Source organism: Dermacentor albipictus, chromosome 5, assembly GCF_038994185.2.
Source record: "Dermacentor albipictus isolate Rhodes 1998 colony chromosome 5, USDA_Dalb.pri_finalv2, whole genome shotgun sequence".
NCBI lineage: Eukaryota > Metazoa > Arthropoda > Arachnida > Ixodida > Ixodidae > Dermacentor > Dermacentor albipictus.
Genome location: NC_091825.1, coordinates 88,389,683 through 88,506,689, shown reverse-complemented (window position 1 = coordinate 88,506,689; position 117,007 = coordinate 88,389,683). Strand labels below are relative to the sequence as shown.

General features: G+C 47.7%; 1 protein-coding gene and 1 pseudogene across 3 annotated transcripts; one reads left to right on the top strand and one right to left on the bottom strand.

The window, feature by feature from the left end:
• Positions 1-848: 848 nt before the first annotated feature.
• On the bottom strand, positions 849-115,804 carry LOC135906852 (sodium-coupled monocarboxylate transporter 1-like). Of its 3 annotated transcripts, none has more exons than XM_065438460.2 (18): positions 115,687-115,804; positions 64,504-64,755; positions 60,505-60,624; positions 51,505-51,573; positions 47,412-47,463; positions 46,508-46,575; positions 44,956-45,036; positions 43,198-43,271; positions 38,492-38,632; positions 35,808-35,937; positions 33,076-33,164; positions 30,258-30,367; positions 22,814-22,881; positions 22,092-22,178; positions 19,066-19,232; positions 10,238-10,335; positions 10,041-10,156; positions 849-1,084 (listed from the first exon to the last, which is right to left on the bottom strand). In XM_065438460.2, exons 2-18 carry the CDS (start codon positions 64,720-64,722, stop codon positions 1,001-1,003), a joined length of 1,773 nt encoding a protein of 590 aa, XP_065294532.2. In that variant the 5' UTR covers positions 64,723-64,755; positions 115,687-115,804; the 3' UTR covers positions 849-1,000. The 3 variants fall into 3 exon arrangements, with proteins under 3 accessions (XP_065294532.2, XP_070394625.1, XP_070394626.1); XM_070538524.1 differs by having other exon boundaries at positions 64,504-64,751; positions 115,687-115,793; XM_070538525.1 differs by lacking the exon at positions 64,504-64,755 and having other exon boundaries at positions 115,687-115,762.
• LOC139060323 (uncharacterized) lies at positions 111,827-112,917 on the top strand (annotated as a pseudogene).
• Positions 115,805-117,007: the final 1,203 nt, after the last annotated feature.

The following is a 117,007-nucleotide window of genomic DNA, read 5'->3' as shown; positions in this document are numbered from 1 at the left end:
TGAAACGAAGACGAATACGTAGATTGGTTGCACTGATGTCATCCTAGGCGCCATGTTGGTCAACCAGGATGCTGAGCAGCTGCGTCCATTGGCGTCTTGCACGGCTTTGTGGCTCCAACACAGCCGGTAGGGCAGGAACTTCTAAGCTTTTCTGTGGGAGCAGGTTACCCGCGTCAGTGAATATAATACACTGATGCCACTCTAGGTGCCGTATTGAAAACCATCACGGTGAGAAGCTGTGTCTGTGACGTCAAGTTACAGAAAACGACCGAAGTTGGGCAAGCATATCTGGGGAAACTCGCACACGCATAGCTATTGGCACCCTGCACACAGCTTAGTGATACCAAGAATATATGCCAAGGTTACGCGACCAAACTCATACACGTATGTATAAGCATGAGGTGATATTACAAACCTGCGCCAAGCTCACATTCAGAGTGTTGACAATGCAGGTGACGGTGCTAACTAGCTTTACTTGTAAAATAGCGCTTTATACCAAAGCAGTGCTTAACAAATTGCCTTGTCGATAAGCTCCATGGTCGGAACGTAACATAAGGGCTTAAGGCTATTGCACTCCAAGAAAGAAGTGTTGGGGGAACATAAAATCAAGAAAGTTGAACCAAGAATGAACAACACTTGATGGAATGTATAACAACCAGATGACCAAATTATCTGCAAAAGCGTGAAATCTGCCTTTGGCGCTGGCGGTGCAGATTTGCTCTGTCTCGCGATATACGTCAGCAACTACTCTACAAAAATTCTGAGTACACGCGCTGGCACACATTGCGCATCGTGTGGCGTCAACTGAACGTCGCCTTACAAGCACTTGCCATTCCACGGTGCAACGCTTCCAGTATCTAAGCATATTTAATTTATGCATTTTCTACTATATACAGGTTTATATGTACAACAGGTGACCCCATTCGCAGCCTCGGCTGCATCAAAACACGAGTGAAGTGGTGCAGACGTCCGTTGTCACAGTGTTAGGCGGCATTGATGCTCAGCTGGTAACCGTCGCTTGCACACCTTGCTTGTCCTGCCCAAATTCAACGAGTTTTTCGAGCTCCATGGGCGACGCCTTATCCTGCAGAAAGAACAATGCAGAAAAGTGAGACGCTAGACTACTCTTACCAGAGGTTGCGAGCTGGAGTGTTGGGTAGGTTTGCGAACATGTATATGTATGTATGTATGTATGTATGTATGTATGTATGTATGTATGTATGTATGTATGTATATGTATTGTGGGGTTCTCACCCGTGCCTTGGGACAAAGGAACAACACAGTAGTGCAAACAATCACAAGGGCATTTATTGCACCTTTCATAGACCAATGCCTGCTAGCCGAGTTGGTATCCACACAACATGCCGATGGGCGCGCGAATAATGGAGGAAATCTGACTCGCCGCGACCGGATAGCGAGCGAATATGTTCGCCCCATGCTGGACACCAACGTCTGGTCGTTCGCGCGTACAGCCACGCGAACGGTGGCGCGTTCGAACGATCGTATTCGTCCATTCCGGTATAGGCCTCGCGAGACGGTCTCGCCGAAGCATGAATCGGCGCGCCGTTGTCAGATGGGAAGAGGACTTGGCACCCGGAGGGTCGGCGCACGCGCGCCCCTTGCGGATCCGGAGCCAAAGAGGAAGATCCTTCTCTTTTTTTGCACCGAAGTAACACCGCCGTTAGATGGCGTTAACAGAGCAACACTCGCGCCATCTCTCGTACTACCTTGCAAGCATAGCGACTGCTGCCGTAAAGCCACGTGGCGAAGCCGGATTACAGGAGACGGGAGCTATGCGGGAAAACAACATATCAAGGAACGCGTGAGAGTCGCGCATCCTCACACTATGTATGTATGTATGTATGTATGTATGTATGTATGTATGTATGTATGTATGTATGTGTGTGTGTGTGTGTGTGTGTGTGTGTGTGTGTGAGCGCGCGCGGCAGTGCGAAACTGAATCCACATATATCATATACAAAATAAACCGGCTTCGTTAGCGAGTCAGCTAGTATCACTTTCATTATACAGCTGCACTATCTGTACAGGCCAATTCATTAAAGGGACACTAAAGCAAAATAATAAATCAGTTTACACTGATAAAACAGTGTTAGAGAACGCTGCAAGTGGTCATTTCAGAATAATAGTTTGATCATTAGATGAAAAAACCAAAGTCAAAGTATCAGTTTTTGAATTTCGCACTGAAACCCCGACGCCGGTACGCCAGTGTGACGTCAGGGAAACTAAAGTATGTTTTGGTATTTGGGCTGCATTGGCTCAAAAGGTACCCGAAACTTGCCATGTTCAATATTTGGTTCCATTAGAACACAATGTAGTCAATCTGCGCCGCTAAATAATTAAGTAGGCCCTAAAAGATGCCATCCATGGAGGAAGGAAACTATGGAGAGGCCCTACCCCCTCCGCGCGCTAGGAGAAAAGTGTGGAGGAAATGACGTAGTAGGTTCTCTTTTTTGCTGTTGTTTTTTTTATTTCTTTGCTGTAGCGGCCACGCCTTTCGGGCCACAATGGCGGCTTTGTTATGGTTCTGTGCGCTCACACGTGTTGCTCCGTAGGTTTCGTACCGTGGAAAAAGCGGCGTGCGGGCAGGTCTGCGCTGGTCCGTGTTTTGTTGCGCTGCATTATCTGGACCGTGCTCTACCGGATGTTATTGTGGCCATGGTGTTAGAATAGGTTAGAACCTAACCTATTCTAACACCATGATTGTGGCCAGGTGGGACAGGAGGAATTAAAGTTCGTGAAATTAACGCGCATGCAACGCTGTACGCAATGTACCGCGCCACGGCAATGGCTACAGACGAATGAATATCCGCGGGAAATGTTGCCCTCTTTCGCGGAATCATGCTAACGTGTTAACGACTGCTTAGTATTGCTGTGGAGTGCGCGGGTTTGAACAGCATGGTTGCGCGCAGCGTGGCGTGGTTTCACGAGAAATGTAAACAAGAAAGGAGAGCTGGCCCGATAGGCGGAGCAACGCCATGAGCAACGCCAACTTCCGGCTTCACTTTCTTCACAAAAAGTGACGTCAGGGCCTCTCCTTAGTTTCCTTCCTCCGTGATGCCATCAAACCTATGACGTCACAGTGACCTGGTGCGGGAACTTGAAGGAAGCGTCGCCGCCTGTAATTCGCTTTTGCGCTTTTTCTGGCTTACTAAGTGTCATTGTTAGATATGGCGCCGTTTCCTGAGGCTACTTCGAGTTCCCCAGACCACATCGGATGGCAGCACAGCTAATTGAGGAATGCAGAAGCAGGAAGCGCATTCCAGAGAAGCGGCCGAGCAAACAAGTTTAAGGCAACAAGTTTACGTGCCAACAAGTTCGTGCGCCGCCGGGATTAGCAGGTGGGCATCCGACAATGAAGCAGGTGCAGCCCTCCCCTTCTCCTCGTTCGAAGTGCATTGCCAGTCTGCGAGGCAAGACCGCAGCAAGCCGCCAGGTGTGACACCACGACACGGGCGCCTACCATTGGCTGAAAGTGGCGTCATCGGAGTGGACTCTCCCATTGGTCAAACATGACGTGACTTACAGTGCTCGAAGGGTTTATAAGAAGCCTTCCAGAGAGACCTGAGCATTCTGGGACATTCCCTGTTTCCCTGATTCACCTCTCTCGAACTTCTTGCCGCGGGCCGCAGCGTCCGAGTTGCTGCCGGCCCGTAATGTCTGCACGACTGTTACTCGTCGCTCACCTCTCCTGTACATAATGTAGAATAAATACTCCCAAGTTTTTGGTTTCCATCCCGAAGCCCGTTCCTCCAACCCCTACATCTGGTTGGCAGCGGTAGGATCGCCTCCGAATGCATCAGCTGGTGGCAGCGCTACGGATAAACCTTCGTCGAGAGAGATCCTAAGGAACCGGGAAGAGCGAAGAAGAGAGAGCCTTCGTCGAAAGAGGTCCGAAGAAACTGGGTGTAGCGAAGAAGGAGCGAGCCTTCGACCCAGGGAGTCCGGAGGAACCGGCAACAGCGGACGAGCGAACCGGATGGCAGGGTGCTGCAACCGTAAGTGAGCGCGTGGTTTTTTTCCTTATGATTCGCCAGACTCAAAGGTTGTGTGTTCAATTTTGATAGTTCTGGGAATCGGGAGTTTGATGCATTGTGTGTTTGCACAAATTAATTAAGGAAAACAGTTTTAACCACCTGTCGGGGCAGCTGCTATGGATCTTAGAAGGTTGACGAGGTTAGACTTGTTGTTGGTGTGCGACGATTTGGGAGTTGAGGCGGACGAACGGATGAAAACGCCAGCTATCATAAAGGCGATTAATGATAGTGGCAATGATGAGAAAAGCATTGAGTTTGCTTGGGAAGTGATACAGGAGCCACGGGAGCGAGAGCGTCGTGTACGTTTGCGACAGCGTCGTGAACTTAGGAGTGAGCATAAGCGTAAAGAACGCGAGAATGAACGGAAGCAGGAGCTTCAAGAACTTGCTCTTAGGTGTCAGCGTCACGGACGTGAGAATGAACGCGAACGTGAGCGAGAGGAAAAGTATGAGAGAGAGAAGGCAGCACTGATCAAAGCGATACAGGATTGTGATCAGTTATTGGCACAGAGACAACGGCTGTCTGAGAATTCTGTAGGTAGCACAGAGCGAAAGAATGAGGAAGTGTCTAGTGGACTTTCGCCAGAAGCCGACGAGAAGAGCAGTGCCTGTGAGATTGGCTGCCGATTCATAAGCGAAGGGAAAAGGCTAGCTGCTAACGATGCCTTAGTGGCAATAGAGGCCGTTAAAGGCCAGAGTGAGAGCGACGAGGTGCTGTGCCAACAGATGACTGTGGAGACAGCTAGGCCAGCTGCGAACAAATTGGCACAGTTACCGCGTGTGTGCGTCGCTAGTAAGGTTAGCGAGGTTGCTAGCGAGGAAAAGGGTACTGTTGACGCGACAGACGCGAGCACCCATGTCAGGCCAGAGGTGCGTGCAGAAGTGAAGTGCGAACTGAGCGATGCAGTTGAGAGTAGTTCTCGGGATGGCGAGCTCCGTAGTCCACGAGAGAACAACTGCATTGTTCAGGGATCGGTGCGGCTCTCCGCCAGTCTAGATAGCCTAGAGAGGGATGGTTCAGTTAATAATCATTCGGACTGTGCGCGTGAGACAGCGATCGATACCGACGGGCTGTGTGCCGATGCACAGCGTGCGCTGGGCAATGTAGCAGAGGGCAGTTCGCAAGAGGGCGAGTCGTCTAACTCGAGTAAAGCCTGCTGCATTGTGCCAGAGTCGGTTGAGCTGTCCGTCAGTCGAGGCAAAGAGAGTGTTGATTTAAAGTTAAATCACTCAGACTGTGCGGGTAAGAGGCCGATCCGGGCCAACGAAATGTGTACCGGCCAGCACGAAGCACGAGAAGGCGACATGAAAGTGAGTGCGAAGAGAAAGCGCCGTAAAAAGAAGCGCAGTGAAGACCGAAAGACGGTAATTAATGTAGCGCCGCCAAAGATGGCGAGAACCCCAAAAGGGCAGGGCGCGAGGAAGAAGGTGCGGTCGTCTAGGACGATGTTGACGCATCCAGAACGTTCGAGCCACAGGTCAAAAGGGGACCGCGAAGAATGTTCTGCACGGACGCGGACAAAGGGCACGAGGCAGTTAAGCTCCTCGTCGTTCCGTAGTTCTTTTCACAGCTCAGCGTGCAGTTCGAAGAAACGCAAGGTGGCAGGACGAGACCAGGTGGGGAGAAGCGACGCGGTCAATCGGGTTTGTGTTGAAAGCGGGGCACGAGGACGCAAATTGGCAGGAGACCGTAACATCTTGGGGGAGCTGATAGTGAATCAGCCCTTTTGTTGTCTCTCGGCAGCCAGAGTAGCTTTGAAACTGCGCCCACCGCGGGTCAGGCTGAAAGTATGAGTCAGTCGTAAGCAATCGGGAACGGGAAGCCAAGAGAGCTTCCGTAGAAGTAAAACGTGTTATTTGGTTTTATTTTTGAGCATCGGAAAATTTCGCGATTTGAGACTAGAGTTTCTTTCAATGTGTAAGGTATGAGCTCTGTTTGTGTTTTGGTTTGAGAAAGCTCCGAGATTTGAAAGACGCGTTTGTGTAAACATGTAGTCTCGCGAGATGTTCATTAATAACTAGATAGGCTTTTTTGTGTGTGTGTGAGTAACCTGAAGTTCAAGGTTATCGTCGAAAGGCCTATGGTAAAGCGCGTGTGTTATTTAACCTTCTTTCTTTTTAAGTGTTTTTGAATTTTGTAAGGTTAAGCGCGTAGATTTTCAGTGAGTGCATGATTTGCACGGAGAAGCGTTTTTAGTTCCATTAGCGCGTGTCCTGTGTGGACAGAAGGAAGCAGATTTATGACTGGGTTGCTAGTGTGTGTTGAGGGCAGCCGTATTCTGACTTCTTTAGTGAACGTGCGTGGAAAGAGTTAGTAGAAGACGCATCATTTTAAGAGTTCTGCGGAGTGTGTAAGTCCCGCGAGTTTATTTGTTCGTTTAAGTCACGTGTCCTGTAGGACTTTCAGGGAAGAAACGTGAGTAAGCGTAAATGAAAAGTTTGCCTACAACGCAAGTACGCGTTTTGTTTAGTGACCACAAGGCTAGTGCGCTTGTGATTACGTACTTGTGAGGTTGACCAGACTGTTCAGTGGCACCAATACGTGCGATAAGTACGCCACTGCGATAGATTGGAAACATGCTGTTCGTGTGGTCAGGCCACTTAAGTTATGTTCGGCTGTTTTCATTTGTTGTTTGCATCGTCAACGACCCTTTTGTTTTGCAACAACAATAGTACTCTGGTCTTGTCGGCAATCGAGGAGAAATGGATAGCTGTTTGGAAGGGTGGTTACAACTGTTTTGTCGAAATTGGGGAACTAAAAGATCAGGGTTCATTTTGACTCGGTAATAGCCTGGCGAGTCAGGGGTGAAGAGCCTGCGCTTACACGTGGGGCAGCGCTGTGTTATTTGGTTTGTTTGACGTATGTTCTCCAGGGCCCAGGATCCCGAGGGTTGTCAAACGTGGCTCGACCCCAGTACCCTGCAGCTTCTTTCAGCGTTCCTCATGGCCAGCGAATTGAGTTCACCGGCCATTCAGAACTACCGGGGCGAGGACGAGCTGTTAGATATGGCGCCGTTTCCTGAGGCTACTTCGAGTTCCCCAGACCACATCGGATGGCAGCACAGCTAATTGAGGAATGCAGAAGCAGGAAGCGCATTCCAGAGAAGCGGCCGAGCAAACAAGTTTAAGGCAACAAGTTTACGTGCGAACAAGTTCGTGCGCCGCCGGGATTAGCAGGTGGGCATCCGACAATGAAGCAGGTGCAGCCCTCCCCTTCTCCTCGTTCGAAGTGCATTGCCAGTCTGCGAGGCAAGACCGCAGCAAGCCGCCAGGTGTGACACCACGACACGGGCGCCTACCATTGGCTGAAAGTGGCGTCATCGGAGTGGACTCTCCCATTGGTCAAACATGACGTGACTTACAGTGCTCGAAGGGTTTATAAGAAGCCTTCCAGAGAGACCCGAGCATTCTGGGACATTCCCTGTTTCCCTGATTCACCTCTCTCGAACTTCTTGCCGCGGGCCGCAGCGTCCGAGTTGCTGCCGGCCCGTAATGTCTCTACGACTGTTAATTGACGCTCACCTCCCTGTAAATAGAATGTAGAATAAAACCTCCCAAGTTGTGGTTTCCATCCCGAAGTCCCGTCCTCCAAACCCTACATCATATAGTGGTAAATTAAGATTGGTGGTTTTGGTGTTGTAGAAGGGCAATTTACTGATGCAGAAATCATTTTTTTCCTCTTTAGTGTCCCTTCAAGTAAAACATTTAGATTCACTGGGCGTGGACAAGCTTGGACCAGTGGCGCCTTCGCGTGGTGCCGCCGCGAATGTAATGGCACGTGACAGCCGGGCCGGGCCCAGCAGACGCACCACCGCCACCTACGTTGCTTGATTGTTTCATCGTTTGTTCGGTTTTGCATTGCCGTAAGTCACGTGGAAGCAAATCTGAAGAAACATGTAGCGTTTTTGGCTGTACGAACAGTTGTTCAAACATTACTGAAGCTCGTGAGGGCACTCAGTTTCATTGGTTTTCATCGCAGCCTCAACAGATGGAACGGCGGAATGTGTGCTCCACAGCAACATTTCCGACGCTGTTTTTCTGTTAAATAGTTCTGACGTAAATGAAGGAGAGCTGCTTATTCGCAAGAGCTTTGTGTTTCGAATAAATAGTGTGTCTTCGCTTCCTTAGGCGTGACTGCTCCGGATCTTGGGCCCCGAAGGCGAACCCGCTGACTTGTAGTCATTTTGCAATCTTTTAGAGGCAGGGGGAGGGAGGGGAGGAGGGAGTGGCGTGAGGGAATGTTTTATTTCCTCACGCTCCGCAGCTCAGGCGCGTATGGTACACGCCTCCGCGTGCTCTGCATTGAAGGCGAATGCCAATGCAGCGAAGTATTGGCACTCGCCGTCAATGCCAGCTTCACGTGCATCAACCGCCGCCAACTGTTGTTGCCGTCTCACACTGTGTCAAATAGACCAAGACTAAAGATTGGGTTAGTTGGGTTGTTTGTTGACCAAGTTTCTTAGCCAGCGTTGGCAGGCAACCACTGTCGGAGGAAGCTATCCTCGGCCCATGGCCTGACACTGCATGCAGTTTCAATACGTGCAACAAAAGCATTGTTGAAGTTTCTGCAGGACACCAAGCTCGACGAGCGGCTCTAGCAAGACAACTGTCTTATGTACATAAGCACTCACCACTTCTCTTATCACCATAATCCATCCCAGCACTTACACTCCCCTTCCCTCTTCCCCTGTCCAGAGTAGCAGACTAGAGCACACTAGCTCAGGTCGACCTCTCTGTCTTTCCTATCAATAAATCCAATTCAATTCAATTGATTTCCTAGGCATTAGGAGCGACAATGCGTCACAAAAAAAAATGGCTGTGGCTTAGCTAAGGTTAAGCCCAGGATGCGAAGCATACTAGCCTTTATTTTAACGCGACAGCGTTAACGAGCTCATTCGCAGAAAAGCCGGTGTCGTCGGCGTCGGCTCAGGCGTGCGGCGCTTGCTCAGGCGCACATTTCGTTGTCGCGCCGAACGCTACGTTGCTCGACGCTCACCGCGTCCGATGCGGGGCGCGTAGTCGCTGCGCCGTAGCAAAGCCACCTAGAAACAGTCTCTGTAGCACGCCGCAACCTTCGCTTCTCATTCCAACAAGCAGCTCTATTTCCAGGAGGCATGTCACCTCGTGAGTGTCTAGCAGAGGCAAGCGCAGCTGCTTATATACCGCCGCGACGGCGCGAGTTGGAGCCCCGTTTCTCCTCTGTCGTGAAGTCACGGTGTCACGTGGTATTGATGGCGACACCGCCGCGTCTGAGGAGCTGGGTTGAGTTCTAGTAATATGCTTCGCATAAAAATAAATAAATAAACAGAGAACGGGGACGTGCCGACACTCATATGTTCGATCAACGAAGCAGCACAAAAAAAAAGAGACAGAAATGGAGGCGTACATCTCCATTTGTCTGTGATTTTTGTGCTGCTTCGCCACTCTACATGATTAAATACACAGCACTGTTAACGTGCGCAGCAAAAAAGCAGAAGTTGCTGGAGTTCCAGGATTTAGCTTAATTGCTGCGGAGTTTTGTTTGCTAGGTGCGTTTGCTTCACAATTTGCACCCCTTTTCTGCTTTATATGACACCCGACGCCATGAATGCGACCTGTTTCGTTCAACGAGCGACCTTTCTCAAGTGCAGGCACACGGAAGTGCGTTTTCCAAGTCATCAGACCTTAAAATCTGCAAGCAAAGTCACTAGAGGCGCCATGCGCTTCGCACTGTCGTGTGCATCACATGCCAGTGCTCTTACTGCTGCCGTTGGCGGCGCTGTTGGCCAGCGCGCTGCTGGCGCCATACGACGGCCGCCCGGTGTCTATATACAAGTCTGCCCATTTTTGTTTTTGTTGTGTTCGTTGTTTAGAAAGGGTCACCGTTTTCAGGGAGCAGACAGGACAGGCAACCAAACGTTGCGCGTTCTTGGGAGTTTGCGTTCGGTCAACTTCAATATACCGGCATTCATGGACTAGTTAAAAGCAGTAACGGGGTTTCACTTACCTTCTCGGGCACCCAAAAAACCTGAGTATTTGCCATCTTTTTGCTATGATGGCCGCTGAATCGTTGCGCCAATGGAGAAAGGTATTTGGCATCGACCTCTTTAGTGCTTCCTCTTTCTGTAAGGGGAAGAATGGAATGAGTTGAAATGAATGAGTGAATGAATAAACGAATGATTGACGACGACTATGTTGACTGACCGAATATTAGGCTGACGACTAGCGATGTTACCAGCGAAGTGGCGAAGCCAACGAAGTGAGTCCACATGAAGGATATGTGGTAGAAGTGGTTCAGGCCGCTGGACAGAAAAGTGAAATATGAGCTTATTACTTGGAATGCGTTAAACTAGCCATGTAGGATTGGTAACATTACTGGCTTCTTTATTTTTATTGCTCTGCGATTACATTGCGCGGAGTAGCAGTAGCCCACAAGCTTGACCTACAAACTATTTCAAACGTTGATGTATACTTTGAAGACAATCTCTCATCAATGTTTGTGGTGCAGGCACTTGACCATAAAGGCACAGAAGTCCCACGAAGGCGTCTTTTCAAGGAAATAATGTTTCTCTTCATAGCATTTTAACAAGATGATCTGTCTTTCCAAAACAATGAACTCAAACCACCAACGAAAAGCAAATAAAAACAGATTCTACAACTCGTGACTAACCACCATGTACCATTTTCTCCCAATTCAGTGACTACCGTAAGCACCTATTGCGATCAAATATTGTGGGCAGTGTTAATTGAGCAGTCGCTCAGTCATGCTACCAGCGAGAACCGGCTACTCATCTAACATGTAAATAGAAGCATTGGAAATGCTACAAGAAATAAAGATATGTACAGGCGCCGACAAAAGTGGTATACTCCACGCAGTCCACGCAGCGGGAGCCGGAGCAGCGGCACACTAGAATTACTGTATGTGCTACCGCAGGTAGCAGAGTTGCGCGTCTGTTTTATCACGCCGCTAGCGCCTCTATTGGCAGAACGTCATCACGTGGTAGCCAAGCAACCGTGCATTGCGGAGAAGCAGATGTTCGGGCCAATTTCTGTATTTCCTGACGCCGCCGCTGCAGTGAACTGGATTGACACAAGTTATCGCCAGTCAAATTCAAATCCAATCCGGCCGATTTTGCCGTTCGCTGTCCACGTGCGTGCTAGCTGCGTAGCAACAACGCAACTTGCGCAGCGCATCTCACGTTTGTTTCGTCGGCCTGCCTCGTGACACCTTACTGCAGTAATTGCTTTTCTTCCTTTGTAAAACTAGTGAAGGGTGTTCAGGTAAAGACACCTGAACAAACAAATTTTCAGTCAACTGCCTATTGCGTCAAGTGTGCATGTACGAGATGAAATTGCTTGACTAACAGCTACGTGCTTTTTGGGCTGTGCTAAAAAAATTCACAGCTGGAATATTAAAAGCTACTGCAAGTCTGGATTGTTCTTTAAATAATGGAAGCACGTAGAGTTATATAGAATATTTAGCTGGAATTACCAGTTGTCTGCATGTGATGCACCACACTGCTTTCACAGAAGTGTCGCAAAAAAGCCAGCTCACATTTTCATGATTATGCACTGCTTGGGTTGTTTCTCAATATGAAAGAGGTTACTACTAAGTAAAGACATTTAATCTACTACAGCTTATGTGAAGCAGGATGCAAGAGGAATGAATGTCGTCATTTAACATACGGTAAGGGCCTAACTGTGTTTTGAATTATTCCCTATAATGTAGCTATGTCAATCCTGTGAGAAAACCTTTCGCTACACTCCCACAGAAGGCTACTTTTGGAATCCCTGCAGTGAAAAGGCACATAATGAAATCACACTTGCAGGTGAAGCTGATATCCATTGCTTGCTGGTAGATCGATATGTTCCTACACAAGCTCTAATGGGGTACCAGAGTCGAAATATCAATGGTTGGTCATTGATTTACCAGTAATATTTTAGACTGGCTACATGTTGAGAGCTATGGCACATAAGCAAGTATGGGCCTCATTATATTTAGTACAGTTCCCTTTGTAAAAGAGCACAACTTGATAAAGCTCACTATGTCAAAATATTTCTACGCGCATACACTAGTGTTCTTTTTTTTTTTTCTCTGAAATTCGCATTGCGACTTTATTGCCAAAAAAGAGGTAGTTGCGGCTCAGTGCTTTTTGTTACTGTTTACATGCTAAAAGAGCACCGCACTGCTCTTAGTAGCGTATTTATCTCTGTTGAAACAAAATCTGAGTGCCAAGCAATATTCAAGCGAAGGAAAGTTATTAAAGTATCTGATTGTTTACCTCAATTACTAAAGTTTGTCCAGTTTTAATACGCTATGTTATTTCGAACCTTATACTACATTGTGAAGTAGCTTTTTCGAGCGAAACTTATTGTAGAATTTCCGGAATCTATAATATAACATCACCATATTCCCTAAGTTTATTCAGTGCGATCTAAACGTTACCGTCGCGCTTCACGAATGCTGCATCTGATCGGCGTATATAGAATACACAATACATCCTAGATACGCGAGTGCCCATACGTTATTAGGGCGGAGAAAGTGGACAGGTGAATGCAAGCCCCCCCCCCCCCCCAAAAAAAAAAAAAACTAATATCTACGCTGCATCTTATACCGCGCGCTAAAAAAGGGCAGCGCCTTTTTCTTCACAATCTAATCCAGTAAGCTGTTTCGGTGCGCTTTGTTTGCGATTAGGCGGAAAAGCGGTGCACAAGCGATGCAAAAGCGCCCACGGTCGATCGACGATACGCTAGGCATGTCGCCTGCAAAAACAGAGTGCGGCTTCGCCGCATAGACATGGTTGCTTCTCAGGCAAGATGGCGGACCTACGCGCAACTCTGCTACCTACGGTAGCATATACAGTAATTCTACGGCACACTGCATCGCGACGCCATCTACAGGCGGCATCTGGGATCGAGACAGCCAATGGGTGCCCTTTATTATCGGCAGACACGATCCCAGATGCTGCCTGTAGATGGCGTTGCGATGGAGTTTGCCACCTTAGTTTGCCGGGTGTGTTTCGTGCAGATTTGGTTTTGCAGGATTGTTAGAGCGTCCTTTCGCGCCACGTGCTTCAACACGTGCAGCTGGTTGGGACGTTGAGTGTTTGTAGTCTTTAAATGGTAGCTTGTAGGTGGCAATATTATTAGCTATTAGGTGGTTTTACTGTGCGTGTTTTTGGTAGGAAAGTGAGAGCGTGTCCGCGTGGTTGAGCGCGTGCGAGAGCGTGTCATACCTTCGGTCTCCGCGGCATTGGTTGCTTTTGAAACAGTGCTGAGGGTCGCTTTGCAACATTTTGAGGATTTGGATCCTGTGCGTATTGGTTCTTGCTAAAAGGCACATGCTCTGCGTTGATATAGTGGTATAGTATTGTAGTATTTGCATCAGTAGTAGCATTATTATAGTATTATAGTATTTACAAAAAGCCGTGCAATACATGGCGAGAAAGCCGGTAAAGCAGGCAGTGCGCGAGGGGTCCCTCAAGGCAGATGAGGATACGGATGAGAATGGAGAGGGCATCGAACCAACCGGCACACAATGTGATGTCGATACTAGACTGTAGAAAATGGAGGCTTTCCAGGAAGAACTTGTCAAACAGGTGCAAGAGCTCAAGAATGAGCTGGACAGGGAGCGTGATGCATGGAAGGTAGTTGAAAAGAGACTTGAAGCAGCCGAGGAAAAGCTGAACAGGCCGGCCATTGTGAACGAGAATGTGCGTGACAATGGGACGCAAACCTCCGACGCGACAGGCGAGGGAGTGTCACCAGGGTACGCAGAATTCGGGCAGCGTGATGAAGGGTTAGCTGGAAAGAGCGGCAGCTACCTCGAGGCCGCCGCGCGGAAAAAACAGGAGCCCAGAGCACAATGCCCCTCGTCGAGATCGAATCACGCGGAAAAGGACAAAGGGAAGCAGGGAGAGGTAGCAGTGAGTTAAAGGGTGATTGTCGCCGGCGACTCAAACATGGCTAGTTACTCAAAAGCACTTGTGGAGAGGATGAAAGGCGATAAAAGAGTGGCGGTAAGGATATTTCCAGGGCGGACACTGGGTACTGTCATGGAGCGAGCAAAAGAAAAGCTCGCGGAAAATGCCCACGTGCGCAACCTCATCATAGTAGCAGGTGGGCGAAATGACGTCCTAAACAGGAAAGGGCCAGGACTAGCCCAGCGCTTGGCGAAGGGGGTGGACGACTTGCGTGAGTTACCCTTCAGGTGCAGATCGTGGTGTGCACGGTGCCGGAGGTGCCTGTATGTGACAGTCACGTACAAAGGGCCATAATGGCTGCTAATGAGGCAATATGGAAAATGAGCCGAGAGAAAGGCTTCGAGGTGGTCGAAGTAAACAGGGAATGAGAAGTTGGGCTGGTTTTAAACGAGACGGGATCCACTTCAATTACAGGCTGGCACAAGAAGTGGGCTGGCGAATTGGTGGTCGCGCTGTTGCTTTTTTAGGGGGCCCGCGGTCGCTCAGGAGGCCAGAGTAGATAGTAATAAAGAAGGTCCCCTAGGGGAACCTCACAAGAGCATCGCCGTCGATAGCAAGAAAAGGAGGAAAGCAAGAAGGAGAGCTCGCCATGCAATAGGTTACATAAACATGCAGGGCGGCAGAAGAAAGGAAACGTGGGCAGAGATTGAGGAGCAGTTAAATAGAGAACAAATAGGGGAGTGTGCGGTTACAGAAACGCACCTTAGAGACCCAGAAGAGCCGCCAGTTATTGAGAATTATGTTCGGGAAGAGTGCAACAGAACTAAGTCGGAAAGAAAGGGAGGGGGAGTTGGAATGCTCATCCATCAGGGAGCCAAATGGAAAAGAGCAAATTCAAAATGTCAAGAGCATCTTTGGTTATCAGGTACAATGAGTGGGAAAAAAAATTGGCTGGGCGTTACGTATTTGGGGACCGGAAATAATTGCACAGAGAAGAATAAAGAGTTCGTGGAATGCATAAGCGCTGATATTAAGGGTTTCAGGAATGGTGCTGAAATTGTCCTATTAGGTGATATGAATGTCCACATGCAGGATTTAGATGGCTATACAGACAACAACGGGAAGTCAATGCTAGACCTTTGTGAGCAACATAACCTCGTTGTCGTGAATACAGGGCGTAAGTGTGATGGGCAGGTCACGTGGGAAGTGGGAAACCGGCAATCGACCATTGATTAATGTCTGATGACAGAAGGAATTCATGATAAGTTGAGAGAAATGGTCATTGATGAGGAAGGGTATAGCAGCATAGGGAGTGACCATAAACGCATCATTTTAAAAATGGGACATGTAGTTGGGAAAGAGAGCAAGGAGCGCAAAATGGCCAGTCCAAATCTGAAGGCTGAACAAATAGCAAATATGGTCACTAGAGTCGAGGAAGAAATTGGCAAATGGCCAAGAGTGGGATTATGGTGAGCTTCTAAGTGTAATAACGACAGAAATACGAAAAGAGAAACAACATGTTCGTTGGAAAGGAACAAAGAAACCGAAAAGCTGGTGGAACAAGGAGATACGAGAAGCGATCGCCGAACGACAGAAAGCATCTCGAGAGCACAGGCAGGCAAAGAAGGCGCAGTTGACACAGGATGAAGTAACTAGTAAATGGGAAATATACCGGGAGAAAAAGTCTATAGTTCAAATACTGGTGCAAGCAAAATTAAAAGGTGAAAGTGAACGTTGGTTGTCAGAAATACGTGAGAAACAGAAGGCCGCACCTAGAATATTTTGGAACCACAAAAGATTATTAGGCAGGAAGTCAACAACAATAAAACATATCCTAGACGAAGATGAAAACAGACTGAAAGGAGAAGCGGCAATAAATTAAGTCCGAAAAATGACAGCCGAATCTTTCCAAGGCAATGACGAGGTTCTATTTGAAGAAAAAAAAGAGCATGAAAGAGACCCAAGTGGAAAAGGAGCTCGTGCTGACAAATTTCAACTGGAAGAAAGCGGAAGAGAAAATTCCTAAGCGCAGAGCCACAGCGCTAGACGAGGTTCCCGTTAGGCTGATTAATGAACTAAGATCAAAAAGTAAAGAAGCTCTGGTGAAAGCAGTGGAACAAACTTTAAAAGGTAGACGAATACCAGACAGTTGGAGACAAAGTAGAATGAATTTAATTTATAAAGGCAAGGGGGAGAAACATAGAATTCACTCGTATAGACCGTTGACCATTACATCGGTAATATGCAGGCTAGCAATGCAGGCAATCAAATTAAAGCTTCAAACTTGGGCAGAGAATAATGGCATTTTGGGAGAACTTCAGAATGGCTTCATAATAGGTAGGTGTTTATATGATAACTTATTTGTTCTTACTCAGTGTATTGAAATATCATAAGTAGAAAGCAGACCGTTATATGTGGCCTTTTTAGACATTACAGGAGCCTATGACAACGTAGACTGCAAAATTTGTGGGATATTCTGAAAGGGGAAGGTTTAGGTGTCGATTGTCTACAGCTTTTGAGAGAGATTTACCTAGAAAATACCGTTTTCGTTGAATGGGAAGGGATGAGAAGCGAGGAGAAAGTTCATGTCAACAAGGGACTGAGACAGGGGTGCCCTTTATCCCCGCTGCTATTTATGATGTACATGGTGAGGATGGAGAGGGCGCAAGAAGGGAGTAATATCGGGTTTAATCTCTCATACAAGCAGGCGGGTACAGTAGTTGAGCAGCAGCTCCCAGGTTTATTTTATGCGGATGACATCGTGTTGCTAGCTAACAAGGAAAGTGATTTGCAACGTCTGGCTAATATCTGTGGACAGGAAGGCAGCAATTTAGGTTTTAAATTTAGTGTCAGAAAATCAGGTGTTATAGTATTCAATGAAAACAGTGAACAGACAGTGAAGATACAGGTCAGGAAATACTTCGGGTAACAGAATATAAATTCCTTGGTATATGGATAAACGAAGGCAATAAATATATGGAAACACAGGAAAAAACAATAACAGTGAAGGGGAAGAGAAATGCAGCCATAATGAAGCATAGAGCGCTATGGGGATACAATAGGCACGAGGTCCTCCGAGGTACGTGGAAAGGTGTAATGGTTCCAGGACTTGCTTTTGAAAATGCGGTTGTTTGCTTTAAATCAAGGGTACAATCAGGACTCGATGGGAACCAAACGTCAGTGGGTCGCCTCACAATGGGCGCTCACGGGAAGATTACAAATGAAGCTGTGCAGGGTGATATGGGCTGGACTAGTTTTGAAGTGAGGGAAGCTCGCAGTAAACTTGTGTATAAAGAACGCCTGAGGAATATGGAAGAAAGTAAATGGGCTGAGAGAGTGTTCAGGTATCTGTACAGCAAAAACATTGATTCACAGTGGAGCAAAAGAACTAGGAAGCTTACCAGCAAGTATGTGGCCTGTAGGGTGGGCAACACAGCAACAAAGACGGTCAAGGGCAAAGTCAGAGAGACTGAAATAATCTCATGGGTGGCGGCAATTTAAAGGAAACCTGCCATGAGTAACTACTTAAGAGGAAAACACGAAATCAGGAAAGAAACAATTTATGATAACTCAAAGGGAAGCTCATTAGTTTTCGAAGCGAGATCGGGATTCCTTAGAACACGCTCCTATAAAGCGAGATATAAGAAGGAACAAGAAGCATGTGCTTGCTGCGGTAAAGCTAGGGAAACTATGGAGCATGTTTTATTAGAATGTGAAGACGTCTACTTTGCGGGCGATTTAGGCACCACTGGCCTCCTTGAAGCCCTTGGCTTCAGCGGGAGCAGTGGAAAAGTAAACATGTCCTCAATAGGCATTAGTAAGGGGCGATTGAAGGATTGGTAGACGAAAAGTAGGGAAACGACAAAAACCCGGAGACGTACAAAAGCACAGTTAGCAATAGGGGATCAGAAAATTTGGGTATGGGAGTTTATAGTGTTTATTTTTTTATTTTTTAAAGTTTAACTTAGCTAGGACATTAGGCAGTATAATAGCAAGCGCTTGGTGGCGCAATCCAACGCCCCGTTCCAAAGGGGACGCTCATAACATCCATCCATCCATCCGTTGTTCCGGTTCCCGCTGCGTGGACTGCGTGGAGTATACCACTTTTGTCGGCGCCTGTACACAGACATCATCTTCAAAGTTCACAGACGTCGCTGGTAATGTGAAAATGAGGTCCCTTATGAGAATCACCCCGTGAATGTCAATAAAAGCTACACCGCTTCGTACATGTAAAAAACAAGTCACGCATTATATACTGCGGGTGTCCCAAGTAACTTGAGCCAAACTTTAAGAATATGCAAGTGCCACATAGCTGGACAGAACCAAGGTAATATTGTTTGCCGTCGCTTGGAGATGCTAAGATTATTTTTTGCATTCCACCTAATTACATAATTAATTTTTATTAATGAACGGCTCAAATATTAAATTTAGGTTACCAGTGTAAATGAGAAAATTGTGGATCAACATGAAAAACTCCCGATACAGATTTCTGTTGCTCAACACATGCTACGTAGAAGTGTTTTTCAAAGCATCAAGGAAGCCCGCGAATACATACAAAATTGCCGCGCGACTGACCCCTCGAGGCACTTTGCGTGTATTCGCCGGTTTCTTCCATGATTAAAAAAATATTTGTATGTAGCCCGTGTTGAACAGCAGAAAGCTGTATCGGGAGTTTTTCATGTTGCTCTACATTTTTCCCATTGACACTCTTCACCTAATTATAATATTTGAGAAGTTGTTTGAGAAGTTAATATTGAGAAATTGGGACTATGTAATTCGACAGGATACAAAAAATAATCTGGGTGTCTACAAGCGACGGCAAACAACATTACCTTGGTTCTGTCCAGCTACACGGCATTTGCATATTTTAATGCTTGGCTCAAGTCACGTGGGCACCCTATTTATTGTCCCGGCTGGGGTGCATTGCATCACTGTTCTCCACCCTATACACACCCGAAGAAGTACGTGATCTCATTGCACGAGATATTGGAGCCGGCTTTCTAGTTTGCAGTTGGTGTGCTGAGTATTGAGCATTAATTTCTTTTTCGTTTGTCCCTTGAAATGTTGAGCTGCAGGAGGCCAGTAGACATGAAACGGAGACGCATATACCTGGGCGTTGGCGGAGGCTCGAACGAGCCCAACGTCAGCGTCTGGTTGAAGCTGGAACAGCCGGCCGTGGATGTAGGCAGCTGGTCTACGGGGCGCGGGTGAAGGATCGAACCGACAAGGAGCCACGAGGCGACGAACAGCCCGGCAAGCATGCCCGCTAACGCTCCCTGCGAGAAAGCGCCACACACGGGATCATTGCTACATTCCGTTGCGGTAGTTCTTGCAAGGCGAGTTGGTACGTACTCGTGAACAGCAAGCCATATAGACAAGTGCACAAGGGATGAAGTGAACTGGGTGAGCGCTGGACGGCAAACAACATTATCTTGGTTCTGTCCAGCTACGTGGCATTTGCATATATTTAAATCTTGGTGCATGATGGTTGGGAACATAGGCACCGACTAGGGTGTGGTAATGCATACATAAGGTATTCAGTTGGCAAAACTTCTCAGGCGCGAGTGCGAGGCCAGGAGACAGTGAGGGAAGCTTCAGGGAAGTGAGGCAAGCTTCAAGCAAACCACGCAGCTGGCTTAGGAAACAACGCAAAAAGTTATACGAAGGAACGAAAATGGGCGCGGCCTTTTGGGTACGCGCGGCCTTTCGGGTACAGGGTGAGGCCTTTTGGGTACGCAAAGACGCTTGGTTGCGCTATTCTATAACACTCCCTAGTCAGTGCTGTCCTTATTAATTTTTATTCGCCATATGCTTTATCAGCTGCTCAATAACGTATAACCCACGGTGTTCCTACTTGCTCTGGCGTCCTTTCGCGCTCTTAGTATATCACTGTGACGTATCATTTATTGGTTTATTTGTTAATATGGTTGCTTATTTGTGTGCATGTTAATTTATTACCTTGTAATCCTCTTTTCTACCGCTGAAAAATAAAATGAATCAATGACATAAGGCATGCTTTAACAAGTAATTCAACTATTGCGTTACGGAGTCACATTGCTTTATGGTAATAATTTTAGTCATATGTTGTGTTGAGAAATGATTATGTATTGTGTAATATTTTTGTATGTTCCGTCCTCTCAAATAATCTTTCCTCAGAGAACGGTTTCTTGATTGTGCCTTCGTGTATTAAAACTTTCAGAAGGCGTTACATGGTTTTTTTCAACGATGTGTATTTGTGCGAATTAATATGCGCAAAACATATATGTCTTCCTAAAGTGATTAACTGAATCCGCTTGTCGTATGGCGCATCCAAGAGACGCCATTCTCTTGGTGGTGCGAGTGGATTCAAGCTGTGAAATTTAACTGCCTCCTACCATGAGGTCTTGTACCAACTCATATAAGGCCGTCAGTTCAGTGCACAATTATTCGAGGTCACTCACACGAAGTTTCTTCAAGTGCAACTGTTATTAAAGGTCATATATATATATATATATATATATATATATATATATATATATATATATATATATATAAAAGCCCTCCCCTCCACCCTCCACCCCCCGGAAAAATTTAAACTTTCCGCCTATGGTTGGGACACCCTGTATATGGACCGGCTTCCCACACTTCACGCACATACACTTTTTTCCACTTTGACTCTCCTAATTAGGGGTGTGCGAATATTAGAAATTTTTGACTAACGACTCGAATACTATCCTATTCGATTTGGTCTTCGAACGAATAATCACTATTTGTAAATGCGAAGGTTCTTCGAATACTTTTCGAATATTTCAGAACGTCAATTCTGCGCCCATATAAACACAAAATTGGTGCAAGAGTACGGTAAATTATTACCCCGCGGGCATAGTATAGGCATAAAACACTCGAACTTGCGTAGTGGAGCAGGCAACGTCACTTAGGTAGCCACACTTTACAGGCTGCACAGCGATCACTCGCACTCTCTGAAGAGCCCTTTGTATGCGCAAAGAACCACTTGTTTGCTACTAATGCGCCATTTGTGCGTTTAATTAACAACGCTTCATAACGTACTACACGATGACAGAAACTTGCTAACTTTAAAAATACTGGGATGCGAACATCGTTTTATGTAATTGCGGTAACGGCTGTTGAATATTCAAAGCTATTCCGAAAGTATTCGATTCGTATTCGATTCCGTCGCAAACTACCACTATTCGCACACCTATACACTCCTAATGCTGACGCACTTATGTCACCGGAAAAGGCATCGCTACAATATCGCGGCCCTAGTCGGTCACACGGGAACTTCGCCGGTGGAAGCGCAATCACATACGGCGCAATGACGACAGCGCGTCGTCCTGCCATCACCGCGGCGCGCCGTGATCTCCGTTTGGGTTGCGTAAATGACGCGACACGTTTCTTGCCTGCGAGCCTCACGGTGCGGAATAAGCCACCTCATCGTACTCGGCCGGATCGTAGTGCAAGAAGTCGCTGATGCCGTCGCTGGATGCCAGGAGGCACGAGGGGGACACCGACGTTCGCGCGCCAGCGTTTTTCTTTAGCAACCGTAGCGCCATTGAAGCTCGAGATTTTTTAGACTCGCGCTTGTAGCCATTCGACAAAGCGCGATTTGGCTGCAACCACTCCGTCGCCGAATGCAGGCAGTCGGCGCTCCCGTCAGTGCTCTGTCGCTATAGCTGCGTGCGCCCTGTGCTACGCGCCTGCTTTGTGGTTGACTACAGCGAGACAGACACGAGTTTCAGTCAGTTGGCTTCGCTGGTGTGTCTCGGTGAAGTGAATTCAGCTGGATCCCGTGCAGACGAGAAGGTATAGTTACGACACCTCGGTGCACTCATTGAATAACCAAGAGCCGCGCTTGGGAGGATTGAATCAGGCTATAATCTCGCAAAACATTGATACTTCAAAGTCAGTTCAGAGAAAATTGCGACGTTTCGCTTCAGTGCGCATGAGATTGCATCTTTCACGAGCGAAACAGCGCTAGAGGCGGACGGACGCATTGTAGTTTTTCCGTATATGTATCGTGGCTCGCCGCGCTATCTATAGCTTTACCTCCGCGCTTTCGTCCTTCCTATATTACGCTCGGTTGTGGGCCACCTTACTCAATCTCAACAGGAAATGACGTCGAATGGTGAGCTTACCGTTTTCTTGCAGCAGGGAGCTAGGACGCCCAGTAGGAAGATGGCCAGCAGAGGACCCGAAGTTACTCCCAAGAGACTAGTGGAAGCCTGCGAAATTCGAACTGTATAAGGAACCCCCCCCTCTCTCCACCAGCTCTGATGCACACACATGCAATATACTCCGGACAGAATGTGGACCGCACGTGGTGAGTGTCTCTTTGACAATCGCTTTCTTACATTCAGTTTCAGTTTGTTATTCGTTTAAGATACAATTCGTTAGAAAAACACAATGTACGGGCCAAGGAGTCTGCTGGCTTTTTTACTTGACATAGCAAGTTCTACTCAATGAGGCCTCTTTTCTGAAGTTTCTTTAGTCATGTGAGCCTCATGGACGTGTAATGGCGCAAAATTCTACTTGCGTGCCTCATGGAAGGAGGTAATCACGCATCTTCGCGGGAGTTTTCCGATAAGATCGGCCATGTTGTCGAGATCACCCTATATATATATATGTATAGCTGGGGAGTTCGCAAAGCGAATCCACTTGTAACGGATTCTCAGGATGGCGCCAGTTTCGAGATATCAGTTCCCGAACTTTGCGGAGAAATGCATTGGCTTTCCAGTTACCTTACCGACAAAACGTCGTATTATGCATTCAAGCACAAAAGTTACTTTGTGACTGCAAAACGCGCTTGCACGCGCTCCAAACAAAAGTCCCAGAAGTTATCAAACGTGCGTAAGCTTACCTGCATGATGGACTTCAGTGAGCCGACAAGGAATGCCACGGCTATAGACAGCAAGCCGTAGGCTGTACCTGTCAGGCAGAAAAATTGATGGAAGATTTTAATGGTGGCACCCGTTTGAAATATGCATGCGATAGAAATGAACATTACATGAATGTGTATGCGTGCACTGCTTTCTGACGTAATCCCTGCTGTTAGCCTATTTTCGCAAGCCAATTTTTGCAAGCCAACGATAGACAGAGGACTTTGTTTCAGTTCCTTTCTCCTTTCCTCTTGTGTAAGAACAATAAAAAACACCGAGCGCAGCTGATTTTAAACGATTCATCTTAATGACGCTAGAATATGTCAACGGCTGCACGCATTCAGGATTTCAAGAATTACTCTTGACTTCCGCCTTAATATATACCCTGCGGATAGACATGGAAGCTTTATTCGGATTACCTTCAGTTGTAAAAAAAAAGTGCTTGAAGATTAACTAACACCGAATGCACTGAAGGAGATATCACCTTACGATGGTCTCTTCGCGTGCTCGCTATCAATCGGTGGATGAACTATTGAGCCAATACGCACCGCCAGGCATTCCTTTTAAATGGACCTTCAAAGGAGCTTACCGTAAATCTGCTCTCGTCGCATACTTCAATGATCCTAGAACGCACCTAACCAGTGCGTACTGAATGACTCATACCGCACTGTCTTCCGTACGTGTAATAAATGTCTGACAGTGCCTCGTGGTAAAGAGTTGCAATACTTATACTACATGCAGCTGTCACGGCTGAATGTGAATATTGACACGCGTACTTGTTTGTATTTATCGGGCGACACGTTTCACCGCCTACAAATGCTATCGCACAGCGCAGGACGCGCCTGCATGTATCGGAAGTTTTTGGAATGGTATCGATGGTTCCATCCGCTCTCTGTGAGCGAACCTTGTCTAATCTGATTGCATGTGTGCGCGAAGCGAGTAATGTGGAACTTCGTGGAAGGCACGCGGCTCCCAGCGATTACTCTGGAACATTCGACGACTCATGTATAAAAGCCGATGCGCTTGACCCGCTGATCAAATTTCGACGACCGCCGATCGTGTTTGCCGCCATTGCTCTCCAATGAGTGTAACTTGCGTTTGTGGGCACAAGTTCGCCCAAAAAAACGCTATTTTCGCCATTCACCGTTTTGCTTTCCTCGCCGTCATTACCACATGACAATATACTGACATGTGTATTTATTCTTTTCTCGGGTACTGCATTCCATCCGTTAACAACCTAAAGTTATCGCTCAGCGCAAGACGGGCCTGCTTGATTTGGAACATTACTCGAATGTTATCGTTGATTCTATCTGTTGTGTATGTACTTGCCGAACCTTTTGTAATCAGATTTTATGCGCGACACGAACTGTGTTGTAGTTTCTGGACTGCACGTGGACACCAGCGAATACCCTGGAACTTTCCACGAGTCATGTATAAAAACCGACACGCTTGACCCGCAGATCAGATTTTCGAGGACCGCCTACTTTGATCGCCGCTATCGTGCTCGAGTGTTACTTGTTTTGCTGCAGGCCCAAGTTCGCCCAATAACTAGTAAAATTTGTGAACAGTTTGGACGCTGCGCCGTTCTTCACCGTCACTACAATGGGACAATATTGAGATAGTCGTTCAACCGGGACTTTTATTCTAAATGCATCCTTATCATCCTTTCTCGTTCTTTTTGCTGCTACGTCGCTTAAGTATCTACAGAGGGAAAAGATGGATGGATGGATGGATAAATAAATAAATAAATAAATAAATAAATAAATAAATAAATAAATAAATAAATAAATAAATAAATATGTAAAAGAGATACCTCGGCGTTCCAGTTCGTCCCGAACTTACTAAAGGCACGCTTTTGAAAAACTGTTACCCGGAACGCCAGTGCATTTCGAAGTACACTTAAAGATCGTATATATCGAAAGTGGTGCTAGTTTTAGGATTTCCGCTAAGCAGAAATGACTTCACTACAACTCTGCTTCAATTTCGCATTTACAACCTGTGCCAGAAAGTGAAAAAATGTGTTAATTAGCATATTTTTGGTAATTAGCGCCATTATCGCCGTAATTCTTGCTGCTAATGTCCGCCTTTAGCCACGAATCCTGTCGGCAGAAAAAGGCAGGGACCGAGCTTTGACAGATTACTTTAAAAGGAAATGTTCCGGGAGTATGCAGGGTGTCCTACGAAACTTGAGCCAAATAAAAAAAAATACAAATGCCACTAGCTGCAACAGTACATTACAGCTGAGGCCAAAAGACCGCAAGTAATTTTGCTACAGGAGACACTGTGTGTTACACCCAGCCTCGCAGGCTACAAATCGGTGGCGGCAAGGGGGGAGTCCAAGAGAGGTGTAGCTACGCTAGTGAGCAAAAAGCTCGCATACGTTGAACATGATATTCAGCCAGGTCGCGGCAGAATGGAGGCGCTTCTGGTTGAGGTTATCCCCAACAGCTGGCTTAAACAAAGCGTGTTCATCCTCAATGTTTACAGCCCACCATCTGATCAGAGACAGTCTTTCCACTCCCTGTTTATGAAGGCGGCTTCGCTCGCTAGAGAGGCACCGTTAGTAATCGCGGGAGACTTCAACGCCCCACACAACGCATGGGGGTACATCAGGCAGACAGCTAAGGGCACAAATCTAGCGCGGGCCATCGATGACCTAGCGCTAACAGTCATCACCGATCCCCGTTTCCCCACGAGACTGGGCACGTCGGTGGCTAGGGACACAACCCCCGATCTTGCCCTTATCAGAAATGTAGAGCAAACAACATGGGATAACAAGCAAGAAAACCTGGGCAGCGATCACTTCATCATTAGTGTTACCCTTCAGGTCAGAGCCCCACAGGCCAGGGAATTTAAAGTTACGGACTGGGATGCTTTCCGTCAGCTCAGAAAGGAGGACACTGGCGAATACGCCAGCTTCAGCGAACTCGTCGAGAGACTCAGAGCAGACGTTGAAAAGGCTACAAAAACTATTCAAACCGAGCTCGAGGTTTCCAGGATGGACCCGCACCTCGCACATCTCTTGGAAGCTAAAGCCTCTATTTTGAGGCGATGGAAAACACAAAGGCTTAACCGGAGGTTGCGAAAGAGGGTTGCCGCACTTAACAGGGAGATTGAACAGTACTGCACCGAGTTAGCTAGGCTACAATGGGATGAAATCTGTTCAGCAGTCGATGGGCGCATGCGCACAGGCGGAAAATGGAATCTCCTCAAGCACATGCTAGATGACACGCAAACCAAAAGCAATCAAAGACAGACATTGTGCCGCCTCATTCACAGGTACAAACAAGAAGGAGGAACCGAACAAACGCTCTTAGACGAGGTAGCCAATAGATATCTCCCGCTAGGCGCAGCACACTCAGAGGAATATCCCAACATCGAATGTGACACGGTAAAGGAGCTCGATGACCCTTTCACGGAGTCCGAAATCAGAGCAGTACTTCACAACTTAAATAGCAGGTCGGCCTCAGGTCCGGACGGCATCTCAAACAGACTGCTAAGGAACTTGGATGATAGATCAATTGAGCTGCTAACGAAAGAGGTCAACAAAACTTGGGAGAATGGGTGCGTCCCGGACGAGTGGAAAGCGGCCTCGGTTGTGCTTATCCCGAAACCGGGTAAGCCCCTAAACCTTGACAACCTAAGGCCGATATCGCTAACCTCTTGCGTAGGCAAGGTAGCGGAGCATGCGATCCTGCACAGGATATCGGATTACATAGAACGCAACGAACTGTTCCCGCACAACATGGTCGGCTTCAGGCCCGGCCTTTCCACACAGGATGTAATGCTACTCCTTAAGAAGCAAATTTTCGATAACAGCACTAGGGATGTTAGGGGCATCTTAGCCCTTGACCTGACCAAGGCCTTTGACACTGTATCTCATCGATTTGTCCTGCAGGCCACGGCCAGCCTAGGTCTGGGAGCAAGGTTTCAGGCTTTTGTTAGATCATTCCTCATGAACAGAACAGCCACCATCAGGATTGCACAACTCAAGTCAGATGAGTTCGCGCTAGGGGCTAGAGGCACTCCCCAAGGAGCAGTCATCTCCCCCTTACTGTTCAACATAGTCATGAAGGGCTTGTCAGAAAGGCTCAAATCCCTTCCTAATATAAGCCACTCGCTATACGCAGACGACATCACGATTTGGTGCCCCAGAGGATCACTTGCAGAGGTAGAGCACTCGCTACAATCAGCCCTAGACGCAATGGAGTCCTACCTGGAAGACACAGGCCTCCAATTATCACCAAACAAATCTGAACTGTTACTTTACAGGCCAGCCAGGCAAGGTGTTCGGGGGCTCACCCCCCTAAACCAACTTCCCATATCCCTCTTTGCGAGAAACGGGCAGCCCATTCCTCAAGTCGAATATATCCGAATCCTAGGATTACTGATTGACGCGCGTGGATGTAACGCCAGAACGCTCACGCGCATCACGGCGAAAACCGAGAGCATGCTGAGACTAGTTGCTAGAGTATCCGGACGAAAGAAGGGACTAAGTGAAGACAACCTCCTCAGGATCCATCACGCTTTCCTAATGAGCCACATCACCTATGTAGCCTCAGCCCTTAACTGGACCAAAACCGAAAAGAATAAGCTGAACATTCTCATGCGCAAGAGCATAAAAAAGGTACTGGGGTTACCTGTAAGCACTTCCTCGGACAGGTTAAACAAACTCGGTATGCACAACGACATTGATGAAGTGATCGAAGCGCAGGTCACCGCTCAGGTAGTCAGGCTCTCGTCAACCAGGGCAGGGAGACGCATCCTAGACGAGGCCGGCATGGCTCCAAGAATACTCAATGAACGGAAAATCACCTTATCCAGGGAGGCACGGTCAACCTTTGTGGTCAGCCCATTCCCTCGGAATATGCACCCGCAATACAATGTAGGGAGACGAAAAGCCCGAGCACGGGCGATTTTACAGAAGGCCAGTGAGAATCAGGATTCGACTGTCTTTGTCGACGCGGCTCAGTACGGCAACTCTAGCACGTTCGCTTTGGCAATCATTGACGGCAAAGGGGAATTACGCTCCTCGGCGTCGGTTAGGTTTGCTTCAAGTGGAGTCGCGGAACAGGTCGCCATAGCCCTGGCCATGACCGACCCCTCGCGCACCAACGTTTTCACCGACTCACGAGCGGCCATCAAAGCTTTCGAATCGGGTAACCTAGCCCACGAGGCTGCCTCCATTCTGGAAAAGAGAACAAACCCTGGCACTCACTTCATCTCTTGGTTTCCCGCCCATATGGGTGCGGACGTTCATCAGAACATACCTAACCTCAACGAGCTTGCCCGTGATCGTGCGCGAGATCTAACACGCCGCGGCGGCATGGAGGCCTTATGGGGACAGGATGAAATCCAGCAGAACGATCCGCTCCTTACTTTTCACGAGATAACATCTCACTATCGGCTTAGCAGAAGGGCCTATCCTCTTCCTCACCCGAAGTTGGACAGGTCTCAGACAGTTTTACTTAGAATGCTCCAGACGGGCTCATTCCCTTCGCTGGGCTTTCTCAGCCGTATCTACAGAGACGTCGATTCAAGCTGTCCGGACTGCAATGAGATCTATTGTTCCTTAGCGCACATGCTCTGGCAATGCCCCGCGTTACCTAACGGCCCTCTCTCCAGCGAAGCCGACTGGGAAGAGGCACTCCGGAGCCCATCGCTCCAGACACAACTAGAGGCAATCCAGAGGGCCCGAGAAAGGGCGGAACATCACGGCGTTCCTGCCCCGACTTGGACGCGGCCAGCGGCTTCCGCGGGTCCCCGATAGGGGCCTCCGCTGAAGCTCCTCAGGATCAAATAAAGTTCGTTGTCTGTCTGTCTGTCTGTCTGCCACTAGCTGGACCGAACCAAGCTAATGTTAAGACACTCTATTGTCACATTTAACTGAGGCATTTCTTAGCACGAGGATCTTATTTAAAGCGAATATTGCTTGCCGAGCTCAAGGCGCATTTTTTGTACGTGTCTGGCCTCTAAGGCCGATGATGGCGCCATCTGGGAACGGTGCAGCGAAGAAGTAGTTTACCGTTTCAAGCATAGCGTGTCTCTACGGGAGCTGCAAATAGAGCGATTCCAGCCAGCATAGTAACGCTAGCTAATACTTCGACTTGTCTAAACGTCGTCCTCTTAAAGCGCAAACTTTACTGGCCGCGAACTTGCGATTTCGCCGTGGCGATGCTCCGAGGAGGCACATGACGTCACAACGCACGCCTCGCCACGGATATTTCTCTCTCTCGTGCCCTAGTCACTACTGAGCATGCGCCACTAGTAGCACCGAGCCACAGGAGTTCCGCAGCTGCCAGCACCGCGCCTTTCCGCATCCGCCGTTTGATATGATGTCACAATGCGTTCCTCGTCGTTGCGCTCGCCTCCGCTCGCTTCGCCAGCAGCGTCCGATGTCTCATAACATGTTGGAGGAATGAAAAGGCGAGCTCGCGTGCGCCGCAACCACATTTCAGGCGGCAGTGTGGACGGCGACAATTCTGATAAGCAGGAGGAGGCCTGGAATCGACATCGGAATGAGATGAAGAGGAAACGAATCGCCCAGGAAACAGACGAACAGCGCACCGAACGACTGGCTAAACGCCGCAACATAGCTAGACAACCAGACTTACCTGGACTTGCAATTAAGATTAACGAAGGCTAACCATGCTATGCCTTAGCTTTCGCTACGTATATCCTGGCATAGCCGAGCTAAGCCACTGCCAATATTTAGTTTCATACGGCTTTGTGGCATTACAAACTAATGATTTTCAGCAATATACGGTGTCATAATCAGACTATAATAAAATTATGCGACGACAGAATTAGAACACAGGACCTATATCACACAAGCCTGATATTGAAACCATTACGCCACGGACGCATGCATCGACAAGTGGCATAGAACACCCTTTCTCGCGGATAAGCCGGCGCGTTCAGACCCTTGGCGCGTTTCAATCCGCCAGTCGCACTAGAATAAAAGGACGTATCAGAAACGCCGCGAATGGAACACGAAACTATGGATCACCAGTGAAAATTTAAACAAATATAGACATAGAGTGCACTGCATGTAGATATATGTACATAATATCCAGCCTGTCTATCATTCAGTGCAAATCAAAGCATTTGTTCGTATAACATGCTGCTCTAGTGTACTAATATTTATACCTCGAAAAGCACGCTTCATACCCACGCACACGATTAATGAGCCACTCACGCCATGGATAATTCACATTACATAGACGTCAATTGGAATTGAGTCTGCCTGCTTGTTTTCTTTTCTGATTCTGAACCATGATTTTCAATGGGCTGCCTATCATCTCACGTGACGTCACGGTGCCTCAGAACGTGCAAACTTTCTTTCACTTAGGGAAGGCTATAGGACCGTAAGCATGATATCGCTCACTCAGGCTCTACGCGTCTTGCTGTCTGGAGTGAACGCACCAACGCACTTGAGCAGCACGATGGACTGGGTCTCCGTCAGCTTGACCCGCGGCCGGATGAGGTCTTCCCAGGTCGCCGCCGCCATGGAGTTGTAGCCCGACGACAGGGTGCTGCATCGGCGTGGGTGGTGATCAAGAAGGGTACTTGCATTGGAACAAGTTGGTGCAACATTCCCAAATTTAATCATTGCGAAAAAACGAATGACTTGTAATGACATATATACGCTGGCTCAGCTCTTGTCTGGTGTACGTGTGTCCCCACCGTCTTCGTCATCTTGTTCTGTGTTAAAGCGATAGCGTTCTCCAGGTAATTCACCCACTTTGTATTGTTGGTCTGTCTCGAACTATAGGCCGGAGTGGGCAACTGCATGTAAGGAGGAGGGGAGTGGAGAAGGGAGTGCAGGTAGGGTGGTGGACAGAGAGGAGCGTGCCATTGGATGGAGCGCGAGATGACGTCAAGCCCGTAAGGGAAGAGGGAGGACAGAAGGGCACGCGCCTGATCAAAGCTGTGCTCCGTGACGCCATCGCCAAAAGCCGACCCGACTCAGTTGAGGTCATAGATCACTATCATCATTGGGTGTCGACGCGGAGCGAGGCTTCCTCCATGCCGCGGGCTATATGTGACAAATTTTGGTGCCGTCGCTTTTGACGGCGTTGGCTAGCATAGCGTCACTCAGCGTTGACGTGGAGGGAGGTGACAAGACGGAACGCCAAGCAGAAACGCCGGGACCTACACTCTAAGAAAAGGTTACACCCTTTAGAGTGTATATTTGCCACACAACAGCAATCGTCATCTGTCTTGCCCGCATTTCATTTCTTGAAAACGCTGCGCTCGCTACTTTCCTGTCGGGAATGCCATGTCATGCTGATAACGCGCATGCCGTTCGTTACTGGAAAGTACCGGGCTCGCCCCGTTAAAGAAAGGAAATGCGGACAAGACAGATGACGATTATCGTTGTGTGGCAAATATACACCCCAAAGGGTGCCACTGTTTTTAGAGTGTACACATGCCTGTTTGACTGCGATAACAATTATACGGACACTCCAGCTGCACTCGCGGCGTCGATGTCGTGTCACAACAATCTGCAGCCCGCTTTGGGCGTCGCAAAAAACGCAGAACTGGTGGTTCGCCGTACACGCGCGCACAGTGTTCCTCTGTCGAACACGACGCAGCGTACTGAAGCACCACCGTAAACCGTAAACGCGGGACCGTAAACGCGGGACCTAAAGATAAAAAAAATCTCCCTCAGTACCAGTTCAATCCAATACTAAAAAAATACCGGTAATGTTATGTGAAAGAGCCGACAAGATAAAAAATATTTATGAAGTGCCTGCCGGGATTTATCGCTCACGGCCAACGCCGCGAACGCCGACACCGACGCCGACGACACCGGCTTTTCTGCGACACAAGCTCCTTAACGCTGTCGCGTTAAAATATCCGCATACTCCGACGTCCTGCGCGATGATCAGACCGAGGAAGCAGCAGCAGCGGCCACCGAAGCCGGCAGGCTCGCGCAGCACCTAAACCCAGTGGGGGTGAGAGAGAGAGATACAGATGGCGCGCCGGCTTCCGAGAGCGAGGATGACGTGGCGTCGCCTCGGTGCCCTTTCTCCTCACGCAACACCTGGCGCGCTATCGTAAGCAAATGTTCCCTTTCGCCCGATCGAGGCGCGTGCTCGCGACGTGACGTCGCAGCCAATGGGAATTCAGGTACTTTTCGTTGCTAAGGTGTACAGGCGCCGGCGTTCTCGCTCAATGAGCCGTTTGATTCTTTCTCAAAAAAAAAGAAATACCTACAATGGTGTACGAGACTACAAGGGGAAACGACGATGCCGATTTTCGTTAATCACAATCACATGAATCCAACAAATAATGAACTCGGCTCCTATTGGCGGATAGCTGTTTTTCATTTCCCTTTGGCTTACCATTTATACACTTCAATAAAAAAATTGGCACTGACTGCACTAACAAATAACGTGTTGCGCTTGAACCTCTCGGACGGTGTTCAAACTATACGCGGTTTCGACTAACGCCGACGTGACATACGCGGAAGGAAAGAAACTTTATTTTTCAAAAAGAAAATTAGGCGAGCGTGGTTGGGCCCTTAGTCCAGGGCTCCACTGGCGCGAGCGGCTCGCTGGGCTTGGTCTAGGATAGCCAGTTGGCTCTCCTTTCCCTCGTCCGCAAGCCATGCCTCCCACTGCCTATTTAACATGAGTGCGTGGGCATTTATGCATGGGTAGTAATATGTGAAGGCCTTTCCAGGCACTCCCATGTGATATGTTGTAGTGTGGGTCTGTTAGAACATCATGTACAGACGTCCAAAAATCTAGCTGGGTTTACGCAGGGGTGCCAAAATTTCGGGCACCTTTAAAAGCTTTAATACGTCGTATAGAGCCTGTAATGACATCACACAGGTGCCACTTCGCTGACCGTAAAGAATTGCCCTAGTAAAATTACATCACTTTCAGGTTTGAGAAGACATATTATTTTGCGCTTTTAATATTTAATAGCCTGAGAATATTTAGGATAAGCGGCATGCGCTGTGAATGTTATGTCTCATGTCATTTGTTTGTCTGCTACCATTATCAACATTCTGAGGAATAATTTAGTCATGAACGCAATACTTGGTATGACCAACTTAATACTACGGACATATACGTCATGGGTTAACTTATAGCATACATGTACTGGAATGTATGCGGATGGCTTTATTACCTGTTGGAGATACAATGGTGTAGGATAACAAGTGCCCCACTAGTGACCAGAAAGTGATTATTACGAACAGCAGCTAACCACTGCACCTTTCGCAACTTACCTCAGAGAGCCACTGAAGACGGAAGCTACCAGGAGTCCCGACAGGCCTGGGTATTTTCCCATCAGGTCTTGAACAATGTACGGCATCAACTGCACAGACAAAAACAACAATAAAAAAAGTTTTGGTGAAGTGTAAGTGACCTCACCGTTGGCGCGAACACCAAAATAGCCAGATCGTTTCTAGGCGATCTGGCTATTTTTTAACTTGAACCGGAATACAGGTACAACGTAGCATTGAAGCATTGGAAAATTGTGCCATATAGCAATGGAGAAATTATCTCCTTGCATCGAACCATCGCGCCTTCCAGCAGGTAGCTAGCAAAAAATCTAGCGAGGAAGATCTTAGGTCCTTGGCCAACATACTCATTGCAAAGACGAACGTTACTGGCCCTTCAAATATTTCTAGAAGCGAGCAGTACTCTCGGAAAGTATTGAGAGTTTAAATGTGATAAGCACATTCTATGTTTTTCTTTTACCAGACTTTGCCCAATCCAATGCCTGGTTTTACATACCTTCATATGAATTTAATCCGTGATTTCTTGTGTGCCCTAATTTTAGCCAAGCTAAGTGACCGGACTTTGTGTTTACTTTAGTGCACTTAAGTGACTGGGCTTTGTGTTGCTGTGTACCTTAGCTGACTTTCAGTTATAGTTTGGCATTAGTGTACTTATGTGACTGGAATTTGTGTTGGTATGATTTCATTATTTTTATTGTGATTTATTCTTTCTTAAAAATCTCTATGTGAGAAGGAGTAGCCGGCTCCACTTAAAGGCGACAACATCTCATAAATACCATATAATAACAAAAAAGTATCAAAGCTTTTAGACTGGGAAGGATTAGGAGTGAGGATCAAGGCGAAGGGCTCAGCAATCTTCGGTTTCCAGATACCATTGTTCTATTCAGCAACACCGCAGGTGAATTGCAACATGAATGAATAGAATTTATTGATAGGAAACAAATGATTGAAAAGCTTAACCGAAAAAGTGTAGAAGTAGGGTTGAATATTACTATGCAAAAGACAAAGGTAACGTTCAATAGCCTGGCAAGGGAGTAAGAATTGATGATCGCCAGTCATCCTCTAGCCCTTTATTGACGAGTGTTACTTACAGGCAACACACCAGAATTTTTCTTTTCTCTTCCTGAGTTTCAGTATTGAGTACGAAATGTCTGGCTAAATGTCCTTGGCCAACACTGAATGACAGGCAGGAAGCGTAATTTGTTGCTTTAGAGCAGGAACAGTGGCCGAGAAACAAGCATGCAGTTTGGCACTCGACTCACTGTCTTTTCTTTTGAAAGCAAGGTCAGGGGAGACTGGCTAATGCAAGATATCCAGCTCCACTGGTGTCGCCCGTGTGAGTTAAAGCAAATGAAATCTACGCCTGTGGTTCAGATGTGTTGAGATCTGTCTATACAACTTGAAAACGAAGCCTTAGGTGGTTTGGGGTGAAACCCACTGCAGTTTTCTGCCTGGGGTTTTCCCCCTAATGCTCGAAAAATTTCTGCGAAATATATTTTCTTTTTGTTGATTATGCTTATTCTTGTTGTGTTTTGCACGTTTAGATAGAAAATAAGCACTTTTCTGGGTATTTATGTGTACCGTCCTTAAAGGGCTAGAGTCTGTACAGGAATACGTTTATCTAGGTCAATTGCTCACAGGGGACCCTGATCATGAGAAGGCAACTTACAGAAGAATAAAAATGGGTTCAAGTGCATATGGCAGGTATTACCAAATCCTGACTGGGAGATTACCACTGTCGCTGAAAAGAAAGGTGTACAATTATTGCATTCTACTGGTGCTAACATATGGTATAGAAAAAGGTTAACAAAGAAGCTCGAGAACAAGTTAAGGACCGCGTAAAGAGCATTGAAATGAAGAATGTTAGGCGTGACGTTAAGAGAGAGGAAAAGAGCGGTGTGGATCAGAGAGAATGGGCCTTATAGGCCTTCGTCCTGCATTGGACATTAAAAAAAAAAAAAGCTGCTGCTGCTGCTGATATGTAGCTGTCCTCCAAAGATACGTACCAGTCTTCGCAGTCCACGTGATCACGGTGTGATGTTACTACAAATATTAAACTCCGTGGTAATCTTTTTTCTTTGAAACATATTAAACATTATTTTGCTGTGTGTGCGCCATTAAACAAGCTTTATGTCCCAACATCCTTGCTCAAATGCCTGTGAAATGCAGAAATGATCTATGTAGGCAACTGATAAAGCAAGTGGAATAAAAGTTATTGCATTTGGGAAAAAAACTTTAAGGTCTAGATAATTCCTACAACCCATTTCAGATCTGTGTTCTAACTTGTTTGTTTGTTCTGCCCACATATTAAAGTCTACCCGCTCAAAAAACTAGATGTTCAAGCATCATGCCTTATGTAGCGGAAACAGATATAGCACTTCTGTAAAGATTCAACGGATGTGGAGTAAGGAAGGGGGGGAGGGTTTGATGCGGACAAACTCAACGTATTAATTATGCAACATACCCCTGCATTTAATAATAATAATAATAATAATAATAATAATAATAATAATAATAATAATAATAATAATAATAATAATAATAATCGTTGACAAAATTTCGATACTTGCTTTTGAGAAGTGACGGCTTAGTTGTCTTTTTTTTGCGTGTGTGTGGGATTTTCTAATGTTTGTTAATTTTAACGAGAATCTGAAAGCCCGAATGAGATATTCTGCTCCCTAAGTTCACATTACTTAAGCTGGCGTGGCGTTCTGTACCTCGTCCGGCTTTTTGATGTCTCCGGTGAGCCTCGGGTCGCAGTCCTTGTACACGGCGACCAGCGCCAGACCGGCCAACACCGGCAGAAACGTAGTGATCGCTGCCGCCGGCAGGTTGAACAGCACGGCGCTGTTGTCCGTTCCACCAGTCGATTGGCGTCGATACAGTGCGATCAAAAACGAAAACAAGGACTCACGTAAGTGCAAAGTCATTTCACAGTACTTTGTTGCGAAGTCCGAAGCGGACAAATCCTTCAAATAATTTGAAGCCGGTGACTTGTTCGAATTAATTGCCGCAAAGGGCGCACGTGAATTTTATACGATTCGAATGATTCATTCACTTGTGCTGAAATTGTCTACATGGCTGAACTTCCGCTGAGCTTATTTCCGCAGAACTGCAACATTTTTTATGCGAGGGCACCGAAATGGGTTTGTTTGAGGCGTTCCTTTAGAGCGAAAAGGAGGGCAATTTGGTTTTGTGTCCACTTGCAGCATGCGCTTAATTGTCACGGGGGCAACTGGGCACACGTTATAGGTGGACACGAGACCTCATTTTTCTGCGTCTCTAGCAGCCCAAGTCTCGCCACAAGCTGACCTTAAGATCAATCAATCAATCAATCAATCAATCAATCAATCAATCAATCAATCAATCAATCAATCAATCAATCAATCAATCAATCAATCAATCAATCAATCAATCAATCAATCAATCAATTATTGATGCCACGCCTCCGCCTAATACGTTGCACAACCACTTTCCCATGTCCACCTCCCACGCGCTACGTAGCAGGGCAGCAATCACAAGCCTTAGATTAGTGATTCGTATCTTGTCCACGCACCACTGACCCCGAATTCTCACTCGACACACACCTCGGGCAAGCGTGACGACGTCGCAACGGGTTATGTAACACGTTTCGATTAACAAGCCTTAAAACTAATTTCAGAAGACTTTGCTATTGGGCCGGTTGGTAGATTGTTTAGAAATTTAGAAACAGTGTCATGGAAGGGGAACATGAAACTGCGACACACAAGCATGCTGGCTTACTAATGAAGGTTTATTTTGCGCGACCTCCAGCTGTAAAGTCAGTGTTTGTGTGTGACTCACTTTCTCGTCCCAATTCATGACACTGTCTAAGTTTCGAAAGGCTTTAAAAAGCTTCGCTTGATTTCTCAATCTTTCTTTTTTCTGCGAGTTCTGCGAGTTGCGTGCGACGCTTTTGGTGCACTCTCGTTCGTTCACTCCTAGGAGCAGGGCACGCGTCCACTTCACCAGCATCGATGAAACGATGCGAAGAACGCACATTGGTTTTATCGGGCCCCATCAACATCCGCCCCTGCAGAGGCGCTGTCGCTTTGTTACTAAGACGAAAACGTGCGAGCAGGGCCGCTATCTTGTACACGTTCGAAAAGCCGACGTTCGATTTCACCTCACGCGATTGGACTAGATTGGCCGAGGCAGCGATATCGGCGCAGGCAGGAAAATCGCGCGAGGCGAAATCGAACGCCGGCTTTTCGAACGTGTACAAGATAGCGGCCCTGGATGAATGGTGCGTTAGCTTAATGACAGCCCGTTGGCCGTTTTTTTCTTTTTTAATGCATGCGAACGCCTCTGCGTGCTCTGCCCACTAACGTAGCTTCTTCGCTGCTGTTTCGTGTGTGACACCAATACCGCCCCATGCGGACACCTCTATGTGTAACGGGCTCGCAGTATTGCGTAAACTATACTGACTTTCGTTTTTGTTCGTCATAAATGCTTGGTGCACTAAAAAAAAAAAAAGAACACGTAGTTACGCCGATAATACCAAACAGTAACGCGGTAGCTGTCGCGACATTATGCGCAGAAGGCATGACAGTTTTGTGTGGGGTCGACGGAAATCGAAACGTTTGCACGCACGCGCTGTTAATCTCATTTCGAGGAGAACGACATTTAAATCGACACGACCTCCGCAACTCGCATGACGAAGCACTAGAATACGCAGGGTGTGTCGACGTCAGCGCCAACTAGGGTAGAGAAGTCGAGAGGGCGTCAGTCAATTTTAGCAGCTGGCATCGGGGGCGGGTTCTCCAAGCGCGGCATTGTTCTCTGCTAATGAATATAAGCAATAAGTGAGAATACTCTAATGAATATGAACCAACTAGCCCAACAAAATGTATTGATAATATGTTCTCTGCTCTGGCATCGGAGTTGGAAAGTGCTACAAATTGCCTGACTTAACCAGTCTTCGTCTAGGAATCTGTATAGTTGTCGAGTCGAAATTCTGAGCCACTGCGGATTTTTCATTTCTTTATAAGCTTCTCGCAAGGACCACTGTGATTCTTGCAACGCACGTTGGCGTACGTGCGTAGAAACGACCAGGGGAGTGAGCCCTCAGTAGCCGTCGCTGCTCATCCACCGCGGAAGCTTAGTGGCCTTGGCTGCGCTGCTGAGCTCTAGGTCGCTGGTTCGATACCGTCCGCTGCGACCGCATTTCAATGGGGGGCAAAATGCAAAAGAACGTCGGTGTACTTACATTTAGGGGCATATTAAAGAACCCCAGGTGGCCAAGATTAATCGGGAGTCCCCCACACAACGGCGTGTCTGATACTCACGTCATGGTTTTTACACGTAAACCACCAGAATTTAATTTAGTGTAGCTATCGCTATGAAAAAAATCCCTATAAAATGTTCCGGTACGGACTCTTACCGGCGTGCTAGCTTGGCCGATGGCAGGCTGGAAAGTCGCTGCAACTGCGTCTGGCTGGCGCAGTACGCCGAGCACCAACGCACCGACCAGGACAGAAGCAGCGCCCACGATGTGAACGTCTCATACGGGCTCAGGCTCCAGCTGCGAGCCACGGGCGTCTGTTAGTAGGCATTCCCGTAAGGCAGGCTTTTCCACTCATGCATGCCATTCGTAGCTCTGCCGAAGCTAAGGGACTCGTTCGAAGGCTCGAACGGAGCGAGGACGGGAGGGGAGCATGGGAAAGCGGCACGATATACTCTGCGCTCCGTTCTTAAAAGGTTTGTTTGATGTCCGCCGTTCTGGTCAGGCGATACGTTGCGCGTATGGGGAAGCGCACCTACGGAATTTCGCTGCCAACACGGAGGAAGGACACTAAGGAGAGGCCCTACCCCCTCCGCGCGCTAGGAGAAAAGTGTGGCGGAAATGACGTAGTAGGTTCTCATTTTTTGCTGCTTTTTTATTTTTTTTGCTGTATGGCCACACCTTTTGGGCCACAATGGCGGCGTTGTTCTGATTTTGAGCGCTCACACGTGTTGCTCTGGTAGGTTTCGTGCTGTGGCAAAGGCGCTGTGTGGGCGGATTTGCATTAGTCACCGTGTCTTGTTGCGCTGTGTTACCTGCACCGTGCTCTGCCGGATGTTGCGCGAAGGCCCGCGCTCCGCGCGCGAAACCACGCGCAGCGCGGCGTGGTTTCGCGAAAGATGTAAACAAGAGAGGAGGGTGGCACAAAGGCGGAGCATCGCCATGAGCAACGCCAACTTCCGGCTTCACTTTTGCTTCACAGAGTGACGTCAGGGCCTCTCCTTAGTTTCCTTCCTCCGTGGCTGCCAACGTGCCAGCCACTTGTCCAGCCTCTTCGGTGCGCTTGCACAAGGGGCCGGGGAACTGAAAGCGGTTACTAAGAGCGTCACCGAAGCCGACGATTGGATTAGGGTAGTTAGGCACATCGGTATTTCCTAAAGACCTTGTGAAACTTAGTTCGGTCTAGAGAGGCTGCTTAGTGGGTGAGCGACAAGGCCGCTTTTGCTAATGACTAAGTTCATTTACCGCATTCACCCTCCTGCTCAACCATTGTTGGCTGTACTGATCGTTGAAATCAAAACGAAACCACGCATGCTAACGCTTCCTGTTTGCACGTCATCATGAGCGCCGCATGAACACGAAGGCGAGAGCAGCAGCTGTAAACTCGATTCTTTCAAGCGAACAGTGAAAACTTTTCCTGTGCCGTAGGCAGCATGGATGATGGCGCCTTGCTGCCGCGTTGATAGAGAGCCCCTGTTACAAGGTCCTAGCGCGCTATGAGTCTAGCTTTAGATAAATCCCTCTTTAGTGGAGTGAGAGCCGTAATTGGCAGTGCTATATTTTTGATAGTCTAGGCACTGCGATGAACTGACTATTCATACTGCTCTTGCGACACATGCTAATATATATATATATATATATATATATATATATATATATATATATATATTTATATATATATATATATATATATATATATATATATGCCTATATACATATATATATGTGTGTGTGTGTGTGTGCGTGTGCGTGTTTACACAACGTACAAGCGAATTGCCGCCAATGTGAATAAGTGTATCGAACCAAAGTTTCCTTTATTTGCAGCGTCACTATACCGGCGTATAATTGTAGGCTTTAAAAATTCCCGTTTACAATACTTCTTTCTAGCTGCAATAGCGATATTGGATTTATTTTTCTATGGGGGTTTGCAAGAATATTTAACGCATTCTACCCGATTTTGAATGCTGTTCTATACAGCATGCACGCAGGTGCTTCAGAAATTTCGACTCCACCTACCCTCAAGTTCGCGCATACCTGCAAAACACTAGGAACGCCTTCGCAGACTGCGTGATAGTACCCACACAAAAAGTTCTGTGTTGTATGTATGTGGAGATTCTTTCGTGTTTTTAATTCTTTTTCTCTCTCTCTCACCTATCGCATCCCTTTGCCCATCACGGTACAGGGTACCTAACCGCAAATAATCTCTGGTTGAGCTCCTTGTCTTTCCTTCTCTTTCTAAACTGATGATGTTACCCTAGCCGTATTTCCATATACAGGTCTTTTTCGCGGTGTACCGTCATATCGCTCTTTATGCGAATCCTTTATGTGCTTGGGAAGGACATAGTGCGCGCTAAGGCTCTGCACTTTTATGCCTCTTTATGCGAAATGCCGGCGTTTTAGTCGGAGGCGTGACCGAATGATGGCACCAAATATGGCCGACGCCAAAGAGTAAAAACACGTAAAGAACACTCAAATTGACGTCCAACTTTTCAGGAAGGTTCGTGTAAACAAAGTTAATTAATGCCCTTGAAAAGAACATTAGGTAAATTTCGTTCAGGATGGGAGTCGAACCCGGACCTCCGGAGTGCGATACAAGCACGATTCCCCGACGCCAAGGTGGCTCCGTGGTGCTGACTAAATGTGCGCTTAACGCGTGCGTCATTGCGCACGTCACGTCGCAGCCATCTGGCTGACTAAATGTGAGGCCCAGTGCGTGCGTCGTTGGGCACGTGACGGCGCAGCCAATGGGCAGGAGGTGGCGCCACGTCATGATTGTGTAACATAGGTGCATAAAATAAAACGCCACTAATGTCCAATTGAATTCCGCTGAGCGGTCCATCGCGTTACGGACTTCTGGCCGGCAAGCGAAGCGCGTTGAGACGCTTGGCGCGTCTTGAATTTGGCCTTGTTGGGGGCGAGGAGTTTCGGAGTCGCCATCTGTCGGAAGCGCCTCCCTTGCGTAGTATGAGGGAGCACGTGGCGCGCTCCTCATAGGTTTCGCTTACGGCATTAAAAAAAGAACCACGCGGCAGCCCTCCTGGACATCTATGTAATTACTCTCAAAACGAGGGAAGTTTTTGAATGTCGATATAATATTATTGGGCAAACTGAAAGAACAGAATCGTTTACAGACGCTATCTCTTTACCGAATACGTACAGTGAACGCCACTGCGCGCGGTCGCCGTGATGGAGTCTCCCGAACCGGCTTCTAGCGTGAAAGGTAGGCAGACGCTGAGAGCAGAATATGTGAAATATATTCTTATAGTGGGCTGTCTGTATAACCAAATGGGGCATAACAGAATGACGCCTCAATGCAGCGATCGCACGGTTTCGCAGCGACAGACTGCGCGTCTGCATGCATGTCCGCACACAATGTTTTGCTTTCGCTGCGAGCGCGTTTTCGCACCGTGCCGTCAGCTTTAGGCTGCAGCATATGAACATTTGACAGTACACTAGCAACCATTGTTGCGTCGACGCTATCAGAGCTGTTCAAAAATAATTTCGTTATAGAGACTTCGACGCCTACGGTGACTGTGATGTGCCGTCGCGACGATTCAATCTTTTTTTGTCTTATAAATTCTTGGACATTTCAGTATTATTTCTAGAGCTACGTCGCACTGTACGTTTATTGGTCTTCTCAGCGTGCGATTTCCCTCCGCTGCTTTTTCGTAATCCAGTGCATTAATTCATAGAAAAACATGACCATATGCCATACCTTTTTTAAATGTGTGTCTTACCGCTCCCTTTCCGTTCCAGTGAACTTGCCAGTATCTAGACTCAACAACTTCATTGACCGAACCGTCATGACATTAGCCGCGCAGCAGGCGCGGGCGAGCGTCTCAGTACGCGTTTTCTGCTACCGACCGAACATCGCAGTCACGACGCCGTAGCAGAAATCTTCCTCGCGTCTGTCTTTGCTGCATGCCTTAGTTGTAGCCGATGGCTGTTTGCCGGTTCTAAGTTTCGCCAGTCAAGCTTCACGCAGCTCCTTGCCCTGCGGCTACATGTGAATAAGGCTGACACCGGGCTCCGTTGCGTACGTCCGGCACTGCGGCACCGAGCAGTAGCCTACCATGCTGCACGCCTCCGAAGGCAGCCGACACCTATTATAGTACTTTCAAATGTTGTCAAGCAGACACCCAAGGCGGTAAAGCCTCACCACGTAATCAGGACCGCAGCGCAGGTGGGATTTTAAACTTTCGTTTTCAGCTCGCTTCGGCGCTTCCGAAGCAGCCGACATGGGCGCCGTGTCCACGTGATCCCTCATTCCACGTCACGCCGACGGTGGCGCCAGCTTTGCCAGTGGTGGAGCTCACCCGCATTACCGAGGCGCACTTCAAATGCAGGCGAGCGCTGGCGTGGACAGTGAACACGCAAAAAAAAAAGACAAAACACTTCTTCAAAGCAACTACGTTTCGCATTCCCACACGTAAGCAGTCTTTGGTGGCTATGCCCAAGTTTTTTATTATTAGATGTGAGCAAAAAGTGATTCAAAGTAGCGCATCATCTTACATGTGTGCGGCACTTAGCTGCTAATCACAAATTAATAAAATATTCTGTAGAAGAAATTCTATGTACAACCTATAGGAGGTCATTTCTGTGGCAAGAAACAAAAGGCAGGAGAGCATGAGTAGAAAGAGGAAGGAGTTGTAAAAAGCAGGACGTGATAGCAAGCTTTAGTTGTGATTAACTACCCTGCACGGAGGGAAAAGATAACGGGGTTTAAGCATGAGGTAAGCAGCCCAAAATTGTGGAGGTCCGCAGACCTCAAGGGTACGGAGTGCGCATAACACGTCACGGTGACGTCACAGGCCCCTGGAATTGGGGAGCCGGCACTGCTCCGTTTTTTCTTGTTGCGTGCTTACTTGAATATTGTGATCCGCCCTCCCTCGTCGGCCAGTCTTATCATGTTGCCGAATCCTCCGACATGCAGTGCGCCCTTTGCAGGAGAGGGAGAGAAAAAAAAATGGCTGTGGCTTAGGTAAGGTTAAGCCCAGGATGCGAAGCATACTAGCCTTTATTTTAGTTGTTGAACCACTGTTTAGCCTGGTGAACTGCTGTTGCTTGGCTATATTTGGTTCGGCTAGACGAAGAAACAACTCATGCATTACTGCTTCGCCTTCAAGAGTGGAACGCGACAGCGTTCCCGTCGACCCGCCAAGGGGTGTAAGACAATGGGCTACAGGGCAGCGACTACGCGCCCCGCATTGGACGCGGTGAGCGCCGAGCAAAGCAGCGTTCGGCGCGGCAACGAAATGTGCGCCTGAGCAAGAGACGCACGCCTTAGAAACAGCTCGTTTCTAAGCCAACACCGCATTCACTAGAGGCGCTTTTGTACCGCTTTGAAGCATTGTACTCGTGGCTCAGTGGTAGCGTCTCCGTCCCACACTCCGAAGACCCTGGTTCGATTCCCACCCAGCCCGTCTTGCAAGAGTTGAGCCAAAGCCACTTCTCCTCTGTCGTGACGTCACGGTGTCACGTGGTTTCAAGGCGACACCGCCGCGCCTGAGGAGCTGGGTTGAGCTCTCGTAATATGCTTCGCATAAAAAGAGAGAAAACAGGATGGCGAGGCAAGTGGTGTTTGTTGTTCTTTGCACCGAGTGGTACGTGACAATTGCAACTGCGAGAGGTCGATGTCATGGAAACTGCAGTCTGAAATTGCGACCGCGGGTCGCCGACAATAGGCGGCCTCGAGATTATAACGAGAAAGTCTGTACTGAAATGGTGTAGTAAGAAATGTGCGTCGCTGCCTATTATCGATGCCTATTTGTTTGCCGTTTACTTTTCGGAGGGAGCTTAATTGTGAAGTGGAAAATAGGAAAAAAGTATATACAGAGTGTTTCAGCGAACACTTTCAAAATTTTTAAAGGTTGCCTGTGGCAGATAGCTCAATTCTAGTGCATGAGCCGGTCTATACTCGAAGCGGCGGACACTACTTGCACAAAAAGCTGGAATGCAAAATTGACTAATTAACAATAACTCACTAATTAACTTTCTACTTAATTATCTTATGATCCATACGGCAATTTACAGATTCTAGCAGTGGACTTCGCAAGGCGGGTTCATTCATCGACGAAACAGACCCTCCTTTTCCGACCAGTTTCCGTTTCAAGGAGCCTGCCAAGGTGAACTAATTGTTCGCGTAGCTCCCACATGAAGTTCCCTATTCAAAATTTAATGGTTGGGATAGGTAGTGTCGAGGACGGGCCCCAAAGTACTCATTTACTGTAGCCACCAATTGTTGATAATAAGAAAGCTAATTACCGAAACTAGATAATTACGCACATAAGTGCGGCAATTGCTTTGTATCTAGAGGTCGCCAATCTGTACACTCGAATGGTAAACATAATATTACCGTGCTTTTATTTTTCTTATTTTAAAAATTTGGTGCAGCTAAAAAAAAGACCCTGCACATACACCGATGCCTCCTTTACTAGCATTGTATACACACACGCAGTTCTTGTGCTCGGCAGCTGAAAGGTGGTCGAACACAATAACGCGTGGCGTGCTTTCGGTCTATGCGCGTGCAAATCAATTACACCGTTACTTTGCACCAGCGTGCACTAGTGGGCAGATGAATGGACATATGTACGTACGCGTAGAGATTAAACGTATACACACACCGCTGTAATGACCAGAATGTAGCTGGCGTAGATCAGTATCATCTGAACTGCGTCCGTCCACACCACCGCCTTTAGGCCTCCCTGGAGAGAAAAAAAGAAAGCACATTCATCCGATGTTCACATATATAACCGGCTTGCTCTTGTAGATGAGATGCAGTTTTATTGCTTTCATGCCCATTGGGAAAACGCACGTGAACGCATGCGAGGGGAGCTGACTCCGGACGCTTTTAGCGGGCCTCGATCCTGTGAAATCGTTAGCACTGCAGTCTTAAAGAGTCGCGAGAACTCTCATCAGCAATAGGTATAGAGCTTGGCATAGAGTATACAGAGGAAATGCCGCGCAAGGCTCACTATAATATGCCCCAGCAGCGTCCGAGCTCACATGCGTATAGTGATTGATTGATGGGTTATACTCGATCTGCTCTGACACTCTAAAGCTATTCAGCTGTGAGGCAGCTGCGGACGTCATCTCTGACGCAGGGAAGTGGGGGGATGGCGGGGGGGGGGGGACAGGAAAGAAACTGAAAACCGAACGTATGAAAGAAATATGTAACGCAATTAAGGCCAGCTGTTGCTACACGTTTACAGCAGTTAAGCTCAGTTCCCCCTCGTTGGGCTGTCAAGCGATATCACCCGCAGAATGTTGTGGGCGATTTACATTTTGCGGATCTTTCGTCCACCCTCGTCGGCGAATTTAATGTACGCGTATCAGACGTGCGTAGCTCTGTGTGGCATACTGACCTAGCTTGAAGTGTCGTATTCCAACACAGCTCTCACGCGCGTTCTGATTGGCCAGCGACGAACGATGACGCTTTTGCGAGTGATCGAAATTTGGACTCGGAGTGATCACCCCGGTGGCCGGGGAGTTATTCATTGAATTAAGCGACAGTCGGAGGGTGGGATTGCTCTCGTTCTCTCAATCGAAACGCCCCAGAGAAGAATAAGCCTTTAAAGGACCACAGAAAAATAGTTTGAGCTGTATCAGTAAGGCTAGTATTAGTATTTTAGCTGTATTAGCAAAGTATAATAGCAGGATCCTTCTATTGAAGGATTGAACAACAACAAGAACGACAACTGTGAGTTAGCGCCCGTCCTGTTTTCTTCCTCGTCTTGTTTTGCGCTATACCGTACCGGTTGCCCGATTGCCCGTTATATCCTTGTCTCCGTGTTTTCTTGCGTTCTCGTATTTCTTAGGCGCTCGCGAGCATATTCGTGAGTGTTTTATCTTTCCTTGCACTACTTATCAGTACTTATCAAACAGCACAGTTGCTCTTGCGTCAGGAAACCCTTTGTGACTCACTGACTATAACTTACTAACCCACTGACCCGACCCTATACAGACCGACCGACAGACCGAGCGACGAACCCGACTAAACAACCAACTAAATAACTAACTAATCAGCGTGAATAGGACAAGAACATTGCGTTCCGCAGCTCTCGAGATGCAGCGCACGAAACAAAACAATGTCTGCAACTTCAGTCGTCGAAGATGAAAAAGCTCGCTCCCGTGGAAAGTAACTCCCGATTGTGAAATGACTCCTTCGATACTTACGATGTTCGTGTAGAAGGTGCAGGCCAAGCCGTTCACGACGATGGAGGACCACACGGACAAGCCGGTCACTTGAAACGGCAGGAATCAAAGAAAAATGAAAGAAATAATGAACTCCATAAATGTCTGTATGAGTTCGACACTGCGGTACATCAGTTCTTTTTCTCCTCCCTGGTGCGTGCACCCAATGTCCGTATAGCCTTTCTGGACGTTTGAGTAGCAGAGCTGCTGCTTCAACAATGTGCGATTAAAGGTGGCAGAAAAGCTGCGAAGCGACTACGCACAAGCGTAATCGATTTGCGCACCCCCCCCCCCACACACGCGCACACGCACGCACACACACACACACACACACACACACACACACACACACACACACACACACACACACACACACACACACACGCACGCACGCACGCACACGCACGCACGCACGCACACGCACGCACACGTCTGAAACGTTAATGAGTAAATCTGCTGAATTATTTCGTGGACATAGAGATTCGTCGCTCAAGTATATAACGCGTGCCTCTTCGTTTAACTCGCATCAAGAGTTCCACGTGCTCTATGTGCTTCAGGCGATTAAAAAAAATGTTTGACCTAAAAATAAAAAAATAAAAGCATGGTACACTAGGACTGCCCGAACATGTCACCGCGTCTTCTTAGTCTGCAGTGCCGAAGCATTTGAGCAGGGCAGTTGGGGCACGGTATGAAGGAAAAATGCAGGAATATTGCGTCAAAAGTTGTGACGCAAGCACATGGATGAACCGAAACAAACACAAACATAGACAAGATAACTATGACCATTGGGCAACGTGCTTGCATTGCTAGAATAAAAGCAACATAACGACGTGCCAAACACAAGGATCAGATTACAAGAGTGCAAGGACAGGCAAAGAGGCCTTACCCGACGAGACTGCCAAGGACGGCCCGTACAACGCCACTCCTGTGTAGAGTACCTGCGACACGGGCATCCAGTTAATTAGGCCGTATAGTCGGAGAAGTATGGGAGAGGCATTTGCCTTGCAGTGGGCGTAACCAGACTGATGTTGTTGTTGTTGTTGATGATGATTATGATGATGATGCGCGTTCGCAAGGTCTTTCGAGCTATGCAATCTGTGCGTATGTCAAAGCTGCGCGCACAGCCTTGTCCTCCCAGCAAAAGAAGCCGTGACTCTGCAGCTCAGCTGGCTCGAGGATGCGCCATCGTCAGCCTCATGTGTGTCCTGCTCGAAAGCTCTGGAAGGGAGCCGAGCTAACTTTGGTTTCGGGTCTAACTCGTGGTTACCGCCACAATGCGTGCTTTCCGCTTTCTCTGCATCCAAAGTCGTCTCGCACACTTTGTCGCGATACTCGAGATATTACAGTTCGATTATTACCTGTCGCCGTCTGCTCTTGGTCCGCCTCTTGGTCCTTTTGCAAGTTATGACCTATTGCTGCTGCTATGTTGTGGCACCACAAGTATCGCTGCATAACGTACCACGCAGCTGCCCCTATGGAACTCACTGCACCCTGACGATGCGATACGATTATGTCTGTAACCGTGCCGACATACCTATGCCAACTGGTGGTGTCGGTGGTGATACCCATACAAATGGAGTCGCTTTGTTATAGTGGCACCCCCACACCTACTTGAAACATGCAGTGTCGAGAAAAGAAAGACAGCACGCATGTGCGACCTTGAAGAATCGCGAACGAATTTGCAGATAAGCTGTTCCTTTTGAGCTGTTGCAATAAGGCCTTCAGTTGCATGTAAGTAAACCAGATACATTAAAACGTTAGCCGCGTATGAGTTGCCCGCCTCAAACCATGCCTGTATACAATACCTTCGAACGGGAGGGTTAAGCAATTTTAAACACAGGTAGTAATTCATCCACACACATTTTACTTCGCGAGAACATTTGCCATGATGTTTCTCCTATTTTCACAAATTTTCACCTACGTGCAGCTAAATTTTTAAAATATAATTTCATAGTTTTTTTTTCTTGGTGGGGGCCCCCAAATGGAGAAATTGGGAGGGGGAGGAAGGGGGGGTCGGTAATAAAGGTACGTAAGCAAGCCTTCTGTGTCAGTATCTGAAAAAGAGATAAGAATCTTTGGTTTACGCTGTAACTATTGTAGTGCATGTTGTGATCATGCCTAGATACGTGTACGGTTCTTCGACATGCAGCGCTGAATGTTCTTTTTTTCTTTTTTTTGTTTCCGCTCGTTCGTTACATATTTATCGGTTCGTGCGAAAATAAAAATCTAATGCTTAAAGTAGCGCTGACTATTTGTGTCTGTTTCTTTCTACGTCCTCGTTCAGTCGCGTTTACACACTCCGTCGTGGATTTTAGCCAACTAGCCCGCCAATATCTTTTAACGTAGGAAGTAGGGGGCTTGGAAGGTTGCGCTCTAAAAGAGAAATGTCGCGGGAGGGGTAGGGGACACGTGCCCGGTGTGCCACCCCATATAGTTACGTCACTGTGCCAGTGGGTTAAATTCTGCGCCGTTCGTAAAACACACTTAAGACGCCCCCGAGTGCTTGCAAAAGTAATTTACTTCTAATGCGGCAGGTAAAGCGGTGGCGTAGTGGTAGAGCACCCGCCTCGCGTGCAAGAGGTCCGTGGTTCGAATCCCGGTGCCGGCAATTTTCCACCGGATTAAAAAAAATATCCGCGTGTTGATAAAATTGCATAAACGGGCCTGGAGCGTGGCCTGATCCCGGTGACCAGAACCGGTAACGCACTCCCTCACCAGAGCAGGATTGGCCACCCTGGTGCAGTACTTGGCCACAGCCTCCTATATGAACACAACAATCAAACCCCGGCCCTCAGTCCCCAGCAGCGGCGAAGCAACTGACCACGGCGGCGGTCAGATCTGTGACGCTGCAGAGGGTGCTAAGAATACCTGGCTCCGGACAGGCCGCCATTGGAATCTGAACCTGGCAACGTTTAACGTTAGAACGTAATCTAGTGAGGCGAGTCTAGCAGTGTTATTGGAGGAATTAGAGGGTAGTAAATGGGATATAATAGGGCTCAGTGAGGTTAGGCGCACGAAAGAAGCATATACAGTGCTGAAAAGCGGGCACGTCCTGTGCTACCGGGGCTTAGCGGAGAGACGAGAACTAGGAGTCGGAATCCTGATTAATAAGAATATAGCTGGCAACATACAGGAATTCTATAGCATTAATGAGAGGGTGGCGTGTCTTGGTGTGAAACTTAATAAGAGGTACAAAATTAAGGTTGTACAGGTATACGCCCCTACATCCAGTCATGACCAGGAAGTCGAAAGCTTCTATGAAGACGTGGAATCGGCGATGGGTAGAGTGAAAACAAAATACACTATACTAATGGGCGACTTTAATGCCAGGGTAGGCAAAAAGCAGGTTGGAGACAAGGCAGTGGGGGAACATGGCATAGGCACTAGGAATAGCAGGGGAGAGTTATTAGTAGAGCTTGCGGAACAGAATAATATGCGGATAATGAATACCTTCTTCCGCAAGCGGCATAGCCGAAAGTGGACGTGGACGAGCCCCAACGGCGAGACTAGAAATGAAATAGACCTCATACTCTGCGCTAACCCTCGCATCATGCAAGATGTGGACGTGCTCAGCAAGGCGCGGCAGTGACCATAGGATGGTAAGAACTCGAATTAACCTAGACCTGAGGAGGGAACGGAAGAAACTGGCACATATGAAGCCGATCAAAAGAGGGAAAATAGAGGAGTTCCAGATCAAGCTACAGAACAGGTATTCGGCTTGAACTCAGGAAGAGGACCTTAGTGTTAAAGCAATGAACGACAATCTTGTGGTAACTCAGGGGACCACTTGCAATGTATGTTCACTGACCTGGAGAGGCAAAGCAGAAGAGTGGGTCTAAATATTAATCTGCAGAAAACTAAAGTAATGCTTAACAGTCTCGCAAGAGAAGAGCAATTTACAATAGGTAGCGAGGCACTGGAAGTGGTAAGGGAATACATCTATACTTATGGCAGGTAGTGACGGCGGATCCGGATCATGAGACGGAAATAATAAGAATAAGAATGGGCTGAGGTGCGTTTGGCCGGCATTCTCAGATTATGAACAGCAGGTTGCCATTATCCCTCAAGAGAAAAGTGTATAATAGCTGTGTCTTACCAGTACTTACCTATGGGGCAGAAACCTGGAGGCTTACGAAAAGGGTTCTACTTAAATTGAGGGCGACGCAACGAGCTGTGGAAAGAAGAATGATGGGTGTAACGTTAAGGGATAAGAAAAGAGCAGATTGGGTGAGCGAACAAACGCGAGTTAATGACATCTTAGTTGAAATCAAGAAAAAGAAATGGGCATGGGCAGGACATGTAATGAGGATAGAAGATAACCGATGGTCATTAAGGGTTACGGACTGGATTCCAAGGGAAGGGAAGCCTAGCAGGGGGCGGCAGAAAGTTAGATGGGCGGATGAGATTAAGAAGTTTGCAGAGACGACATGGCCACAATTAGTACATGACCGGGGTTGTTGGAGAAGTATGGGAAAGGCATTTGCCCTGCAGTGGGCGTAACCATGATGATGATGATGATGATTATGATGATGATAGTTTGACAGGAGTGGCGCGAAAATTTTGAAACCGTGTTAGAATGGCGGAGCACGAGCAGTGACTGTGCGGCTGTGGTAGAGCGACTGTCGACTGTATTTGCGAGTCCCGAGTGATGCTGAGCCGAGTGCTTTCCCCATACGCCGCCCGAAGCCGAGGGCTTTAAATGTCCTCGCAATTCAAGGCACAGCTTAGCAACCCAGTCAGTCATTGATGGTTGTGTCACTTCCAGTTCACTAAAGACGTCACACATCATACGTGCCGGTTCGAACAACTGTTGTTCCCTTGAGCCACGTACTCGCTGTACAGCATTTGCAGTGAATTCGATTTTGTTGAAAACGTTTCTTGCCCGTTCCACTTCATTTACGACGTTCTTGTGTTACGTTTAGCGGGTCGTTAGAAATGCTGCATTTATATTAAAAGGAACAAATGAGTCTTGCACGCACCGTTTGGAGTATGAAGACGCCGGAGGCCACTTTCCTGATCAGAGTGGAGGTGTAGCGTTTTTCGAGGTACTGAAAGAAATAAAGAAAGAAAGAAACGCTTCAAGTTCATTTTTTAACAGATTTTACTGAGGAAAGGAGAGAAACTATTAAAGATCATTCGTCGACTCGTCGTACCGCGTGGTTGGCTTCAAATGACTCATGAGTGTGCTGTTTACCTTTCTTATTTTCTTACGTTTCTTTATACCTAAGTACAGCCTTCAATAGTTTAGTCTTTGCGCTAGTCCTGGAGTAACAAAGTTCAAGCACCGGTACTCTATTAACTTTCGGTCGCCTATGAACTTACGAAGTTCCAGGCGCTGTCGCAGAGTTAAGAGCGAAATTCATCCGGATTCCTCATCTGCTGCGTCCCTCATAGCCAAACACGCCGCGTTGGGATATGTAAAACCACATTAATTAAATCCAAATTGTTTGATTCACGTCGGAGCGACGTTGATTATGAAAGTAAGACTGCGAAGTACACCCGATGGCTGAGGTCTGCTGGATGACAGCAGAAACGAATATGGCGAGCAGATGACCGTTCTCCTTACATCGAACGTTCGCTGCGACAGGAATGAGTGCAACTTGCAGTAGCTCAATGCTCAACATCTCTCGTTGAGTTGCTCTGTAGCATTGCCTCACGCTAGGGTTTATGGCGCATGGTTGACGGTCATGCATTATTTGGCGCGCGTGTCTCTATAATGCGGTGAAGGCATGCTGTAGTCGTCCTCACGGATCATCCTAATTAAGTTGACTGCGGTACAGTCTCCTGTCCCAGTGATTTGGTATTCCCATCGTTCTGCTCTACTTGATCCAGTTTGTGCGTGGACATGTCCTATTGCCGTCACCTTGAGGTATTTTGCCACAGTTCGGTTGCGCTGCTTCTGCATTGGCACCTATGCTGCTTTCATAGAGCAACAGTGTCTGTCTTACGCATTATGTGACCTTACCGGCTTAGTTTCTTACTTTCATGGCACCACGCGTGAACAGTTACCCTTGCGGTGGCCAACAGCATATTCGTGGTGATATGCACTGGCAGCTTCGCTTGACGACGCGTGAGTAATGCTTAAGGGATTTGGTCACGAAGAGAGATGATGATGATATGTAGTGTTTATTGGCGCAAGGGCCAAGTGTGGCCAAAGAGCGCCAAGGCAGTGGTGACGAGTACTGAATGAACTAATGGCTGATGTGATGTGGCTGTAGAGAGGCCTAAAACTAAGAGCTATAAGTTGCATAAAATACACAAGGAATAAAAGTATGAGAATGGCTGAAGTAGGGTATGCTATAAGTATAGGATGTACAAGAATGGTGTAATAGTGTTACATGAATAAAAAATATGGAAAGGTGATTGTTGTTGACGAATAGCACAACAGCCTCCGCTGATCCCTTGAGTACAAGGGCCTGGAGGCATGTGCTAGAGCAAAGGTTCACATCGCAACAGTGGCTTCTCGCAAGAGGCCGTGTTACGAATTTCTTGCACAGAAAACGTGCAGCGTGTCAACATCGTTTAAATAGGCTATGGTAGATTGCATGTGAAATAGTGGTTCTCTGCCTAGAAACAGTGCCAGGTGAAGTGGTATACACTGACTGTATGCTAAAGGGAAGTGTTTTTTCCTCCCGACTAGTGTTTCGCGACATTCTAGGAAGACATGCTGAACACTGAGTGTCTCCCCGCATCTACTACATATTGGACGTTCACCGCCACTCAACAGAAAGTTATGTGTACCGTAAGTGTGCCCTATTCTAAGACGACAGAATAGGACATCACTTCGTCTGGACTTGGTCAGTGATGGCCAGTATCCTAAATGTGGCTTAACTGTGTGGAGTTTATTATGGGTTTCAGAGTCCCATTTATGCTGCCAGTAGGTTCTGAGTTTTTTCCGTAAGTATGGCTTTAGGTCTGAGACCGGAACGGCTGCGGACATGTTGGAATCTTTTGTATCTAAGGAGGTAGCAATTCGGTCTGCCAGGACATTACCTTCAATACCTCTGTGTCCAGGCACCCAGCATATCGTTACATGTTGGCCAGAGGCATAAATGGTACAGAGGAGAGAGAAAAGATCTGCAATTACTGGATTTGTGTGGTTGAAGCATGACATCAATGTTTTCACAACGCTTAATGAGTCTGTGTATATGACTGCCTTATGTAATTTTAACTGTTTAATGTGTTTCGCAGCCGACCACAGTGCATACGCCTCTGCTGTAAAGATGCTTGTTTGAGGGTGCAGAACATCAGACTCGGAAAAGGATGGGCCGACGGCTGCGTATGACACGCCAGCATGTGATTTAGACGCATCTGTGTAATACTCTGGACAAGGGTATTTAAATTGTAATTCCAGAAAATGCATATGAATGTGCGCCTCTGGAGCGTGCTTCGTTACCTCCACAAATGACGTGTCACAGTCAATGATTCGCCACAACCACGGTGGAAACGGCTTGGCAGAAGCCATTAGACTATTTTCGCGGATACGAACATCCATCTCCTCGCTCAGCTTTGTCACACGGATCGAGAATGGCTCTCTGGCTGTAGGTTTGTTATGAAAGAGTGTTGCAGAGGTCATATCGTTTATGGTGGGATAACAAGGATGGTTTTTGTTAGAATGTACTTTCAGGAAATAATCAAATGTTGAATATGACCGCTGCAGATCGAGCGACCATTCATTCGATTCGACGTAGAGGCTTTGAATTGGACTCGTCCTAAAGGCGCCGGTGGCGAGGCGGATACCAAGATGATGTACAGGGTCCAGCATCTTAAGAGCACTGGGTGTAGCTGAGTGATACACAACGGCACCGTAGTCTAACCGTGATCGTACAAGGCTCCTGTAGAGGTTCATGAGGCATTTCCTGTCGCTTCCCCATGTTGTATGTGAAAGTATTTTCAGGATGTTTATTGTTTTAAGGCATTTAGCTTTCAAATACTTGATATGAGGAATGAAGGTTAGTTTTGAGTCGAGTATTATGCCTAAAAATTTATGTTCAGTGTTGAGTGGTATGTGTTGTCCATGTAGCATAATATCAGGATCTTGTATCAAACCTCTCTTTCTAGAAAAAAGTACACAGGAGCTTTTGAGGGGGTTTAGCTTGAAGCCATTTTCGTTTGCCCATTGTGAGACCTTGTTCAGTCCGAGTTGTACTTGGCGCTCGCAGACAGCAAGATTACAAGACTTAAATCCTAATTGTACATCGTCTACATATATTGAATAAAACATTGAGGATGGAATGACTTTGTGGAGGGAATTCATTTTCACAATGAAGAGGGTGCAGCTAAGCACGCCTCCTTGTGGCACACCAGTCTCTTGAGTGAACAGCCTGGACAGGGCATTGCCCACTCTAACACGGAACGTGCGGTTAGTCAAGTAGTTTTCTATCGTATTTAGCATGTTGCCGCGTACGCCCATCGCAGATAGGTCTCGAAGGATTCCGAATCGCCATGTTGTGTCATAAGCTTTCTCCAAGTCCAGAAATACAGAGAGAAAAAATTGTTTGTGTATATAAGCCTCTCTAATATTTGCCTCAATGCGAACAAGATGGTCTATTGTTGACCTACCCTCCCTGAAACCACATTGAAGGGGATCAAGTAGACGGTTGCTTTCGAGGAAATAGATTAGACGCCGATTTACCATTTTTTCATATAATTTACACATGCAGCTTGTTAGTGCTATTGGCCTATAACTACTAGCTAATGCGGGGTCTTTGCCTTGCTTATGAATTGGGATGACAATCGCTTCTTTCCATGAGGATGGAATATGCCCAGATACCCACATGGAGTTGTAAAGGGACAGAAGTGTGTTCAATGTTTCTCGATGCATATTCCTGATCATTGCATACATTATGCGGTCACCACCTGGTGCTGAGTTGCCGCAGGAATTTAGAGCAGCCTTCAGTTCAGCGAGACTAAACGGACGGTTGTAAGGTTCATCTGCTGCGCATTTTCGTTCAAGGCGCTCTCGCTCTATGCGTTCCTTGAATTTTAGGAAAGTTGGCGCATAGTGTGATGCACTAGAAATATTTTGAAAATGCTTGCCCAGGAAATCTGCCTGATCTTTCATGGTGTCGCCTTGAGCGTTTACTAAAGGAAGCGGTTGTGTTTCCCTGCCCTTAAATCTGTTTACCCTGTTCCATACCTTACCCTCATCCTTGTACGAATTGATACTACATATGTACCTTTCCCAGCTTTCTCGCTTAGCACGTCGTCGTGTTCTCCTGCCCTGTGATTTTGCCTTCTTGAAATTAATGAGGTTCTCCGCAGTTGGAGAGTCACGAAGCAGGCTCCAAGCTTTATTTTGTTTTTTCCGTGCCTCTTTGCATGCCTCATTCCACCAAGGCAAACGACGCTTATTAGCAAGTCCGTTAGTTTGTTTTACGCATTTTTCAGCGGTGTCAATAATAAAAACTGTTAAATATGCCACAGCATCGTCTATGTTTAAAGAACTCAAATCAGAACTCAAATCACCGTACTGTAAATATGGGATCTCCTGAAACAGTTCCCAATCCGACGAGTCGATTTTCCATCGGGGAATCTGTGGAGGGCATTCAGCGCGTTTTGTTAAATTTAAGAGAATAGGAAAGTGGTCACTTCCGTAAGGGTTTTTCAGGACCTTCCAATCAAGGTACGGCATTAGAGATGGAGAGGCTATGGTTAGGTCTATTGAAGAATATGATTTGTGTGTAGTGCTATAAAAGGTGGGTTCTTTTTTGTTCAGAAGAACTGCACCGGTACATAAAAGAAAGTCTTCTATAGTACGCCCTCTTGCATCACAGCGCAAGTCGCCCCATAGCGTATTATGGGCGTTCACATCACCTGTTAAAATGAATGGTTCCGGAAGCTGATTGACTAGAGTTTCAAGATCTCTTAGTTGCAAGCGATGTTCAGGTGGTATGTAGAGGGAACAGACCGTAACCAACCTGTCGAATAGAATCGCCCTAACTGCTACTGCCTCAAAATTAGTTTTAAGGTGGAGGTGTTGGCAAGCAACTGACTTCTGGGCTATAATAGCCACGCCACCAGACGCGGCATGGCCATCATCGCGATCTTTCCGGAATAATGTCTGTTGTGTTAAGAAATTTGTATTTGATGTTTTCAAGTGTGTTTCCTGAACGCAGAACAGCCTAGGATTAAACTCTTGTATTATTTCTTTTATGTCATCTAAGTTGTTTAGAATGCCACGGGCATTCCAATCAATAATTTGCACAGCCATTTTATTAGGATGAGAAATGTTCCGTGTTCAGGTGTGTAGTAGTGTACTTTAGGTGACAGGACCGTCGTCTGGCCCTGTTATGGGTTTTTTGTTTGTTTTGGCAAGCTCGAGAGAGCCATGCCGGTGTTTCGGCACCAAACGTTCCGGTGTCGTGTCCATTGCTTCCTGGGAAGCGCTGGACGCCCGCGCGTGCGGGCTTCTAGTTTGTTTGTCAGACCTCGTCTGGCGAGGCGTGGTCTTGAGGCCCGACGTACTCGGGGTAGCCGGCCTCTGTGTCTTGGTAGGTGGCGCAGGTTTAACTGCTTCCACCTCGGGGGCGGGCGATGCCACAGCCAACAGCTCGCTGTGTGCGGGCCGAGCAGGTGGCGCAGGCCGGTGCGGCGCTGCCCCCTGACGCGTCGCATCGGCGTATGTTGTGGTGTGGAATGGCGAGCACCTTTTTCGTGCTTCCTTGAAAGAGATGTTTTCTTTTACTTTTAGCGTGATTATTTCCTTTTCTTTTTTCCAGTTGGGACAAGATCGGGAGTATGCTGGATGTTCACCCTCACAGTTTACACAGTGAGGCGTTGCTTCACATTTATCTGAGGCGTGGCCTTGGACTCCACATTTCGCACACGTGAGTTTACCACGGCAGCTCTGCGATCCGTGGCCAAATCTTTGACATTGGAAGCATCTTCTTGGATTAGGGATGTATGGTCTGACAGCTATCTTTGTGTATCCAGTTTCTATTGTTTGTGGCAGATCGCAAGTGGCAAATGTGAGGATCAGGTGCTTAGTAGGAATTTCTTTATTTTCTCTTCGGATGATGATTCGTTGTACGTTAGTGACATTTTGCTCTTTCCAGCCCTCTAACAGCTCTGTTTCGGACAAATCAATGAGATCTGCATCAGATACTACACCGCGTGCTGTGTTCATAGATCGATGAGGGGAAACGGTAACAGGAATATCTCCAAATGCCACAAGTTTGTTTAGTTTGCTGTGCTGGTCTTTATCATGGATTTCAAGGAGGAGGTCCCCGCTCGACATTTTGGTGACCTTATAGCCTTGGCCAAGTGCATCAGTCAAGCCTTTAGCAACAAGGAAAGGAGATACGGTTCTAGCTGGTTTTTCTGTTTTTTCGCTGTGAACGACTTGGAATCGGGGGAAGATTTCTTTTGGTTTGAAAAGGCTTAGAATTTCATTGGTGCGTCCCCTCTTTTGAGGGTGACGATCAAGCAGAAGTGGAAAAGCAGGTGTTCCCATAATATTACGGACATTTTCGGCGGCAATGGCGGCCACCCACCATGGAGCCCAACAGGGGGACGCTGTAGCACTTAACCTGTAAGGCTGCAGACGCCAGCCGTGCATTGCTGCTATAACCTAATATAACATACCCAAGGGAGGGCACATACACAAGGTTAACCCTAGCCGCCTAGAGAAATTAGGAAGTGACGGAAGAGAAGAGATGATAGGACAGTAAAAGAAAGAAGATACGAAAGAAAAAGATTGAAGAGGGGGACAGGAAAAGGCGACTGCCGATTTCCCCCGGGTGGGTCAGTCCAGGGGTGCCGTCTACGTGAAGCAGAGGCCAAAGAGGTGTGTTGCCTCCGCCGGGGGGCCTTAAAGGTCCGAGCACCCGGCATCGGCTCAACCTCCAGGATCCCCCTTTCCCCGGACACGGCTAAGCCGCGCACGGCTACACGCGGGAGGGTCCAACCCTCATGTGCTCGGGTCCGTGGTGGCGCAAGGCACCAAACGCCTGCTGACGCAGACGCCCCTGCGGGGGGTCACGAAGAGAGGAGGCGGTGAATGGTGAGGTGTGCATTTGGCAGATATGGTGTTACATATTCTTTGGCTTGTCGTTCTTGCCACGTTGTCCGCGCGTGTACGTAAGTACCGTTATTTTCGCAAAAACTGTGATTTCGAGAACTAAAGCGTGTTATGTGCGATTGTGCACCGTGCGTTTCTGTCCCGCTCGTTATGCGCCGTGTAGGCAATAACGTCAGCGTTGTTTGTCGCTGCTGTCTTTCCGTGTTTCCTTCATGCGCAAGCACGAACGCGTACTGAGTGACCCAAGTTTGAATTCGTTTTGCAGCCAGACTAGCGCTTGCGTTGTGTTTGCACTTCGCGAAAGCGCTGGAGAGGCGTCCGTGAGCTCTTCGCCCTCGCCACCCGTGGAACTTCCTGCCGCCGCGGAGTCGCTCGAGCGCGGCACGACAAATCACCAGGGCTCGGCAGCACGCGTTCGCTTGGTCTCTTTTGACAAAGGCTGCAGCACCTCCGAACGCGATGCTTCCTAAGTGCGGGCTAGAATGCTCGGACAGTAGTTATTACAGATAGCATAACAGATCCTGTTGTTCTTTCGGAGTCTCGACTCTGGTATTCAGCCGCAAGGGTGTTTGCTCCGCAGCCCAGCTATTCTTTATTGAGTCCAACCGATTGGCCTGTTCAAGATGCATCCGAGTTTTATCATTTCTTCGTACATTTCAATATTTTACGATTGATATTTCCTGGTGTTGTTCTCATAATTTCCCCCTTTTCCATGTCAATTACTTTACACCAGTCCGTAAAATTTGTTTTCTACTACAACTTCGAATAATCCATACACTTTATGACCTCCATGGCCAGTGGGTATGAGACCGACCGACCGACCGACCGACCGACCGACCGACCGACCGACCGACCGACCGACCGACCGACCGACCGACCGACCGACCGACCGACCGACCGACCGACCGACCGACCGACCGACCGACCGACCGACCGACCGACCGACCGACCGACCGACCGACCGACCGACCGACCGACCGACCGACCGACCGACCGACCGACCGACCGACCGACCGACCGACCGACCGACCGACCGACCGACCGACCGACCGACCGACCGACCGACCGACCGACCGACCGACCGACCGACCGACCGACCGACCGACCGACCGACCGACCGACCGACCGACCGACCGACCGACCGACCGACCGACCGACCGACCGACCGACCGACCGACCGACCGACCGACCGACCGACCGACCGACCGACCGACCGACCGACCGACCGACCGACCGACCGACCGACCGACCGACCGACCGACCGACCGACCGACCGACCGACCGACCGACCGACCGACCGACCGACCGACCGACCGACCGACCGACCGCACTGGCTCGGTCTTCGGGTCGCCTCCACAACATATTACCAGAGAGAAAGCGAACGTCTATGCATGGTAGCAGCGCTCGGCATAGCGAGAATGCAGAAAAGGAATAGACGGGACAAGTGCTGTCCTTCAACTAAGCATTATTGGAAGCGAAAATTAACTTAAGTAAAAGCTCAATCAAAGACAGTGCTTGTCCCGTCTATTTCATTTATGTGTTCTCGTTTTGCCCTGCGCTGTTACCGTATATAAGCACAGCAGGGAAGTGCAGTTGATTGGCCATCATGATCGAGGTTCTGTGAATTATTTTTCCTCCACCACCAAGAACAGCAGTTGCGGACGGATTGTCCAGAGTTGAACAAATGCTCTACTGGTCAGGTAGCGTATTAAAGGAGAGAGAGAGAGAGAGAGAGGACATAAGGGCTTTTGGTCACTGACCAAATCAAATGTTAATTAAAGTTTAGGAACCCGTAAGGGTTGCTTGCTCAACAAAAAAGCCGTATGGCTTCCGAAACGTCAGTTAACTTTTGTCTTGGTCACTGACAAGAATTATGAACAAGGAGCTCATGTAAGCGTGAATTAACATTTGGCTCCGGTCAGTGACATTTGTGTTCTCTACAGAGTGCGCAGCGTACCTCGTTGATGCTGGTGAGGTTGAGGCCGTGGTACACCGGCAGGAAAAGGTACGCCGACAGGAGGACGCCGGCGGATGTGGCAAACACGCCCATCCAGAGCAACGAGCCTCGCATGAACACCTGCGTGCCGGGGCGAAAAACAACTTTTACACTACATTTACGCACTTACAGGAAAATGCAACAGAAATTCTGAGAAGTGTCTACTAATGCGCAAGCATTCTTTGGCTCGGCTACTACTTCGCTTTTGCTTACTTATTTAGCTAGCTTATGCACGTCTTCCCATCGCTGCCAATAATCTGCTGTAACGCTACTATAACGATTACACTCGTTAAGTCGACCAATTATGCATCTATTTTGCAGGCATGAAGCGTCACGGGACGGACATATATTGTCGCGATATTCGCCAATTAAAGAATGATTAGACATTAAAAGAAAGTGTTAAGTGGGTTCAGCGACAAGGCAGGCCACATAAATCTAAGCGGTTAAACGCAGGCGCGTGTCAGTCTGACGGCCACAGCTGCCAGTAAAGTGCCACAACACGGGAAATGCCCGTCGGCAGCTGCTGATGCCGGCTTGCGGCCGCGCAAATGACAGCCGCCCTTGTACTGACGACAGCGAATCGAGCCAGTGTATAGTGGCAACCAGTACACTCGCTGCAGAGCGGTCTTTTTTTCTTCTGTTTGCAAAGCACTCTGCTGTGTGATTTGTGCCCCCTAGCTGGACGTTTTGTTGTCCATAAAGCTTGCGGGGGCTGCTGTCCCTCTATGATAGTCAATACATGATGATGAATTCAATAAAGAAGAGCCAGACTTCAGTGATTATTTGATTGCATTAGCCCAGCTACTGCAAACATCATTTATGAGCCGTCGGCTCCTCGATGCGTCAGGCTTCCACGCGATCTTGAGAAGACAGACAATGAGAATGCTAAGCGTGCATAAGTTCATAAGAGCTGACGACAACTAAGTAAATAATTAATACCACCAACAAAAAAGAACTCTTGGCTACAATGCACGAAGAAACACATAGATCGCCACGGTGGTCCAATGGTTATGGCGTTGCGATGCTGAGCTCGAGGTCTCGAGTGCTCTCCCGTCAGCGGCGGCCGCATTTCGATGGCGGTCAAATGCAGGCAAGCTCCGAATCGGGTCCCGTTGAAGAAACTGCCATTACAGCTACTACGTGTGTTACACTTGTAATATTCTAACATGTTTCTATCGCGTTCGTTGCTTCGCCTTTATGGCGAAACCGATAGTTTTCTTTGTTATAGAGAGAGATAGATAGATTTCTAAGGCTGTTACGGCCGCGCGTCTGTTTTCGTCGTTAACCGTATATTTGCAGCAACTTCGTCCGAGAATAGGCGAGCACGCAGAAAATACATATTCGGGACCCGCTCCGACCTCGTCATATTTGTCGTCAGCCTAGCCTGCATTAATTTGTCATCGACTTACCTATAACCCTCACTCACTGCTGCCCCATGCATATATACCCTGCCGTGGGCGTCATAAAGTGTGATGTACAGGGAAGTTTTCATTTGTACACTGGCGCTTTGCACGTGGCAGTGGCGCTACACATCGATCCCATGTCTCGGTCTGTTGGTTTGGGAGTTGTGTGGCCTTGACTGTTGCGGCGCTGTGTGTGCGTATTCGCCGAAGCAAACTCGTCCCTCTACATGCACTATGTGCACAAGTGTATAGAGGTATATCCCTGCAAAACGTCCCCTTGGTGCGCCTCTCCTCTGTGACAAACATTAGTAGCATGCGACCGGAACAGCGACGCCCAGTAATTAATTATTGCTCGCACAATTTGGATGGTAGCGACGTCGAGAAGCGCACCTAGCTATAGCGAGCGAATGAGCGAGCGTCTGTGTGTGCGTGTGTGTTCCTGAAGCGTAGCCTTTTCCTTTCTCTATCACCCTCTGACGGCGCCGGCTCAGCGCCAGTGATACCGCACAAGGCGGCCCAGCACCCACGACGTCCGTTCCCTCCCTCTCCTGGGCGAGAGCGTTATCGAGAAACTATAATATGATGGCGCGCATTGCAAGCACCGAGCATTCGGCTTCGTTCGTCTTTACGAGAAGCTTGTCGAGCTGGCCGCTCTTTACGCAGCGAGGTAATTAAAGGGGGTCGCTGTTTGTTACGCCTCCTCGTCTTTGGCTGGACCGTCTCCGCTGACGGCCAAGCTCCAGACCGCTGGGACAGCGGGGTAACCCTAGGCACTCGTGAGACCCTTTGCAACACTTTTCATGAGCCAGGGAGTAGCCGGTGCTGTATTCGCGCACGAACTAGTTATCATTTCAATAAACAGAGATAGAGAAAATAAAAGAAGAAATGTGAGCACCTGAAGTATTTTTTTTCCCGCACACTTATTAATTGACAATGTCTACTCTCCCGGCAACCGGGAGAATTTCTGAAACGAATTTCTCCCGGCACTTATCTCCTATTGGCTCTCTGATGGTTAGGTTATGTTTAGGGCACACCTGCAGGCAGTTTTTCCCGCCAGTTTGACAGGCCACTTCCGAGCGCCAACAAGAGGCGAGTGCCGGGAAAATGGATGCTATCTTAATCATTAGCTCACTTTGCTCAATCAACGCACTGCATGAAGAAATACACAAATTGAAAACACAATAAAGTGGAGATAGATCGAGACACACTATAGCTGACGCAGTAAGCGTTAACAATAGGGGTCGCCGAGAAATATCTGAAAAGAAGAGGATATTCTGGACTCATAGGAGAAAGCTCAATGAAAAGAATTCACGAACGATTACGATACTCTCTAATGCGAAATTTGAGCGCAGAACTTTACATCTTTTCATTTCGTGATAAATTGGCTGGCGCGGACAATATGTCTCGTGTATAGCACGTTGCAAACAGAGCGAAGTGTGGGGCGACTGCCTCGCTAATCGGGAGATCGAGCGAGGCAGCGCATGGGTGACGTGTGGGTTCGATTCACAGCAGCCGCTGCAGACAGACCTTCACTCATGAAGCGCTTTGTTTCCGCACAGACGACGCACGCTATTCTGGCGTCATATCGTACCCATAGTCGCCGCACAGCTCGTCTTGCGCGGCACTACGCTTTTCTTCTTACGCTTTCGTTCCGCCAACGACGAGAGCGGCCCTTCGTCGCGGAGAAGTCGTGCCACCAATTTCAGCGGCGACAACACCCAAGGGACCGTCACGTCGAGCCTAACTCGTAGCCCCTCGCCATCGCCCCTTGCAGGAGCTGTGATGCCTGTCACACACGCAGGTACCACTACTGACCTATGCAGCAAACGGCGCGGACGATCATAGCCCCCCCCCCACCTCACGCCCCCCCCCCCACTGGAAGCGCAGATGAGATCGCCCACGTGGCTGCGGACTCAGCGCATGCTCAGGCCGTCTCCCCTTCGCTCCTCCTCTGCTTTCCGCCTCGTGGTTCCGCTGCACCCTCCTTCTGCACTTTCCTCCTCCTCTCTTCGCTATGACCTTTCTTTCATCTACCGCTGCGCTCCGCGTTCGCTTTCATTCTTCGGGGCGCTCGTTCGCTCGGTTACACCGACGCCGCCGACTCTCGCCGTAGGAACGGGCTATTAAGAGCTGCGCTTTAAAAAAGAATAAGCGCAAGAATGCACCGTTTATTCTCGCAATTCCAGTTAAAATGACAGCGAAAAGTTAAAAGAACTAGGAATGAATCCGCTCGCAGTATAATTCGGTTGCCTGCTATGCGAGATCGTCCGACAGAGCACTTGCGATGGGGAGAATCGACAAAGCGGCACATAACGTGCCCCTGTAAGGGTCAAGGCGACTACTGGCACAGTGAGAGAAAACCGGCTACCTGCCACTTGGCTAGAAAAAATTGGCCAGGTGGCTACCCTAGCCCAACGCCATAGCCGCTGTGCTACCGCTGCGGTTCATATCCCACGATCAGCCTTCGGCTTGTGGATTCGCGGCATCCGTCTACGTGTCTCACGGATTCATCGACTCGTCCGGCATGGCAGCCTAAAGCTAAACTGGTCTCTCTCACCTGGGCAGGAAGGCCGAGCACGTTGACGGCCGAGAAGAAGCTGGCCATCATGGACAGGGAGACGGGCAGCCAGCCCAGCTGTCCGCGGGCGGTGAGGAAGTGACCGGTGCTCTGGCGGCGCCGGTCCTGCCACGCCACCCAGACGCCGATGGACATGGACAGCGCCAGCAGGCTCGCCAGCACCGCGTAGTCTACCACCGTGAATCCACCGCTTGCCATGACGACTTCTCAGTCAGCGTGTCGTGGGCCTTCCTTTAAAAGTGCGCACGTGCGTGCTAGCGTTGTTGTTTTTCTACACAGGTGCGACGACGAACGACAGCAAGAACAAAAAGAAATTGGCTCGTGATTCGAGGCGTATTACGGGCACCACGTAATGGAACCGTCATATGTTGGCCATGATAAAAGAGCACTTGTTGACGCGAGAGGAAGGAGCCACAACAGGCTGTATAACCGCGGTAGGGGCCAAAAAAGAAAGGAGACAAAGAAAATGCCGAAGCTAGGGTAGGAGAGAAAAAGAGTGAATCAGCGCTGCGCTAAGCTACCCGCCGGGGTGGCTTAGCGCCTATGGTGTTGCGCTGCTAAGCATGCGAGGTCGCGGGATCGAATCCCGGCCATGACGGCCGCATTTACATGGAGGCGAAATGCAAAAAAAAAAACGCCCATGTTCCGTGCGTTGGGAGGACGTTAATGATCCCCTGGTGACCCGCCGTGGTTGCTCAGTGGCTATGGTGGTGGGCTGCTGAGCACGAGGTCGCGGGATCGAATCCCGGCCACGGCGGCCGCATCTCGATGGGGGCGAAATGCGAAAACACCCGTAGTACTTAGATTCAGGTGCGCGTTAAAGAACGCCAGGTGGTCAAAATTTCCGGAGTCCTCCACTACGGCGTGCCTCACAATCAAGTCGTGGTTTTGGCACGTAAAAACCCCAGAATTCAATTCAATAGTACCTTATTGATACCGAATCGAGTACGAATCCAATAATGCCAGAATCGAATAACGAAAACATTTCGACTAAAAACAGTCATTCTTATCATGAATATTACATCCTAGTATATTCACAATGTTAGCAAGTGTCTGTCATAACAGTGTAGGTTATGAAACGCTGTTTATTGAATGTCTGAACTGGGGGGGGGGAGCTTTGAAAACAAATGGGCAGTTTGTTCGCATGCCCATAATTCTTCGGAGAGCGTGAACAAACGATGCCCAGAAAATAAAAAAAAAAAACATAGAGGCTCTCGCTCAATGAGCTTTGTATATAGCGTGCTCCATTACCAAACTTCAAGTATTTTAAGCCTACTATGGCCGCCGGAATGATATTTATGCCAGCTTTGCTTCAATTTTATGTTTTGCTGCGCACATTGTAGGAAATAACATGTTCGAAAACTACTCGAAATATATTCGTATGTGCGAGTACCGACAATTCGCTTCGAAGTCCGGATCGAGTCGTACATTATTCGATTCGTTATTCACCATTTTCAAATATTCGCATGCCTAACGTTCATAAGTTGCCCGCATTATGAGTAGAAAACCTGCGCAAATATGTCTGTGTGCTAGACCCGGACTTCTACGAGCCATCACAAGGAGGCGTCTCCATCGAGCGCAGAAGATGTCTGGAGGCAGCAGGATAGGGTTTTGGCTTGAGGCATCGGGTGTACGTGGATTAAGGAAAAAAAGAAAAAGAAACGGAGAAGATGATAAGGAGGAGCTTTATCGCCGACGCATGTGAACAGAGTGAGCCTGTCGGTATCGCCTAATTACGACTCACTCGGCGGAGGAGTGCCAGATAAACTCTTGCAGCGGCGTCTAATATGCTCCTGTCTTATTCTTCTTTTTTTTTTTGTCGCACGCTACGCAGGAGGACAATGTGTTCATGAGCGAAGTAGACATCTAATTATAGCCCACTTCCTGCGTTCAAAAGCGGGCGCGTCTTGCTTCGGGTTTTCTCCTCGCTTCACTTCGTCCCTTCCACAGAAGGGGACGCATTCGATGCCACGGTTGTTCAGTCATGCTTCGTAGGAGCGCTGCATTCACTGCGCACTATTGACTGCTAAAGATAACAAGTGTTACAAACGAATAAAATAAATTATGTGCGCACTGGTCAAACATGGGCCTGCAGAGAGTTGTAATGCACGCAAGGCATGGTGCGACGCACAAGAGCACCACCTGTTTCTTTAGCAAATGCCGGCATACACACGTATATATATATATATATATATATATATATATATATATATATATATATATATATATGTACAGTCAAGTTGGAAGCTGTTTCTGCGCTTTACGCATTGAGACGGAGTGGCGTACGGGGGGCATATTATTTGGCTCGGCCTATGCTTTCTTCAAATTGCAAATGTACTGTTTCTTACAACATGGCTGCAAGTGGATTTTCTCGTGCGTGCGTTCAGTAACTATAGTGTTGCCAGAAAGCCCCAGGAGAATTGGAAACGACACATCACGCATTCGACTGCCAATAACATTGAAGGGGTGGCTACCCGTCCACGGAACTAGGAGACTCGGAGCTCGGCGCTAAGGATCAGCAAAGAGCCTTTATCACGAAATCGTAATTGCTTGCCATCGCAATAGTGATTTCAAGCAATTACAACTTGCCTTGACCACGACTGGAAAATCGCAGCTTACCATCACAAGTTGTGATGGCAAGCAGTGCACAAGGTATACGACATAGAGCGCTAACAGACGCATTTTTCTTATGGCCCCGGCGGCGCCTAGAGGAGTGTCATCGTCTTTTACTGTTGAGTTAGCGGCAGGTCGCATAAGGCAATGCAGAAAAAAAGTGAATAATATTAATACTACTAATAAAAACAGCGTCTTGGAGCGCAGCAATTCGACCACGTGCATGTGTTTTCCATCAGACACAGCGCGTGGAAGACTTCATTTCGCTGCTTCTTGAGTCTGACCAGCATATGTATTGCAAGAGCAGCCCGACGTAAGCGTTCTTGGCTGGTAAGAATATTATTACTGCTGAGTGAAATTGCCACGCTCGAAGCAAGGCCACAACTTAAACAAATCAACCGAGTTGATCAGATACAGAAGTGCCTGTGCGCGACGTGGATCGTCCACCTCCCGAACAGCGAACTTGCGCTTCAGTTGGCAAGATCCAGAAGATCTAGTTACGTATTTGAAACCCCCGATACACGAGGTCAAAATTCTTAAGTTTGTAGGGTTTACCTTCCCCATAACTGACACAGTGGGGTTACGTGCGGTGTGTAGTGGAGGGCCCACTGTGACCACTTGGTGTGTAGCGTGCGCCCAACACACAGTGCACGAACGTTTTCGCACACCGGCCCAACTTCGAGATGCGGCATCGCGAACCCGCAAAAACAAAACCGCGACCTCGAGGTCAGCAGCATGACGCCATAACCACTGTTGTGCCATTACCACCAGCCCGGATTCCGAACCTACAAGATGCAGAATTTATCCTGCGAGCGACCTTTGGACAAACCCGGGGCTGCGCCGAAAGGCACAGCGCCCTAATTCTCCCTTGACAAGTCAAGATGCTGAGCCGTCAGGCAGTGGTGTCCTGCGGAAAAGTATCGGCGAGCGACATGTCCAAACGTGCAACCAAGTGCTAGACAGCCCGGCGCCGCACCTCCCTTTGCCTGGAGGTCACCGCGCCCGCCAACTTTGAACCGGGTGGCCAGCGTGGTCTCTGATTGGACCTCTCGGACGACCGTCGTGTGCTGGCTTTGTATTGGGCCGTTTGAGTGAAAATGGTTTCTCCGGATCCGCCGACCCACCGGGAGCTGAGTGCCGCTCTCGAGTGGAGTGAGATGTGTCACGCGTCTCGCCGGATGTCGCTGTGCGGGAACAGTCGCGTTTGCTGTGAGCTCTCGGCGCCCGTGCCGATCCGACCTTATCCTGTATAATGACCTGTATACAACGTATAAAGTCCCTTTCGTTATTCTCACCGACGCCTGACTCAGAATCTTCGCTACCAACGCTCTGTCACGAAACGGGTGACGAGCGCTACGGGACCACCTCAATGTCGCAATAGTGGTGGCAGCGGTGCAAAGTCGTAACAGTGGATGGCAGCTACGGGATTGACCGGCATCGGCTACCTCGGCGCGGTGAGTGCCTGAAGTTTACCTCAAACACCAGACTTTCTCTGACACAGGTTATAGTAGCTTAGGGAAGGATTTGGTGTTGCATTCTGTTAACCTTGTGTGTTTCAAGCCTAGTGAGAGTGTTTTGAAAACCAGGGGATGCTGAGGGGATAAACAGGGCAGTGTGTGAAATACTTGCGGTTGTCTCACTAGTAGCGTTGTAGTAACGTACGGCAGGTATATTCAAAAAGGGTAAACAGCAGGAGGACAGTGTGAATGATGGAGAAGTACAAGGTCAAATAACTTCTCCTAATTTGTGAGGAGTTGGGCATTGAGTTGGCCTCAACCAAAAGAAAGAATGCGATCCTTGAGGCCATGAGGACAGGGGACGTAACGGCTGAGGAAGCCGAAGAGGCCTGGGTGGATATCAATGAACGCCAGGAGCAGCAGGCAGAAAAGGAACGTCGCGAGGAGGAAAAGAGGGAGAAGGAACGTTGCGAGGAGGAAAGGAAAGAGAAGGAGCGGCGTGAGCACGAGCTTAAAATGAAAGAGTTGGAAACCCGAAATAGCTCGCCGGCGCCTAGTCTCACTTCTAACGGTCCAAGAATACGCGATGAACTTCCACCCTTTGTCGTCGGAGAGGATATGGCCAAATACCTCGTGAAATTTGAGCACGTGTGCTAACGGAATAGCATTGAGCGATCCCTCTGGGCACAGAATCCTGGGGATTCTGTGCCCAGAGGGATTCTGTGCCCAGAGAATCCCTGGGGAGGCATCAGACGTAATAACTTGCTTATCGAAAGAGGCGTTTGAGAGCTACAGTGATGTGAAGGAAGCGCTACTGCGGAAGTACAAATTGTCGCCCGAAGCTTTCCGGCAGAGGTTCCGGTATGCAAAAAAGGGCAGGGAGTCGAATGTTGACTTCGCGTTTCATCTAAAAGCCGACCTGGTGGAATGGCTGAAGGGCGAAGAGGTTTACGACGACCGCGACAAAATCATTGAATGCATCGCGTTGAAGCAGTTCTACCGTTGCATTGATGAGGAGGTCAGGCTCTGGCTGCATGATAGGTTAAAGGAGGTTAAGCTAGACAAGGCAGCAGAGTTAGCGGAAGAGTATTACACCCGCCGCAGCCTGCACAGCAAGGCAGTGCGCGTAGAAAAAGCAGATAGGAGAGATGGGTTTTGCGGGGAGCCCGACGAACGGAAGGAAATCACGCGTCGCGAGTTTCGGGAAGACGAGTCCCTGACAAAAGAAACTGTAAGGGAAGGACAAAATGCCTCTCAGAATGATAGCGATGGTCCCAAACAGCGAAACGATACGACGCGTTCTTTTGAAAAACGGAAACCGTTAACCTGCTACAATTGCAAAAAGCAAGGGCACATCGCTGCGAACTGCCAAGAGAAAATTGCTTTTGCAACAATACAGGAAACGCACAAAAACATACGACTATTGGAGCCCTATGTGCAGGAAATTAAGGTAAACGGTAAGAAGTGCCGAGCACTTCGGGACTCTCCAGCAACTATGGACGTGTTCCACCCGTTTTAACGCGATAGCGTTAAGGAGCTCGTGTCGCAGAAAAGCCGGTGTCGTCGGTGTCGGCGTCGGCGTTTGCGGCGTTGACCGTGAGCGATAAATCACGGCAGGCGCTTCATAAATAAAAAGCAACTTCCAAGATTGGCCCGGTGGGAATCGAACCAGGGTCTCCGGAGTGTGAGACGGAGACGCTACCACTCAGCCACGAGTTCGATGCTTCCAAGCGGTGCAAACGCGCCTCTAGTGAATGCGGTGTTGCCTTCGAAACGAGCCGTGGCAAGTTATACTGCGGTGTATATCGGTAATTATGAACATGTAACGTACAGAAGTCACAATTACACGAGTTGCGAAGTGCGTTTCCGCTGCATTTCTTCTGCGCTTTCCGCACACGCAGAGCCATCTTGCGGCAAACACAGAAGACCCCCTCCTCTCAATGTACGGCGCTGCCCCGACAGGAGGCGCGCCGCGCGCGCATTGGGACCGCTGCCAGGCGCGTCGCGGGACTCCCTCTCCCCTGACGACGCTTCGCCGTGCTCCCGGTTTAGATTACTATCTATCTCTCTGCCCGTGCCGATCACGACGTTTGGCTGGCGTACATCGTTTCCCCTCCGAGACACCGAGTTCTTTGGTTCGTTCCGTTCGCTCAGGCGCACGTTTCGTTGCCGCGCCGAACGCTGCGTTGCTCGACGCTCACCGCGTGATAGGTGGGCGCTAAGTCCGATGCGGGGCGCATCGTAAGTGATCGCTGTGCCGTAGCGCATTGTCTTATACCCCTTGGCGGGTCGACGGGAACGCTGTCGCGTCCCACTCTTGAAGGCGAAGCTTAAGCGTCCTCCAATTTTTTCGTCTCCTCAAGTGATTTTACGGGAGAGTGCGCTAGGATACGGCAAGTGGCCGAGGAGGAAAGTGTCTGTTTACCGATCGCAACGGTTATCCTTGAAGGAGAGTTTGGGAAACTTAACACAGAAGCCGCTGTGTCTGCCGCCCTTCCGGAGCACTTTCCCTACCTCTTCTCAAATAGCTCGGAGCAGCTGCTGAAGGATCAGGGCAAATCATTCTTTGCCGACGTGGCGTACATGGCCCTCACGCGATCCAAAGCGCGCCTGCTGTCGAGGGAACTTGACTTTGCGCCGGTGAGTGAACAGCGGTGCGGCACATGAACCGATCAAGGTAACTTAAGTGGCGAGCAGGCACGGGAGACGCAGAGCTCGGAGGCTGGCCTGGGTGAGCGTGTCCTGGAAGTGAGTGGGAGTGACACGTGCAGTGCTAGCCGTGATATGGACGCGACGCCGCAGTTACGGGCTCCACACTCGCTCCGGTTACCGCCAGCTGGCAGGAGCTGGCGGCAGTTGAAAAGGAAAGTCTGATTCGCGAGCAACAGGAAGGCTGTTCACTAGCCGATCTGAGGAAGAGCGTCAAACGGGGAGTGAAAAAAAAAGAGGGTTTCATGTTACGAGGAATCTGGCTTATTGTACCTCTGCTACACGAATAAGCAGGGTCGCAAATATAAGCAGCTTCTGATTCCTCGAAAATATCACCGGGCAAAATGAATGACCTCACTTGCGTCCTCAGTAGTGTGTTTTAGGTCCAAGTGATTTCAAGGGGACCATTCTAATTTTCATTATTATTGCTGATTAATAATTGTTCTTGATATTTTGGTGTGTTGTAATTTGAAAACTGGTTGTTTGAGCCTTGTGTACCAGATCGTACACCTGCCTGTTGTTGCAGCAGGAGCATAAAGGGGGACAGCAATTTAGTTAGGTTGATTTGGATTATGGCCTTGTCTGGTGTTTGGCGGGACACAGAGGGCACTTGTTCGTGTTGGGTGTTGCCTTTTGTCGGCCGGTTTTGCAAGCTGCAGAACGACCAACCGGGACCAGTGGCGAGAAGCAAGGGCTTAGGAACGACTCGAGCGGAGCTGGTTGAGGTGCCTTGGCGACAACGCGATGAGCAGAGCTCCTGTCCTGGTGAGTGGGACCTGGGCACGTGAAGTTACCTGGTATCCAGACACTGGACGTGAACTTGGACGAGCCTGACGAACGTGCGCGCCTGGCATCCGAGCCACGTGGAGGCAGCTCGTCTTCCCGGTGCCTTATCTGATGGCGGGGATGCTGTTGTGCCATTACCACCAGCCCGGTTTCCGAACCTACAAGATGCAGAATTTATCCCGTGAGTGCCCTTTGGAAAAACCCGGGGCTGCGCCGAAAGGCACAGTGCCCTAATTCTCCCTTGACAAATCAAGATGCTGAGCCGTCAGGCAGTGGTGTCCTGCGGAGAAGTATCGGCGAGCGACATGTCCAAACGTGCAACCAAGTGCTAGACAGCCCGGCGCCGCACCTCCCGTTGCCTGGAGGTCACCGCGCCCGCCAACTTTGAACCGGGTGGCCAGCGTGGTCTCTGGTTGGACCTCTCGGACGACCGTCGAGTGCTGGCTTTGTATTGGGCCGTTTGAGTGACAATGGTTTCTTTGAGTGACAATGGTTTCAATGGCCGCCTGGAAAACCCGATCCGCCGACCCACCGGGAGCTGAGTGCCGCTCTCGAGTGGAGTGAGATGTGTTACGCGTCTCGCCGGACGTCGCTGTGCGGGAACAGTCGCGTTTGCTGTGAGCTCTCGGCCCCCGTGCCGATCCGACCTTGTCCTGTATAGTGACCTGTATATAATGTATAAAGTCCCGTTCGTTATTCTCACCGACGCCTGACTCGGAGTCTTCGCTACCAACGTTCTGTCACGAAACGGGTGACGAGCGCTACGGGACCACAAAGTCGTAATAGTGGTGGCAGCGGTGCAAAGTCGTAACACCACTGACGCACCGTCGCGGGCATGGGGTCTAAATTAAGATTCGTTATAGGAAATACGAAGTATGTTAAGTTGCTCTTGCCAGCCGCTTATAGATTCTTTTTATGGAGTATAGTTTGCTCTAAGGGAACGAGATGGCGCTTTCAGCGGAGCGCCACCACCGTGTAAGCAGATAAGCAAGAGACGTTTAGAGTATTGGTGGAAGAAACGCAGGGAAGATATTGATACAACCGGATCAGTTAAAGTAGCGGTAGCGGTACAAGGTAAATAGAGAAGATTTAAGGAAAGAAAGCTAGGTTAAGGAGACATATACAACAATGCTAGAATGAAAAACAACATGTATAGCATACCTGGTTAAATCAAGCAGGCTAGGTGACCATTCGTCGCAACTCCGTTTCACAGAGGATGCTATTGAATAATAATAATAATAATAATAATAATCATCATCATCAGTCGATAGTGACAATTTAGACTTTTGCTATTTTTCATGTTTTTTTCTTTGTTTTCTTTTGGGGCACTGTTGGTTTACTGTATTAATTCTTATCACGGCTAGGGTGCAGCACTAGCGCCCGCCCGTTCAAAACGGTGAAGCCACATCAACATCAACAGCACGTTGCCTCAGGCGCAAGCGCAAATGCGAAACAGTTACCGCCTCCACATTGCTATATTGAGATCAGATGATCGGAAGTGCATCCGGGTGATGGCTGATGTCCTGTGCTTCATCTTTGCTACAAAATGTGGAACTGTAAAGGGAAGACGTGTGCAGTAGTTGGCTGCAAAAATAGTGACTGGCATTTTGGGAATGGAATAAATGTGTGGGGCCAAGTTGGGTTGCCTGTGTTGCCGGCACTTCGGGATGCACAGCTTACCTCGAGGTTAAGAAAGTTCACTCATCCGTCAGGGTGGCATCGCTAACCTCCAAAGAGAGGAGTTCAACGCCACATCGTCTATATTTATAATAAGGTGCGCGTTAAAGAATTCCAGGAGGTCGAAATTAATCCGAATTCGTTTTCTACGACGTGTCTGGAAGCCCCAGAGTTGCTCTGAGGCGTTACACCACATTAATAAAATCTATGGATGGATGCTGTGAGCGTTCTTTTTGAAACGGGGTGGTGGGTTGTGCCACCAAGCAAGCGCGCGCGCGCGCGCGCACGCACGCACGCACGCACGCACGCACGCACGCACGCACGCACGCACACGCACACACAGAGAATTTTTGTACGCCTCCGTTGTTTATGGTCTCCCCATTTTTCTACCACAAAACCTCCAATCGCCTCTATACTAATCTCTATTGCGGACATGTTCACTTTCCCCCTGCTATCCCTGAACCCAAAGTCTTCGAAAGACCAGAGGAGCCTAAACTGACAGCATGGGAGATATCTTCGCGGTGTAATCATACATGTTCTATTGTTTCCCTAGCTTTACCGCAGCAAGCACATGCGTCTTCTTCCTTGGTGCACCTCGCTTTACAGCTACGCGTTCTAAGGCCACCTGATCTCGCTTCGAAAAGGAGCTTCCCTTTTAGTTATTATTTTTTTTTATTTCGTTTTTTCATCTTAGGTAGTCACTCATAGCAGGTTTCCTTTCCATTGCCGCCAGCCATGTGATTGTCTCAGCCTCTCTGACATTACGTTTGACGTTCTTTGTTGCCATGTTGCTTACTTTATATATACTGGTCGCATACTTGCTGGTAACTTTTCTAGTTTTCTTCGTCCACTGTGAGTCAAAGTTCTTTCTTTACAGATACCTGGACACTCTCGCAACGCATTTACTTTCTTTCATATTCTTCAGTCGCTCTTCATAACCGATTGTACTGTGATCTTATCTCACTTCAAAGCTTCAGCCCATATCACCCTGCACAGCTTCATGTATTTATTTATTTATTTATTTATGATACCCTCAGGGCCAAAGGCATTACAGAGGGGAGTGGTGTTAATATACAAGCAAAACGTACAAGAAAAATACAATATTCGCTCATTATACAATGTTAGCTATATCATTGGAAAAATTACGTAAAATATTAGCACAATAACATGAAAAAACAACATTACAAATACCATGTTTATACATTGTTGGCTAGAAGATTTCGGAAGTGATGGTTATCACTGATAGATACAGTATCAGAAGGAAGGTGATTCCAATCGCGACTAGTCCTGGGCAAAAAGGAGTGAAAGAAATGCTTAGTGTTGCAAATGTCAATACCAACTTTGTGGCTGTGATCGATGCGATGGGATCGATAATGAGGCCTAGAGATAAATTGGTCGCGCAAAACAGGATGATAGTACAACTTATGAAAAAGAGTTAGTCTGGAAATTTGGCGGCGCGCAGACAGGGATGGGAGAGCAAGATTAGACTTCATGGCAGTAATACTAGCAGTTCTATTGTAGTTGCACAAAATAAACCTAACGGAGTTATTTTGAACAAGCTCTAGTGCCGTTACAAGCTTGTCCTGACTTGGATCCCATATCGAGCATGCGTATTCCAGCTTGGAACGTATTAGTGTTTTATACAGCAATAGTTTAAGTGACGATGGCGCTCTAAGAAAGTTACGACGTAGGTATCCTAACATGCGGTTTGCGTTGCTAACTATATGTTCAATATGAATGTTCCAGGTTAAGTTAGTGGTAATGTGAATGCCAAGGTATTTGTACGAGATGACTGATTCTAATTGAACATTGTAAAGGTAAAAAGGAGATATGGAGGTCTTAGTGCGGGAAATGTGCATTGTTTTACAATTGCTAGTGTTAAGTTCCATGAACCACGTTTTGGACCAAGTAGCAACCGCATCTAGATCGGTCTGTAAGTGGGTAGTGTCATTAACAGTTCTTATTTCGCGAAAGATAACACAGTCGTCAGCAAATAAAAGAACGTTAGATTTTAAGAGAGGCGCCAAGTCATTGATATAGATAAGAAACAAAAGCGGTCCAAGAACCGATCCCTGCGGAACGCCTGAAGAAACGTGACTAAAAGCAGAGCAGCACTGATTCGCGACAACAAACTGTGAACGATGTGTAAGAAAAAATTCAATCCATTTTAACAAATCAGTGTCTATATATAAATTTACTTGATTTAGTTTATGAAGCAGTAATTTATGTGAGACCTTGTCAAACGCTTTTGAAAAATCTAAGAATAAGCAAACGGCATGAGATGATCGATCTAAGATTTGGTGCAATGCGTGAGTAAAGCACATAAGTTGCGTTTCACATGAATATGTTTTGCGAAAGCCGTGTTGGGCGGCGCTAAAAAATGAGTTTGATTCCAGAAAGTTAACCAAGTTAGTGTAGATTACGTGTTCTAGTATTTTACAACAGTTACTGGTGAGAGAAATAGGGCGATAATTACAAGGAAAGTTTTTATTGCCTGATTTGAAGATTGGAATCACCTTTCCTTTTTTTCCATTTTTCGGGGAGCGTACACGTGTCCAAGGATTGTTGGAATATTTTTGTTAATATAATAGAGCAGTAGGTACTGGTGTTTTTCAAAAATTTGGTGTTAATACCGTCGAAGCCGGGAGAGGACGAGTTGTTTAACCCGTAGATAAGCTTAGCGACACCAGATACGTCGATTCGTACTGAAGGCATAGCTACGTAGTTGAACGCTTGTGTCAGGGGTAATTCATTTGAAGAAGCAGAGGAAAAATTCTGTACAAATGTTTGATTAAGAAGGGTCGCACAAAGATTGTTGGGTACGGGTTCGTCAGAAGAATCATGTAAAGTGATAGTGTCGTGTGGTGGAGGGTTAATGGTGCGCCAAAATTTCTTTACGTTAGAGCCTAGCATCGACGGAAGCACAGTGGAAAAATAGTTTTCTCTGGCGTCTCTAATGGCTGCAAGATAAGCGTCAGATGCAGCCTTGTGCGCATCCCAACGTAAATTAGAAGGTGAGAGCCTGGCTGCGCGATAAAGACGTTTTTTTCTTGTAGGATAGCCGTTTTAAATGAATGTTATACCATGGTGCCTGCGAATGGGTGGTGATGACTCGCTTTGGAATGTATTTTTTTATTAGTTCGTGCGCTTTAGTTTCGAATGCGTCCCAATTAGCGTGCACTGAGTTATTGTTGAAGTTATGCAAGAAGATGTCTATGAAAGCATGGAGTTCAGTATTGATTGCGTCAAAGTTTGCTCTGTTGTAGTCAAAAATAGTTTTGCGCTGTTTTGAGCGTTTTGGCGCTGTTGTTTCGATGTGAAAGTTTAGCAGTAGGTGGTCACTAATTCCAGGATAGCAAGTAACATCAGAGAGAAGATCAGGGGTAGTTGTTAGAATTAAGTCAAGTGTGTGGGGTGCAGTAGCGGATAATCTGTAGTCTTCCCGTGAGCTCCGAATGCGAGGAGTTCCACTGACCTTTGGTTGCCATCGAGTCTTGATTGTACTCCTGATTTCAAGCAAACAACCGCATTTCCAAATGTAGGTCCTGGAACCATTATACCTTTCCACATACCCCGGAGCACCTCGTACCTATTGTATCCCCATTGTGCACTATGTTTCATTATGGCCGCATTTCTCTTCCCCTTTGCTGTTGTTTTTTGCTGTGTTTCCATGTATATTTTGCCTTCTTTTATCCGTATACTACCAAGGTATATATATCATTTTACCCGATGTATTTTCTGGCCCTGAATCGACACTGTCTGTTCACTGATTTCATTGAATACCATAACACCTGACCTTCTAACGCTAAATTTCAGAACCACATTCTCGCCTTCCTATCCACAGATATTAGCCACACCTTACATATCCCTTTGCTTATTAGTTAGCAACACAATGTCGTGTACATAAAACGAACTTGGAAGCTGCTACTCTGCTAACACCATTCAACACTAACGGCATTTTCTAGGTAAACGTCCCTCAAAAGCTGTATACAATCGTCGCCCAAGCCTTCCCCTTCCAGAATATCCCACAGAATGTTGCGGTCTACGTTGTCGTACGCTCCGGTAATGTCTAAAAATGTAACATATAACGGTCTACTTTCTTCTCTTGATATTTGAATACACTGAGTAAAAACAAATAATACATTATCCAGACGTCTACCGATTCTGAAGCCATTCTGAAGCCCTCCCAATATGCCACTATGTTCTGCCCATGCTTGCAATAACTCTTCCTACCGCACCCATCGGGCATCATTAGCCCGCTATCGATTGTTTGAAAAGCCAATTTCGAGACTTTCCGGGCCATTCACGGACACACTACTCTATCGGTCGGGAAGGAGAAGAACTGTATTTTGTTTTTTAAGGAGTTCGCTTTTACTCCCAGGTGGTGATTATTTGAATGCTCTCCGAAGTTTTCGCGATCGTCAAAGCAGAAAGCAAAATGACCGCCCGCTATCGATGGTTTGAAACGCCGCTTTCGAGATTTTCCGCGCCGCTCACGGAAGCTCTGCGCCATAAAACGTGAAGGAGGAGAACTATATGTTTTGTTTTCAAAGCAGTTCGCATTTTCTTCCCGTCAAGTAGTGATCTCTTAACAAGCTCCGAAGTTTCAAGATTGTCAAAATAAAAAAAAAAGCAAAAGGTGGCCGCCTCTGAGAGCGGCGCGCTGTTCGAAAGATCACAGATCTCGAGATCTCGCTGCGTCTGCGGCTGATCTTATCGATGGATCGAGGGGCAGCGAGTCTGAGGATGAGAGCGACGTCTCTGAGAGCGACGACGACGCAAACCAACCCGTAACATTGGCGGACGCAGCCCGGCAGGTCCCACTGTAGTGCTCGCAGTTAAATTTTTGTAGTTCAATACCTGTTAAATTAAAAATTTAGATTTTTTTTCGGAGATAGTGCCTATTAGACGGCAATAAATTTTGTATACTTCATAATGTTTGTTACATTCTTTCTTAGTAAATACAAACGTATCTTTACCAAGTTTGTTCAAGTTTTATCCCACAATCCTGATTCTGGCAATTTATATCTTTTTGTGAAATACATCTCATTATTAAAACTTTTTTGTGTGAAAGGTGCATTCTGCTGCTGTTTGTTTATGTATTACATAAAATATTGAGTGCAGCAGTTCCTTCAGAAAGAAATATCTGGCGTAACTTAGAAAAATTATACTTACTTTCCCCATGGTAGGGAAAGAGTTTAATTTAATCGCCTGCATTGCTAACCTGTATATTATCGACGCAATGGTCAACGGTCTACATGAGTGAATTTTACCTTTCTCCTCCTTACCTTCATAAATTAAATTCATTCTACTTTGTCGCCAACTGTCTGATATTAATGTATATTTTAAAATTTTCCATTGCTTTCAACAGAGCTTCCTTACTTTTCGGCATTAATTCATTTAATCGTCTTAGCGGAAATCTCGTATAACCCTGTAGCTGTGTGCTTAGGAATTTTCTCTTCCGCTTTCTTCCAGTTCAAGTTTGTCAGCACTAGTTCCTTTTCCACCGGGTTCTCATTCATGCCCTTTCTTTTCTCAAAAACTACATCGTCATTGCCTTGAAATTATTCGGCTGTTCTTTTTCGGATGTAATTTAATGCCGCGCCCCCTTCCAGTTTGTTTCCAGCTTCGGCTAGGATCCATCATTTATGTCTGTAGTAGATATACAGGGTTTCCAAAATTAAGCTTTATGGTTTTCTTAAATTTAGGCACTGGAAGGCACGCGAAGACCATCTGTGCAAATAAGTTATGTAGTCAGTGGGACACAAAGTGAGATGGTAAATATCGCTGTCCGCAGCCCAATTAACTAAAATTTAATAATTAACTTTTTGTTGACTGCAATAAGTAGGTATGGTTGTATGGAAAAGTTAGAGGCAGTCTTGTTTCTACACAGTATAAGTTGGAATGATTCTTCTTGCGTGTCTGTCCTGCGAGATAACAGACTCCAAATTGTAATTGTCGTTCACATGATCACGCATGTAAGAGATTTAGGATCGGTGCAAAGCTCCTCCCTGATGTGACGCGGCTGTTGCGTGCGGCGTCTAGTCTGACAATGGGGCGGAGGCATTGGCAAGGATGATAACTGTCCTCCTACCCGTCAATGCAATTTGGCTCAATTCAATTTAGTCAATTTTAGGTAATTGTGCGGCTGACAGCGATAATCATCATCTCATTTCGTGTCCCCCTGGCCACATAACTTTACACCGGTGGTCTTCGCCTGCCTTCCACTGCCTAATTTTAATAAAACCATAAAGTTTAATTTTGAACACCCGGTATAGAGTCTCCCAGCTAACTTCACTGGAGTTAGCTGTCGAGCGGCCAGTCGCGCGGAATTTTTGCGTGTATTTGCGGGCTTCTTTCATGCCCGGAAAAACAGTTTTATGTAGCACGTATTGAGCAAGAGAAAGCTGTATCTGGAGTTTTTCATGTCGCTCTACAAGTTTCTCATTGGCACTTTTCATCTAATTATAATATTTGAGAAGCTTGTTAATTAAGTAAGACTAATTATCTAATTAGGTGTAGTGAAAAAAATAATTTGAGTATCTCCAACGACGGCAAACAACATTACCTCCATTCTGTTCAACTACGTGGCATTAACGTGGTGTAACGTTAAGGGATAAGAAAAGAGCAGATTGGGTGAGGGAACAAACGCGAGTTAATGACATCTTAGTTGAAATCAAGAAAAAGAAATGGGCATGCGCAGGACATGTAATGAGGAGGGAAGATAACCGATGGTCATTAAGGGTTACGGACTGGATCCCAAGGGAAGGGAAGCGTTGCAGGGGGCGGCGGAAAGTTAGGTGGGCGGATGAGATTAAGAAATTTGCAGGCACGGCATGGCCACAATTAGTACATGACCGGGGTTGTTGGAGAAGTATGGGAGAGGCCTTTGACCTTCAGTGGGCGTAACCAGGCTGATGATGACGTGGCATTCGAATATTTTTAAACTGGCTAAAGCTAGCTGTGTCACCCTGTACATCTGCCTCGGTAGGATATGAGCCACTTGCAGGAAAATTTTCGGAACTAATCATATCATATGATGATGACGAACATACGATGCAGCTGCTCACGTGTGTAAGCCGAATGTCGCCACCTGTCACGTGGTCACTATTGAGCGCAGCGTTGTTCCAGTACACATTTACGAGCTGCCACGCTGCTGCAATGCACATCCTCCGTGGCTGCTTGTGAAATACCGTGTACAAATAGGTTTACATCCTGTCTCGTTGAAAGTTGTTAAAACGGAGGATCACTGTAAATAATCTCGTTTTCTTTATCACGGCGGATCATTTAGTCCGCTGTTTGTTCGGGTGTACGCCAAGGAACTCGATTGGGACTGTCTTGCGCGGTAATCGGGTCGCGTTACCACGCGATCGGTATGGTACTGTTCGCCTGGTAATCGCCGCGAAACCCAGCGTTGCTATGGCACCCACTGAAATACAACATCGTGTCCACAAAATACTGCGTAGTGCGCATGTTTTGCGATTGAAAAAAAAAAGAAAAAGAAAATACTTCACGTATGTATAATAATCTGAGCAACTGATGCATAAAAGGCCGCGTAGCTTTGTTGTTGAGTTCTCGCAGCCTTCGGAAGTACTATATGTTTGCTTGCTCATGGCCTCGCTAGATGCTGTACTCTGTCTCACAAGTACCTTGCAACACTGCCGAAGGTATAAAAGGAATGCGCAGACAGTATCATTGTGCAGAGTAATATAGTTCCAGGTGTAACTGTCTGATTATTGGCGGGATTAGAGATATTTAATTTTGCTTGGTAAAAATAGATTAAATTCTGGAGTTTTACATGCCGAAACCACGATCTCAATATCAGGCACGCCATAGTGAGGGACTCCAGAGATTTGTACCGTCTCGGGTTCTTTAACATGCACCTAAATCTAAGTACACGGGTGTTTCCGCATTTCGCCCCAACAAAACGCGGTCGCCGTGGTTGAGATTCGATACCGCGACCTCGAGCTCAGCAGCCCAACACCATGGTCACTAAGCAACCAGGGCGGGTGTTCTTTTTTTGCGTGGTACATGGTAGATATTGTAGCGATACGTGATATGTGCAGCCTTTTGCGCATGCCCGTCGTATACGGCGGACCCTGCTGTCGCCTTCAAGAAAACGCAGCTTATGGTTACAACCCCAAAACATTTGTTGCACCTACCGCCAACCGCGCAGGAGGGCAAAGTAGAGGTTGAGCAGACGACGCCCTGCGGATGAACACATTTAACCGCGACAGCGTTAAGGAGCTCGTGTCGCAGAAAAGCCGGCGTTGTCGGCAGTGTTGGCCGTGAGCGATAAATCCCGGGAGGCACTTCATGAATAAAAACAACTTGCAAGATGGTCTGGATGGGAATCGAACCAGGGTCTCCGGAGTGTGAGAGGGAGACGCTACCACTCAGCGACGAGTTTTTATTTTTAAATTTTTTTTAATTTTATTGTCACGAGTTTGATGCTTCAAAGCGGTACAAAAGCACCTCTAGTGAATGCGGTGTTGCCTTAAAAACGAGCCGTAGAGTTATACTGCGGTGTATATTGGTAATTATGAACATGTAACTTACAGAAATCGCAGTTACAAGAGTAGCGAAGTACGTTTCCGCTACATTTCTTCTGTGCTTTCCGCAGACGCAGAGCCATCTTGCGGCAAACACAGAAGAGCGTCTGCGGAAAGCACAGAAGACCCCCTCCTCTCTATGTATGGCGCTGCCCCGACAGGTGGGGCGCCACGCACGCATTGGGGCTGTGCGGGGACCGATGCGAGGCGCGTCGCGGCCCGGACTCCCTCTCCCCTGACGTCGCTTCGCCGTGCTCCCTCACGGGTTGCAGAATCAAGCGTCCTTCCTTTCTTTAGATCACTATCTGTCTATCTCTCTGCCCATGCCGATCACGACGTTTGGCTGGCGTAGATCGTTTCCCTCTCCGAGACACCGAATTCTTTGGTTCGTTCCGCTTGCTCAGGCGCACATTTCGCTGCCGCGCCGAACGTTGCGCTGCTCGACGCTCACCGCGTGATTGCTGGGTGCAAAGTCCGATGCGGGGCGCCTCATAAGTGATCGCTGCGCCGTAGCGGATTGTCTTAGACCCCTTGGCGGGTCGACGGGAACGCTGTCGCGTTCCACTCTTGAAGGCGAAGCTTAAGCGTCCTCCAATTTTTGAGGGGTGTTCGGCCTTCCTATTGGCTAAAATGTACTGCAGCTTCCACAGTGCTGCAGGGAACTACTGGGATAGAGTATATTTCACTGTAGCCACGCTCGAACGCAGCTGGCTGTGAAGGCCCCCACGCGTGCGGCCGTGCAGCGCCGCGGCGTCAGAGCACGGTCACCTGAGAGCTGAGCTCAAAACGTCTATAGCATACCTGAAATTAAGCAGGCTAGGTGACTATTTCAAGCCGTGTCGCTTCAAAGGGAATGACAATAAATTGTCATCATCATCATCATCAGCTTTCACTTCCGCAGCTGTGGACACACGTATACAGACACCCTATAGGGCCCACTTTTTTTTCGTTCGTTTGCCCTACGGCATCAAATGGAAAAAAGTTAAGGACCGTGCAAAGAACGATGGAACGAGAAATGCTAGGCACAATGTTAAGAGACAGAAAGAGAGCGGTTTGGATCAGAGAGCAAACGGGTATAGCCGACATTCTAATTGACAATAAGATAAACAGATGGAGCTGGGCAGGTCATGTAATGCGCAGGTTAGATAATCGGTGGGCCATTAGGGTTACAGAATGAATGCCAAGATAAGGGATGCGCAGTCAAGGACGGCAGAAGACCAGGTGAGGTGATGAAATTAGGAAATTTGCGAGCGCTAGTTGGAATCAGTGCATGATAAGTAGGAGACGTTGCGCGCCTTTAAGTGGCGCCAGCTACTCATTTTCGTGCCGAGTTACGTGCTAAAAATATGCACCGGACATTACGACACCCCATAATGCGAAATTTGAGCGCAGCTCTATACGTGTTTTAATTTAGTGATTTGTTGGCTGGCGCGGACAGTCTGTCTCGTGCGGCACGTTGCAAACGGAGCGAAGTGTGGTGCTGCTGCCTCACTAATCGGGAGATCGCGAGAGGTAGCGCGTGGGTGACGCGTGTGCGCGATTCACAGCAGCCGCCACAGGCAGACCTCTGCTCATGCAGTGCTCTGTTTCCATATATGGTATCGGTGGACGCGCTTGCCGCATGCCTCATCGATGGCGTCATCGGTGAACAGACAACGGCGCGATACTCTGGCGCCATCTTGTAGCAGTCGTCGTGGCAGAGCCCGTCTTGCGTGGCACGAAGCTTTTCTTCTCGCTCTTTCGCCACACCCTCCTCCTCTGCTTTCGGCCTCATTATTCCGCTGCCCCTTCCTCCTCGCGCTCTCTTCCCTATCGCCGTCTTTTTTCTCTCGCTGCGCTCCGCTTTCGCTCTTTCATCCTTCGCTGTGTTCGTTCGCTCGGTTACGCCGAGGGACGCCGACGATCAACGCAGGAACGGGCGCCTAAGAGCTGCGCTCTAAATTAAAAAAGGGAAAGGCTTCGAACAAAACAAAAGCCACAAAAGTGAAAAATCAGACATTCTCAGAGCCCGCGAGAATAATACGGGTAACCGAGGGTTTCGAGTTTGATTTAGTTACAACCATATGAAGTAAACAGGCAATTAAGCACGAAAGGCTTGGAGGAAAACACATTAAAAAAGAAAAAAAAGTGTAGCAATAATAAGAAAAAGGGAAATGAAACTGCGCCAAAAACAACTTGCCGTGGGTGGAAGCCGATCCCACACCTTGAGCATTAAGCGTGCCACAGTCTACCAATTGAGCTACCTCAGTGGTCGCCGTCTTGTCAACCTTTTGGGCGTTTGTGTATGTGTGAAAAATCACAACCGCTGAACCACCACCACCACCACCACCACAACAACAACAACAACAACAACAACAACAACAAAAATTGGAGGACGCTTAAGCTTCGCCTTCAAGAGTGGAACGCGACAGCGTTCCCGTCGACCCGCCAAGGGGTGTAAGACCATGGGCTACGGCGCAGCGACTACGCGCCCCGCATAGGACGCGATGAGCGTCGAGCAACGCAGCGTTCGGCGCGACAACGAAATGTGCGCCTGAGCAAGCGACGCACGCCTGAGCCTTAGAAACAGCTCGTTTCTGAGGCAACACCGCGTTCACTAGAGGTTCATTTGTACCGCTTTGAAGCATCGAACTCGTGGCTCAGCAGTGCCATTCTTCTTCCGGCTACCGTTCGGTGCGGACGCGGAATCATGTGCTCCAGCGGAGCGGCGATAGCGGCCTCTGCAAGCCGCGGAAACAGGATTGAAGACAATGATGGTCAGGACTACGAGATCATTTTGCCTACATTGCCCACCGGACGTGTTGTAGTTAATACTGTGTTTTTGCACGGCGACGTACGAGTTAGGCCCTACAGGGTGGAGGACTTCCGCGACGCCCTAGCCAACGCTGGTGCGCTTCCCGACGTGGTGGCGTTGGGGGCGTACCAAATCAACCATGTTTGGGCGGTGACTCTCAACAGCACTGAAGCAACTAAGAAGTTGGCCGCTCTCAAAGAACTGGAAGTAAAAGGACGCCGCTGCATTATCTTCGATCCAGACAACCAACAGGTGAAACTACGGCTGCACTGGATGTTGCACGGCGTGGCGGACGACGACATTCGTACGGCTCTCGCTGCTTACGGCAGCGTATCCGAAGTGACCCGGGAGCGATGGCGTGTCTCAGGCGTCAAGGAGAAAGGGTCCACAACGAGGACCGTGCTCCTGAAGCTGAAACCCGGTTTGAAGGTCGATGACCTACCTCACCAGCTACGCGTTGCAGGAGAGTTGGCCCTTGTGGTGGCGCCTGGGCGGCCTATGCAATGCCTACGCTGCCGTGGTACGGGCCACGTTCGACGTGAATGTAAGGTGCCACGGTGCTCAAAATGCAGACGCTATGGTCACGTCGACAGCGATTGCGTCCGCACGTATGCGGTTGCTACGGAGCCGGCATCGCAAGACAAGTCGACGGAGCTGCTGATGGACGTCGACGAGGCGGAGGAGGCAGCGAAAGGAGCCGAGGAAGTGGGCAAGCCAGCAGGAATGACCGACCCGTCGGGGCTTGCCCATGGCTTGCCAGTGGTGACACAAGCACGTCAAGCAATGGGGAGACGCACCCCGATGAGAAGGAATTGCCTGCCAGCAGTGACACAACCAAGTCAAGCAACGGAGAGACGCACCCCGAGGAGCAGGAATTGCCTGCGTCTCGGGCGAAGGCGTCGGAGAATGGGAAGAGCGTTCCGGCACCCACAGTCGTCGACCCAGCGAACAGCCCGCCGAACGCTGACCCGAGCGGCGGCCGCGCAGTCAGCGTCTCCGCGCCAGCCAAGCGCCCTTATGGCCACACCGGCAACGATGGGGATAAGGTGGCAGCCACCAGCGTCGAGGAGCCGCCTGCAAAAACAACTCAAGCCAGGCGGGCCAGTCTCCGGCAGCGACCTAACGTTTCGTCTGAGAGGCGAACCGGCGATACAGCACCTACGCTGCAAGGTTCGGAGCCTGCACAGGCTGGCTCCGGCTTCAACGATGGCGTCTAGCCACGTGCTAGACGCGGAGGGTAAGCACCATGCTCTCGGCCTTTTCACTTCCTTGCGAAAATGGCTCCTGCATCTCCGTTGAAGGTCGCTACACTTAATGTCAGGGGCTTGGCAGGAAAGAAAAAGCAAAGTCAGGTGTATCGGCTTTTAACGGAGCACGACATTGATATATTGGCCGTGCAGGAAACAAACGTTGACGGTGAGGAAGAGACCGGGAGCATGGTGCGACGTTTCACGTCTAGATTCTATGCTATTGTAAGCCATGCCATTGGCACATCTGCTGGTTGTGTCCTTTTTATTAAGAAGTTGCCGGCTCTGGTCGTGCATGCTGATTTCTCGTGCTTGTCAGGTCGTTGTGTTGCTGTCGATTTCACACTCAGCGATACAGAATGGCGTGTTTTATGTTTGTACGCACCAAATGTTGTGGATGAAAGGGTCGATTTCTTTAGAAGTGTTGAGCAGCGTCTCAGCTTCGATAAACAGCTGATTATCATGGGCGACTTCAACTGTGTCCTGAGTGCATGTGATAAGACTAGTGATCGGGGGTACAGGGACGCAAGTACTGAGGTACTGTCGCAAATCATAGACAAATGGAACCTTGAGGATGTGGCGGAGTGTATGCAAGGCGCGGGTGGTGTGAAGTACACACATTTCCAGCGTGCAAGTCATGCCCGTCTGGACCGCATTTATGTAACGTTGGACGCGATTCCAAAATGCAACAGTTATCAAGTAGTGCCGGTGTCTTTCTCAGACCACTGTTTAGTAGAGTGCGGGATTGGGGCAAAAAAACGTGGCAGTGCTTTTAGCTGGGAACTGTGGAAGATAAATAACAAGCTGATTAAAGACGATGCTTTCAACCTTGCGGTAGTTGAAGAAATCGGCAAAATAGAGCCGAATAAAGAACTGAAAACATGGCAACAGTGGGAGCTTTGTAAGGAACAACTTAAAATAAAAGCAATAGAGCGGTCTTGTTCTATGGCGTACGAGGAGAAACTAAATGAACGTAATCTAAGGTCTATGCTTTCAAAACTGCTCGAGAAAGAATGCGAAGCGCCTGGTAAATGGATCGATGACATTAGGAAAACGAAACAAAAAGTCGAAGTGATAGAAGAGGAGCGTTATCGTGGTGCGCTGGTCCGGGCGAGAGCCGAACTTGTAGCTGCTGGGGAGACACCGTCTAAACGAGCACTCGGAATTGAAAAAGCCCACGCTCGTCGAAATCACATAGACAACATAGAATGGGGGGGCATCTTATCGGATGATAACGAACATATTAAGCGTGATTTTTTTCAGTACTATCAGGCATTGTTCGCATTACAGGTTGCCGACATGAACACGTTTAAGGATAAGTTCCTTGGGGCACTGCCGCGACTCAACGATGAGCAGAAGGATAGGTTAGAGCTGCCAATAACCGAATCAGAGGTAGAAACGGCGATAGACAATTTAAATCCTGGTAAATCGCCAGGACCGGACGGGTTAAGCGCGGCGTTTTACAAAGCTTTTAAGCGTGGAATCGCGCCAATATTGACGGTAGTGTTTAATGAAGCTTACAAAATTAACGAATTGCCTCCGTCTTATGCAAGATCACACACTGTCTTAATCGCCAAAACTGACGAAGCGGCGAGGTTACGACACGTAACAGCGTACCGGCCAATCGCACTCACAAATGTGGATTACAAAATTTATATGAAAGTTTTAGCGCGAAGATTACAGTCAGTAATCCAGGAAATCGTTGGGCCGCATCAAACGTGCGGGATTAAGGGACGATCTATTACGACTAATATTCACACAGCAAGATGCGTGCTGGAATGCTGCGATATTACAAATAGCCGCGTGGCCATCTTACAACTAGACCTTGAAAAAGCTTTCGACTGTGTCGCGCATGAAATTTTGCTTTGCATACTAGACCATGTTAACGTTGGTTCTGTTATTCGCGAGGGTGTCGCCCTGGCGTATCGGAACTGCACGACGAGATTGATCGTTAACCAGAGTCTGGGGGCCCCCATTAGCGTGCAGCGGTCGGTACGCCAGGGTTGTCCCCTTAGCCCTCTTTTGTTTTGCATCTACATAGAGGCGATGTGCTTAAACATCATGAAAAAACAGACGATTCCCGGTTTTCGGTTGCAAGCAGCGGAAGTCAAGCTGTTGGCATATGCGGATGATGTGGCGGTTTTTTCAACCAGTAGGGAAGGTGTAACTGAGGCTATTAAATGTGTAGAGAACTTCTGCCAAGTCACAGGCAGCAGAGTGAACTTAGCAAAATCACTAGGGCTCTGGCACGGAGAATGGCAATCGACGCCCGACCGCTTCGCAAACGTGTCCTGGGTTACGACCCCAAAGAGGTACTTGGGAGTACCTCTAGAATGCTACCGTGATAGCGCGACATATTGGACAGCGCAGACGCATGATACACGTGGAAAGGCGGAAAGGTGGAAAGAAACAAACTTATCGATTTTTGCTAGAGCCACCGTGTGCAATCTGTTCTTTATTAGTAGGCTGTGGTATGTAATGCAGGTGTTACATTGTGCAAGACTCAATGTACAGAAGCTGCATCGAATTTTTGCCATTTTCGTGTGGGATGCGCAATGGGAAAGGTGCAGCCGAACAAATTTGTTCAGAGGAGTCAAGAATGGTGGATTGGGCCTGGGACACCTTTTTTTGCGGCAGATTGTGAACAGGTTTCTTTTCCTTCGCGACGTCAGCGATCGTTTTTTGCGCACCGCATGCCAAGTAAGGCTCGGGCGCGCGTTGCCAGACTTTGTTGTTTCAACCGAAACACTCACGGGAGGCATTTTTGGATATTTTAGAGAAGTTGTCGCAAGTGTACGGTTCCTTGCGACGAGGTTTTCAAATGAATATTTATCAACTGTAAAAAAGAAAAAAAATTGTACAAAGATTTGTGTGACCTTGTTCTGCCGGAGCCAATGTACAGAGCCCTGTACAGTGGAGGCCCTGGTAGGGACGTGTTAAAGAGAGTAAAAAAAATGCAAGTTGCGCCAGGGGTTAAAACCTTCTTTTTTAAGTTACACACTGGAACATTGCCAGTAAAAATGTTTTTACAGGAAAAGGGCTTATTTCTTCCATGGGGATCTCACTGCCTTATCTGCAAACAACCAGAAACGATAGATCACGTTTTTCTTCATTGTTGGGGAGGGGTATTTTTTTGGGACGTACTACAAAGAACGTTAAAGAAACAGTTTCCCCTCGACCCTCATGGAATACGGTATCTACCCATTGCTAACGAGGATGGTTTTCCGTTTGATTTAATAATGTTAATTGGCCTCCACAGTATTTGGCGCTCTCGAATGGCAGGATACTACTGCGATCCCGACGCACGACCAACGCGAATTTATTTCCGTGAAACTGTGCATCGGTTTGTTGAGATTTTGAAGGTCGGTGGGGATACTCCCGAGTGGCTGTCAAGGGTGGAGCCATTGATGGCTCTAAATGAATTTTAATGTGGCGAAGCCAGCCTCCCACCAGGCTGTTTATGTCAATACGACATGTTCATTGTATCTTTTATGTTTTGTTTTATGTATTGCTATTGCTGCTCTTTCTTTGTCTAAGTCAGGCAATAAAGAAGAAAAAAAAAACTCGTGGCTCAGTGGTAACGTCTCCGTCTCACACTCCGGAGACCCTGGTTCGATTCCCACCCAGCCCATCTTGCAAGTTGTTTTTTATTCATGAAGTGCCTGCTGGGATTTATCGCTCACGGCCAACGCCGCGGACGCCGACGCCGACACCGACGCCGACGACACCGGCTTTTCTGCGACACGAGCTCCTTAACGCTGTCGCGTTAAAAGAAAAAAAACAGGTGCGGCCTGCCACGTCAGGCGGGCTGCAATGGTAGCGAATGTCTCAGCCATAATTGCATTCTCGGCCGCTTGTCTGAGCCGAACGGCTCTAGCACTCGGGGACGGGACGCGTCGGTTTCCGCGGGCGATGGCGTTCGAAGCGCTTTCATCATGCATTTTTCTATGAGCCGTCTCGAGGCGACAAGACGCGCGACGGAACGGCTTCGTTGAAATCACCTGAAACACCAGAAATATCAACAGCACTGTGCCATTTTCGGCACAAAGCAACGCGTAGTGAACCGGCACCTCAGGACGCAATTTGGGGTGAGTTGAATGGTTTTTCGAAGCTCAACGGCTGCTCCTCCGAAGACTACGTGTGAAAGGAGTCGCTAACCCTAACCGCCGGAGCCTCGCCGGCGGCTGGGCACGTCGACGCCTGAAGCGTCATGGACGAAGAGGCAGCCATGGAGCCGCACGATCAAAACGACGAGGAAGAATTCATTATTATTCCAACCGTGATACGCCACGCCAAGCCCAAGATCGTCATTCTGCGGCTGGGGACTAAAATTAACTTAACAGAAGCCATGCCCTACCATGTGAGCGCTGTCATCACGGCAGCAGCTGGACTTACCACAACCGAATCTCGGGACCTCACTACCGAAGTTAGACAGCTGCAGAACCTTGTAGTTGCGGAAAGCCGGCGGAAATCTGCGACGCAGAAGCTCGCCGCACTCAAGACGTTGCAGTTCGGAGGGGAACAACACGAAATAACAGCACACGTGGCGCATGAGCCGGACAACGCAAGGTGTGTAGTTAAAGGGCTCCCACTTGACGTCCCGGACGACGAACTGACAACAGTCATAACGCTTGAAGATGGGGAACTTCTAGCAGCGAGAAGACTGGGCCGATCAACAGCTGTACTCATCACTGTCAAGGGACCAGAGCTGCCCAAGAGAGCCCTTCTTGGGAGATCAGTCACCAAAATACAACCATTCCGTCCCAAGGCGGTGGTCCAGTGTACAACATGCTTCACCATCGGGCATCGAGCCGACGTCTGCCCCAACGCGCGGAATTTTGTGCGGTGTGAACAATGCGGGCTTCAATTCCCACCGGACCAAAGACCGGACAGAACACTGCACGAGTGCGAAATGAAGTGTGCGAACTGCGGCGGGCCTCATGGGGCAAGAGATCCCGATTGTCCAAAGAAACAACAAGCAGAGCGCATGGCCGGATTGGCGGCCGAAAAACGCAAGCAACACACGTCAAAGAAAGAAAACACGAGCAATAGACACCCGAAAGCATACCGCAATAAGCCACCACCTAAAAACGACACCAACTACCCAACGCTGAAGACACAGTATCGCTTCGATTGCCTAAGAGAACCAACACCTGAGAACGCGCTGAGGCGCTCCAAAAACTACGGCAGCCTACCTGACCTCAGCAGGCGACAACCACACGAGGGCACTACACCACCAACGAACAACGCCAAGAACAAGGCAAACAAGAAACCTCAATAAGACGGTGCAGAAGTCAAAGGAGCTTGGAGGTCACGGGCAGAGGTAAGTCCGCTAGCTCCCACTCCTCAGGGCCGTACTGACGACAAAAACAAAACTAATCCTCCCCATAACCCCACTCAGTCACATGCAAGACAAGAATCATGGTCAGGAAAGCTGCATACAGGAACACAGCGAAACACAACCCACGAAACAACAAATGACAGCACGCTTGCCTACATTCTCAAAGAAATAGCAGAAATTCGAAAAGAACAAGTAGATTTGAAAAAAGAAGATGCAGAACGCGACAGAATAGTAGCGGAAATGCAAAAACAAGTCGTTGCTATTACACAACAACTTGCCGCGCTAACGCAAAGCGTGGAAACTTTACAACGAACCTTTAGAAAACGACTTCCCGCCAGGAAGGAAGCGCACCCCTATAAACAAGGCCATTCTAGCAGTTATGGAGATTAATGACAGCAAGCGTAACCCACTACATGAAACGGCTGTTACCATATGGCAATGGAATTGTAGAGGAACACGCCGTAAAAAGAACTCTCTAATACAATACCTCACACACACTGCGCATAAGCCGGAGGCAATAACTCTTCAGGAGGCCAATGCACCGACCTTCCTACCGGGTTACACGGCTTACCACAATCCAAGTATTACGCACCGCTTCGTAGGCAGCTCCTACGAAACGCAAGTGATGCCCACCTATCGCTTCTGAATGACATAGAAACTCCCACTCGTATAGGAAATTCAGTGGAAAGAGACACAAACTCAGACCTGACCTTGGGCCGTTGGGTAGTGATCACAGCATCACAGAAATAATCATTCCCGTACCACAGATGCAATGCACGACTAAAAGAAATCGCACTACAGCCACAAATATCACAGACTGGGTTGCTTTCAGGAGTCTTCTCCAAAAAGCGCGTTCTGATAACCCGGAAGAATGGGCGAAAACACTACGCACCGTGCACAAGGGCACAACCAAGACAGTACAAAGAACTGAAGACCACCCGCAAATAGACAGACACCTACTTAATATATGGGACAATAGGCACAAGCTACTCAGAAAATGGCGAAAGAACAAGCTGAACAAGCGCTTAAAAGGCCGTATAGATAGCATCACCAAGGAGGCGCAAGAATACGCCGACAAACTCGCAACTGACAACTGGATGCAGATATGCAAGCAAGCCGGAAACAACATGCACACAAGCCGAGTCGCTTTTTCACACATGCACACAACCCGAGTCACAAGCCAAGTCGCTTTTTCGGGTGCTTCTTGGGCAACCCAGGAGAAAGAGCCACCTGGAGGCAATCCAACTGAGGGAGGAAATCGGAGCGCACGATCTCGCAGAACAAATAGCCAACCATTTCTTCCCTTCGGCCACCTTACAGAAAGATCAGCGACAACTACCATCCACACAGGATTGCGGCGAGATACCTGCAGACCAGCCATATACAATTGGGGAGATTAAAGCAGCCATCAATGCAAGCAAAAGACATACGACACCTGGACCGGATGGCAGCACAAACAAGATGCTATGCAATATGCCAGACACACAAGTGGAACAGCTCCTGGCTATCATAAACCAAGCTTGGGAAAACGGTGACATACCGGAGACCTGGAAAATGGCTACTGTGATCCCAATACCAAAGCCCAATAAGACCCCAAGCGCCATTGGCCACCAGCGCCCCGTTTCTTTAACATCATGTCCGGGAAAGATTATGGAACGAATGGCCCTAACACGACTCCTATGGCAGCAGGAATTTTGCACTTCTGTCAGTCCTCGAGTCATTGGTTTTCGAAAGCACATGTGCACACAGGATGCGATGCTTGCCATACAAGAAATATACAAAGCACAGAGCAGCAGCCAACTCAAAGCCGTAGTGGGGTTGGATATCAAAGGAGCATTTGATAACGTTACCCACCAAGCAGTACTCGAAGGACTGCAAACCATGCAACCAGGTCGAAAGCTTTACAACTACGTAAAAGGGTTTCTTACAAACCACACAGTTACCGTGCAGGTAAACGAAGAAGAGCCCGAAAAAAGGTACCTGACAAGAGGTGTACCCCAAGGGTCGATTCTTTCACCCACGCTATTCTCGCTAGCATTAAGCAAGCTGCCAACTCTCTTGAGCCGTGTAGAAGACCTTCACTTTACAATTTATGCGGACAATATTACGCTCTGGGACAGCAGAGGATCTCCAGCTGAAATTTAAGAGACACTACAAACAGGTATTAATGTCACGGCGCTATACCTTCAAGAAAGGGGCCTCGCCCTGTCCAGTGCCAAGTGCGAGCACATAGTGGTTGCCAACCAAGAGAACCGCAGGCAGAAGAGGAACGAAAACTAATAACACTACAAGTGAACAAAGATATTGTCCCGAGAAAAATGCATATCAAGGTCCTGGGATTTTGGCTGCAGGATAATGGTAAGGCGGACGTTTGAGTGCGGCAAACGATTCGGCAGCTCCATGAAGTCAAGAGGCTACTTACAAAAACAACACAAAGGGTGAGAGGTATCAAAGAGCACCAACTCAGAAGACTCACCATGGCCCTGGCTATACCTCGAATAATGTACCTATATCCATACTTACAAGTCACCAAAACACAAAAAGGCAAACTTGAAACCATGCTCCGGCAGATAACGAGTTATTCTAGGCACCCCTGCATATTCGCGATACAACCGAGTCGATGAGACGGCAGTGCTGCCTAAACTGGATGAGCTGAAACAACTCCACCAACAGGCACAATTTAGTCGCCTGGAGCTATCTAGACAGGGACGGGCATTTATGCGTGATCTAGGCTACGATGTCCCACAATGCCCAGACAGGGACCAACAATATCCCCCGTGGGACACGCTAGACCGTATTACCGTCGACCCAATACCTCGAAATACGGGGGCAGACACACAACCAGAAAGACGACAAAGTCGAGCACTACACCTCAAGGACGATACCGAAGACTGGATCCTATACACGGACGCCTCTCCAAATAATCAAGGCTTCTACAACCGACTCTACACCTTTGTCATGGGGCCTACACTGCAATATTACGTCACAACATCAAGCGGAACTTACAGCTGTCGTGGAAGCCATGACCGTGCCAAATCCACACGAACGAAATCTGCTCATTCGAACAGATAGCCACGCTGCATGCAGGGCACTCGCAACCAGAAACGTTTCCGCGGCGCTACACTCAGCATTAACAACGCACCTCAACCCACACCCTAACATTAGAGTGCGGATTCAGTGGATTCCGAGTCACACAGGGATCAGAGGGAACGAAGTGGCACATGCCACATCCCGCGCAAATCTCCCGGGCCCTCCTCTGTGGTGGCCGGACCCACTGTGTCTGAATGAGCAATATGCCCTCGCGCGGGCGGAAAGGCGCGAAAAACTTGACGATTTACTAAACAACTCCATGAAGTATCCACAAGCGGACACACACATGAATCGAAGAGAGGCGGTACTATGGAGGCGTGCACAGACCCACTCTCTCTTGTCCCCACGCTTCCAACACTACATACAAGGTTTGCCTGGTAAACCTGCTTGCATGGCATGTGGTGGCTTCCCGGATAATGCTCACCCGTCTCGCTATTCAGGCTAGCCTTGCCAAACTCTCGCCCACCCGTAGACCTACGACACTTGAGGAGTGTCTGGCGAACTCCTCCTCCGATCACGTACGTGTCATGATCGAGCTATTCACGACGCTCGGCTTGGCAGACAACTAGAACAAAGCGGGCGAACCCGGACCGGGGTTCTTGATTAAAGTTTATTCTCTCTCTCTCTCTCTATACAGACTATAGACAACAGTCTCAGATTTGTGGTGCCGCGTCGGATGGCAGTGTTTCCTCTAAAGCTTCCTCTTAAGAGGAAGCTTTAGCTCGGGTGCTCCTATCTAAATACATGTAAAAGGCGAATTCGTTTTTCTAAGCAACCACTGCACCAAATTTGATGAGGTTTGTTGCATTTAAAAGAAAAAAAAAAGCTTTAAATCTAGTGACAGTTGGTTTCGAATTTTCGATTTAGGTCTTCAACTTTTTGTGAAAAATTGGCAAAAATTAAAGATTTTCTAATAACGAAACTATATTGTTTACAAATCTGTAACGCGGTAACGAAAAATGATAATACAATTCTGTGAGTTGCATCTGGTAGTACATCTAAAGCGGACAAAATTTATGTGTTACAGATGAATCTCAAAAAATTTAGTAATAGAGAAATACAGCTTTTGCAGAACCCTTGTAAACAACGTAACAAATTCACGTAAAATATAAAATGACGTAACGAATTTGTTCGCATTGAATGATCTAATGGATGCCATTTACAGAACCGCGATATCTGCGCTTGATGCAGAGCTATGAATTTGTAAACTTCCTGCTCCTATTTTTTTTTCAAGCTTTCAAATATTTCAAAATCTTTTTAACTAAATATAAGCCTTAAATAGAAATTCCGCTTCCAACAGTCACTAGAACTTGACTTTTTCTCTCAAATGCAACAAATTTCATTAAAATCTTTCCAGGGGTTATCTCAGAAAAACGTTTTTGCGTTTTACATGTATTTGAATAGGCGGCGTCGGAGTTGGGCCCGAGCTAAAGCTTTCTCTTGCAGGCGAAGCTTAAGCGTCCTCCAAATTTGGTCTTTTTTATGCACTGGCCGTGGAAAGGTTAACCCTGGGAATGTTAGTCAGCGCCACTCATGGTCATGGCGGCGGAAGTGGAGAGAAACCGAGAGAGAGGGGAAACAGGGCAGTGAGGTTAACCACATGCAACTTTCTAGTTTGCTACGCTGCAGAAGGGTGGTGGAAAATTCAGAAAAAAAGGAAAGAAGGGAAAATAAGAGGAAAAGAAAAGTAAAGGTTGTGGACCGTTCTTTCAAAGGCATGTATCATAAGTACGTTAAAGGCAGGACGCAAGAGGAAAACATCAACAACAAACAAAGTCAGGTCGATGTATAGCATGTTAGGTAAGGTATAGGAAGGAACATAATAAATTAAGGCACAATAAACACACAGCGTACAAACGATGATAGTTGCGCTCTATAAACATCGTTGCTGGAAAGACAGTGACGCACGTTGAGCGATCTTGAATACGAGGCCCATCTGTGAAAAAAAATATATATATGCTGGCATGCTTCTCGTGATGTTAACGCAAAGCAAGCAAGGGAGAACTTTCCATTAGATAATCTTGCTTTTAGAGCTGTTACTTACTCTGTTTTGTTTAGGTATCACCTAATGCAAGAACTTATCACGTTTAAAATTTTTTGTGCTATATGATTAGCCTAGTGAAAAGGGGTAGCTGTCGACAGCCAACGGGGCCAACTCCCCCATTTATTTTTGTTTCAGTATTAGTAGTCATATTTATAAGAAAACAAATAGCGTCACATTGGCTCTATCTGTCTAACCATCTATTCCCGTGCAGACTCGCGTATGCTGGTAAGGCCATGGTGGTTGCATGACAACAGTATAAGGCTTGCGAACGAAAGCACTTCCTTGCATGGTTTCCAGGTTGTTGAAATGAACGCATGGGAACTGGTTCTTAGAGGTAGTGTTGTCTATAGTAAATAATAAATGAATAAATTCTGGGGTATTACCGGCAAAAACCAAGATCTGGTTATGAGGCGCGCCATAGTGGGGTACTCCAGATTAATTTTGACCACCTGGATTTCGTTATCATGCACCCAATGCACGGTACCACGCGCGTTTTTGCATTTCGCCTCCATCGAAATGCGGCCGCCGTGGCCGGGATTCGTTCCCGCGCCCTCGGGCTTAGCGGCTCAACGCCATAACCACTACGCCACCACGGCGGGTGCCCACAGCAGATGATATTTATGCTTCGATCGTAAGCATGAAAAAGAAGTGACAACAACAACAACAACAACAACAACAACAACAAAGTGGCTCTGCTAACTATGCCAGCGTACTTGACTTCACCTTCGGTGCACAGATAGAGACACGGATATGCTTTGCCACATGGAGTGCAGCTTGTCCTCTTCTGGATGTGACTCCAGCTTCGTGGAACGGATCGGGACGGCTTTTCGAGTGCTCACCGTAAAAAATCCACATTGAACAAGGTGTTTGCGTGGCTGCTCCATCGCGCACCAGTTAAATACGCAACACACGTGACGCCATCTCCACTTTCGCCTTCCGCCAGTTGCTGACGTTTTGTCGACGTCACACGTCTGCTAAGTACTTCTAGAAAAAAAAGAGAGCCATGGCTTTTCATGTTTGCCAAAGGATCGCTACGGATAGACATGTTTTCAAACATTTTACCGCTTCATGACTTTTCGGCGTAGGAGCTCGTGCCACGCTATAGAGAAGACTTTACTGCGGTTAACCAGGCCAGCAGCGATTGTTTAATAGCCTTGAACTACGATGCCGTTGCCGAGCTGCAAAGATCTGCGGTTATCGAGCTCTGGATAGCCACGCTGAAGTATAAAAGCGGCATTGCTGCGGTAAACAATGTGGGGCGAGCAGCGCTTGTCTGGGACGCTCCCTGCGGTAATGTATGTCCTGAAGTTCTCCCTAGATGCCTTCCCATCAGTACCTTCCCGTTTTTTCTTTCTTTTAAGATAATCGTATATGAATTGTATAGTTCTCTCTTTATTTTATTTGAGCATACTGCAGGCCCACCACGGCCCATGCAAGAGTAGGTACATGAACAAGTTTTGTTTACATCAACAACACAAAGTTTATGTATTCATTAGTAATGGTAAACTTTCACAATGAGAATTGAATACATTGGGTGGGGTTTACTAAGGAATGGTATGACAACACACATCGATGTTTTGTCGGAGTATTCTAATGAGAGATCGCCGATGGAAAAATGGAATATTTGTGGGCGTTAATGCGACTTAGGGGTCTTCCTTGCATACCTCAATTCCTCTATCATTGCTCCAACCTTTATCAGCTGCCGCTGTTCCTTCTCGTGGAAGTTAGCTAAAGGGCTTCCTCTTTAAAAATCTGACGTTAAGCAGCCTTTGTCGAACTACAGACAGATTTCAAGAACAAATCATTCATAAGCACATAGTTCTTTTCCTGGAATAACATAATCTGCTTTCTAATGTACAGCATGGGTTTAGCCCCAATGTTACTACGACAACCCAGTTTTCTGACTTTACGCATGACATATTCGTTAACCTTGATGTTGGCAACCAGGACGCGTAATACGAATAGAGCATCGCACGCGTAATGCGACGTGGGATTGTTTCCCACCTACGGAAAGTAGTTTTTTCATCCACATTAATTTGCATTAAGTTATTTCTTTAATTCAATTAGAAAGCACAAGTAATTTTCCCTATCTTTTCCTTGGTGTCCTTGGTTGTTGGCTTTTCGTGATATAACTGCACCATACGCACTTATATCGGCAAAATAGCTGCTATTCTCCTTTTTTCCTTTTTCTTCTAAATTTTCTTGCTGTAGCAACACTTATGGAGCTTACAGGTGACATAAATCTGACCGGGGCATGCTTTGTCGTTGGATGCGTATGTCATTTGCCAATATAACGGCTTTCGTTATAGAAGTGCGTGGCTGTATACAAGCGACTAACCTCGGGGAACGAATACTGTGTGAATTTACGCTTGCAAAATTTGATATAGGCTAGCATATCTCGACAAAAAGAAAAAAGAGAAAGGGATAACAATCTATCGGGGCTGAATGTGTGTCTGCCGGTACACCGTAGCGCCAGAACGGGCACGGTGCGTAACGTGAATAGTTAAACATTACAGCATCGGCGCTCGACTGCATGGGACCCGGCGTCTGACGACCCGACGCGGCGTCTGAAGTTTTTTTTTTTTTTCAACGTTAACAAACTGTTTCAAAAGCGCCTTTGGCATATAGCAAAAACAGGCCTGGGCATAGATACTTTGCAAATTTATTATGGTACAGATACAAGATACTGAGCCGCTAAGTATTTCAGAGACAGATATACTCGCAAACCGATTGTATCCGACTCGATACCGGTCATTTATATCTTAAGATCCTTCCATCCATAGGTAATTCCTTATTAAGCACCACTATAGTGTCTGTCCGCTGGAAGCTTCCAGGTGTCCACTTGCAAATTTCTCATCTCCCGCCAGCAGACCTTGCTCCTTTCAAACTCATTATTCTAGCACGTAATAATTTATTTCGTCATTCTTTTAAAGTATTACATCGCCGTTACGCAACAGCTTATGCGGCCTGGCCGTACTTGCATTCGGTGGATTTTTTCATGTCGCCTTTATAATCTGTGTGATGCACTGCTTTGTGATACAACCATAAAGGAAGTGAGCGTCTTATTTTGCTGCCTGTTTCTTAGTGCATGTTCGTAATCCTCCCACACTCAGTTTCAGTGAGTAAACTGCATCATCTGCACTGAAAAGGTTGCGCGCGATCTAGGGACGGAACAGAGTTTATAAGCGATACATCGAGCTGTGCACTTTTTATTTTTATGCGTCAGTGAATGAAGTTAAATGTAGCGCAATGTATCGTAGTATTTAAAGACTTCTCACTCTAGAACGTTGAAAAAGCGGACTTGCCGAAATATACTACCACCCCGTTTCACATGAGTTGCTGATATCCTAATTGTCGCCAGCATGATAACGACATAGTCAACTACGACCCGCTGATGATGGTCTTGCAAAATGCGTGTCTTGATTTCACTCTGCACCCGCCAGACCAAGAAATGGTAGATAACGTAACAGCAGACAATGTGCGATCTAGGGGAGAACACCGACTGTCATTAACCGCGCTCAGATTTTTGTCAGAAACTTCAAAAACATATTGTTACGTGTGGAGAGACACAGACAAAGGAACTAACTAAATGTATTTACAAGAGCAGCGCAGCCAGAGACGAAGATGGAAACCAGCTTGTGCCAAGCCCAGATGCCCGTCTTCGTCTTCCTTTGCGCCATGTCTCTCGAGCTTCTGTTGGGTCGCAACATAACCCCCGGCGCAAAGAGAGCCATCCGGGTACCGTTAGATATCTGTGGAAACCGGAGAGTTGCAGGGCTTGAGCCTGGCGACGTGTACCATGTCATTGGTTTTCGGAGCGGAGGACGTTGCAGGGATGGCTGGAGCTATTTAGTAGGTGACATCAGTGACTTGGCAAACCACGCGGTATGGGCCTTTGTAAAAAGGCAGGAGTTTTTTCGCAAAGGCTCACTCGCCGGGAAGGCGACCAAAGCAGCACGAAGGAGCCCGGCGAAAAGTGTCCTTCGCGGTGACAGATGTTGTAGCGGCGCTTCTGGTTCTCTTGTCACACTGATCGACGAGCGCGTGTAAGTTGTCGAGCGTGGTCAGCGTGAGCGATTGCATCACGGGCGTATTCACTTGCCGTGGTCGTAATTGATGGTAGCAAGGTATCTGCCGGTAGCGTGGGTTCACAGCCGTACTAGTGGTAGAAAGCGGAATAGCCGGCAGTGTCAACGCGAGACCAATTATAGGCGAAGGTAATGTGAGGTATACAGCGAGGTCCGAATTGCGGTGTCCCGCTGAAATGCATTTCACAAGCATGTCTGTAAGGGTCCGCTTCCGTCACTCGGTCAGGCCGTTGGTTTGTGCATGGTAGGAGGTGGTAAGATGATGCTCTATAGAGCAGATACGCATGATGCCAATAATGACCTTGGACACGAAAGTATGGACTCCGTCTGTGAGCACTTGACGTGAAGCTCCGTGCATTAAGATGACGTCGTGCATAGGAAATCTGTCACATCAGTTGCGCAGCTGGTTGGGAGAGCGGACGTAATGGCGTAATGGGACGCGTAATCAGCAGTGACAGCAACCCACTTTTTCCCCCGACGCAGATACCGGGAAAAGGCGCAGGAGGTCCAAGTCAACAGCACCGAATGGATCTATCGGAATCAGGCACGTACCCAGGATTTTTTCGGGGGGGAGGGGGGCCCACCACCGCCGCCGCCGCCGCCGCCACCACCACCACCACCACCACCACCACCACCACCACCACCACCACCACCACCACCACCACCATCATCATCATCATCATCATCATCATCATCATCATCATCAGCCTGTTTTATGTTGTCCACTACAGGACGAAGGCCTCTCCCTGGGATCTCCAATTACTCATGTCCTGCCGCCAACCGATTCCAACTAGCACCCGCGAATTTCCTAATTTCATCGCACCATCTATAGTTTTCTGCCGTCTTCTACTGCGCTTCCCTTCTCTTGGTACTCATTCTGTAACCATAATGGTCCAACGCTTATCTAATCTGCGCATTTCATGACCTGCCCAGCTTCATTTTTTCCCTCTTGATGTCAATCAGAATATTGCCATACCCGTTCGCTCTCTGATCCAAACTAGTGTTCCTGTATATGCTCCCGCAGGGAGCAGAGTTGCGCATAGGTCCGCCGTCGTGATCCATGCTCTGCAGCAAAGCCACTCCTCGTGCGCGCAGGAGCCAAATGCCGCGCGGTGTTCCGCCTTTTTCTCTAGAGGTCGCGAGCTACAAGCGCCAATTGTTCGCAGGCGCTTAGCAAAGGGCACTTCTTAATACAGGCTACGCTCGAATGAGTCATTCGTGCAGTCGGAGGGGGTGGGCTTCCAACCAACCGAAACTTTGTATGTACGTATGTAAACACGCATATACAAACACACACATGAACGTACAAATAGGGGGTAGGACCGCCTTCGATTCCCCAAAATAAAATACTCCCGTGGCTCGAACAGCTCCAAAGTTCGCTCGCAAACGCGCAGTACGTTGCCACAAAACGCGGTGCAATGATTTTCAGCATGCATATGAAGTTGTCTTATCACTGTCGGAAAGCAAGAAATGTTTTAAAGAGTGTTTAAAACTTCACACACGTAAGGTGGACACTTAGCGCATTTTGGCTGCCGAAACCAGCCGATTAATGACAGTCGCCAAGAGAGCTATCGTGCCTGCAGTTATGTCAGTGACTGTTAACAGAGCGCCATTTATCACTAACCATCGTTCACAACAGCTGCACTTTTTCGATACATGCGGTGCAGACACAGATTCAAGCGCATTTCAAATGTTCACATGCGCACATTTTAAGCAAAGCTTACTTTTAGAGTCATTCATACCGCAGACTAATCAGCTATATAGTAGCAGCAAATCTGCAAGTAGAAAAAGATTCAAGATGCAAGAGCTTCTAGATCAAATTTATTTCATACAAGGGAATGCATGAACGGCTGCTGGCAGCAGGCCAAGTGTGCTGGTTCTTGGAAACTTGGGGGCAGAATTAAAAGATACTGGAAAGGCAACAAGCTATTAAGAGTAACAACAGGTTATTTTTATTGCGCTAATCACATCAAGATGGCAAACTTGCAGAGTAATTATTCACACAGTGCAGACTGTAATCCGACAACACATTTTTCTTGATCTCTTACCACTCGGAGAAAAGCCAGTAGTTGAAGACACTGTATCAAATCAATGAAATCACTGAAGCAGGTTTTGGCCAAAAAGCCAGGTTACAAAGCTTTGTCACCTATCGCATCAGAGGCAAGGAAATTTTACGTCATTGAACGCATTCACTCCACTCCCGCCTACAGGAAACAACATTCACCAAAGCACAACGTAGATTTCTAGCGTGTTTAAATGAACGACAAGTTTTTGTTCCACTGGCTGATACATGATGCTCACAAGCTAGCACACATACAATTGCGGCTTAGCTTCTATGGCAGCAATTAACAAAATAAATAAGCCTGTGCACTTCAAGACAATAAATTGACTAGAATCAATTTTACTGTTCTCAAAACTTCACACGGTGAAGGAATATATTACAATTATCACAGCTCGAGAGCTAAATATGCATATGCCAACTTAGCGCCCGTTTTATCCTTGTTCCCTTGTGTGCTTTCTGCAAAGATGTCCTAGCTCTTCAGAAATTGCGGTTGACGAGAGAGGTACATATTATTCATTTCAATTTTAAACTCTGAAGGGTGCATTCAAAGTCAAGAAGCCCATACTTGTTAGCAACAACACTCTCACTGTGTATCAGTGTGTCTCCAGCTAGTTTGCTTGGCTGAAGCATTTACTCCTATGGCTGACTTCCATGCGGTTTGTGCAGTGTGGTGCGCTGCACCCCGCCATACTGGAATACAAGCGCCAGTACGATGTGTTTCGTATCACTTCACCAATGTCCTTGACTTCACATCGTCGAATACCGTACCTGAAACCCGCAGCTGCTCCTCTCAACGCACGATCGACGGTCCGCTGATTGCAATGGCGATGGCACTGACGGAAACGACGAGTTCGCATGAGTCGGCGATGCGCCCGTAAAGTTGGCTTCGCAGCGGCGCGGATCATTTGACGTCATTTTTCGCGCTCGGCCAATAGCGGTGCGAGCGGCGCCGGAAAAGGTATGCGCAACTCTGCTCCCTGCGGGAGCATATACAGGAACACTAATCCAAACCGCTCTCTTTCTCTCTCTTAACGTTATGCCTAGCAATCTTCGTTCGATCGCTTTTTGCGCGTTTCTTAACTTGATCTCAAGTCTCTGCCCCAGATGTCAGCGCTGGCAAAATGCACTGAGTGCACACCTTACTTTTCAATAATAATGGTAAGCTTCCAGTCAGGAGCTGGCAATATCTGCCGTATGCGATCCAACCTATTTTTATTCTTCTGTGAATTTCCTTGTCATGATCAGGGTTCCCTGTGATTAATTGACCTAGATAAACGAACTCCTTCACGGTCTCTAGTGGCCGACTGGCGATCCTGATGTCTTGTTCCTTTGCCCGACTATTTATCATTATCTTCACCTTCTGCATATTATTATTCAACCCCACTCTTACACTCTCTCAGTTAAGGTCTCCAATTATTTGTTGTAACTCGTCTGCATTGTTGTTGAATAGAACAATGTCATCGGCAAACCGAAGGTTGCTGGGATATTTGCTGTCGATCTTTACTCCTAAGCCTTCCCAGTTTAATAGCTTGAATTCTTCTAAGCACGCAATGAACAGCTTTGGAGAAATTGTGTCTCCCTGTATGGCCCCTTTCTCTGTAGGTATCTCCCTGCTTTTCTTGTGTAGAATTAAGGTAGCTGTAGAACCTCTGTAGATATTCTTACGCGAAGGACGAGTCAGTAAGACGAGAAACAATTTACAGATTATATTTACAACAACGGTTGCAGCGCTGACCGGTTAGATTCACAGCGCGAGCCCAGTTCGTTCTTCCTCCTCTTTTCTGGAGTGATGGCGCCCACGCGCCTCGTTCAAACAAACAAATACCACACGCATGTAGCAATATTTTCCAAGCTTTTTACGTGAGCGTTCTGTACTCCTTGATTGCGTAGTGCCTCTATGACTGCTTATATCTCTACTGAATCAAATGCCTTTTCGTAATCTATATAAGACACGTAGAGAGGCTCATTGTACTCTGCGGATTTCGCGATAACCTGAGTGATCACATGGATGTGATCCATTGTAAAGTATCTCTTCCTGAAGCCAGCCTGTTCCCTTGGTTGACAAAATCCAGTGTTGCCCTTATTCTATTGGAGATTATATTGGTAAATATTTTATATAATACTGGGAGCAAGCTAATGGTCCTATACTATTTCAATTCTTTAACGTCTCCTTTTTTGTGGATTAGTACATTGTCTGCATTCTTCCAGTTTTCTGGGACCCTTGCACTCGATAGACACTTCGTATAAAGAGCCGCCAGTTTTCGAAGCATTATGTCTCCTCCATCTTTGATTAAATCGACTGTTATTCCACCTTCTCTTCCCGCGCTCTTCATCGTTTCATTTCTTGCAGGGCCCTTCTGACCTCATCGCTAGTTATAGGAGAGTTTCTGTATCCTGTTCATTACTGTTTCTAAGTGAGGTATCGTGACTCCTCTGAGTACTGTATACAGGTCAGCTTAGAATTTTGCCGCTGCGTTTACTATATCTTCGAGATTGCTGATGACATTATCTTTTAGTGTATACATCATGGTTTGTCCCAAGCCAGGTTTCTTTTTTACTTATTTCAGGCTGCGTTCATTTTTTACAGCTTCTTCAGTCTTTCTCATGTTATAGTTTCGAATATCAGTTATTTTCGCCTTGTTGATCAGTTTTGACAGTTCCGCGAATTGCGTGACGCTGTGCGGCTGCCAGTCCCACAATACCACGTAGAGCGCAGGACTCTGCGATTCTAGATGTACTGCGCTCACCGCGAAAGGTTAGAAAAACACCCACATAAGCACAGCAGAGAAGTGGCTACGTGAGGCGGTTCGACCGATAACTGTAGAAGCGTCATTCAAAGCAAGTAATTGTTCTCCACTTCCGGCAGCGTTTTCTCTACTTCCTTTTTAAATAAAAAGATGTTGATCCATAAATATTCTCATAAACAAGGGTTAACTTTTTTATTTTTCGCTTTTCCTTGCAGTTTGGTTGTTGCCTTAATTGGCTCTCTCCCTTAGTAGATCGCTTAATTTCTCAACTCCTCGCGATTTTTGTTTCCAGTTACCAATTTCGCACGAAAGGTGCTATACAATTAGGGAAAAACAGACGAGGTAACGGGTGACAGTCATCTTGCTTATGGGTTTAAGGGTTATTGCAGGATTTCATGATGGACGCACTTTAACATTATTTTATTTCCCACCTTATCTAACCCATATCACGTGTATATGGTTGCGGGCATCTGCCAGCCTCGCGGCGAGCCGTAACTCAAGGAAATAATGAAGCAAAGGGATAAGTTAAACGCAATTGGCGTTTTCTCCGGCCGCAACTCGTTCCACGAGAGTACAGACCAGCTCAGTAACAGCCGCATCCCTTTCCTGGTCCCATGATCAGCCTAAACAATGAAGGTTTACCTAACAAAAGCAACAGCTATGCGCGTGATGGTTGAATAGATGGTGACAACTGAACGCATCTCGAGTTAATCGCACGGGTGCGGAATCTGTGAGAAAACTGTCCTTCACATTACAAGAGATGCCGATAACTACCACCATCTAAAAGGAGTGAAAAAGGCAGCATAATGCTGACCGATTAATAGCTGCCAAGTCTCAACATTGATCTGGCGGCGCTTTAGAAATATGTGAGGAGTGGTGGCGTGGGTGGGGAGGGGGGGGGGGGGTTATGCCATTTGATTTCGGGGGGGGGGCAGGCCCCCCCCCCCTCTGGTTACGTGCCTGATCGGAATGTCAAGTGGCTTCTGGCAACCAGCAGGAAGCAGAGATGGCTTCTTGCGGCGTTGACGTGGTTCACAAGCTGCGACATAACATAGTACGGAAAGTGCAAGACCGGGCCATAAGAAGCGGTGGCCTACTGTGCCGTAACTGCACTAGACATACCTAGGTGTCCGTCCTCGTCTCCCCTTGCGTTTGTTGTATTGCAACCATATTCTCGCGAAAGGATGAGACACTGGACTAGCTGGTGTTGCGTCTTGTTGTGGAAACAACGCGAGTATTGGGGCAAGACTGCGGCTGGCCGGTAATTAATGCAAACTGCATCCATTAATCACGTGGTAATACCATGGGTTATCAACAGCGGTAGAACAGGGCATGTCGCTGTGGTGAACGTTTCGGCGAGGGAACTTGTCTGCGTGAGCGCCGAAACTGTTGCTGCCCTGACGCATACAAGTTCCCTCGTCGAAACGTGTTCTACAGCGACATTCCCTGCTCTACCACTGCTAATCACTTCAAACTGCATCTTCCTGTGAAAATCTTTCTTGTTACGGGCATGCTAGAGGCACTTGTAAACAAAAGAAAAAGAAAAAAAGAACAAGGAAGACAACAACGGTAAAGACAACAAACAAGTGTAGTGGTTTTGGCTAGTTGGCTTTCCATAATGTTAAGTGGTGCAACGCGAAGCAGGACAGAGGGAAACTAAAAGGACGAGGACGAGCGATCACTGCCACCTGAAACGTTATGGTTCAAAATACAGAAGGTTACTTGGAAAACAGAAGGATAAGGGATGCGAAAATGCGACGCAACACGGATACCATCGTCACCCACTGTTCGCGCCGACGTTGTCTGGCAATGCCAACTCCCTCTGTGACACGGCCAGGAATGGAATTGACTTCTGCATGGGCATCGTTCATGTGCCACGCTAGCTGCTTCAACAGTGAGGCGCATGCACCCGTCCAGGTGCGCAAAAAATGATATTAGTTTGCTGGAACACGAGGGCGCAGCCGCGTGCACTTGAGTGTAGGGCTAGAAAACAATCCGTTAAAAATTATGGGGTTTTACGTGCCAAAAGCACTTTCTGATTATGAGGCACGCCGTAGTGGAGGACTCCGGAAATTTCGACCACCTGGGGTTCTTTAACGTGTTCCTAAATCTAAGCACACGAGTGTTTTCGCATTTCGCCCCCATTGAAATGTGGCCGCCGAGGCCGGGATTCGATGCCGCGACCTCGTGCTCAGCAGCCCGACACCATAGCCACTGAGCAACCACGGCGGGTAACAATCCGTTCCGTTCCTCACATTGTTTGTATGCTCCCGCAGGCGATCGTTTATTCACCTGCCAGTCTGACACATGCACCACAGACCAAGGGTATTCTGTCACTTGGTAGCTGGTGGCAGCGTGTGTCTGACTCCACGCACTCGTTTAAGGCGCGCTAACACTTGGTCGGTACGAGACCGAAAAGACGACCGCGCTAACGATTGACCGACTCCTTGAAATTCAAGGAGTCGTGAAACGAGAGGGTGAAGTTTTGTGTGCCATACTCGGTAACTTAGGTGCTGCGATTGGCGAGCCGATCGTCGAGTCGGACATCGAATGCTGTCACCGCGTCCGAACCAAAGCATCAGATAAAAGCAACGTAATTGTGCAGTTCAAGTTGCGTGTAAAGCGAGACGCGGCACTCAAGAAAGCAAAGAAGGCACAACTTACTAACAAAGATGTGGGTGTCGAGAGCGCAGCTCGAGTCTATGTAGATGAGAATTACACGCCCGAGAACAAACGGCTTCTCCGAGCAGCTAACGACAAAAACAAGGTTGTGTGTTGGCAATACGTTTGGACAAAGAACGGCGTTATTCTTGCTCGAAAAGCCAGCGACCCTGCAGTCATTCGTATCCGCACTCAAGCCTATCTTTCTAAGATGATATAAGGCGCGTCGGCATACGCAGTTACACGCATATTTCTTTTGATACGATGGATGGAACTGTTCTTTTTAGACCTACTCAGTTCAACAAAGCGTTTCCAGATAAGGATAGTTGCTTTCAAATTATACACTTAAACATGCAATCTGCTTTGAATAAAGGTGAATAACTCCGTTTTATCTAGCTTCAACAACCCTTTTGACATAGTTTTGCTATCAGAGACGTGGTATCGTCACGATTCTGACGTCATGCGAATCCCGGGGCACAATTCTTTTTATCTTATGCTATTTTCGGCTGGTCGTTTCTGAGCACTCTGGAGCGCTCAGGCGAGCGGCGTTGTCTTCGGCTGGTTGAAAGAGGGTGCGCGCCCTGCGTTCGGCTGGTTCTTCTCGATTGCTTTCCTCTATCTTGGAGCGCTCTGAGACGCTCCGAGCCCTGTCGTCGGAGCAGTCATCGAGATTGAAACGTCATCGCAGCGCCGCGTCGCTGCTGTTGGCGACGGCCCACCGTAACCTTGGCAACCTAGGCCACTGCATGCTGGCGTCTCGACGAACGTTCGTCCCGCCGGCACGCCCGCCGGTTTTTCCGGCAACGCCGGGAGCTTTGGATAGGCGAAACATCGGACGTTGGCAGTAGTCACGTGGTTTCGCATCAGCAATTTCCTCCTCCGAGAGCGACTCGCACGTTCGGCTTGCGCGCTTGTCCCCTACCTTTGAGCTCGGGAAACGACCGATCTACCCGACTCTGCTTCGGGGCATACAGGCGACCAGTCGAAGATACTATTAATCGTGCTGAGACGCGAGGCGGAGGCGTCACGATGCTTGCGAAAAAAGTCTGCGCATGCGTTCTGCTATCAGGACATTGCTTGAGGTAACAGCAACATCGAAAGGCTTACCCGCCGTGGTTGCTCAGTGGCTATGGTTTTAGGCTGCTGAGCACGAGGTCGCGGGATCGAATCTCGGCCACGGTGGCCGCATTTCGATAGGGGCGAAAACACCCGCGTACTTAGATTTAGGTGCACGTTAAAGAACCCCAGGTGGCCGAAATTTCCGGAGTACCCCACTACGGCGTGCCTCATAATCAGAAAGTGGTTTTGGCACGTAAAACCCCATAATTTCATTTTTTTCGAAAGGCTTACTGTCCAAAGCGGTCGATTTTCTTTTTCTGTTGTCTACCGCGCTCCTCCCGGTAACTTGTCTGATTTTTTTTGGGTTACTTCGAAGGTGATTGAACGTTCCTTTCTGATAATTTCTTGTCCTATGTTGGACGAGGCTTTAATGTTGGCATAGCCACCTGCAGCCCCACTCAACAGCAAATGCTGGTAACAATTCAAAGTGCTAATTTTAATGATGTCAAAAATCACCCAACGCGCGTAGCTGCCCCAACTTCTTCAACTCTGGACTTAATTATCACAAATCATGCTAGAACTTCACAGTCTGGTTGTATAGCCGTAGGCATTAGCGATCACCAGTCTGTATTTTTAACAGTTAAAAAAATTTTTTCATGGTGTTTTTGTGAAATCAAGGCGCCAGACAATTTCTAATAGACGTCTTGAAACGCTTAGGGGTCGCATTGCATATGTAGATTGGAGTCCAGTTTACGAACAGTGTACGCCTGAAAACGCATACAAAGAAGTTCTTCAAATTTTCCTGCCGATCTACAACGACTGCTTCCCGATCATTGATATTTCACCTTGCAAAGAATCACGCAATCCATGGATGACAGCCCGATTTATACGTCTGATAAAAAGAAACCCAAGCTATTTGCTTAATTTATAAACACCGAAAACCCTGAAACTCTGGAACAATTCAAATCCCTACGTAACAAAATTAACAGCGAAATTCACTCTGCTGAAAATGCCTACTACATTAACTTATCTGACGCGGCCCTCTTACGCAAAACCAAAAGATAAATGGGGATACTTGAATCAACTATTAAACAGGGATACCCAAACCGAGAGACTCACAAGGTCAACCATAGGCGAACAAAAACTATGTGACTCAAAGTTAGCCGCTGCCCTTCAATGAATTCTTTTCTACTCCCTATTTCCCGTCCCACAGGTTAGGGTAGCCAACCAGGCACATTTCTGGTTAACATCCCTGCCTGTTCACTTCATTTCCTCCTCATCCTCCTTTCCCAGTTTGGTGGAAGCTGCTACAATCCTAACTTTTACTGTTTTCTAGGTAACCGAACACCACGGTCACTATTTTTTGAACCAACAGACGACAATGTGGAATACTCCACCTTTAATGCTTTACGCGATAGTGATAGCTTAGACTCATTTAATGTCCAAAGCAGGCCGGTAAAATATGTATTATTCTTTTTAGTCCCATGCCTAACACATATATTTAACACTGTACCGATCACATGACAATTTACCTCAGATATGCAGCTAGCAGGAGTTGCAGCCCTTTACAAGAAAGGCGACAGGAATATTTTGAGGAACCATAGGCATATATCGGTCCTTCCGTATTCTTCAAAGGGACTGGGACGAATAATTCGCTGCCATCTGCATTGTTTTTTTTTCTCAAGCACTCTGTAATTACTGACCATCAGCGTGGTTTTTCTCGGAATAGATCAACAGAGCACACGCTACTTGATCAAAAAGAACATATAGTAAATAACTTCGAATCCCAACTACTCACATTAAGAATATTTCTGGACTTCAGCAAGGCGTTCGACACGCTCAACCACGAGCTTCTTTTCACAAAACTAGAACGCTATGGTGTACGGCTGCACGCCCTTAATGTATTTAAATCATACTCTGGTTAAGCTCCCTGCCTTTCTCGGCATTATTTTCCCTCTCTCTTAAACTCTCGTTCCCAGTAAGTAGCAATTGGAAATTATTCGCCTAAAGTCCTGCAAATAAAAAATGGTGTCCCGCAAGGCAGTTTATTGGGACCTCTGCTCTTGAATATTTATGTCAATGACATTATTAATATCACTAAAGAAGCAAAATTCATCATGTATGCAGATGATACATACGTTCCTAGTTTTTTTCGTCCGATAACATTCTGAAAATAACTGACACTGCCAATCGGGTTCTTTAATTATTGGCGAAATGGTCATTGTACAATGCACTAAAAGTTAACGTAGGTAAAGGCAATGATTTTTAACCCGAAGAACAAGTACATATCTAATCCGCCGCATCTAGTCTTAAATAATAGTAATACTGATTATGCTGATGAATTCACTTCTCTTGGTGTAGGATTTACTACTACAATGACTTGGAGCGCTTACATAAATAAAACTTGCATTACTCTTTCCAGATTTATCGGAATTTTTCACGCAACAGACATAGTTTACCCGTCAAGAGTAAGCAAACTGTATACTACTTTTTCTTTTACTCATAACTAAATGTCTGCTTTCTAGTCTCGGTTAACACCGCTGTTTCGAATGTTCAAAAATGATTTGTCCTTCAAGAAAAAAAAAAAAGCCCCCGCGGGGTAGTGCAAACGTCTTGGCATGGGAGGATCGTATGACCAGTTTTCACGACATCACGGCACACTACCAATTACAAAGACGCATATACCCATTCCCTCACGCTAGGTTAGACAGGACGCAAGCAGTGCACTTCAGACAATTACAAACAGACTCTTACAGAAACCCCAGACTCACGCACGCCATGTATCCAGACATGTACATTACAAACAGATGCACATCGTGTGGCGAGGTTGCCACAATAAATTACATGTTATGGGAGTGTCGGGACCTAACAAACAAGTCGGGCAGTGCCGACCCCTCCGTCTCTTCCACCGCCAGCCTCCGGTCACGCTGGATGACCGCACTGCTCAGCTCTGACCTGACAGCACAACTCTGGGCCGTCCAGCGAGCCGAGGAAGCCGCTTCGAGACAAGGTCTCGGAACCGCGTCCGCGGCTGGTGCCCAGACCCACTAAAAAGACGCCGGACTCAAATCTTGTTGATTTGAAATAAAAGTTTACGCTCTCTCTCTCTCTCAAAAAAAAAATGCTCCGGATCATTACTGATACTTCATATGGTGCCCCAACACTTCCTCTACACTTAATACGTAATATTGTTGGTGTAAATAAATTCTTTGAACGCAGGTCTACCTGTTTTTATAAAAAAACGGCAGCAGAAAATGATCCCTTCCTTAATAGCATAGTAAACCTTACCCCGCAAATTACGACATATGGAAGTAGAAAACGACATACTTATACATTATCTCGATGTAGAACTAACTATGGTTTCACTTTGTTGATGTACATATTGCCCAAATGTTTAAACACAGAATTCTGTGATAATTTATGCTATACGTCATTTTCTGCTACTCGAGACTCATTCGTGACTTAGCTCTTGTTGACCTTATATTCTAGAGCATTTGACTTTCCTTTTAATATTATAATTTTACAACTTTTCACGTTAATGTAAATATTTTTCGTACTATGTATTTAATATGCGAGTATTTACTACATGGTATAATTGCATCTGAAGTTCCATATATTATTGTTTAAAGATCTACGTAACTCTTGCACTCACAATGTCCGAGGTACTTCAGTGCACTACACATATTGTACTTTAATATTGCTGAACTTCTTCTTTTTTTTTTCTCCTGGCGAAACTGTGAATGTTGTTAAATGGGTTCGAGAGCTTTGTAAAGCGGTCGTATAGACTGCTTTTTCTCTTTTACCCCCTGTTTGTACTGCACACTGTACTGCAAACTGAAATAAAGCTTTTATTTATTTATTTATTTATTTGTTTATTTATTTATTTATTTATTTATTTATTGAGTGAGTGAGTGAGTGATTGATTGGCTATTCAGCACATGTGTGCCGCTGAGACCATTTCATCTACCAGGTCTACAGCGACGCAACCGATGAGCGCGAGTTGTACTACGACGGGCTTTCTCGTCGACGGCACCGACAAAACCAGCGTGCCGACACTCCTCCCATCCCGGGAACGAAATAGCGCACAACCTGGGTCGAGAACTGAAGTGCCGAGCAGGTGACGTGCAAATACTGGGAACGGAGAGAGACCGGATGATCAGCCTTAACGAGATCACCAAACACTATAAATTGGGAAGGGCGCATTTCCATCCGGCACATTCCCCGCTAAGTAGACGGCAAGCGACGGCATGGCGCCTCTCACAAACAGAATGCATATCCGAACCCAGTGGCCTACCACCGCTGCTACCCGGACCTTTACACAGATAGATGTAGATTCTATCAAGACCGGGCGGACCTACAACATATCTTTTGGGCTTGTCCTCGGACACTCACACAGAACAAAATACACAAGACCAGAGAACAGTGGGGGACCGCGTTGCTCAGCTGTGCACCGGAAGACCAACTTAAGGCAATGCAGCAGGCCGAAGATGCCGCCAGGGCCCAAGGGCTCGAGGCCGTCATCATAGGTAGAGAGGCCTAGGTCTCAAATCTGCTCTCCTAAAATAAAGTTTATTCCTCCTCCTCCGACCATCCTTCGGCCAAACCCCGCGCGATCGGCCGTCGAACCGACAACGTGAAAGCCACAACAGCTTCACTTGCATGTATAATAGCGCTCAAAATGAGTCAAGGCACGTCTACGAAGTTAAAGGCACCAGCTTCAACCCTCTCAAGCCGTGCACATGAACTTTGAACCATTGTTGATTCTGTTCAGCAGAGATTAGAACTGACGCCATCGAGTGGGTGCGCCCGCTATCGGCGGACCTGTACTGCAATGTAAACTGTTAGGACGAAGGAAACAGCTTTTATTGTCCAATTCTGGCCTTAGCGATTTGATATCAACTATTCTTCACTTTGCACGGCGCGTACACGAAAAGCGGCAAGTGGCGACACAGCGCTGTGCCGACATCTGTACCTCGCCTTTCCCGCATACGCTGTCGATCGCATTCGCTACGTAGACGGGTGGGACTGTACGTGCTGTTATGCTGGCACATTTAATAATTCCGGAGAAGCACTTTTTTTTACCTCTCTGTCAAACGGGTAACAAGAGACAGTGCATTCGGTGCAACAGCATAAACAACCGCCTTGCTCAGTTATACCAACGGTGTCAGCGATCGATGGCATCCTCGTTTTCGCGAGGGAATGAGCGCCTACGCGAGCACAGGTTTCTCTAATAGTGCTTTATGGCTCGTTCAAACTGTAAGTATGACGAAGTCAAAGAATAGCAAGAATGAGTAATAAATTAACAGACCGCAATATATGTATCTGGATCACAGCTAGTTACCGTTGTTTAAGTGGCTCGGCCGCTAATATTGGCTCCTCTTAGAATGAAATATTGCAGCTCATATGCGTAGATATGTATGTATAGCTATGTTTTGATGTTATTTCATATCAGTGATGTACCTTTTCTCGAATATCTATCGCTAACAACGATCTGTGGCTGTACATGTAGATGTAAACAAGCGCACCGTTTCGGGACATCCGACGCGGAAGGCTGCGATCGAAGACTTGTTAAACATGCGAAACATCTAAAGAACGTATAAAGGAATACAAAAAGCGAGGTGCAAGTGCAGAAATCACCGGCCATAAACTCCAAGGCAGCCGCGTCGGAAGAGGGAACCCAGCGTGCCTTTATGGGCCGCACTGTCACAACAGCATGCACACTCAGGCTTGCCCACTGACACAGTAGTCGGTGAGCTCTACATGGCTTCCAGGAACCACGTACTGTCCCTGAGGAGCTATTAATAATGAATCGCGATCCACGAAATGCACGAATGACGCGCACTCAAAATAGGCGCAGGTACACAAATCAAGCGGCGAAAGCCCCCGAAAAGCGTTTCCTCCCAAAACGTTTCCAGTGGTGTGCGGCAGAGGGTAGCACAGGAAAATGAAAAAAAAAAAAGCCGATTGGTACTAAGGGGCTATGACTTTAGAAATCGCCAGCTACAATTCGTAAACTACAATATATGACTGAAGTAATTAGCTTAAGAGTTAATTAGCGAAACTTTGTTTAGTGAAATATTCATTTTCATTTCTCGTGCCATTAATGTTCGCCTCTGAGAGTAAACTAGCTCAAGACGTATAATTATTCCGCATGTAACGGCTAAACTTTAAAAATTCTGTTAAAAAGAGGAAAAACGACGCCTACATATACATGGGTTTGAAGACGTGCTCTTACCGTTCTCGCTGCTCACGGTTATCGGGACACCCTTTGTTGATTTCCACCGCGGTCTGATCGGAGCAACCGGCTCCCGCTGCCGCTGTCCGGGCGTCGGTGAAAAATGTAAACGACCGCCCCTCCCCCCCTTTCCCTCAACCTCACCCGCTTCGCCGCTCTCTGGTCGAGTTGTTTCACCTCATGTGTCTGCGTGTATGGCGAGCGCTTTCAGTGTAGTCGCTTCCTGCGAAGCGAAAACAGATTGGCGAAACGTGTGCGGCGAGCATTGAAGCTCCGCCGCACAAAGCTGAGCACGCTGTCTAAAGACAGGTGAGACTTTTCGCGGGCGATTTTCTCTTTCACCTGCGGAGCGGGAAACGTTCGTACGTGGCTGCGCATCCGCTATAAACGATTTTATATAGGATTCATGGGCGCCGCCACCTTGGGCTGTTACACAAAAAAATGCTACGTTTTATCAGACGCAAAGTGCCGCAACATGGTCGTGAAACGTTGAACGCATTTATGCAACTATTTTCATGCTTGCGAGTCGACTGTGGTAACGCGCACTTCGTCGTTAAAGACAGGAAGACAGCAGCGTTAACAGCCCACGGTGGCAGAACGTAGCCCTTCAGTAAAATAGTCTATAGGCCAGTCTGTCATTACCTTCATGATCTACCGGAGTGAATATTTGTTTTATGGAGAAGCTGTTAGCCTCTATAGTTGGTCGGCATTTTTTTTTTCGTGTCAGCGTCCGTCAGCGAAAATGTGGGCCGATCCCGGCGGTAGTGCCGGGCCAGGACCACTGGCTCGCACCCCAGTAAGACGGACGGAGGCTTCAAGCGGCAGTCAGCAAAGGGAAGAGGGCAGGGCACATATGCTTTGGAATCACGCGCTCGACATACAGAACCGCATACGTTTCAGTAAAAAAACGGCTACAAAGCAATAATCTGAACCACGTAGTTGGTGGTGAGGCGCTACTGATGACGATGCAAAGCACGTAGCGCTCCCCGCATGCATTTCCCGGTAGAGATTACTGCTGCGCAACCTGGCGCGCTGATGGCAGCTTGCGACGTGGGGAGTGATGTCCATAGCCTTTTGCATACAGAATAACCAGCCTAACAACTGAGTTCAAGGTTGTTGCAGCACCTATATGGGTGGCGGTGTGCTGTCAAAATTACCAATAATACCATCACTCTAAAGCGATGAAGTACTGCATACCCCCTCCCCCCCCCTCGCCCCTCAGCAGTTGTAGTGATGGCTAGCAACAGGGTCTGCCGCAGGCGTCACGAATACGGGATCTTTGACCCCCCAAAAATAACGTATTCGTGACGTATGCGGCACA

What these genes read in the sequence shown, in the direction of transcription:
- LOC135906852 (XM_065438460.2), bottom strand. Translation starts at nt 64,722, where the DNA reads ATGGCAAGCGGTGGATTCACGGTGGTAGACTACGCGGTGCTGGCGAGC. An exon ending in ACCTCACCAGCATCAACGAG is followed by an intron (nt 51,574 to 60,504) that starts GTACGCTGCGCA and finishes TATTTCTTTCAG; the next exon opens with TACCTCGAAAAACGCTACAC. An exon ending in CACTGAAGTCCATCATGCAG is followed by an intron (nt 22,179 to 22,813) that starts GTAAGCTTACGC and finishes CGAATTTCGCAG; the next exon opens with GCTTCCACTAGTCTCTTGGG.